Source organism: Alosa pseudoharengus, unplaced genomic scaffold, assembly GCF_046254945.1.
Source record: "Alosa pseudoharengus isolate Yale_2024_CS ecotype anadromous, Long Island Sound unplaced genomic scaffold, YU_APseudo_1.1 YU_APseudo_1.1_scf_5, whole genome shotgun sequence".
Classification (NCBI taxonomy): domain Eukaryota; kingdom Metazoa; phylum Chordata; class Actinopteri; order Clupeiformes; family Clupeidae; genus Alosa; species Alosa pseudoharengus.
The window spans coordinates 8,118,981-8,255,472 of NW_027468837.1; the positions used below are offsets into that span (position 1 = coordinate 8,118,981).

General features: G+C 44.1%; 4 protein-coding genes across 5 annotated transcripts in view; 3 read left to right on the forward strand and 1 right to left on the reverse strand.

Annotated features, from left to right (window-relative positions):
• Window positions 1-12,224: 12,224 nt before the first annotated feature.
• Window positions 12,225-25,702, forward strand: myg1 (myg1 exonuclease). The gene is made up of 7 exons (XM_076268560.1): window positions 12,225-12,557; window positions 13,003-13,115; window positions 16,302-16,461; window positions 17,047-17,196; window positions 19,283-19,405; window positions 20,277-20,458; window positions 25,411-25,702. Exons 1-7 carry the CDS (start codon window positions 12,276-12,278, stop codon window positions 25,601-25,603), a joined length of 1,203 nt encoding a protein of 400 aa, XP_076124675.1. The 5' UTR covers window positions 12,225-12,275; the 3' UTR covers window positions 25,604-25,702.
• A 3,497-nt stretch (window positions 25,703-29,199) lies between these two features.
• On the forward strand, window positions 29,200-32,862 carry LOC143104602 (leucine-rich repeat-containing protein 3-like). The gene is made up of 2 exons (XM_076268720.1): window positions 29,200-29,266; window positions 31,986-32,862. The coding sequence occupies exon 2, from the start codon at window positions 32,041-32,043 to the stop codon at window positions 32,860-32,862; it is 822 nt and encodes a 273-aa protein (XP_076124835.1). The 5' UTR covers window positions 29,200-29,266; window positions 31,986-32,040.
• Window positions 32,863-34,765: 1,903 nt separating this feature from the next.
• col2a1b (collagen, type II, alpha 1b) lies at window positions 34,766-83,315 on the reverse strand. 2 transcript variants are annotated; one of them, XM_076267374.1, is made up of 54 exons: window positions 82,997-83,315; window positions 79,206-79,415; window positions 77,787-77,803; window positions 77,351-77,383; window positions 76,143-76,175; window positions 75,956-76,009; window positions 73,353-73,454; window positions 72,536-72,613; window positions 69,764-69,808; window positions 68,658-68,711; window positions 67,307-67,360; window positions 66,056-66,109; window positions 65,775-65,828; window positions 65,541-65,594; window positions 65,204-65,248; window positions 64,702-64,755; window positions 63,726-63,770; window positions 63,039-63,092; window positions 59,115-59,213; window positions 58,819-58,863; window positions 58,231-58,329; window positions 57,635-57,688; window positions 56,917-57,024; window positions 56,513-56,566; window positions 55,415-55,513; window positions 54,983-55,036; window positions 54,376-54,474; window positions 53,910-53,963; window positions 52,472-52,525; window positions 51,875-51,928; window positions 51,694-51,747; window positions 51,143-51,187; window positions 50,934-51,032; window positions 50,031-50,138; window positions 49,546-49,599; window positions 48,847-48,900; window positions 48,444-48,497; window positions 47,837-47,890; window positions 46,802-46,909; window positions 46,591-46,644; window positions 46,193-46,246; window positions 44,304-44,465; window positions 42,872-42,979; window positions 42,391-42,498; window positions 41,914-41,967; window positions 41,456-41,563; window positions 40,623-40,676; window positions 39,993-40,100; window positions 39,652-39,705; window positions 39,410-39,517; window positions 38,932-39,220; window positions 38,310-38,497; window positions 37,641-37,883; window positions 34,766-37,296 (listed from the first exon to the last, which is right to left on the reverse strand). In XM_076267374.1, exons 1-54 carry the CDS (start codon window positions 83,088-83,090, stop codon window positions 37,150-37,152), a joined length of 4,476 nt encoding a protein of 1,491 aa, XP_076123489.1. In that variant the 5' UTR covers window positions 83,091-83,315; the 3' UTR covers window positions 34,766-37,149. The 2 variants fall into 2 exon arrangements, with proteins under 2 accessions (XP_076123489.1, XP_076123490.1); XM_076267375.1 differs by lacking the exon at window positions 79,206-79,415.
• A 47,348-nt stretch (window positions 83,316-130,663) lies between these two features.
• The window catches only part of nckap1l (NCK associated protein 1 like), a 31,108-nt gene continuing 25,279 nt past the window's right edge, over window positions 130,664-136,492 (forward strand). The window contains exons 1-6 of the mRNA XM_076268868.1: window positions 130,664-130,830; window positions 131,889-131,999; window positions 133,391-133,483; window positions 133,953-134,009; window positions 135,382-135,524; window positions 136,491-136,492. The exon at window positions 136,491-136,492 is cut by the window's right edge and continues 89 nt beyond it. Of these exons, the coding sequence (XP_076124983.1) occupies window positions 130,741-130,830; window positions 131,889-131,999; window positions 133,391-133,483; window positions 133,953-134,009; window positions 135,382-135,524; window positions 136,491-136,492 (496 nt within the window). The 5' untranslated portion in view covers window positions 130,664-130,740. The remainder of the gene's footprint in view (window positions 130,831-131,888; window positions 132,000-133,390; window positions 133,484-133,952; window positions 134,010-135,381; window positions 135,525-136,490) is intronic.

A 136,492-nucleotide genomic window follows, 5' to 3' on the forward strand; every position in this document is an offset into this window, starting at 1 on the left:
GCCATTAGAAAGTGACACAAAACAGAAATGTAGCTCTCGGTTTTCATTCCTGGCAGCCACTGCTGGTGCATTCACTCGTGTGAAGTCTTGTACTCTACCAGGTATAACAGAGAGAGAGAGGAGCTGTGCAAATCTGGTCTAACGGTTGACTCTGACAGCTCTCGCTGACAGCACTGCAGCTAAGCAACCAGTTGCTGGATGCGGTTGCCAAGGGATGCCATGCTGGCCTTTCATTTTGATGGCTGATTTATTGACGTAGTGGCATCACCTCTGTGGAACTGATACATGGCCTTTCATATGCTCTCTCTCCGATGGCGATGTGCTGAGGTCAACACTAAAGTTTCCACATTCTGATGCTGCTCGAGAGGCTCTACCCAGAAGTTCCACTGTCAGCAGTATTCGCTTTGGAGCAGAATTATCCCTCACCACCCCCACTCTCCCACTGACCAGCTCTCTTAGCACAAGAGACCCCCATGAATCAAGATATAAGTAATAAACCCTCAAATATCAAAATAGTTTATCATACAAACATGTGACAAAACATACAAGACATTCTGCCCTCACAAATACACACATATTACACACATGGGTGCACAGACACACACACACACACGGGTGCACACACACACACACACACACACACACACACACACACACACACACACAGATCGAAAGGAAAACTCACTGGAACCAATCACCTTGAGAGTAAAAGCAATTTACTGCAGTCTCTGAAACTGGTGCTTTTAGGACTCAATGTCCTGCATGGGTGCTCTAAGATACGCAGCTTATCAACAGAGAAGGACACCTGTCACACAGTACCACTTCCCAATCACTTAGAACATCACTCAGTGAGGCATGGGACAGTCTTTCCACTAAACGCATGAGAGGGCTTTGGGGTTTATATATATATATATATATATATATATATATATATATATATATATACTTGAATCACATACACAAATGAGGTTAAAAGGGTCTTCTGGAGGAGCTATTATCACTGATGGGATGCATCCCATTAAGTGGACTAATAATAAGCTTTTATAATTACATCTGAAAAGATCAGGATCCATTAATATCTGACTTACAAGGAAAACTGTAAACTGGTTGTAAACTGCATCTTTACCTGGCCTGGTTATAAAACCAATCCAGACAACAGCTATTCCAGCTACTGCTACTGCAAACAGGCAGTATGGGCCAGCGAGAGCGCCATGGAGGTATCTACACTGACATCCGTTTTCATACAGTACGCTAGGATGTCGACATGCAGTCAACACGCTCCGTGTGATGCTTCACCATCTCGCCTCCTCTTAACGCCGGTACCGATTCGATCCTACATTCCAAAGCATCTGGCATCCTGATAAGCATGCAGCTAAAATCTGCTAACCCACATCCCGCAAGCGGATGGTTGTAAATAGCCTACTATGTGGCTAATGTAAATATGCAGGTTGTATGCTATTACACGAAAAAAAACGATGCGATCAAGGACAACAATTTGTAACATAGATTCCAGGTTACCTGTTTACTGGTTTAGGCGTCGTTACAGCCCATTGTGATTGTTTATAGTTGTGATTTAATTGGTTCCCACTGCGAAACAGTACTAATTATTCTGCTTTCCCGTAGTGTTTATATAATCAGTGTCAGCGCTCGTCTCCGCTCACTGCATCCTCTTCCGTGCCTCCTCCGCCGGGTGCAGTCCTCGCGCTTTTACGTAGCCTTATTTATCCTCCGTTCCGTTTCCAAATATCCCCTCTTCTCGTCAGAAAGGTGATTTTCTTAAAACTAGCTTGACTAAATCCCTCATCCGTGTCTTTCCACAGAGATCTGGCGCATGATCCTCTGCTAGCCCCTCAAGGTTTTATACTGCGGAGTGTCTCGCCTACGGAGAGGGGAGGGAGACGGTGGTTGTGACGGAGACGTTGTGATGGTGAGGATGGATTCGAAGGGGAGGGGGAGCGCATATTATTAATCAACTTGCACCCCTAACCTTCCGGGCCTGTGTCCTCCTATCAGAAGACACGGACATGCTAAAGGGGGGGAGTCCAATACGATTCGGGGAGTAAAGGGTTTTAAGTGTGGCTGTAGTGGGGATTGAAGGATCAGCCGGGCTGTGAAAATGATGTCATTCAACAAATATGCGACATAATGCTGGACAGAAGAAAGGACTAAATCCTCTCCACAACATTAACACTTTGCCCCATATCAATAGTAACTGGTTTGTAATCCTTGCGTCTAGAAATCGCAGGGACTGAGAACGACCTTGTCTATGATCTCACTCTCCTACACTAACAACAGAAGCTTAGTGACAATTTACAACAACAATGTGGAGACAGAAGACGCCTTGGTTAAGAATCACAAAGCTGCACTGAAAGGGTGTCTCAAAATTAGTTAGACCACATTCATGTCACAGGATGACAGGCCTAGACTTTGCATTTGATACAGTAGGGCATAGGAAATTAAATCTCAACAGTAATCTCATACTAGTGTTTGCTTTTCAAGAATTTTGCAGTAAATCTATATCTCCATGACATAGATACCGTCTAAATGTTGAGGCAGCCCTAAGAAACAATCACAACTAGAAATGGCAAGGGGTCAACTAATTAGGAAGAGAGTGAATTATGCAAAGGCAACTGGGGTTATCATACTGTACAACTTGGAGGGGTACTACACAAAAACAAACAGTACACAATGTGGAGTCTAAATGCACACACACACCAACTGTTTCCACCTTCTTTGGGAGTTAAAAGTCTCAAATGAGTGTGTGTGTGGTAGGGGGGTTTGACACCCTTCTTGTAATCTGCACCATGCATGTCCAAAGTGGTTCAACAAAGATGACAGAAAAGTTACATTATTGCTTGAACCCTCTGTTACTCTCTCTCTATTACTCTGTCTGTCTGGCATGTTGTCTGTGACCCCAATTTGAGTGGCAAAGCCAAAGCCTGCCTTCATCTGGGGGATTAGACCCACACAGGATTACACCCGCAGGATGACATCATCCACAAAAGACAGGGAATCCCCCAACCTAGGAGTACATCACAGGCATACAGTGCGTGACTGCAGGAATCTGCAGCAGCAAATCTCAGTACATGTGCTTTGTTGTATGTGGAGTCACATGCAAGATTATGTATAACACCAATGACAAAATGCAACAACAAATCAAGGATGAATTCAAAGGAAACATTAAAAATGAAATGCACAATCTTACAAAATAATAACATTTTTAATATCTTGAAGGGTTGCCGATACTTATACACGAATACACACATAGCCAGTTTCTAATTGGAGACCTCAGGAGAAAAACTAAAAAAAACAACAACAACAGAAGCCCTTCTTCCCCTCAGTTCTGGACACTTTGTCTTTACATGCAAGTGTTCCTCTCTGTCGACACGGTGCTGCTATTTCCGTCTTGCTATAACACTTTCACTATGATTTATTTATTGCTGCTTAGTTCCAGGGTGGTTACCAGTCAGGGAGGATTAAGGCACACTCCTCCACAGAGCTCCCTATCCTCAGGTTCCCTCAAGCTGCCACTGAAGCATCGCTATCTGAGTCCCCTTCTCTCACAATTAACAGCACTCCACTCCTCTCAGCCTGAGAGCCACACGCCTCGGTCCCACCTAACCACACATGTTGATGGTGAAGGTCACACGCAGAATTCTCACAGAGAAACAAGTAATTGTGCATTCGAACGCATGGAGGGAAGTGTGTGGATGTGGTTGTACAGCAGCTTGCAAATGAAAAGGCCCAGATTTTCCTTTTGCAGTTTGACCACTGATTTGTGGGTGTCAGGTGACCCAAATGTCTGATTATGGCAAAATGGTGGCTTGATAAATTACAGCTGCACCACAATTTTTAATATAATTCAAATATCATGTCAATTATATTACTGTTCATAACAAGAATAAAAAGAAGCATCAACATCAGGGCAGCCGTGGCCTACTGGTTAGCACTTCGGACCTGTAACCAGAGGGTTGCCGGTTCGAACCCCGACCCGTAGGCACGGCTGAAGTGCCCTTGAGCAAGGCACCTAACCCCTTACTGTTCCCCGAGCGCCGCTGTTGATGCAGGTAGCTCACTGCGTCGGGATTAGTGTGTGCTTCACCTCACTGTGTGTACACTGTGTGCTGAGTGTGTTTCACTAATTCACAGATTGGGATAAATGCAGAGACCAAATTTCCCTCACGGGATCAAAAGAGTATATATACATACTTACTACATACATAATCTTATTGAAGACACTCACATGCTAACTTGTTTCAGTTGTATTGAAATACTGTCAGAACTATGGCATGTTTTTTTATTTATATCAATTCAATGTCATGTCAATGTTTATTTTTAGGAGGGAGAACATTACTAAGATTCCTGAATGCACTGGTAGGCGTAACATTACGTACTTCCAAAATTAGCCCCAAATGCAACCTTAAACTGGAACATGTCCACCTACGCTCCCATTCTCCTTCCACATACCTTTTGTGGAAAAAATTCCCGCAATCAGCAACAAACAATGGCCTCTCTATTTTTCCAAAGTCACCTGAGTTCAGAGAGATGAATAGGAGCCATTTACTACCAGGGATTTTCACAACCGTTCCCCTCTCACAGAAGAGCCACAAATACAGTATGCATGACGTATCCCTCCACATCCACTCTGACTGTCTTTCTTTCTACCATGTCTTCTTTTTCATCTGTCTTTAATGCTATTTTTTCACCCCCAATATACACAGGAAAGGGGGGTTCTCCTATTTCACCCATGACTTCATCTCCTGTCTGCAGGAAAGGACTTCATTCATAAAGACGCCCCCCGTACTCCCACCCACTCCATCTGAGCCCCATACCCCCCCCCCCGACTACTAACCTCCAACATCCCATTCAACACATGCACCAACCAGCCTATGGACTACACATCATGCACTCAGAGCTCATAATGTGCTCCCCCACGGGAGAGCGTGGACTGGGCTTTTATTTATTTATTATTTGTTAATGAGACAATCTCAGGTGAGATCATGGCTGGACCTCGGGGTCTCGCCTTCCCACTTCCCTACATGGCGTTGGCGCCAGTCATGGATGGCTTCCTCTCCATCATTACGTCAGGGGATACAGCACAGCTATGACTGCCGTGGGCCTCGCTAGCTCTCACTTGCTGAAGGGCAAACTCTGACAACTAGTGGAGAAGGGGCTCCATGAATAATGAAGGTCTATATATAGATGTGAGCCAATCAGTGGGACAGACAACCAATTTACTGCAATTTGGCTTGGATATTAACACTGTGCTTGTAGCCATACATGTTAAAACTGATGTATTAGTTATCATTGTCATGGCCGAGCAACAGACACATTAATCAATTAGTTATTTTGGCAATGTGTTATTCTGACTGGAGATATTAAAATAGGAAATCTCTCCCTGCTTGTTCTACTTTGCCAAGACTTCATTATGCCAAGAGGACGGTGGGGCCCCGAGTGGACAGGAGACCAGGACAGGGTTAATGACTATAAAGGGAGCAGAATGGCTTCCTGAAAGTCACGTGCCCCATGGTGGGAAAGAGGAGGCTGATCGGGAGGGGGGTGTGGTCTGCAGCACGTTGCCGTGGAAACGGAATCCTCAGTTGGCCAGTGTGAAGTCAGAAGCTTAATATTAGATGCTGACTGTAGCTGCCACTGTGAAGTGACTCACCCATGGACTGCGTACCTTGCATTCTAATGAGGGGGGAAAGAGAGAGGAAGGGAGAAAGAGAGAGACACAGAGAGAGAGGAGAGAGACGGGGGCTGGGGGGGGGGGGGTGAGAAAGGGATGGCCTGCCCTGAGCAGATGTGCTCCTCCGTGTAGAAAGATCAAAGTGAGCCAGATGGAGTCACCCTGTAGCAAGACGTACACTCTGCCAGTTAAATATGCATTCCTTGACGGGATAACGACTTCGATGCAACATGAAAAAGACAAGAAGGCTCCTAGCTGCCTGCTCCCAGTGACAGTTCAGAGGGATGTATCAGAACCCCAGCGGAGGACCGTGTCGGCAGCATAGCGCTTCAGATTCTCCCTGATGCTCCCTCTCATTAGTGGTGGTCAGATGGTAACAACTTCTCTGGTGTGAACAGAAGGGTGCACGCTGAAAGATGGATGAATAAAGAGAGCCAGGCTGTGTTAATGAGAGAAAAGGAGGAATACCCCCCTTCCTTAACTCACTCGCGAGCTGTCAGAGGGAGCTATCAATCTTTTGTCTGGATCTGGCTCTGGCAAGGTCAATCATGTCAATTGATTGGTTAGAATAAGTGGATCAAGTGGCCATCACTCCAGCCATTTTTATATATCACCGTTGGTACAGTATCTGTTGTGCAAACAGGGCATAAGTAAATAGCGAGGAAATCTCTGAGCAAATACCAGATTATGTTTGGGTTTAGCCAACCCCCCCAGCTGCCTCCGAGCCTGGACCCCATGCACCAGCTGTTCTGCGGGAAGTTAATGATCCCTGGCTCTTTGTGTGAGGGGCCCCCTCACCACAGCAAGCATAAACACAATGCTTCATCTACTGCCACTTTGTCACGTCAAGCTTCATAGTGAAAAGGAAGACAATGAACAAATGGTTTCAACCACAATAACAGCCTAAAGAAGGCCACTTCAAAGCACAAAAATACCCTTTAAACACCTATTGTGAATGGCTGGATAAGTCGTTTATAAGAACTAAATAAGTGCTGGCAAGGCTATTTAGAAGAATACACAATGTGTGCTTCTTTCTCCATACTCCCACCTCATACTCTAGAGGAATACTCTTGTTTACATTCTCAGGTAAACAATAGAAACCATTTCAAGTCAAATGTTTGTTGTATGATCAACTGTAAGCAACTCAAATCCTCAACTCTATTCTCACATTTACTGCGCATTTAATGATAAACTGTGTACACAGTCTCCAGGTAACCAAGACTTTAATTTGATCTTACTAAAATTAGATGGTCTACTCTGGACAGATAGCAAAATTAAACATAGACTGTGTGCCCCAATCATGGCATAAAACATGTTTACTGCTGTGTAACCAAATCTCGTTTTCTTGTTTAACATTTCCCTGCAAAGAGAAAATGACATGAGAAGAGACCTTTTCCTGGCATTCACGTAAGTTGAGAGAGAGAAAGAGAAGGAGGGAAAGAGAGAGAGGAGGGAGGGAGAGAGAGAGAGTGCACGCTCTAGAATTGCATTTCCCACATAACTGTGGTGCTTTTGACCAATCATGGATCAGTGTGGTCACCTCCGTCCAATAGAACGAGCTAACGGTGGGTGGTGTGTGATTGTGAAACAGTCCTGTACTTTCACTCATTTAGCAGGAGTCGGTGAGTCACTGCAGTTTGGAAGGAGACCAGACCTGAATGGAAGTCTGCTTCGTTGCTTCATGGCTAATGCATCACACAGGACTTAAATACTACTTCTTTCTGCTCTGCTCTATCCATGCTTCTTTGGACCTATAGGCCTACATTCAAAAGAAATATTTCAAACAGAAAATGTGACAAAACAAAAAAACAGCTAAGTTCGCAAAAGAATTTATATAAATATTTGGAGGGTGTACAAACAAACTACTATTTGTAGGCACATATTTATACACAATACACGTTTTTAAGCTAAAGGATGTTTGTTTTTTTCAGTAGGCCTACAGAACCCAAATATACATGTGAGCTATCCAAGGTGCTGAAGAAAAGACAAAAACACAACAACAGCAACAAATCCTTGCACTCATTACATTACATTACATTACATTACATTTGGCTGACGCATTTTTAGCCAAAGCGACTAACAACATGGTAAACAGTTTAAGTTTAGAGCAATTCTCAACAATATTAGGACAATTTAAAAAACATTAGAGTACAGTAAGAATAAGTGCATCAGTGAGTGCTGTTTTTAACAGTTACGTGTCAGTTTAAGACGGCTGGTGAGTGCTAGGATCAGCAAGACTTGTTGTAAGTGTTGCTATGAGAGGATCACTCTAGGTGATATTCTAACAGTTCACTTTTTAAAATGATATGCATGATATACATCCACAGAATTACATTTGAGAAGGAAACTGAGTCTGTGATCAATCCACTGTTGGATTAGGCTTGGCGTTACAAACACTGTAAACGATGACTGACATAAATCAATACGATATGGGGGAAACTAGATTTCCCTACCCACTTTTCGAGCATATATCTCCCTCTTTCTCTCTCCTTGCTTGCTCATTCCATCTCACAAGGGAATGTCTTAATGGCTCTTCATCACAGTGTCAGTTTACATGAGCCAGGCTGTTCTAGCTCCAGTGTACTTTTTGGCATGGCACAGCACCAGACGCTGGACACATTTGTGTAAACTAGACATAGGCTACTGATAAGCACTGATAAAATATTTGATTAAATGCAATCATTTGTCTAAACATTTGATAAGCAATATCGAAAAGTGAAAAAAAAAAAAAAAAAAAAGTTTTAAAACAATAGTTTTGTCACGTGAAACACCTATAAACCCACAATCTAGATATAACGGTTCAATTTAAGCATGTTCAGAGTCCTGTCAAACCGCATTTTAACAATAATATAAACGGCACTGGCAGGCGAAACCCCATAGCACTTAAGAAAATGGAACTTCAAATCGATTTGATTTTGCAGAAAGGGGGAGGGAATGTTGCCAATACGGGTGGATGTAGTCATTAATTGTGTCCCCCTCACGACAGTGTCACAACGCCCTCTAGCTGGTGATCCCAAACTGTTAAACGCAATATGGGGAAAATGTTTGTGATACAATCGGCGTTAAACGTTTTTCTTCCCCCTTCTTTCGGCCCCGCAAATGTGCACGATATTGTCCTTTACAATAAAATATGGATGTAAGCTTTTTGGTTATTGTAGGCTACAATTTAAAAGGCTAACAGACTTTGCCACAAATTAGCCAGAACATGGCTAATTTGCACAACCGATGCACATGGACTATCCACACAAGACCATGCACCATCATTCGCCTGCACAGCTGTTTAGTTGTGAAATGGCAGGACACCTCTGAAATGCAGTTCAAAACAAGCACCATAATGCAATACAGCAGTGTTGACAAAAGACAGAACCGCCTTCGACAACAACTATAGGTCCTCCTAGGCTACTCTCACGCTCGTCGTCGCCGGTCATAGCCTAATGCAAAACATGCTGCATTCTTACCTTATCAAATGTGGGGTCTGTAAATGGGACGATTGGCAGGTCTAGGGCAATTATTCGGACACGGACGAAGGGCAGATTGTAATTCTCTCCGTATAGGACGATATCACTCGGTGGTGGAGGTGACTGTAAGACCTTCTAGATTCACTCCATGGAAGCGTGCCCCATCTGGCTAATTGTGTTATCAATACAAGCCAGTGTGCTGCGGAGGAGCAGAGGGGGAGCGGGGGAGGGAGCTGTCCGCGTATGTAGTGCTGAATTCACAAACCTTGTCCTCGACCTTTAATAATCAGATTTTCTTTAAACTGCTCCAAATCGGCTTATATGACAACGATGAAAGTCATTACATGATTTGAAATAGTGACTATGTCTACATGTTTTTACATTTTTTGGCTTTCTTTTTGTCCTTATTTTCATATTCTGACACTGCAGAGATGCGTGGGGTCGCTGCGCCACTTCAGAGACTCAGGGTAATTTTCCTTGTCTATTTCCATGAAACACGGGTCAGTAGCCGCCAGCAATGAATAATCTTATCATATGTCTAACGTTTTGGGCTGTTGTTTTTAATTTAACGAACGGATATGTCTCAGTTCCGCATATAAACAACATGACACATGCATAGACATAGGGTGGCCACTAGGCGGAAACATTTAGCCTTTTCTAATCTAAATAGCAGCCTACACCCTTTGCTCAGGGCACTTGAATTGAGAAAAATGAATGGGTAGAACATCAAGAGACCTCCGCACTTACAATCACTACAGAGTGTTAATGTGATTTGGGCAATGACAGTTGATTAATAATATGTTCCTTGAATTCCCTTAGGTAGGCTAACGCATTTTCAAGTTTAAACAAAATGGAAAAGTGGACAAGTAAACATGTCCACACTCCACAACTGTCCATATCACAATACATTAGTTATATAGTCATTTTTAAATTAATACAACAATATAGCAAATATGACTATACAGCCTACAAGCTTTTTTTTTTAAAAAAAATCTCGATTTAAATTACTTTTCAAACAGTACACATCTATAAATATCCTGTCATTCAGTAAATAAGCCTGTATCATCAGATTTTACTGGTAAGTATGGTTAGGGGCGCGTCTAGATTTCTAGGCTAACAGAGTGGTGCTATTGAGCTGTCTTTTTCTGAGATGCCATTTTTGAATTTATGAACCATGACAGCTAACAGCTATACCTCGATGTTGTGCCCCTGAACAATATGAAATGTGCTTTTCTCTATAAGCAGACAACTAAATGCCCTATCTGGAGTACACATTGGAGATGAATCCATATTTGGGCACACTTGGTGAAAACACAGACTTGATCCAAGTACATACCACACAAGACCACACAGCAGAACATGGGCACCGTTTTACTCTAGGCGGCACTGTTGTGCTGTTCACAATTTTGTAAGTGGTATGCCTCAGGCAACTGCAGTATAAAAATACCTGTAGGACTGAAAGAAAAATAATTCCATTATTATAGCTCATCGTTTTCCTCTACTTTCAACGATTTAATGATAATGGTATCAGTTTCTTGATAGACCTATCATTGTCATTTTATCAACGAACATTTACAGAAAGAGAGAGGAGAAAGAAAGAATGAACCATAACCATTTGTAGTGGAGGGGAAAGTGTTTTAGCCTTTTCAATGACTGTACAAAGGCACCAGGTACCAGAGAGATAATAGTCAAAAAAGTAACCTCCTTTAGATGAGAATACCAACCATTGGAGCCCGAAAGCATTTGCAGACAGCATGTGACCACGGCACGGCAACCCATAAGTGGTGCATTTACTGGTAGTGAATATTGTCATCACATCAGCAGTCTCAGTGGGATTATTGGGACTGACATTTCCAATTGGTGACTTGCTGTGCAAGAGGTAGAAGCAACTGAACTGAATTTGATAGCTGTCATCTGTCATCACTGAGAAAGGCCTCCAAGGGCCAAAAATCTAACGAGATTTGTCTTATAGTGTTGTCTTATATTGCTAGCGAGCGAGTAGGACTATCACTTTAATGGTCCCTGAACATACACAAAATATAGGCCTACCACTTTTGTGCTATAGACCAAAATACATGATTCTATACTATCCTATTTGACAAATAATTTATAATCCACTTCTTTGACTATGACTGGTGCTAATAATAGCCTATGCCTATGTTAAAGAAATAAACTGATTTGAAATGCACCATGTTAAAAGAAGTAGGTTGCTTTGGAGTCACTGGAGCATAAGCTAAACTCCAAAATGTTTCAACCGGTTTCATGGTGTTACATTTTCCTCTTATGATGACTGAAAGAAAATTCCACTGTCCTGCTATCTTGATATAGAGGAAGCAGAGTCAGTTGGATTAAGCTGAGGTGATGACTGATTTGATTCTTGAATGAGCTGATTAGGCCATTGCATAGTCCTTGTAGGCTAAATGGTGGCTGATTTTGTTCATTTATTTTGTCAAGAGTCAGAATTGTTCTGCTTTCTAACCCTTCAGCTGTCAGTCAGAAAGTGTGAAGACTCACATGATGACAAAGAGAAAACTTGAGAAATGAGCAAGATCGACAGTGAATGGGGAGTGAGGGAGGGAGGGAAGGGCAGCAGGCGAGAGAGAGATAGAGGACAAAAATAATGGCTTTTCATAAGAGTGGGGATGTGAGCTGACAGACTACTCTCAGAGGTCTGAAAGAGGCAGCAGGGAGCCAATGCAACATGACAGGTTCTCTTCAGAGTCACAGGTGCCAGAGCTCATGCAGCAGGACTGCCAAGTGTTGAGATGGACTATACCTAGCCTACTGGCCAAGATGTTATGGTCTCAGTTTGTGCAAGGGAATGTGATTTAATCTGGAATGCACAGCAAACTCACACTCAGCACGCTCAGTCCCCTTCTGCTTCAGCCTACCTTTTTTTTGCCCCCTCTTTTTTGGATAATCTATTGTTGCAAATTAAATTGAACAAACAAGTTATTATCTTCTTACAGACAGAGTCATTAATAACAGAAAGGCTACGCCTCATCCAGCTGTTCAGTAACCGACCGGAGACGCAAGAGCACAGATTTTAATTACATCACATCCGTCGGTCCGTCAGAAATATATGTCCGCCGCACGCGTGTCTTCAAACATTGTATGCGGTCGGCTTTATGTTAACAAGATCATATTTACGTCGGTGTTTCTCTTACATCCATACAGCTATATATTTAAATAAGTTTGTCTCATGTTCCACCGTTACTGTAACATTAGTTTGTAAAATTTCAACGGGAACAACAACATTTGCCCGGAACATTGAGAGAAAATTTATGCAGTCTCCTAAAGCCAAGCGTCTTTGTAGTGACAAAATGGTAAAAATCGGCACGCACAATGGGACATTTCATTGCGACGAAGTGTTAGCATGCTTCTTCCTCTGCCAGCTACCGGAATACAAGGTATATCAAGACCCAGCTCCTCACAGTACCATCATAGCCTACTATTAAGATAGCGCCCTAGCTAGCTTAGCCAATGACAGGTCTCTGATATAACCAGCTTGCCTGACTCATGGGCATAACTTTACTTATTTTGGCGTCAAAATCAGAGTGATTCTCTATGTCATTGTGCATTTGAGTGAAGACAGAATTCTACATTACTTCGATATGTGCAGTTTAAATAAAGAAATTGCACAAGTCATAATGGGCTTCACTGGCATGACCTAATTTGACAGCACTGGAAAGGTAACGTTACTGCAAAAGTATGTTTGCAGCAGTGCCAGTGTGTAAAGTCAGTGCTTTTATGTATGACTGTTTCTGTTTCAGCATCTGTGAAGGAGGAATGAAGCCTTGTTTGTGATTTAAAGCTCACCAAATGTGTTTTGTTATGATATTTGTCATCCTCCAGGATGCTGAAATCATCCGCACCCGTGACCCTGCAGAGCTTGCCAAGTGTGACATCGTAGTGGACGTTGGAGGGGAGTACGACCCTAAGAAGCATCGCTATGATCATCATCAGAGGTAGGCCGCCCTTCACTGGAACATATAGTGTGACCTTTAAACAATAAAATTGAATTCATGTGTGCAAGCAAGCTCTGATAGGTCTTGGTAGCATCATCAACTTTTTTGACGATTTTATCAAATTTCTTTATAGGTGTTTAACTTTTGAAGTTTAGACTTTTCTCTTTTTATATTTTTAGACTTCAACGTTTTCTTTCCCCAGTCAAATGACTGATAATCCGGCAAAAGTATGAGGTCATAAAATAGCACAATAAATCAAGTTATGGTAGCTCACCACTAACTTGGATAAGGCAGGACAACCAAACTACTGTATGAAATGTAAACATTCTGTCTCCAGTGTTTGTCTTCTCAGTCTCAGGAAACTAAATGTGAGATGCTCTTTACCCAGCAGGGAGTACAGCTAATTGCTGTTCCCTAGGCGACCCCCCCCCCCCCCCCCCCCCCTCCATTGTAGCTCAGGTGGCAAGCAATCTGTGTTTGTTGGCCCTACATTGCCATGCTGCAAAGTGACCTTCCCTCTTGCGTTAACGGTTCTTAGCCACACCCAAAGGAGAGGAGCGCACCACAGGCACAATATGGCAGCACAGTCTGTCAGGCTCTGTACGACTCCACTCTTCTGGCACACTCAGGCTCTATATTTCACCGCATAAGCAGTTTAGTGTAGCAGACCTACGCCCAGTAAACCCATGATCCACGAAGGTGACTGAGGATATGCAGCCTTCATATTACAGGAAACATCTCACTGTGGTGGTGTGATTTAAATTGGCTACATACATAGACAGACACTCTCAGACCCATTCTGACACACACGCACGCATGCACGCACACACACACACACACAAAGGAAGGAATCCCTCCAGCTCGACTGGGTCCTGAGCAGACTGTAAATGTCAGTTGAAATGAGTACAGCCTCAACCCCTTGTCCTCACGTCACAGGAGAGAGGCAGGCAGACGGCAGCACGCTGCTCTCTTCCTGTGGTCTTTTCTTTGCCACACTTCCTTCCTTTTCTCCCTCCATCCCTCCATCCCTGCTAAACGACGCAGGGATGCCTGGGCTCTGTCAATTAGCCCGCTAATGACTGCACTGTCCTCTCACCCCCCCCCCCCCGCATGCTCAGCACTCCACTCTCTCCGTTAACACACAGGTTCCTGCCACAGAGATTTCTCATTAATGTCAATGTCTGTAATTACCATCAGCAGTGAGCTGCTCACACACCCGGGCAGTGCTCATGGTCTGCTGTTGTTCACACACAGACGCGCACACACACAGACACACACACCTACCTGAGTTTTTCACCTCCCTGGGTTCATCTGTTCTTCCATAACTTCCTGAAGGTGTAAACATTTTGAGATGCTGAAATGGTGGCTGGTATGTAATCTATACCAGTCTATCAGAATTGGTGGGGTTAAGAAATATTTACCTCTGGCCTCATTATTGATATAAAATAAGTTTTAGATCTAAATGCTGATCAAACACATTTGAAACGTTTTGGTGCTAAAATCTGACAGCTGCAATATAAATGTAATTTACAGCGACTGTGTACTGGTTAGAAAGAAAGGTCAAATCATCTAACAACTTATTGATACTGTAGGTTTTCTTGCTCTAAGCACAGGGAAAATGTAGTGGGTGAATAGCCACTAACTCTCCATGTTGTTTCCGAGGTAGTCTGAAGGAAAGAGAAGAAAAACAAGTCTGAATTTGAACCCCTAGAGGTTTGGAAAGGGGATTAGATTTGAGCATAGCCTGATGCGATTCGGTTGAAAATGGTGTGGCAGTTTTTTGTGAATAGAGTTCTTTTGAACATGTCACGCATGTCCAAACAATCCTTCAAGTAGGTCTCTTATCATACACACTCTGAAGTCTGTAACGTTCCGTTTTCTCATTCTGACTTTTCCAAATGATCGATATACCGGTATACCAAATACAACATTAAATAATATATACATCTGGAAAGGATCTTATATGGTACATGTACCCTCATTTGATTAAACGGATAATTAGGCTATATGTGGGAATAAAATAACTGACATAATCAATCCTAAATAGGGCAAATAATAAGTGCAGAGGTTAAAAATCATCAGAAATTATTAGCAAAATATAGGTCACAATAAATCAGAACACGTAAGGCTTTTGCTCTGATTCCCCCAGAAGCCATTATTTTATCTGAGGCAAAGCTCCCACAGGAAATTAATTGTCCTCCTAAATTAATGTCACTAAATCTCATCCAGCTCTGGTGATAGAGGATGCTGAGTGTGTTTACCCCTCTCTTGTCCCTGCAGACAGCCTAAATGTAATTGAGGTGAGCTTGTGATAAGCTCATAGTGGTCCAATATACAGTAGCTGCGTGAGAGGAAAACTCCACTCTGAAGTTTTCACAGTTTGCAATGACTGTCTCCAAAATTGATATTTAGTCATGCATCTACGATGACGAATGAAAACATCATTATTTGTCATGCTTTAGCATATCCACTTCCCAGGGATTTGCACCAGAAATTTGTGTTTATGAGTTTCAAAATCAAGAGCATAGGCCTACATTTTCCACACTTAGCAGACAGAAGCAGTTTAGTTGTCACACAGGGCTTTTTGAGAGAAACATGCGTGTGATTCTCCATTATTCTCCAGTAGTGCATGCTTTCCTTTTCTAAAAAAGGGGGTATTTCCTGTTGTCTTGTTTAAGCTCGAGTTCTAAGGTGCTAAGGTGACTTTTCTTGCTTCTGGGGGTAGAACACGTCCCATCATTATGCATGTGGAATTTCGGTTAATGGTAATGTTCTTTGGCAAGTGGTTGTCATGTTTTATATTCAAGTCAGGGAGAGTTTAGGGACAGTGTTGTATCACTATTTTACATCATCTTTAGAAAATGTAATGTGTTCTGAAATTTACGCCTGCTCGTGATGCGTTTCTATCTGCCAAAGAAGTTATCTTTTCACTCGTGTGCGTGTACCGGTTGCTAAAACGACCAGCCTAATTTTCATGAAGGTGTAGCATAAGACGCCAGAATTAGCAGTGTCAAAGTAAACAGCTTGTTTTCACCACTGACAGGCTCATGATGTTATTACTATTAAGCGTCTGACCCTACAGTGAAACGGAAGTCTGTTTACCTTAATAACTGCACAGAAACTGTGTATTAGATGACCGTCTCTGCAGCCTGTTGAACTTTATTCCTGCCGCGCTTCTCTCCTCAGGTCATTCGTGGAGACCTTTCACAGCCTGTGCCCAGAGAAGCCGTGGTTGACCAAGCTGAGCTCGGCCGGACTCGTGTACCTGCACTTTGGCCGGCAGCTCCTGGCGCATCTCACCCAGCTGGAGCCCAGTGACCGGCAGCTGGAGGTGCTCTACGACAAGGTAAGGAACAGACGGCCGCCGCAAAGGCCAACAGCAGAGGCTTTAAAGTGCTATTTCATCCAACACCAGTATCATAGACTAAGGCCAGCAGCAGAGCTATTTCATCTAACAACCGCTATCATGGAGCTCAAGGGGGGGGCTTTCTGTGGTTTCACATCTCAGGTTGCCTTTTTTTCAGTGTATTTTTGCACTTTTTGCCTTTTTTCAGAGGTCAGAGTTTTTTTTGTTCAGTGTTCTCACGGTATGGGCAGCTAGCGGTCGCAAGGAGAGAATTGCTGAATGCGACAACATTTTTTATTCTGACTGCACTTTTGATGCTAAAGGGATCCTGAGTATTAAGTGGTACATATGGGGAAGACAGGTAGGCTAGTGGTTGGCTAATACAGATAATGTAAACTTCCTATTAGACTGCTTCCTAGAGCCACATGTTTCAAGCTTCTCTATGAACGAGATGTAGCAGAAGGTCAGAGAATCAGGTCCTTGTTAGAGCAAGGGCCCCTGTTGCGATGAACTGAGATTGTGCAATTACAACTCCTCACCTCCTGAAGTTTGACTCAATATGCATGTTTTTTCCCCCTCTCTCAGCTTTACGAGAACTTCGTGGAGGAGGTGGACGCCGTGGACAACGGCATCTCACAGACGGACGGCGAGGTGCGCTACTCGGTCTCCACCACCCTGAGCGCTCGCGTCGGCCACCTCAACCCCCGCTGGAACAGCAAGAGCCAGGACACCGAGGTAGGAGAGCGTCTGCTTACTCACCGTGCCGCGTGACATCTCAATTACACGCAGCGGCCTGAAGGAACCCGATAGAGGCACAGAGAGAGTGTGAGGTGGCCCCTGGCATGCATGCTGTTTGTTTGTTTGTGTGTTTGTTTGTGTGTTTGTTTGTGTGTTTGTTTGTTTGTTTGTTTGTTTGTTTGTGTGTTTGTTTGTTTGTTTGTTTGTTTGTTCGTTTTGTTATTGTGTGCCATTCTCCGCTTTCCATGCCTAGTCACAGCATTGAGGCTCTTAGTAGCTCAGACGCCATTGTGTGACCCTCCCGAAAGCCGCCAGAAGTGTTTGACTTTCCAATGGATCCTGTCAGGTTCCATCAGCGTCAGCCTGAGCCAGTGTGACCTGACGGGTTTGAGGCTGAAGCCAGTCTGAGGGAAGAGGGGGCAGCCCTCACTAAACGCTGCAGAATGGCAGACGGATTAGGGAGAATTTAAAGTCTCGGCCTTTGTTATGCTGGCCATTCAAATTCTACTTAGCAAGCGGGCATCTAGGTCTGACCCTCAGTCTCTGAGGACTGAACCTCCACCTCATGCCGCCTGTCTCTCGGTGAACTTGGCCTGTGATGCACATATTTGGGAGCTTTTCCTCTGGAATAAGATAACCAGGGTTGCTGTCCCTTCAGCACTTGCTGCTGGGTGGCTGCTGAAGGGCAGGGGGCACTAGTGGGAGAGGAGGGGGTTAGGTGGGAGGGCAGGGGGCGCTAGTGAGAGAGGAGGGGGTTAGGTGGGAGGGCAGGGGGCGCTAGTGAGAGAGGAGGGGGTTAGGTGGGAGGGCAGGGGGCGCTAGTGAGAGAGGAGGGGGTTAGGTGGGAGGGCAGGGGGCGCTAGTGAGAGAGGAGGGGGTTAGGTGGTGCTGCTGTGAAACGTCCAGGAGGAGGAGTGGGGCTGGCGGAGACGAGAGCCACTGGTCAATCCGGGACCTCGTGATTTTACTAATGCTGAGATTTTGTCACACGGGCAGTGTGATAATTGAAAAAGTAATGGCTTCCCCCCCATGTCTGGCACAACAGCATCCGTGCCCAACAGCCGTTTCCAGGGAGATTGAATTGAGCTTGTGTCAGTTGGAATTTTGTGTGTTATTTTGTGTGTGTGTGTATGTGTATGCACACACACACGTTTATATGTGTCCCAGTCAGTTTGTGCAAATCATTGATTTCTTTTTCTATGGACATTAAAAGAATGTGTGTGTATATGTTGGCATTTGTGTCTTTACACTCTGGAGAGATAAGCCTTAATGCATGGTGTTTCAAGTGTAACTAATCTTAGTCTCCCTCACCATAACCATTTGTTGCCCTGATGGTTGCTCTGACTTCTTAGGCAGTGTCACTTTGACTCATAAGCTTCATTAGTGAACTGCTGATGAGAGGGGAGCCACAGCCTCTGGCTAAACACACACTCCTGACCGATGCACCGAGCCTCTGGCTAAACACACACTCCTGACCGATGCACTGAGTAGACCACTGGAACAGGCAGGCCCCAAAGCCAGTGTGCAAAATGGATTAGACCAACAGATAGGCATATTTCTTTTTGCCTGTTCTAAAATGGCAAGGGGACAAAGCTGTCTGTTATACCCGTGTGAAGATCTGGAGCGTGCATAATCTGCCACCACAGGCATTAGCTAGGCTACATTAGTGAACACCCCTACATCAAAAACAAACATGTATTATTGTTATTATTATCTTTACTATTGATATTATCATTGGGCCTAGTTGATTAGTATGATTTCTAATTGATTTTACTTTTATTTGATTGACTGTTACTATTAATGCTATTGTAATGTTTGTTTATTGTTATTTGATATTGTAAGTCGCTTTAGATCAAAGTGAAAATAAATGTAAACATAACGTTAGAGCTAGGCTGAATTTAAACTAGGTTAATCCAAGTATGGAAACCGTCCTTAAGTGTGTGTGTGTGTGTGTGTGTGTGTGTGTGTGTGTGTGTGTGTGTGTGTGTGTGTGTGTGTGTGTGTGTGTGTGTGTGTGTGTGTGTGTGTGTGTGTGTGTGTGTGTGTGTGTGTGTGTGTGTGTGTGTGTGTGTGTGTGTAACAGGAGGGTTTCCACAAAGCCCTGGCCATGGTGGGAGCAGAGTTCCAGGACCGCCTGGACTACTACCGGCAAGCCTGGCTGCCTGCCCGCGCCGTGGTGGAGGGAGCCGTCCAAATGAGAACCCAGGTGCCTGTCAATCAATCAATCAGTCTGTCTGTCCGTTTTGACACGAGCTGTCACTGGCAGCAGAGGTCCACAATGCCGCCGTCGTACCTGAGAGAGAGACAGAGAGACAGAGACAGAGACTTCACTAGACCTAACGGACCTTATGTGTTGAGGGTGCATCTGGGTGGGGTGGGGTGGGGGACTCTTCACTAGACCTAACTGACCTTATGTGTTGAGGGTGCATCTGGGGACGGTTGTTGTATGGAATGGGAGGATGCCTTCAGCTATCATGAGTGAAGGTGAACACTCTGTGTGTACATCACTGAGGAGAGAGATGCCGTGCAGACAGATCACTCATGCAAGCGAGGGTGGATGTGGGAGTTTTTTTTTTTTCCCTCCTGAAGGGTTGGGGTTTGCACCACAGAAATCGTGTACATCTCTGCTCTCCTCCAGGAGACAGCCATGCCGAGGTGATTCTAACATGAGTGGCGTCAAGCCACAAACGACCCCTCTGACTTTCGCTGTCAGCACACTCCAGCAACCTCCTGCATATATTAGTGGCACGACCTCACTCACTGACTCAAGTTGTCAGATTTATTTTGCATAAATATTTTTATTTTTAAGTCCAGCCTAAATATCACTAGATGCCAGATGGAAGTACTTCTTGCCCTTTTCTACAGCGGTAGCAGCACCAACCCTGGAGTGGGTTAAAAACGTCAGAGAGCTGTATATGAGGTTCACAGGTTGTTATTGAAAGTATTGGTATTCCCAGTGTTCATTGTTTGCCCTGTGTCTGTCTGTGTGTGTGCATGCGTATGGACGGATGTGTGTGTGCGTTCGTGCCTGTGTGTGTGCGCGCATGCGTGTGTGTGTGTGTGTGTGTTGTATCCAGGTGGACCCAAGTGGGGAAGTGGTGGAGTTCTCCCAGGGTGGTTGTCCTTGGAAAGAGCACCTGTTCTCCTTGGAGAAGGAGCTGGAGGTGCAGACTCCTATCAAGTTCGTCCTGTACCCTGACCAGAACGGCCAGTGGAGGGTCCAGTGTGTCCCTGCGGGGCTCAACACCTTCCAGAACAGGTGAGAGTCATTAGTCACACTCACTCGTCCGTCTCCACGTACTGATCCCCTCCCTTCATTCTCTTTCTGAAGGAATTCTCCAAAATGCAGCTCAAAAGGAGAGAATGAGACATTCATTCATCCATCCATTCATCGCTTCATCCATTCATTTTGCTTTTCCTTTTTGGCCTTTGCCATCCTGTCTTCCTCACTGGACTTATTAGGCATTGAGACTCGTGTTATCCCCTCGTGTTTTCCCACGGTCTCTCATCTCTCGTGCGTGTGGTCACTCTCTCATCTCTCGTGCGTGTGGTCACTCTCTCATCTCTCGTGCGTGTGGTCACTCTCTCAGCTCTCGTGCGTGAGGAGATTTCCCCTCGTGGTCAGTGGTCCTTTGTTATCTAAAACTAGTGCAGTGGCCGTTCAAACATGCCGCTCCTGTAGAAAACCCGTAGCCCAATTACATGCCCGCAGGTAGGCCTGCTTTAAAAATAGGATGATGGGGAAAACATCATTCCAGCTAAGCATTAAATAATGAATACTGAATATTATATTAATATATATTAACCTATTTATTATTAATGTGCAGTAAGCAGAATTTAGGCATGGCTGCATGTGACATTTCTACAGATCAGAATGACATAAGTCTAACAGCTGTTTTAAGTTAAGGCTATATTATTGTTAAGCTTATTGAATAACTTCCTGATATGAAGACAAACCATTTTGTGGAATGATGCATCATCGTTTAAAATTTGCAACGATGTGACTCTCTGGTAGGCCTATTGTAGGTCTAAGTGACATCATGCTCTGTCTGCCACTCGTTGTCTGTAGCTGATCGAAATGACATAACCCTAATGCTTTGATGTTTAGCCTATTGAATAGCTTAACGATATAGAAGACAAACCATTTTGTAGAAAGATGCATCATCATATGAGATTTGCAACAATGTGACTCAAAAACAGTCTTTGGTAGCATAAGTGACGTCGCTCTGTCTGCAACTCGTTGTCTATCCGTGTGGCACGTCTTCTAAAACGTTGTTAAATACGGGGCCGTGAGCATATTGCTTGTTTCAATTTGGGACCTTGCAGTCGGAATTGTCGTTTGTTTATTCAGAGTCTAAAAGTAGCCTGGGCTATTTGAAGCGTCAGTTTATTGCATACTTTTATGTAATTTTGAATAGCCACATACCCGTGTTTGTTGGCGTGTTGCAAAATCAACAGAATCATTGTATGCAAGCAAACTGCATACAGGGAGTCTTTATTGTTGAGGTCAGACATGATAATCCCCCAAACATCTTGCGTCTTAGTAAACCTGTGATTCAGTGCTGCCAAAACTCTGCTGACCCTCTCTGCCTCTGGTCCTGCGCTGTGCTGTGGGAGAGGGGGAGTGGCTATGGTAGAGTGGAGAAAGCCAACGTGTGCTTCTTTTACCAATATATTTAACAATATCTTTTGCTTTTCTTATCCAAACAACGTCAAACTTGGCACTGCACTTACTCGTGCCAGTAGCAAGACACCTGCCAAGTTTGAAATCGAACGGACTAACTGTTCGAGGGTTATGCCACACACACACACACACACACACACACACACACACACAGACAGACGTTCCTGGAATTTATAGATAGATAAGCTGGTGAGTCCAGTCATTTCGGCACATTAAAATGTCATGTTTTTATCTGGTCTTTCAATATGTCCATTTTCATTTTGAAGATACTCACTTAATGTGCGTCACTTAGGCAGCCTATTAACGTGTGGAAATTAAGTCTGTAAATCAGATGCTGGTCTGAAACGAATGACTAATCACAGGTGTGTGCACACACACACCCCAGTCTACACACATGCATACGCACACCTGACACAGTCTGAGGTATGCCATAGAGAATATTAGAAACAATGCCCCCCCCCCCCCCAATCCCATGAAACCTGTGTATGAAAGTCATGTCATCACCATGGCAACAGTAGCTAGGTGTTGGGTCCCACCCCCCCCCCAGGGGAGTGGGTGGATTGCTGTTTGGGTCAGGGAGGGGTGAGGAATGAACGCCAAGCTCACTGGCACATCAGGGTAAACAGTAAACAATTCCAACCACGTCACAGCCATGCTCAAAGGCCTGCACCAGCTGATATGGCTTGTATATCTGGCCTGTTTGTTGGCTGCCATGCTTTGCATACTTGGACACGTTGCCAAACCCCGGCTTGTCTCCTAGCATTTGCCTACTCACAGTTTGTGGGAGGGCTGCCTGGGAATGGCCATAACATGCCAGTCAAAGACTGTGTGTGTGTGTGGTGGGTTTGGAAGTATCAGCTTTGAAGTTTCACAATACAGCTGTAGGCAAACCAGTAGGTGGTAAGAGATAAGGTGTCAGAAAAGCACCAACACCCAGACCATTATTGACCACTCAAACGGAATATGATCCCTTTCATTTTTTTTAAACAGTTAGTGGCATATGCCATGCTTCGTCATGGCTGCCTGTTTAGTGCAAAGAGTTTTTTTACAATAGCTTTATTACTGAACGATAGATAGGATTTTCTTATGATCCCTTTGCACATACCAGAATCTGATTTGAAATTCTCTTTTGAAAGACTTTTTTTCTCCCGTTAATACTTTGTCCTTCCTTTCTGTCTGTCTGTTTTGACCATCTATCCGCTATCTGTGGATTGGGTTTGTGGCATAGTACAAAAGAAGATCTATCTAAAGTTGGATCTGTAAAAGAGGTTTGCAATGTCTTTTATGTCCATGAAGGCAAACCACGAGTGAACATCAGAGCAGAGGAATGAAGCCAGATTTAAACTGTATTGCCAAACAACACATGGCACATTGGCAAGAGATATGAATTTAGATGTGACAGAATTAGATTATTATTAGATTTTTTTTCTGGTACTTAATCTCATAGTGGGGCTGTAATAAAGTGAGAGCTGGGATTTTTTTTTGTGGTGTTGGGGTGGAAGGGTGGGAAGATGAATTGGCCGCACGCTGCCTTATCAGCGGTCGGATATTGGCGAACTCGCCTTGGCAGTGTCGATCTTCTCTCTTTGACCCCCCCCCCCCCTTCTCTCTTTGACCCCCCCCCCCCCCCCTTCTCTGCAGCTCTTTGTCTGTTTTCCACCTTTCTAAGGAAATTCATTAGAGATGCCTCGATGGTTGTTAGGGCACCTTTTCCGTCGACAAGAGAATGCCGTCTGTTAATAGCGGTGGAATCCGAATTAAAGCTTTGATTCCATACAAAATGACTGCAACACATTTAGGGAAAAAAAGACTAATCATGGAGCCAGCCTCCAGATGGCCTCCTTTAAGGGACACCGGCGTCGTCCAGCTCTAGCTCAGAGGCTCTCCTGGGGGGAGGGGCGGGGGGGGGTTGGTCTGTCACCTGTGCCTCTCACTGCGTAGCAACCCCATGGAGCACTATTTTTAGACATTGAGGGTACTAGAAGGGAACTCTAATTTGCAGCTGAGGAAACGCTGGGTAATTTTGACCCCCCACCCCCCAAGAGCTTCACTATCAACAATATAAATGATGAGTTGGAGTCTATGAATGGAAGATTCCTGAAGTAGCTTGTAAATGCTTATTGCTTCTTGTCCCAATTTAGTTTTTTCCCCCCCTTTAAATCGAAATCGGATGGAGCACCCGGTTCGTGGGCTAAAATGAATTCCAGGTCGTTTAATAACCGCACCTTTCCCAACCCGTTTCCACCACGTGAATAAATTGTGGCCATGGTGATGAACCTCCATCATTTTCTGTCTGATTCATTCTGATTAGGCTTTGATGAGCTTTAGATTGCCCAGAGGATTGAATGTATAATCACCAGAGGGGCTAAATGTATGCCACTTTTTTTCATGTGCAAGCTTTAATGTATGCAGTGTTTTGTTGGTCGGCTATTCAGCTGGTACAATGGCTGTGCATGCTGGAAGGGGGCAGTGGGTTAATTTGCGGATGAAATGCACGCTGGAGTATGCAGTGTGCAGTGGACAGGCGAGGGGACCGATAACACGAGCTTCTTTGTCCGCTCTTCGAGGAGACTGTGGAGTTGTCTTCAGCAGCAGTTGCGAAACGTGTGAATCCTCCAGCTTCTCCAGGCGGCAAGGAAGGTGTTGCTGACTCACCGAACCAATAAAAGACTCATCAGCACCTCCACCTTTGACTGTTAGAGCATATTTTAGCATCATCAAACAGTGAGGGATCATAAATCGTCCCAGGCATTGGCTAAGCCAATAATGCCCTAAGCCTTGATGTGACAAAAACTAGTGCTGTTTGGTGTTTGCATGCTTGATACGCGATTAATGTTACAGTACCCCCGGCATGGCCTTCTTCCCCTGAACGCTTTCGTGGTGGAGAAGGTGTACGCTCCAGGCAACTCAAATTCCCATTTCAGGTTCATTCATGATGTTGGCCCATTCACTTTAATCCTCTCTCTGTGCTTCCTATTTTGGTAATCTCATTCTCATTCCTGCCCACTTCCTCTCGCTTCGATTGTGTAGGCAGCTCTCCATCTTAACTGCTGCTGGGACTTAAACTTAATAGGGGGAGAGAGAGAGCGCTCAGGCGGCTTGTCACTTTGATTTGATGCTTCTCACACCAAGGGAGTTTTACTGCAAATGCAGTCATGGGAGGTTAATAATCTCCACAGATTCCCAGGTGTGGGTACTCCACACTTTTCTAGAAGTCATTTTTCTAGGATTTTTTCCTTCTTCCTCACAGAATCTGAGGCAGTGCATTGCATGTTTCAGAGAATCAGGTGTTGCCCATTTGTAAGATTGGTTATCAACTGGGATTGCATTAAGCCTGCAATTTACTAAGGCATTGTAGGTTCATTTTTCTGACCTGTCAAAACTGAGTGGGTGCTACACCAGCAATTGTCATTAGAGAGCAGTGTGTCCCTCCCCTCATTTGTAGTTCTAAGCAGAGGTGTAATACTTTGAAACGAGATTCAGACTTTGTTGCGTTGTTAAAACGTCTTCACTGTGTCCATGCCCAGGTTGTCCCTGCTGGAGGAGTGGCGAGGGGTTCGGGACGATGCCTTGTCCAAGCTCAGCGGGATCCCAGACTGCATCTTCGTCCACGCCGGTGGCTTCATCGGGGGCAACAAGACCAAGGAGGGTGCGCTGGAGATGGCCAGACGGACGCTACAGGCCGCGGCCACGGCCAACGCCTCAAACGGCAACAGCTGAAATAACAGTGGAAGACCGTTCAACTTGAGACATGTCTTTTCGTCTTGTACACAGAGTAATGTGCTGTGAGGTTTTTTTCTAATAAAATAACTATTTGTGCATCTGTTTTCTGTGTTGTAATTTCAGGGAGTAGTCATAGAATGAGACAGTGCCTCTCATATTCTCATAACGTCAGAGTTTAGATAAAGCATGACTAAACCTCTTTAATTTCAAATATACACAGGAGAGATGTTAAATTCATCGTGTTATAGGTAGGGGATTTCACACAGCGGCCAATCTACAACCAAGCCTATTTACCGTCAAAACCAAAATCACTAATCTCAAATGGCCAACAAAGCCTCTTGCTCCCATCTCCACTGGTCTTGTGTGTGCTTGCCAGCCACACTTTTTTACCTCTGCTACCAGTTCAGCATACTTTGATTTCTTCCTTTCAAAGACTTCCTCAGTCCCATCTTCAAATGGAATAGTTAGCCCGATAAAGTAAACGGTGTGCTCACTCTCCAAATACAACACCATATCTGGTCTCAAAGCAGTCACAACAATACAATGTGGAACTTGCAGTTGCCTTCCAACATCCACAACAACTTTGCAGTCCCTTGCTTTGCCCCATTTTCTTGTATTGCTTGTATTTGCCTTATGTACGTCTCGATGTAAAGAGAAGCCTCAACTTTACAACCCCTTAATGTGCCTCAATGTGTGGATGTGTGACATTTATTTAAGATGAATCTAAAATGAACCCGAAGTCATATTTAATTCATGAGTTCTCACCTCTGCCATATCAAGGATCCTCATGAGTGAAGATAGCTCACAGTGTCATCACTGCTCGTTTTGTGCTAACATAATGTCCGGTGGACCATAAAGTCCACAATTCCATTTTAATAGTTTCGGAATATTGCGCTTCATATTTCACTGCAAGTTTTTCTGCTCTCTCTCCTACTTGTACTTGTTTGCTCTGATCTGCAGCCCTGCTTGGCCAGACGTCCCTTGTCTTCTGTGTCCTTTCTTTGTGTCTTATCTGCTCTTGCCACTGGTGCCCATGATGGACTCTGCTGCCCTTAATAGCCCTGGAGTACATCTGCAGTTGGTTGACTGCTTCCCAGTGGACACTAGCCCTGAATCACGCATCAGCCTATGCGGTCAGTCACATTTTGCCATCTCCGAACATCTGTAGCTGTTCCATGTCTGATCCTGTCCCTTCTGTCTGAGCATCAGTCTAAATCGTTTGGCTCAATTCCCTTTGTAGATCCTCTTCTGAGATACAGACAAATTGGATCTTAGTTTGTGCTCACAGCACCGAGGACATTGAGCCCCAGTGATTCTTTCACTATTTGGTGAGACAAACTGATGTATTACAGAAATTCTCCAGTTAATACATTTTCAAAGAAATGGAATAAAATAATCTGAAGGGGGGGGGGGGGGGGGGGACGTGACTGGACCATTATCCATTCACCCATCTGATGGTCTGTTGTAAATATCATGCCAAACCTGTATCAAACTGCTGTTTCATTATAAGATGTACAGACCTGCCACACAAGAGAATTTATATAATTCACTATATTCACATAGGCTACTACATCCACTCCCATCATCACTCGACAGCAGAGGCTTCGTTTCCCCTGGGCCCAAACCAAGGTCTCAATCCAATCAATGCCATTCTGCGCTGCGACAAGCACGACACCCTCACGAGGCTTTCTATCTAATCTCCACAATGTCGCTATAGGCTGCTGTATAATCTGCTGTGGTAGAATGTGAAAACTGGCCAGGCAGACATACTGTGTTGCCATGAACATAGGCCACCTGAGGCATGCACACAGACTGAGCATCCTCCTGAAGCAGATGGCCGATGATCTCATACCCAATAAAATGATGATTTATTATTATTAATAATAATAATAACGATGATAATAATAATAATAATAATAATAAAATAGGAGCAGGAATACTAATTTAACAATATATTTTTTGTATTGTGTAATACGCCTAGTTACTCAACACAGATTGGCTTCCTTCTTGATCCTCTTCATGATGTAACCGAAAAAGGTTGCATCTCTAACATGCGGTAGATTCATTCCCAGCTCAGAGATGCCAACTGTACCCGTTCTCAGTGAGGGCATCTTCCACCTCCAAATGTGACTCAGTTCCAGCCTACAATCTAGTCAAGTGGCTATTGTGATTACTGACGCGATGGTCATCGCTTTTAGTAGAAGAGGATTGTTACTCAGGATTCAGCCTCCAAACTCATTCTCTTTTTTTTTTTTTGCTTAGAGTTCTATAAGTGCTGGCTGGTCTGCGCAGGGCCTGCTGGGGTTGAGGTTATGTTGTCCAGCTCAACATGGCACGGACACGCTAACCATCAGGGCTCTCTGCAGGCAGAACAACGTGTTGCCGTGCCGTTTCCGCTGCCCCCGCTGGCGCCTTATCCCCGCCCGTGATACTGAGCGAATGATGATTGTTGTTGATGCCTGTTGCGAGACAATTCGGAGTGGCAGTCAAAATCTGGGTCACCGAAGCTATCTCCATAAGAGTATTGTCTCTGGGGAGCGTTCGGCTGTCCAAAGTTTGTTGACTGGGTGATTTGTCTGAGAGGAAACAACCAGACAAGTCATACGCGTTTTTTTCCATATAAAATCTCTAGATATTCTAATATTCATGCCTAGGCAAGCATGCCGTACAACCCCCCCCCCTCCACTGAGGTATTGTTATGAAGTTCATGACTGCTCCCACAGCCCAGTATTCTTTTAGGCTACCCATCGATCTATATTTACGCAATCTGACTCATTCGTTCGTCCCGTTTGTCTTGCTGACAGCGAAGGATGTATACATTGATTTGACGGCTCATCAGTGTTTTCTTTTTCCAAACCTTAACACAAATGGCTGATCTAGGCCCATGTGTAGTGACTGTAATTATAAGTCTATACACACAATGTCATGGGTAATGGGTTTGAATCAAATTGATTACGCACTGTGTTTATAGGTTATAGACGTAGCCAATGATGAATTAGATCCCTTGTAATTGACACAAAGGCGATAGACCACAATTTCTCTTGTGGCACAGATCCATTTTACTTACGCTTATGACTACCTTTTTCAGTTGTGTCAGAATTGTATTAATGTTTTTTTTTTGCATTTCTTTCATTTGGACTGTATAATAGTAATATGAACATGTTAATGAGTCATACATATTTATCTTGAGTATGAGGCTAATCAACATAGAATAGGAATTGGAGGGGCTCCCTATGGCTGTAGACCAGCATGAATCTCAGTACCTGGGATTTCACGACTGTCTCTTTAAGAAAGGAGGAGAGAGAGAGGGATAGATAGAGAGAGTGAGTGAGTTTGATTCCCACATCAAAATACGTCCTGTATTCTTCGCTGTGCACCGACACATTACGATTGCTGCACACAAAGTGGAGTAGGAGGGCGAAATATAAGATACTAGTAGTCTACTACATCGTGATTTCATTTCCTAAATTGATATTCTCTAATCAAAAGAGGAGGCACTTTCTGTTGAACCATATTTTCGCTTGTTTTTTAATCAAAAGAAGTGATCGAATAGTCCTTCAACACCCTGCGGCTCTTGAGGACTTCATACACAATCACAAGACTTCAAGCACTCCAAAGTAAGCGCGTTTTCGAACAGAAAGAGGTGGATTTATGTTACAGGTGGGTGCACTAAATTCACTGGATATTGTACTGTACTGTTTTATTAGCACCTCGAGAAATACGTTAATAATAAGTTTTATGAATGACACGTTGGTCATTTTAAAAATATATATTTATGTTGTGCTCATTCTGTGTTGGGCTATCTCAACATATTTTTCTAGTCTATCTAAATGTATTTTGCTTGCATGCAGAAAATATTTAAAATAATTCATATACATATTTATACATCCAGAAAGTAGGAATGGGCCATTTTGTAAAATTCTTCATGATAAAAATGTTTGCTATTTCTACAAGAGATGTCTATACACATTGAATGACAAAACCTGGCTTTAGTGTTGGGTTGATATTTGTGGTAAATATTGTCACTAATCCACAGCTGCCAGTCAGTCTCGCTTTCCATAGATGCCCTCAGGATGTCAGTGTGAACTCACAAAGTCACACAGAGACAGCCACACATATACACTGTCACCAACACTTTCTTTAGCCCTTTCTCTCAAACATACTGTCACTCTCCCATTCTCTCTCTCTCTCTCTCTCTCTCTCTCTCTCTCTCTCTCTCTCTCTCTCTCTCTCTCTCACACACACACACACACACACACTATCTTTGCTTTGGATCTATTCTTAACATTTCCCATGACCCAGTTTAATTAAGAATCAAAATAGTCTCTGCACTGTCACTAGCAGTAGTAGCAGGACTACAGATAACTGCTGTTGAGACTGGCTTCTTTAAATGGCAGTCCTGGCTCCAGATGTCACCCTTACAGACTGTTTTGTCAGCATGTGAATGACATGGGAAAGCTCAAGGTGAAGAAAGAATACCACCATAGAATGTCATCTATAGGGCTGTTAAGTAGGTCACCGTGGTGTACAGTATAGGTGGGTGGGGGACCCCTATTTCAATGTGAATGCATTGATACATAGAAACAAGTAGTCCTCTTTCTCCTGAAATACAGTTCAGCAGTTAGCATTAAGGTCATTCCTCTGACCATCAGCAGTTAGCATTAAGGTCATTCCTCTGACCAAATGGCTGTGGTGATTTTGATCTGTTTTGTTCAGATTTGTGTCCTAAAATAGGCTACGGAGGAGAAACCTGCACCATTCGTATGTGGGAGTTTGACTCCATTTTGTTTCCTGGTTCATGGTCAAGTCTAACCTAATAGTTACTCTAACCTAATAGAAACTTGTTTGATGGTTATCCACACACACACACACACACACACACACACACACACACACACACACACACACACACACACACACACACACACACACACACACACACACACACACACACACACACACACACACACACACACACACACACACACACACACACACACACACACACACACACACACACACACACACACACACACACACACACACACACACTATGCCTCAGGGATAGACTCATTTTCACTAGTGTTAATAGGAGGGAGTGGCAGCCCAGGCGTAAGGTGTTCTGTGATGGTGCTCTCCCCGTTGTTGTTTGTCGTGATGAGTCGCTGTCGTGTAGTTTGCTTTGCCCCAGCCCAGACGAACAGATATGACATGGTCGTCTCCACCCCTGACTGTGTGCTTATCGACAGAGCCCAGATTGATGTTGGGAGCCGTAATAGTGTGGCAGTGGTGGTTATTGATCCCTACGGCACGGCTCCTGTGAGATATGGCCCAGTGCTGAGACAGATGAATTAGTACACAAATGAAGGAGATAGACAGCGCATGACAGAGAGGAGAAGTGAGAGATGACAGGCACACTTGGGCGTGTTTGTCACCTCATCACCGTTTCTGTTTGTTGTTAATGTGTTTACTCTGATCGAGAGGGGTGGAAAGTGTCACATGTTAAATATTACGGCCTTTCCAAGTTGCATTATTCATTTGGATCTCACATTTGACTTCAGTTAATTGTGATCATATTTCATGCTACGCAAGAGAACTCTTGGTCTCCCCAGACTCCAAAATATATCTCTATTAGACTGAATTCCTTCATGTTGTTGGTTTTATTAGCATGCTTTGCCTTATAGAACATTGTTTATCTCTGCTGTTATCATGGTATGTTCTATCCAGCGCTGGCATGAATATTTTCTGTGTCAAGATTGAGTGCAGCAGGTGTTTGCAATGTTCCCCTGACTGCTGAGAGCTTTATATAAAATCCATAGACATCATGCAGCTCTTATGCTTGTTTCATATTTGCATTTAATGCATCAATCCGCGTCGGATGATCGATTCTGGCCGTACGCTCATCTGTGCAGATAAAGGTGGTCGTATTCCCCTCACTCACTCACCTCGTAGAGCGTCTGCGCTCTCACCACCTCCATTACCCACTGACCTTATTCTCAGCTGGATCCCAGCACTGCAATAACTCCTGAACATTTTCTTATCTCTCTCTCTCTCTCTCTCTCTCTCGCTCCTTCTCCTGTCTATTTTCTTCCTGTCTCCCTCTCTGTCTATTTTCCGTCTCCCTCTTTCTCTCGTCATCTTTCTCTCTCTTGCTATTTGTTTCTCTCTATCTTTCCTTTCTCCACCCATCGGTCTCCCTCCTTTCACCATCACCCTTTCTATTCCCATTCATCCTGTCCTTATCTCTCTCTGTTTTCCCTTCTCTCCTTCTCTCTCTCTCACTTCTCTCTCTCTCTCTCGTTCTATTTTACCTTCTCTCTCTCTCTCTCTCTCTCTCTCTCTTTCTCTCTTTTTCTCTCTTTCTGTCTCTCTCTCTCAGGCTATTGGAGCCTCTCCCTCTGGATGTAGTGAGTGTCGGTGGCTATGTTGAGGCGATGGACGCAGCAGTCTGGAGGATGGCTAACGGTGGGGGAGCGGGACGCTGGTTGTGTGCCCTGCTCTGTGCCTGGCTGTGGGGTCAGTCATGCGCCCTGTGCCCCGAGGGCTGCCAGTGTGCCTGGGAGAGCCGCACCGTGCTGTGCGTGGACGCAGGGCTCCGCGAGGTGCCCGAGGACCTGCCCGCAGACACGGTCTCGCTGCACCTGGAGCGCAACCTCATCCGCCGGCTGCCCGAGCACGCCTTCAGCGAGCTGCTGCACCTGCAGGACCTGCACCTGTCGCACAACCGCATCGACAGCCTGGCGTCGGGCGCGCTGCGTCACCTGAGCCCCGAGCTGCGGCTGCTCGACCTCTCGCACAACCAGCTGCGGCAGGCCACGCGCGAGGAGTTCGGCGCCACGCGCGCCAAGACACGCCTCTACCACAACCCGTGGCACTGTGACTGTGTCTTACAGGAGCTCGTGCAGACGCTCAACCTGGAGCCCGAGACGGTCAACGGCATCGTGTGCGAGAGCTCGGCGCGCAGCGCCGCCGGCGAGGGCAGCCGCTGGGAGGAGCCGGCCGCCGGCAGCCACGCCGGGCACCCGCTGGTCAAGCTGCTGGACGCGGGCATCAACTTCTGCAGCATGCAGCGCAAGACCACCGACGTGGCCATGCTGGTCACCATGTTCGTGTGGTTCTTCATGGTCATCGTGTACGTGGTGTACTACGTGCGGCAGAACCAGGCTGAGGCCCGCCGACACCTGGAGTACCTGAAGAGCCTGCCCAGTCCGAAGAAGGCCCCCACGGAAACAGACACGCTCAGTACAGGCTTCTGAGAGACACACGGTGTGTGTGTGTGTGTGTGTGTGTGTGTGTGTGTGTGTGTGTGTGTGTGTGTGTGTGTGTTTATGTGTGTGTGGGACTCATTGTTTATCCCTGGAGGTCTGCCTTGGTGTGAAGGTCTGGAGAGGCATTATGTAGCATATACACTACCACAGGGGATAACTTGAAAACAGGATTAAACTTTTATGGTTTTGTGCTGTGGTATTGGAAAATATAAAAACCAAGAGTCGGTCAGAAGGGTTCCCTCTACTATGCTATTAAAAGTTGGACTTGACAGAGATTTGTAGCTACTGATTCTTACTGTCTGTTGATAAGAAACTGGTTTGTTTACAATTGTTTTTGTAGATATTCTGTCTTATTGCATTGCATGCTGGTTATTTTTAAGCTTTATTAAGGGTAATCTTCCAAATAACCAGCAAGACGATCAATATGTATGAAATGCTGATCAAGCGGAAATGAAAAAGGGAACACTTCCATATTAATGACCTGATGGCTATAAATGCTGATTTGAGGTGCTCATTTTCCCCACATGATAATGGAATAACCCACTCACGGCTACAGGATCGGAAATCACATCCAGGTTAGGCTGATTATGCTCTGGAGCTATTTTTGTCCTTGAATGTGTGGTGCAGATGAAATGGCCCCCTCGTTGGTCATCGTCTGTTGGGATCATCTGTGTGTGCCATTGGGAGTGAATACTCTTAAGCAGGCACCTTACAAAATTGTACTGTCTTGGGGGTAAGAGAAATTAGTACCCAATTTAGAACACATTTTAATAATTAAGCTCCATAGTTATAAATTAAATTGATTTCTTTGTTCATTTCTGTGTGGATCTCGGTACAACCCCACGGGAGCTGTTATATAGATCATCCTAAACCATCTTTCAACAACCTTGAATGTCTGTCGTAATGTAGGTGCTGAATAAAATAATCATGTTTGAGATTTGCAGGTTCTAGAATCCAGGCCACTCACCTCCTACCGTCAACCTTGAGAGTCTTGTTATTTGTGATTTTGTCCATTTTCACTGTAATTATATTTGAAATGTGTTGCATACAACGTCAAGTCAAGTGCTCTTTTGCCATCATTGTGGATCTGTGGCTCAAGGCTCTGGTGTCTGGGTTTATGAAAAAACAGACCTTGACTAACCATAGTCAGTGCAGTCAAAGTGTGTCGCCTTCCTCACTGAAACGTCAACAACGCGCCCAGTATTTTATACTGACTCCTGTTACTTTAAAGATGCAGGTAAATTAAAAGGGGACAATAAAAGCTAGCCTGGATTTCTCACAGGCACTCAGAGGTCAAGTTCAAGGTCAGAGCCATTTGGTGTTATGTGTCATCATGCTTTGTCTACACAGTTCTGCACTGGCATTTTCTTAAATGTTGTTGGTCCTGTCAACTGTATAAAGTGTATTCTGACTAAATGTGTATTGTGTAATTGTTTGTCTAAAGTTGTCTTTACATGTTTTTTATTCATAGTAAAGAGTTCCAGTTGTGTATTTTTTATTTTTCGTACAAGATGCATAGTAACATTTTCTTGAAAGAAGCTGTTTTGTTTTTTTTTGTTAAATGAGGAAGGGAAATTCTGAATGGTTTTTGAGTATCTTATTTCTCTGTTATTCTTAGAAAACTATTATTAAGTATTTAAACCATGTTAGGAGACTTCTCTTTGATTGTAATAACGTTGTGAAGACAACAAGGAATTTAAAAAAATATCCAAATGACCACAACTGCAAAACTACATCTTAGTAAAAAAATGATTTTAAGAAGTGGCAAACATAGGTTCTAAAATGTAAAAGTAAACATATTGTTTATTGCTTCTCATGGAATAAATTAAATGGAATAATAAAAAAGAAAACAAAGTCAAAACAATAAAAATCAAACATAGCTCTGTTTCATTCATCAAAATAATTCTACCTTTTATTGCTAAGGTGAAAGGCCATGTAGGAGATTGAGAACAAAATCAGGTACAAAATCACAATCATTGAACAAGAGTACTGTTGATCTTGGCTGGCAACGATTCCCATTTCTACTCTACCATGCTTAGAAACTAGTATTTGAAAAAAAAAAATAATGCAAAAGAAAAAAAATATATCTTACATGTACAAAATATTTTTTTAAAGTCTGACCACTCTTTCCTGTTCTTGCTTGTTTTTTTTTGTTGTTGTTGCCTTTTGTAGTTCCCCATTAACACAAAACAAGAAGCAAACAAACAAAAATAACATCCAATAAAAAATGTGCACCCCTGTGTTAACCTCCATGCTGTGGCCCTTCAGGACTCGTGAGGGTCTTCAAAGGCTGATGATGCAGCCCTCATGCCATCACTCTATTGTACAGAAGCAGAGCAGCGTGAGCCAGAGCAGGCCGCCATCACCTCTCCCCTTGTTTCTCTGTCTGAGAGTAGTGGCACCAGAGATACATGTGGATATATTAGGGGTTCAAGTCGAGGGGAAAATGGGGGGAAGGGAATTAAAAAAAGGACAATTCTCCTCCACCTTTCTCCAACACCACACCACATTATCATCCAGAACGCCCGGGTTAATAGAGAAAGTACAGAAGCGACTTCAGTCTGTTACTTGTTTTTTTCTTTTATTTCGAATTTACATTTATTAAAACCGTAACAAAACAAAAAACCAAAAAAAAACAAAAACCAAAAAAAAAGGCAAAACAAAAAACTCATGATCATGACCATAATAATATTATTGTTGTTATTATTAATAATAATACTATTATCAATAATAAAAATACACACACCCTCACAAATGAAGACAGCGCCTGCTCTGGCCGCTTGCTGGGTACCCTTGGCACACTAACAAGGCTGACTGATGGTCAGCACACGGCTCGCTGGCACGTACGGTGACACGTACGGTGACATGTTCCAGTTCAAGGCTGTGCCATGGATTTGCCAGGGCAGGGGATGTGGCTCGTGTGAGGGGGCCACAGGAGGATTCTGGGAAAGAAGTGAGGGAGTGCAGGGGAGGGTGGTGGTGGGAGGGGGGGCTGGGGAAGGGGGCTAATGGTTGCTGACAATGACTGAATTTTCAAAAGTGATAGCACAGTCCAGGGGTGTGTTGCCACTCCTGTCGTGGCCTTCTTGCCCGATCACCATCTGAGCTAATATGGACTTTTTTAAGGCTTTAATTTTTGTATGTTTTAAATCTCAGTGTGAGGTAGCTTTAAAAGAGTACTATCCAAACAAAACAAAAATATATATATATTGACTGGGGAGAGTTTCAAATGAAATGGTTTCTGATAATTGACATTAAAAAATGGTTCCTAATCTGGGCAAAATAGGAAGTGGAAAGAACAGGCCTCAAGTGGGGAATAAATCCCCCTTGAAACATGCCGTCTTGAAAAAAGAAACAAAACAAAATGTAAAAAGCTGTATATATATGTATAAACATATACATATATATACATATATACAGGTATAATATATAATCAGTATCTGGCTGTTAAAAAATACAGACTGTTTTACAACAATAGCACCATTGGTTTTATTATAATACACAGTAATTTTCCATACACACTGTGGTGGTAGATGTCAGAACACCTGCACTTAGTACACTGTTTGAGAGTTGGTTGGTTTTGGGGGGTGGATATCTGTGTGAGTGACTGGACATAGAGAGCAAGGGGAAAGAGTGGAAGAGGGGACTGCAGACCAGGGGGTGACTGCTGGCTGTGTCCTGCTGTGAAGGCGGCCTTCGTCTGTCGTAAGCAACGCAATGGTTCCAGGCAGAACTGGGGACCCACTGGGGACCAGGCAGCACTGGGGACCCACACCTCAACAATAAATAAATAAAAAAAAAACAAGACATGCGATAGTTTTCTTGCTTCTTAACACTCTGGTGCTTCCCTCTCTTCTCCGCGCATCATTGGTCATCATTCCAACTGCTGGAAAGGGGAGGTCAGCCCATGGTGGGAAAGAGAGCTGGGGTGAGGGGGGGGGGGGGGGTGCGGACATGGGGCACGGGAAACGGGGGCTTGGTTTGGGACATGAAGTGATTTTGAATGAGAAAGGTGGTCTTTGTTGGGAGGAAATCACAGATGAATATTGCCGGTGCCTTTCAGTGCATATATCCTAGGAGTACGACTTGGAAAGCACTTTTTTACTTAGAAAAAAAAGAGTCCCGTTTTTCAAAAAAACGTGTCTTGATCTTTCAATTTTTTTTCCTGTTCCTTTCTTTTCTCTCTTTCGTTCTGTCTTCCTTGATTTTTTTTATTTTGGAGTGTTTTTCCTCTCTCATGTTTTATATTCTTGTCTTATCTGGTCAGCCTTCTCTTTACAAGAAGCAGACTGCGCCAACATCAACGCCAAACTCCTGGTTGGGGCCTCCAATATCCATGGGGGCGATGTCCACAATGGGCAGACGAGAGGTCTTCTGTGATCTGTACTCAATGACTGTCTTTCCCCATTGCCCTGTGTGTCTCTGTGGGGTAAACAAACAGAACCAGCATTAGCTCATTCAGACACATTTCTGTCAGAGTTCTGAATTTTAGTTTTCGGTTTGGGTGGCACTGGTAAAAATAGACTGAGCATGTGCATATACCGTAAATGTGCATGTTTGTGTGTGTGTGTGTGTATATCAGGGTTGTGCAAAATTCGAATTGCAATTCTGCTTCCTGTTTGCTACCTCAATTGAAATGCAAGTGAAATTCAAGAATTTAATTGGAATTTTAGAGCCAGTTTCAATTCAATTCTGGAATTTTGCACAACCCTGGTGTGTGTGTGTGTGTGTGTGTGTGTGTGTGTGTGTATGTCTCTGTGCCTCACCGTGCAGCCATCCTCTAGCGCGCTGTAGGTGAAGCGGCTGTTGCCCTCGGCACGGATCTCCACGTCGTTGGAGCCCTGCAGCAGCACGGCCTTCTTCAGGTTGCCTGTGGCCGCGTCCATGTAGGCCACGCTGTTTTTGCAGTGGTAGGTGATGTTCTGGGACGCCTCTGTGGACAGCAGTCTCAGGAAGGTCATCTGGATGCTGGCGGTGTTGGCGGCCAGGCTATCATCCCCATAACTGAACTGCAGGGGGGCAGAGTGGAGAGTGTGAGGGTGGAATGGCAACTTGACTACCAGTAAACTAGCAAATGGCCTCTGGGTGTGAAGAGCATGGGCTCTGTGGCATAGATATTAGAAAGCTAGATACCGCATTGTCTGTTGAGTTCTATTAGGTGGCGTCGTAAGCGCGGCCGCCATATTGCTGGGGGCAGCACCTTTATTGTCTATGGGCAACACTTGCAAGCAATCACAGATACCTGTCTGATTTCCAGTCCAGCACATGCTCCTTCATTGGCCTCTAGTGATTGTTGCCCCCACCAAGATGGCGTCGCTATTTACGTATGTTCTGGAGCCCAATGCATAGCTGGCTTTTTAATATCTATGCTCTGTAGCACCAGGCCTGCATGGGAAGTGGTCATTATAAATAGTATTATGGAGGGATGGACTCACATGGAAACCGCCATTCATGGTCTCGCCGAACCAGACGTGCTTGCGGTCTCCACCCTTGCTGGACCACCAGTTCTTGCGTGGGATGCCGGAAGGCTTGGGGTGCACGCAAGTCTCGCCAGTCTCCATGTTGCAGAAGACCTTGATGGCATCCACTGTGCAGCCCTGGTTGGGGTCGATCCAGTACTCGCCTGCCAAGAAACACCACAGGACAGATGAGGACCTTTTACACGCAAGATCTTTTTTACGCAAGAGGCTAGAGACACGGTGAGGGCACAAAACGAGACATTCGCTGAATAACAGGCGAATTGAGTGTCCTCCCAGCTGATGTTCAGATGGCCAATTACTGCTGAGAGCTGTCCCCTAAAATGAAGGGAACTCTTACACTATGTCAAACATTCACATCATGTTTTACATTGCAAATGGAAATAGCCTCATTTTCAAGCCAACAGACATTTTGAATGTTTATTGAAAAGGCTTTCAGTACCTCTTTATGGATGCATATAGTTCATGGATATTTCTCTGGGGTTTAAATAGAGTAACCCAATGTGTAAGTGGTGTGTGTGTCAGTCTCTACGCAGTTTATCGGGTTTCCATGGAGATGTCCCTTCGCATGGCCACTCACCGCTCTTCCAGTCGGGGTGGCACAGCTTGAGGTCGCGGCAGGTGCGAGCAGGGTTCTTCTTGGAGCCCTCGGGGCTGCGGATGTTCTCGATCTGGCTGTTGAGGTTCTTAAGGGTGGCGTCCACCTCGGCGTCGTGCTGCCTCAGGCCTCCGGCCGCCTGGTCGGCACGCATGTACCTCATGGGATCGGGGGCCTTCTCGGGCTGACCCAGGCCGGCGAATGCGGACATGTCGATGCCAGGGCCTGGAGGACCAGGAGGACCAGGAGGTCCGGGGTTACCTTGGGGACCCTGAGGAGAGGGAGGGGATGCTTTAACCACAGTTGGGATGCTTCTTGATGTTAAAGTAGCTATATAAACTGTGCCTCAACAGCATAGGCAGTGAAGGCTTTTCATTGAATATATTTGGTGTTGAAAATATGTCTCAGGCTACTGACAACAATTATCTTTCTGATTTTATGACGTAGAAGCTGAACTCACAGAGGGACCAGTCTCGCCAGAACGTCCACGAGGTCCAGGAGGTCCGATAGGGCCAGGCATTCCATTGGAACCGTCCTTTCCAGAAGGTCCAACTGGGCCAGGGGGTCCCTGTGAAGATAACGCAAACAGTTCAAAGGTTAACACTAATCCAGGCTTCTAAACGTATTTTGAGATTTTTGAGATTCCAGGATGATTAGAGACATGTTGACATAATTTTTTTGTATGAAAGGGAAACAACTTACTCTTGAACCAGCAGGGCCAGCAGGTCCAGTAGCACCCTGGTCACCAGCCTGACCCTATTGGAGAAAATATCAAAGTAGATTTGATGAGAATAAAAAAATCAGTCAAATAACACCAGTGAGATGACACAAGGTCGACTAGAGGACACAGAGAAGGTGAAAACCCTTATAAATCATGTAGCATAGCATTCTATTTCTGACTTCTAAGGTAGAACATTAGGATTCTTCAAAAATATCCAAGAGGCCTGGCAAGTGACAGTTGGTGACCTGGTGGAAAAACCGGACAACCCCAAGAGGGCTGACCACAGATAGCACTCGGCTTAGGCTGGCGTATGGCCACTTACAGGAGGTCCAGGCAGACCCTGCAGACCGGTGAAGCCTCTGTGTCCCTTCTGTCCTCTCTCTCCACCCTCGCCAGCCTCTCCCTTGTCTCCGCGTGGTCCTTGGGGTCCCTGGAGCAGGAGGAAAAGAGAGGTGGATGAATCATCATTACAAGTGGGGGGACAGGAAGCAGCCTTACATAACCAGGTGATAACTGCTTCCACAGGGAGGGGAGGAAAAACATCCTCTCCTGCCATAGACAAGGTCAGACAGGATGTGGAAAAACAGGTAAAGGTGGATGAACGTGTCTCAGAAAACTGGAAATAAAAATGTGTGTGCCATGGCCTTCTAATCACAGAAACCTTGTGTGTGTGTGTGTGTGGGGGGGGGGGGGGGGGTATAATGTGCAGAATATAGTGCAGAATATAATGCTTGTTTCTAAAAAAGACATTTCATATAGATGATGAATCAACTGATGATGTGGGCAATTCAGTTAGGGTTTAGTGCACATTATAGGTCTCCTCCCCACACACTATCCCCCCCACGACCAATAACACATAAAGGCCCTCTAATACGTGGAACTGCAGTGGAAACTGGACGGGTCTGGTGTGTGTGTGTGTGTTAGATGATAGTAATAACGAAGGGTCACTCACAGCCATGCCTCTAGCGCCAGCAGGTCCAGGGGCTCCAGAAGGTCCTTGGGGACCCTAAACATCAAGGTCAGAAAGAGAGTGGCTCAGACAGCGGTCACACACACAGCACATAAAGTCATGAAGAGGTACCCCAGTCCTAGGAGAATTGGATGGGTCATCTCATGTGTTTTTTCATGAAATAATTGATTTCTTGTGTTTTGCACTACTTGAGTGCAGTGCTCTGAAAATGTCATTATTTCTAATGGACGTGACGTGCCGTCATCAGAAACTCTGCTTCAGCTTCATCAGCCCTGCTGCTATTTCCTGCACCTCTTCCAAACCGCTACCTTGTTTAGTGTTATTTTCTCAAGTGCTTCTCCGTTGGGATCATTCTTTTCCCCTTCCTCACCCTCTCCGTCCCCTCATCCTTTCTCCTTTTCTTTCTCTCTATCCTCCCCTCTCTGTTTTCGTGCCTTTTTCACAGGCCTGTCCAAGAGAGCCAGAGAAATGCAATAGCCACCGCACCATACGCCTGATTTGTCCTGCCTCCCAGAGTCCCTGATCACATCAGAGTGGGGCTCTGCTTTTGTCTGTGTTACAGTTGATGTGTGTGCACACTGTGCAGTGTGTTTGTGTGTGTGTGTGTGTGTGTGTGTGTGCTTTAGAGTTTGGATTGCCAGCGGCATGTTTGTGTGTATGTGTGTGTACACAAGTTTATGAGTGTGTGTGAGTGTGTGTTTTTTGTGTGTGTTTTTTGTGTGTGTTTTTTGTGTATGTCTGCGTATGCGCATGTATGCATATGTGTGTGAGTGTGTGTGTGTGTATGTGTGTGTATGTGCGTGTGTGCTACTCACCGCCTCTCCTCTATCTCCCTGTTTGCCGGTGGGTCCGACTGGGCCGGGGGCACCAGTAGCTCCAGGGGCACCAGGAGCGCCGTTAGGACCGGTGTTGCCACGGTCACCCTGAACACAACCACAAGTGTCAGTCACAGCGCAGGGAAAACAAAAACATCAAAACAAACAGTGCATGGGGCTAACACAATTAACTATGGGAGGTCAAAGCAACAGCTTTGCATCACAGTGTGGTATTAATGGAAATAATGTAGACATGAATACAGTATGATAGCATTAATAAACAATAATTCAAATAGTGAAGATGTTTGTGGACCTCTGTGGCACTGGACTTTGTACTGTAACTTGGAGTGATTAAATCATTTCCTGCTGATTAACTCATTAGCATAGCTCTTAGCTAATTAGCCGAGTACCACACAGCTTCTCTGAATGTTAATAACAAGGCAATTAGCATGTCTCACCTTGATTCCAGCGGCACCATCTCTACCAGGAGGACCATCAGATCCAGGGTTGCCCTTAAAAAACAGAACACAGGTTGCTTTAATACGAGCTGATTAATCTAATAGTGTACGGCCACCCTGTCTCCCATCCCATGCGCACAGGGTTCCAGGGCAAACTCTATCTAATAGAGATAATGACAGCACACAAACAACGTTACAATGTTATCCTAAATTTAGTTTCATTTCATGATTATATAATGTTGTCATTATAATTATTATCCAATCTAAAATGTAGAAAACAATATGGTTATTTACCTAACTGAAAAAAACATTATAGTGCAGCATTATACTGGAGGTTTTGCTGCATTCAGATTCAGTTTTGCTTATAGATCCACTACCAGACAGAGCATTTGAGTTCCAGACAGGCAGCGACCTGAGGGGACGCCTGCAGGCCTGTGGGCTGCTGCTGCTGCTGCTCATGTTTACAGTGATACCCACCTCTCTACCAGGCTCTCCAGAGGGTCCGGTCAGACCAGGAGGACCGACGGGGCCGGGGGGTCCGCGGTCTCCAGCTCCACCGGGAGCTCCCTGCTTTCCAGGCTCACCCTGTGTGGAGAGAAGGCAAGTAGCGCTGAGTGTGATAGCAAAAGGTGGTCTGCATGGTCTGAGTGTAGTTTGTGAACTGTTAAGAACGGTAGGGCTGCAACAATTACTCAACTATAAAATGAAATGTTGATTATTTAAGTAATCAATTACATGTTTAGCTTGTATAACAAAACTCTATGGTAGTGAACTGAATATACTTTTGATGTATAGACAAAACAAGGCATTTGAGGGTATCATCTGATACTTTATAGACCAAACAACCAACTGATTGATCAAGGAAATAAAGGGCAAATCAATCAATGAGGAAAATAATTGTTAGCTGCAGCCCTAAAGAAACGTAGTGAGTGTTTTTTTTTTATTGAGTGATACTCACAGATGGTCCGGGAAGACCGGGGAAGCCTCTCTCACCACGCTGTCCAGGAAGACCCACGATACCACGCTGACCAGCCAGACCCTGAGGCCCAGATGGACCGTCGGGACCCTGTGAGAGGACAGAGAGAAATCATCAGACATCATCAGACTCCAATCACAAAGCACACAAGGGCTGCCATCAAGACCTGCATCAGAGGGAGTCTCCAACCATCCAGTGAGTGTCAGGCTCCATTGTGCTCTCATTAGTTTTTTTTAATTTTCAATTTATTGCTCCTCTGAATATCTATTATGGAGTGTAGTCCACGGCCTTGTGTTCGGGGTTCATCACATGACCTTGTGGGGCTATAATTGACAAAATTATTATGCTGGAGACTAGGTAAAAAAATTATCTCTTGCTCAACATTTTGAAGAGGCACTACTTTGAATATGTTACCCATAGGTCAAGCAAAAGAGGCAGCAATCATCTGGCTAATGATTACACAGCTGTGACAGACACTCTACACATGCCCTTCCAGACTGTGTTTTTGTTGCTGCCATCTTGTCTGTCTGACTTCGTCTGGCAATGAGTACTCTGTGTCAGGGTCTTAAGGCTGAGGGGGAAGCTTTGATTTTACAGAGCGCCTCATCAGGGCACAGGAAATGAAAGGTATTGAATGGTCTCGTAATCCTCTGTGACCCTATTGGAGTGCACCTTTGGAAAGTGGAGGAAATACAATGGACTCAATGGACCAGATAAGAACAGGTACACAAAACTGCCTAAACATGGATGGTTTCATGGAGGGATGGACTGACAGATAAATGAATTGAAGTGCAGAAGGATGGATTGGATGGATAGGTGGAGATAGTAACAGGTGGACAAAATGAATGGATGGGGTCAATGGGATGGAGGATTAAATAGAAGAGCAAAATGGCGGCTAGACTAACAAAAATGGGGCTTGTGAGTGCACTGCAAACTAACATGAAGACAGTGTTGGAAACAAACTACAGGGGGCCAGGATGAAGAATGATTAGAAATTACCTCCACACTGCACCGAAACTTTTTTTTAAAAAAACCACATGGAACACTTCTTAAAGAAACAAAATATATGAGTTCTCAGTGCAACTGGGGTGTAGTCAGGAATGTGAAACTAGTGAAATGTTCCTTGAGAGAGTGAATGCTCTGCAGAATAAATAAAGTTCTGCAGAATAATACTTCTTTCACTTCTTTTATTCATGGGTCTGTACAAGAAAAGGTATTTCAGCATACTGGATTACTTAAGTTATGGGTGGCATGGGTGGAGTTTTTATTTTGGTATTTCAAAAAGGGACAACACAGTTGTTATGTTCTACTTGTGATTTGTCAAAAGCACTACCTACTGTCTGCTCTGGGTTCCACCAAAGTGAGAAGAGAGAGATCACAAAGGTCACAGAAAGGTCAAGGAGAGGTCACTTACAGGGGGACCATCCTCTCCAGACTCTCCTTTCTCTCCAGGGGTTCCAGCAGGTCCGCGCAGCCCAGCGTCTCCCTGTCTTCCTGGGGGACCGCCGTCACCACGCACACCCTTAGGGCCATCTTTACCAGGAGGACCAGCGGGGCCTGCAGGACCAGGGTTACCCTGAGGGGCGCACAAAAACAAACAAATAAACAAACAAACAAACAAACAAACACTGCCCTTTTATGCTTTTATTTACTACTACTCTTTGCTTTTGTTTATGGAAAGCACATTGATTGACCTCTGTGTATGAAATACGCTATATAAATAAACTTGACTTGACTTGACAAACAAAGACGGGAAATCAAATCTATATCATGTACGCAGGGGAGAGAGTGTAGAAATGCACTCCTGTGATTAAAATATTCATCACAAAAGTTGATGAGCTACAACAATGTTATGATATTCAGTATATCAGAGTATCTCATCAATCTCTTCACTTCACAATAAAACTTTTATTTGTTGGTCATCTGCAGAGACCAGAGTGTTTACATGACCCTATCAGTGGTAACATGATCTGAAGATATTGAGACATATCAGCTGTCACTCAACTTTAAACAAAACCACGATTACTATTAATTTTCATCCCAGGTTGGTTCTTGACTCTAAGCTCCTTTGATTGATCCTTGAGACTACACTTCAAGTGGAACAAATGATCTAATCAAACGTTCAGATGCCTGCCTCAGCAACCAAATCTAAATCACAATGCCATGCCATTCTTGTCTGGAGAAGGGAAAGATTTGTTGTGAGTGAATTCACAGAGCACCTGCTGCCAATACTCTATTTCACAGGCGGGTGAACATCTAGACCGTGAATTGTATTCTATTTATGGGATAACAGATCATTAAAAATAGAAGTGAATAGAACGTTTTTGATCATATCTGTCAGAGGCATGGCATGACTAATTAAAGTCTGCATAATCTCAGATATTTAACATGTTCACTGAGCGAGACACTGCGTGGCATTTTCTGCCTGGTTTCATACAGTAGGCTAGTTGTAGACGAAGGAGCAGAATGAGTGTATTATCGCCTGGGTGAAATCGGAGGGGGAGACAAGCGCAGCATTGAATTAATAGCTTCTAAAGTGAAAGTGACAGCCGTTCATGGATCATTACGCCAAAATTTATGGCTGTTAGAGACTGTGGCCATGGCCTGCCGAGCAGACAGAGATCGTAAAGAGCGCCTAATGAATAATGCACTCATACAATATCATCACAAGACAGGTCTGAGAGATGGATGCGCCTCAGCTACTAGTCTGACTGACACTTTTTTTGACCTAAATACTGTAACGAGTCACAAAGTCACCGACATACTGCGTGTGTCTGAACTGCACACGGCTCTCTACACATAATTAATCAAGCAGCTCCTACAGTAGCTATTTACATAGTCAGCCAGGTGAGATAGTGACTTGCATCAGTACAGTTACACGTGAACATATAGACCAAAACAAGCACACTGGCCTGCAGTCACAGCTGCAGGCCAGTGTCTATAAGTCTAAGTCTAAGACTTATTACAGTAGACACAGGGAGGTACTATTTACTAATGATAGGAATGTGGCCTGAGACAGCTACAGTAATAGATGTATTGCTGTGACCACACCCCCCTTTTGAAAGCCTCTCTGGATTAATGAAAACGGCCTTTGGTGGATCAATTATGCATTACAGTCAGTCACCTAAAAATAGATGTTTTATTGTACTGGAAAGCTCCTTTGAGCTATTATGCTAATTACTAAGAGATATAACTGCAACCATTGATACTTTACATAAGTACACATGCTTTATTGAATTACAGTTTTTGTTTCACATAAGTACACATGCTTCATTGAATTGTAGGCAGGTTTGTGTCACTTACATTGGGACCTGGGGGTCCAACTCGTCCAGCAGAACCAGGGAAACCAGTGGCACCCTATAGGAGACAGTGCCATGAGGATGCTAGTTTCATACAGGGATCAACATAATTAAGCATACTCAAATAGCTGTATATAAAATACCATGGTGCATACACTTTGCACATACTGTGAGATACTGTACAGGACTCATATTAACATATTTCTCACTTTAAATTTAAATGATGCCATTTATTTTGCATGTCAGATAAGGCGCTAACTGTATTTCGCTGACTTTCTACATAACACGTTAAAACTGGTCTAGTCTAATCGAGTGTAAACAGTATATCAGATACAGAAACAGCACTGCTGTGATGAATGATATATTATACACTGTATTGGAGAGTAAAGGTCTCAGACTTACAGGGGGTCCCTGGGCACCGCGAGCACCTTTAGGTCCAGACACACCAGTGGGTCCCTACACAAACACACATACACATAGCGTTAGCATAGCATAGCATACCTCTGCAAGGACATGCAGCACATACAGATGAGAATGTAATGTTGTAAGAGCTGCTGTGATGCTCCTGTGATCCTAAAGACTCTAGATGTCCCAGAGAGCGTAATGTACGTACAGAGGGTCCAGGGGCTCCGGAGGGTCCTTGTGGCCCGGGGGCACCAGCATCACCCTTCTGTCCAGGCTCACCCTGATCTCCCTTGGTACCAGGCTGACCATCAGAACCCTGCACGGGGAAAAGAAAATCCATTCAGTCCTGTTTCACAGTCACAGAAATAGAGTAGGCCTACAATGTTTGGCAATTCCAGGATTGAGATGTGGTGGTGTATACATTTTTTTTTTTAAATATATTTTTTTTATATATTTCTGTCATATGATCAATTAAGCAACCAAATGAATTAACCAATTCATTACACAATCACCTGAAATCAATAAATCAATCATTCAATCAAAGATCACATGTCCTCTCTCATTGTCACAGAATTCCACATTGTATCACTGTTACATTTTGAGGCAATTCATGGCAATCAAGTCCCTTTCCACAGGTGTATAAAATCAAGCTCCGAGATTATGAATGCTGACTGCATAATGGTTGATTAATACACATGGGGAAGGGGACCTGATAAAACCCATGAATAAACAAGTTACTTCTTCCATTTGAAAGAAAGAAAAACATCTAACGGGCAAAAGAAGAAAAATGCTAAAACTCTTATAGAAGAATAGATGACACAGCATCTCATCGGTTTGTTTTGTGTGCACTGACATTCCAGGGTAAAGGAGTGGCGTGACCAGCCTTTATAACATAAGATATATGTCACCTTATTAAAGGTCACATCCTGCTTCTATGACTGACATATCAATCTTGACCAAATGTACCAGTCCATGTTATTACTGTCCCGTATTCATAGTGGATCACACGGGCGGATGGAAGCCCGTATGCACATGTGCCGCACGCAATGTCAAATCAGAGTATGCCCATTTAGCATGGACATCACATGCTTCGCTTGAAATCACTTTACAGATTCTGACCCCTGTCACACGGTGCATGTCACGTTAGCTGCAGGTCCATAATTGTCAGGTGTGGAGCCCTGTAACAGTTTCATCACCTCCACTAATAACGACCACATAATGGGTTCGTGGCGGTCATACTTACAGGAGGACCAGCGAATCCAGCAGGACCTGGGGGACCAGTCTCACCCCTGTCACCCTGCAGAGGAGCACAAATGGGCTGGTTAGTACTGCCTGAGGCCATTACTGTCAGCAAGGAGATAATGCATCATAGCGCTCGATCTGGCAGATATGAAATATCAACTCCTGGCTTTTAGGGTTTTGATTTCTGTCAGATTCTACTTTTAATGGAATGCTATCAAATAGATTAGACTTCTGTTCACAGTTTATAAAATCCTGCTTCTGTAGGAGCTGGTTAGCATTAAAAACCAGTGTGGCATAATGCAGGGATTGGCAAAAATGGTAGTTATGATTATCATTTAAAAATACAATGTTCCTACACTCCTAGAGCTGTGATATAAAGGCCACACACTACAGATGTCTATTTTACATTAGCCTCGAGTGTGATGCCTACTGTTAGCCTACATCATTATGCGCAGCCTAGTCTGTACAGTATTATAATTGCTACTCGAGAGCAAGTTGGAGTGTGTGTGTGTGTGTGTGTGTGTGTGTGTGTGTGTGTGTGTGTCTCTGTGTGTGTGTGTGTGTGTGTGTTTGTGTGTGTGTGTGGGTCAGTTTTGTGAAATACTTACAGGAGCACCACGGGCACCAGCAGCTCCAGAAGGTCCAGCAGGGCCAGATTCTCCCTGGAGGAGGAAACAAGCGCACACAGACACATGAGAGAGGGAGAGAGAGAGGGAGTGGGAGAGAGAGAGAAAGAGAGAAGGAGAGAGGGAGAGGGAAAGAAGGGGAGAGAGAGAGTGAGAGGGAAAGAAGGCAAGAGAGAAGGAGAGGAAGAGATAAGGGAAATGAAAATGAGAAGGCCGAGGGGAGATAGTGAGGATGAAAGGGAGCAGTGAGAGTGATAAGGATGGAACTGTCAGGTTAACCCCGCAGGCTTAGAGAAATAACATTTAAAAAGAATCCCATGTGTAAACTGAGCCTGACTTTCCACCCCCCCATCCCCACACCCCCCCTTCAGACGTAAACATTCACCTTCTCGCCATTAGGGCCGCCTGGACCAGGAGGACCAATGGGGCCGGTCAAACCCTGTGGAAGAGAGAAGGGCAAAAGCAGTCCAGTTAAACGCTGAACAAATGGAGACCGGGATTGTTAACAGTCGCTCAACACAAATCTTCAGATCTGATACACAAAATGGCCACAGGTGAGCACGCACACACACACACACACACACACACACACACACACACACACACACACACACACTGCTTGGCACAGTTAGTCCTTTACAGGGACAAGTATGTGGGATGCTGCTGGAATAATGAAAACACACTCAGTGTTGCAAGTGGGCACACGTTTGGTTCTGCACAGCCTATCTTGGCATAATACTGCTGAATTGAGAGTGTGTGGGCTGATTAGCATTGCCAGTGGGAACATAGTGCGTGCGTGTATGAGAGAGAGAGTGTGTTTGTAAGTGTTTGTGTGCGCATGAGTGTGTTTGTATGTATGTGTGTGTGTATGTGTATGTGTGTATGTGTGTGTGTGTGTGTGTGTGTGTGTGTGTGTGTGTGTGTGTGTGTGTGTGTGTGTGTGTGTGTGTGTGTGTGTGTATGTGTGCATGCAAACATGTTTGTGTGCTGTGTGTGTATTTGTTTTGCATGTGTGTGTAGGAGAATGTCACACTGATGGTAATGAGCACATCCGTCATGACGGTGAGGTAGGGGAGACACTCACTCTTGCACCATCTTTGCCAGGAGCACCCTCAGGTCCTTTCTCGCCATTGTCACCCTGTGGGAGAGCAGCGAAGACAGGTGTTAGCACATGCGCTAGCACTTCCTCCTCTGTAGCCAGCCTGCACATATCAGCACATGCACTAGCACCTCCTCCTCTGTAGCCAGCCTGCACATAATGACCATGTTCATGCGTGACCACCCCTATAGCTCCATATGCTGCCTATGGATCAGGTGTCCGGCTGCTTAAAAGAGCATTTTAACGTCTTTCTCAAAGAACAAAGAAGGGTCAGAACAGGCATTAGTGTCAGAAAGTTATAGTAATCAGCAAGCTATGTCATGTTTTCTTTTCCTTCTTTGGAAAGCCTGAAATATAGGCCATCTACCTTTCTAGCATCAATACTTCTTTGTCCTGGTTCTTGTTGAGGCTGATATTCTTAGTTTCAATGCATTTCAGAAGCTTGGCCAGAGTCTTGGATAGGAACTTACTCTGTCTCCCTTGGGTCCAGAGATGCCACCGGGGCCTCTCTCTCCGGGCATTCCCTGCAGACCAGGGGGTCCCTGGGCACCTGGAGCACCGCCTGGTCCAGTGGCACCCTGGGAAAAAAGGCACACACACACACACACACACACGATGAACCATCACTTAAAGGCTGATGATAAGAGCTCTAAACTGTAAGATGTGAAAGCCTAATTGGTGTCTGTGTAAAGGAGGCACCACTGGGTTGTGCGCTTCTATGTTGGGGTATGTGGATGGTGATGTGTAGGTCATTGATGGTGATGTGAAGATCACACTTAAATTACATTCACAGTACATTTATTCATTTAGCTGATGATTTTTCTCACCAGAAGGTCAATTCTAGATGTGACAAGACAAGCATCAGTAAAACGGCCATGTGGAATAGACTTGGTATGCTGACTTCCAGAGTCCAGACTTTCATTTCAATAAGACATTCATCTTCATGTTTAGCCTCTATAAGCCACAGGCATTGTCTAGACTTGGTCATTCTAGAGACCATATCCTGTGTTGGTCATTCTAGAGAGGACCATATCCTGTGTTGGTCATTCTAGAGACCATATCCTGTGTTGGTCATTCTAGAGAGGACCATATCCTGTGTTGGTCAGGTACATCTCTGATGTGCTACACTTTCTGACCTGACAGGGATCCAGCATCCTACATGTGTTCTATACTGTATGTGCATGTGTGTGTCTGTCTCTTGTAAAGGGCATGTGTGTGTTTTGTATGTGCATGTGTGTGTCTGTCTCCTGTAAAGGGCATGCGCTTGTTTTGTATGTGCATGTGTGTGTCTGTCTCCTGTAAAGGGCATGTGTGTGTTTTGTATGTGCATGTGTGTGTCTGTCTCCTGTAAAGGGCGCTTCTAGACACGTTACCTTGGGTCCGTCAGTTCCTGGAGTTCCGGGGAGACCGCGGGGTCCCTGCAGACCCTGAGGCCCAGCGCTGCCTCTCTCTCCTGGGAATCCACGCTCTCCCTGTGGGGGTAAGAGCACCAGCCACGAGTTACAACATGAATGGGAAATGGACGAGAGCCACTAAAAGATGAATGGGGGAGAAGACTCCGGTCAGGGGAGAGGAAACTCACTCTGGGTCCGGTAGCACCACCAGGACCAGCCTCTCCAGGAACACCCTGCAGAGAGAGAGAAAGAGAGAGAGAGAGGAGAGAAAAGAGAGAGAGAGAGAGAGAGAGAGAGAGAGGAGAGAAAAAAGAGAGCTGTTTCAACTTGGCTCAGGGCTGGAGCTCACTCCATCTGTATGCATTTCAGATCAGACTCTCCAAGGTTATACCAACGGTGGTTGTGCTCTGAATGAGGCATCACACTGTACATGTGGGTGAAGGTGTATTTTATGGATGAAGAGATAAGCCAGCTTCTACACTGTTGTATAGCCAGGAGGCTTAAAGACACCAGTATAGCTATTGTAGATTTGTAGATAAATAAAATTATTTATTTGTTTCTGAAAAGAACTGAGTAAGTACAACAATCAGTGATCAATTCAGTACTCTACGACTATGGACCTGATATGGTAGATATAGGGTCAATGCATTGTGCTCCATCGCGTAGGACGTGTTGTAAATTATAAATAGTCTTTTCAGGCATCACAGTGAAGAGGTCGCGATTAGAAAGGAACACTTACAGCATCACCAGGTTTGCCACCCTCACCAGGGGGGCCGGGGGGTCCAGGCAGGCCCTGACAAAGAGAAATGATGAACGATGAATACCCAGCTAGCCAGCTAGCATCGCCTTTGCATACAAATCAGGCTCATGCATTCAAACATGAGGCTGTGGGGTGAGATGAGGCCTTGAAGTGCACTTACCTGGAAGCCGGAGGGTCCGGGCTGTCCCTGCTCTCCTCTCTCTCCAGCGGGTCCCTGCGGCGGGGAGAAAACACCAATCTTGAGTTTTGGGTTGGGTTAAAAATATAAAAAAAGACAACACACACCTTCCACAATAACATGCTCTCCCCTGAGGGACCTGAGGAGTGATGACACTTCAATCAGGCAGCAGAGGTGGGGAAACAAAGGCTGTGATTGTGGTTAACCACGCAGCCGGGAATGAGCAATCACAGCGGGGCCGCGGCGCTTACAGTTGCACGCGCCGCCATAATTAAATGTCAAACAAAACAATGCGGCGGTCGGTGGCGGGAGGCTAAATGGAAAATAACGGCTCTTGTGTCGAAGTGGTCGAAAAAAAGAGCCTTGTCTAAAGTGAGTTGACTTCAATCCAATCACATCTGCTTGGCAACTGGATAGAGTTTGTATGGCTCTGTTTGAGGGCTCTGAGACAGAGAGAGCTGGATGCAGGAGGGTGGGCACGCTATCAGCATCCTCCAGACGGGGCCGCGGGCAGATGGAGGATGACAACAATAAAACAGGGGGAACTCAACAGACTTAGAACCCAGAGAGGACACTTACAGCAGGGCCGGGGGGTCCAGCAGCACCTGTCTCACCATCTTTACCAGGAAGACCCTACAGATAACCAGAGAGAGAGAGAAAGGGAGAAAGAGAGAGAGAGCGAGAGGGAGAGAGAGAGAAAGAATGACACAGATGAGTGACTAGTAGTTTATCATCATGAAAAGAAAGATAGAAGCTATAGTTCTATTTTTTGCACATCAACTGAATATTTAATTACAATATGAATATTTTACAAGTACAATATACTGCATGGGTGGTTTCTTGGAACAGGAACTAGTTAAGGATATCAGGGAGTGTAGTAGAGAACTACTGTTTTTTTTTCTTCAGTGGGGTTTAGACTAGGAGATTCTAAGAATATCTATGAAAGATTCTTAGTACCTACTCTGGCATAGGTACAGTAGGTGCTTTTGTAGAGCAGGAGTAAAGTATGTGAATGGCAATGAAAATTGCAGCCTACTGGGCTTCACAGAATAACTAAACACAAAGATGAGAATACTGAAACCTTAAACAATGGAGAAACATCACACATGGGAAAGGAACTAACCAAAATAAGCTGTAGACTAGGTTGCAATATCAATACCAGTGTAAGAAAAATTGCTGTTGATGATGCCACATACAACATATTGGATGACATTTAAAACGTACAGGGTATATGCAAGGCTATATCTCAACTGAGTTTTTGCTCAGATTTCTGTACAGAGAAGCTTGTTAGGCATGACTGTGCATGTCAATCAATTTGCTCACGAGAAGAAGAATTTAATAACACAACCACAGCACTGCTGTTAAGGCGGGGTTATGTGGCTAAAGGTGTGGAAAAATGAGCACAGCTGTTCTTTGGGGAAAACATGTCATCTCCCTACTGAGATGGTCTGAATATGAAGTCTGATTGGCTAACTGTCTCTCGCTGACACACATGAGGTCACGATGAGCTAAGCATTCACAATGTGCTACCAGCTGATCCGACCTCAAAGAATTTAGACAAACACTTTAGACTGACTGCTCCAAGAACAACTGGATTTGAGGGAAAAGTCCACAGAGCACAGTGAAAGCAATAACCAGGAGTGGCCAGGCCAGTACAGAGCTGACCATACACCTGTGAAGATCGAAAATGAGATACAATACTAAAGTGCAGTAGAAGCAGTCTATGAATATTCATTCAGCTGAATGTGTCACAGATTCTGACTAATTGATATGGTGTTCACGGTTCATGCCGTCTGGTGGTAAAAACAACCTGTCCCGTATCAGTGGCAACATAATTATGGTTCCAAAATGTTCTCAGGTCCTGAAATGATTCCAAATCTCCATAGAAAAACATCTAATACTCCTGGCATCCTAATTTGTCAAGCCCTTTAAAGATTCATGAAATGAGTTGTGGTGAGACATTATAGCGAGGCACCTACGTGGAGGGATGTATGACTGAACAAAATGAAAGACTCACTCTCAGACCAGGAGCGCCACCGGATCCTTTCTCTCCAGCCTTTCCACCCTCTCCCTGTACAGAGACAACATAAGTGAGGCTTATACATAAACACACACGCGTACACTCACACAAACACACACACACCACACACACACATACACACACACACACACATATACGCAACTATGCAAACAAGAAAATAGCAAACAAACACTAAGAGAGACAAACAAATAAAAAGCAAACAGCAGACACTGACACAACACACATAAACACACACACACCACACACACACACACACACACACACACACATACACACACACACACACACACACATACACACACACACACACACACACAAACACACACACACACACACACACACAAACAGACAAACAAACATAACCAATCTGCTAGACAGGCCAACAGACAGACAGACAGACAGACAGACAGACGTGACATGACATGTAGTGACCGCTGCTTACAGTGGCTCCCTTGGGGCCGGGGAATCCCATCACACCAGGCTGACCACGCGCCCCCTGAGGGCCAGGGGGTCCAGGCCGACCGTCCTCACCAGCAGCACCCTGAAGACACAGAGACAGACAGGCAAAGTGAGGAGTGTGTGTGTGTGTGTGTGTGTATGTGTGAGTGTGTGTGTGTGTGTGTGTGTGTGTGTGTGTGTGTGTGTGTGTGTGTTGGGGGTGGGGCTGGGTGTGGGGGGGGGGGTCACAAAATGTCTGGCTTTGGTACGGGATGCTGCTAACAAGAGCCTATTAGTCGGTAGACAGAGGGAACATCAAAAGATATCTCATCATCCCCTAGCCTGACTGAGTTGTTTGTGAGTACATCCACTTTGTCACTTTGAAATAGTCTAACAATAAAACATTGACGTAAAACAGACAGTTCATAGCATTCTACTTTTATGTAAAATATCGTTCAGACATTGCTATAGAGCACAATGACACAAGTCTTATTGGGAGCATGTAGTGAATAATCTCAGCCTCTCCACTGTAAGAGGCAGCAGCACCATTGTCCCCAGCTCAACAACCTCTTAGTCATCCTATGAAGAGGCGCAAACATCCTCGTACTTACAGCAGGTCCAACTTTTCCCTGAGGACCGGCATCGCCAGGGCGACCAGTGAGACCCTACAGGGAGGAGAGAGAGAGCTTCATTACACCCTGAACATAAACGGCAATCTCCTCAAGCCAAATCATGTCAGACCGTGGGTTACTCCAAATAGCTGTGCAGCAGTGAAATGCTAAATGAAGATGATAACACACAGCAACACAGTGTAGCCAGGTCAAACACACTTTTATGGTTACGGTTATAGACGCTTTTATTCAAGCGGCTCACATTATAATAACAATAAACAATAGTGATTAACAATACATTAAAATGGTAAGGGCATCAATAACAGTAAAACAACCAATTAAAAAATATGAAATAGCCTAATAATAGTGGCAAAAGCCCACCACTGCTAATAGATAAGTAAATTGTGTCTGTGCACGGGGCTGAATACTTACTCTGGCTCCAGGAAGGCCAGGCTCTCCAGGGCGACCAGGGTCACCACCAGCACCCTTAGGTCCAGACACTCCAGCAGGTCCTCTCTCACCAGGGGCACCCTAGGACATGATGGGGGGGTTAGTCAGTTACTATATCCATTAGTCATGGTAGCTGCATTATTGGATTGTAATTCTAAATTACAGGTCACTTGGATAGGACAAGTCCTGCTGATAAATGGTTATTAGACCCAATTCTTCCCCATAAAAGACCAAAAGGTAATGGAGAAAATGAAGGGTTGTGTGGGCGCTCATATTTTTTCCCCTGAAGTTCAACTGATTAATATCGTATATCTTCTTAAAAAATCTTAATGTCCAACTAAGAATTAATTAAATGATTGGTAGAAATTGAGCAGGACAGATGGGGAAAGTCTAAATTCTGCCATAACCATTATTCTATTAGAATGACTACTATGGAGTCACTTGTAATTCAAAGACTTGGCCATCATCGGTTCAACTGATTCATCACACTGCCATCTGGTGTCAGTTTAGTGTCATTGCAAGAGGAAGTTGGGTCCATCGTTTTGTATTCACAACAAATAAGGAAACCCATCAAAGTCGGCATGGTCTCTCTGAAATATCTTTGTTCAAATTCCCCTGACCAGCAAAAAAATCAGAATGGGAGTGTTTTGAATAATAAACAAATCTACTTTGAGCTGGCAAATAGGACATTTTGGCGTGCTATCTGGAAATAGATTGGAACAGATCAGCGATTTAGAAAGTCATTTGCCAAAGAGTCAGCAATTAACCACCAGAAAATATGCCTTTCCCCCTGACTGCATTCAAATGAAAACTCTTTCAAACACAAACAGCTACTTTGTGCTTCAGGACACCACGGTAAGTATGAATAAATGTGAAATGGAACAGACGACTTTGTATTACTCAGCGGATCTCCTGAATGCTGATTGCATGTGGCCATGTAGTCTGTCTGGTGGCTCATGCCCACCACCAGATATCTGCTTCCTGCTTTACGCCAGGCATGCTGTCACTGCAGTTTGCCCTTAGTCACTGTAATGAGTTCCCATGGGAACATATACTGCATGCTGTCATGGAGATTGTTACCTTGGGACCAGCCAGACCATCCTGACCAGGGAAACCACGGTTACCGGGAGCGCCCTAAAAAAACAACACAGAGACAACGATCAGACAAGTTCGAAACACTTTCAGTTACACTACTTCTGCTTGAGTCAGGAACCAAGTTTCTTGTGTGTGCGCTAACTCACTTGGCCAAATAAAACTAATTCTGATTCTGTAATTCTAATTCTGATGATTATTACAAAGTAACAATGCTTTTAGCTGAGTTAGCTTTTTGGCTTTTATAAAAACTGTTAACTGTGAATACAACAGTTTGTACTTCCAATGAAAGTCAGCATAATGTTAACCTGCTTACTGCGTAATAGACAAAGTAGGTGTGATGTAGCCATGCCGACGAGCACTTTAGAGGATAATAATCTAGCGGAACTCACTCTCTCTCCGGGAGGTCCGAGGGGTCCGGCAGCGCCAGGCTCTCCGCGGGGACCTCTCTTGCCTTCCTCTCCAGCAGGGCCAAGGGGACCTTGGGGCCCAGCACGACCCTAGGGATGGGGGGGAGAGGGGGGCATTAGAGACACACTTATTGTGATTGTTGTGTTCATTACAAAATACTCTGCTTTTCAGGTGAGTTCAACTAGGCAGAGAGACTAGGCTAAGAGTCACAATCAATTAGGTCTTGGATATGGTCATGCATTTACATATGCTGAAATAGGGTTGAATTGCTACCACTACCACAAACTAAAGACATGCAAAATAAGAATCTGTTTATCTTAAATGGTACCAGATATGGCCATGCAGAGGTCTGTAAATTTAATTATGTGAACTTCATTAAATCTTTATCTAGGCTCTGATCTTTGTTGTACAGTGACCCCTGCTGGCTTAAGCATGACCTTCTAAATTGACCATACAAAGATGAGAAACTTGAAGATGATGAGACCTTAGTCCAAAAATCTTCAGTAACACATAGCTAAAATTACGATGGAGGGTAATATCTGTCTCTGCTGAAGCATGGGCTCTGATTCAATTGATAAAGGTGCCTGTTACATCTGATATTCAACCTGATATTCAAGGAAGCATCTTTAGAATCAATACATTGAACATGGAGAAGAGGATCTGTATCAGTATGTTGAAACTATTGAACGCTGAACTTACAAGCTCTCCTTTGGGTCCAGCTTCACCCTTGAACCCTGGGATACCGGGGTCACCCTAGGGGATGGCGGAGCAGAAAAACAACAGTCAGTACAGGCCACCTAACTAATAACTAATCAACATGATGGCTAACGGTATGAAACAGACACAGTGAAAATCCTAACAGAATTATTGCAGTCAATTTCATGACAACAACAAAAAATTAAAAAATACAAATGAATATTATAACATGCATTAAGTCTGCGTTCCTACAAGTCACAGTTACTCTCTTGACTGTAACTGCTTGTGCTAAGCTATCAAAATGTTATACAACACTTCTGGGAATATTAAATGCTAATGTGCTAACTGCATAAACAAACATGTGCATTCCTAAGGCATTTCCAGTGGCACAGAAAACAACATTGAGCTAATAGTAACTTGGCGACAAACAAAAGATTAAAAAAATCAAGTTGACATTTTGTAGAGCATTACACTAAAGTCCGATTTATTTTCATATCAAAGTATCTGCGCTGGTATTGAACGTTTCAACTGGAAATCTTCTAGGAACAGATTTTAAGGGTCAATTTGAGGTGTGTTGCTGATACTGTGTGCCGACTTACAGACATGCCCTTTGGTCCAAGAGGTCCAGTGGCTCCCTGGGGTCCAGGAGGTCCACGGGGTCCGGGGAAGCCAGGGGCACCAGCAATACCAGGAGCGCCCTATAGAGGGAGGCAGAGAGGGACACAGGGTCAGTCACCTTCCCACTGTCACAGCACAGGTGATGCAGTCCTTTAGGGAACTGAAGAATCTTAGAACCTGAAGTCAGAGTCTATCAGGTCATAACTATCAGGACTACAGTTTGTAATGACTGACAGGACAGTGCTGAAACTGGGGTCTTGTTCTTGAACAACGATTGTAGGGCGCTACGCTCTAAGATCCTTGTTCTTGATAGACCACAGTGTTCTGAATGTAAGGTATTGGTATGGGACATACTTCTAAGCATAAATGGAATGTTGATGATTCAGAAAAGTGTATGGTGATGAGTAGCCAACATTGAGAATATTTTAACATATGCAAAGTTTCAAACTGATTAATTAAGCACTTTTCAAACCTATGTGGTGTAAATCAAGTTAGGCAAAACTGGAGAAGACCTAGAATGTGGAATGGATGTCATGGAAATGGGGTTTTAACTACTAGGCTTTACTTACAGCAGATCCTTTAGCTCCAGGGATGCCGTCAGTACCAGGGTTGCCCTATAGATTTGAGAGACAAGATACAGATCAACTTCAATTGAAATCCTACTCAATCCTACACTCTATTTTACAATATAAGTGAATTTACATTGAACTTTGTCTGATCTAAATTCATCTTCACGTAGCCAATGGAGGTGGCCCAGTGGACTACTGTAAGGTCAGCGGACTCACACATATCACATGTAGCGTAAGCACTAAATCTAAAGCAGGAGTCTGCAGGACAGGGCTCTGTGGTGTGCAGAGGTACTCACGCCAGCTCCAGAGGGGCCAGGAGATCCAGGGGTTCCAGACTCTCCACGGGGACCCTGGGCTCCCTCAGGTCCACGAGCGCCAGTGGGCCCAGCCTCACCCTGCAGGACACATGGGGGGACAGTGAGACAACGTGAGAATGAGAAATAAAAGGAGCGAGGGAGAAAGAGAGAGAGAAAGAGACAGAGAGAGAGAGAGAGAGAGAGAGAGAGATTTAAGGTGAGGAACAAAAGTTGGTTGTGGGAACAAAAGAAAATGTAGCTGAGGGACGCAAGCCAAGGACCTCTGCCTTACTAACTGACTGACTGGACAAGAGCTACAACCTGAGCTACAACCTGATCACTTGAAGACTCCCAAACATCTGCATTGGAATATAGATGAGGAGAAAGAGCCCAACTGCTCAGAGTTGAATCTTCAGTTTGCACAGCTGAATGAGGAGCCATATATGGTTGAGGAGGTAGTCATGTTGCTCTGCAGCTGCAGAGGCGCCACCCTTCATCAGCCCATCAATAACCAAACATCATTTCAGTCCCTTTGGGCAAGAAGGCCTGCTGCTGCAAGCAAATTACCAGCAAGCTGATATTGATTGATAATGATGCTCATGATGACTAGTGCTCCAATGGGCCCCTTCAGAGAGAGAGAGAGAGAGAGAGAGAGAGAGAGAGAGAGAGTGATAGAGAGAGAGAGAGAGAGAGAGAGAGAGAGAGAGAGCCTTCAGTATTTAAAGGCTGCTCTTAATGCAGATCTAATTTTAGATGTCCTCAGACTGGGCCTAAAATGGGTCTTTCAGCGTTAAATGCCGTCCAATTATCCGTAGCTAAAGGTTATCACTGGTTGACCTTGGCTACAATAGCTGAGGCCTGGACACAGCAGGATGTCGGCCATGAGTCGATAGGCACTATTCATGGAGATTGGGAATACAAAATGCCTCTGAAAATGGAAAGCTGCCTGAATAAAGTTTTAGAAAAGCAGGAAAATGCACTAAGTCATGTAACTGAGACAGAAAAAGTCTCCTTTATATTGACCACATGAGTGTGGTGAGGACTTAAAATCAAATACACTTCAGCACTGAATAAAACCACTACCAGAGGACTCATTTGAAACAAACTATTTACAAGAGATTGGCATGCTCTCAAAAAACAAACAAAAAAAAAACAAAACCTGACATCGAGTGACAAAATTATGCGCTCTGGTCATAAAAACGTTTTATTGCAGTTTATCTCAAAGTACCATAACCAGAGCCAAATACTAAATACGTTCCAGGCGCTTACACCCGCGAGGGGCATGAGGCCAGCACACACTCTGAGTCACTCAAGTAAACACTGGCTCCTCCCTCAGCAGTTCTCAGCCAAGGCAAGCTCTAAGCGCGCAGTGAGGTCATCGCCATCAAAAGAGGTATGAATGAAATTCCGTTCTGTCAGTGTCTGTGCCTGATATGCTTTTAAGTGTGTGGTTTACGACATAGTGGGGTGATGACATGTATGCATTTCAATCATTGCATGGGCACTACAAAAGGATTTACAATGCCATGTGTACTGTACTATAAACATCTACATAATGTGTCCACCAGGGGGAGCTCAGTGCTTCTGGCAATGGCCATGGAATGCATACTTCAAATTACAGACCGTCCTCTTTGTTGAGGCAAAGGCTTCTTGAAACTCTGCAGAATTTTTTTTCATACCAACTATGCTAAAAAAGCACCTATTATAAACAAATGTGATACATGTAAGTGCACTGTCTCTATGGACAAAGTGTAAATGCTTTCATCAACTTGTCAACTAAATGGACGGTGTGATTTGTATTTGTCATTTTGCAAGATAAAAATTAGAAAAAGCAATTACTATAATTATGGCATGGCACTCACAAACCACCATAATTACACCGACTAGCTTCACAAGTTGAAACTACTATGCAGTGATTGAATCACAAAGGTAATTTGATATGCCAAATGTAACCACTGAAACTGTAAAATCAGATTTGCTCCAACACTGTATTGGCTCTTTTAACCGTAAGACACTAACACAATGTTTATGTGTTCTGTTGTTACTGTATATATATTTCAATTCAATTCAATTCAATTTCAATTCAAGCAAAAAATGTAAAAAATGTTGATGTATCCTAATTAATACTTAATAAAATAATTTACATTTTATATTTCATAGAATTTGGCATAGACTCTGGGGATGGGAGGCTACTGAATGCTTTTGAGATGGTTTTAATAATAAACAAAAATAGGATTTAGGTTTTAATAATAATAAAAAAAACAGATCCCGATATAGCACAAGGGAAAGGAGAGGGCATCCATGACAGCTGAGCCGTGCTGAAATGTGTGTGTGTGTGTGGGGGGGGGGGGGGCAATCTGAACAGGAATGTGGACACAGTCCCCACCTTATCAAAGAGGCCTCTGGACATACAGTAGGTGTGAGAGGTTGTTATGACAACATAATAATGGAGTGGGTAAAAAGATGAAGACAAAATGTTAGAGAAGAAAGGAGACATGTGTGTGTCTGTGTGTGTTGTGTTTGTGCATTGATGTCAGTGTGCATGTGAATGAGTGTTTAGATGTGTGTGTGTGTGTATGTGTGTGTATTCCAGAGAGGGGGCATGAGTGTCAAATGTAGCGTTTAGCAGACCCTATGATCCACTTTCTCAGGTGTTTATGGCCTAGTGGAAGTACACATCATTTCACACACAGTTATCTCTGCCTCCCTTACAGGCCACCCTCTCCCTCCACAGCAGCACAGCAGCACAGCAGCACGGATGACTTTTCCAGACGCAGCCATGAACGTGTCACCACGTATGCACACATGTGCACAGAGCCAACACACACACACACACACACACACACACACACACACACACACACACACACACACACACACACACACACACACACACACACACACACACACAAACAAATCTAGAGACTAACATGCTGACAGAAAACTGTATAAAACACATTCACACATTTACTATACACACTATACATGCACATTCTGTATTCAGAACACACACAAGCATGCACATGAGCTCATGTAGCCATTAGTGTGCGGTAGACTGTATGTGGGTGGTGGTGCTCAGCTTGTGTCGGCCGCACTTTAATTCCTAAATGATCTGCCCTTCTCTCAGAGCAACCACCAGCACCGGACGCCTCCAGGCTCAGGGCTTTCACTGCCCATGAACCATTCAGACAGGATAAATCACTCCCAAACACACTCACTTGCACACTCAGGAGACGAAAGCAGGAGAGAGAGAGGCGGGGGGGGGGGCAGAGTGAGAGGGGGATAGGGTAATAGAGAGAGAGAGAGAATGATGAGAGAAAGGATAATAGAGGGAGATAGACAGAGACAGAGAGAAAGAGAGAGAGGGAGAAAGACAAGAGAGACAGAGGGAAGGGAGAATAGAGAAAGATAGGAGAGAGAGAGATAGACAGAGAGAGAGAGAGAGAGAGAGAGAGAGAGAGAGAGATAGAATAAAGCAGAAAAGGAAAAGTAAAGAGATCCTCCCCTCCTAATTTTCCACACAGATGGCAGCTGGGAGCAACTCTCTGAGCTTTCCTCTCCAATTTCACTCTTTCTCTCTTTCTTTCATCCAGTCTTTTCTCTCACTCACTTTCTTTCCTCTACAATCTTTTCTCTCCGAAAAATTCCAAGGATTCGGGTCATCTGCCATTTTAAGTGCTCTGTGCCACCTTCTTAGCATAGAAATGCTATGTCAGCATTTTTGAAGATAAACACAAACAAACCCAGTACCATTCTCCCTGACTCCACCTTGATAATCAACACAGCCATGGCAGCTGGCTCTCTCACTAACACACACTCAGGACTTTGAATCAGGAAAGTGGACAGGGTCAAAGATAGAGACAGAGCGGGAAAAAAAGAAAAAAGAAAATCAAGAAAGGAGAGATAAGAGAAAGCAGGACATACCTTAGAACCAGGGGAACCGGGGAAGCCAGGGGCTCCAGACGGACCAACAGGGCCCTGCACAGAGATGAGGGGGAGGGACAGAGACATCAGTTAAGCAGCCTCATCCACTATCTACCTAGATAAGACATCAGTTAAGCAGCCTCATTCACTATCTACCTAGATAAGACATCAGTTAAGCAGCCTCATTCACTATCTACCTAGATAAGAGATCAGTTAAGCAGCCTCATTCACTATCTACCTAGATAAGACATCAGTTAAGCAGCCTCATTCACTATCTACCTAGATAAGAGATCAGTTAAGCAGCCTCATTCACTATCTACCTAGATAAGAGATCAGTTAAGCAGCCTCATTCACTATCTACCTAGATAAGATATCAGTTAACCAGCCTCATCCACTATCTACCTAGATAAGACATCAGTTAAGCAGCCTCATTCACTATCTACCTAGATAAGACATCAGTTAAGCAGCCTCATTCACTATCTACCTAGATAAGAGATCAGTTAAGCAGCCTCATTCACTATCTACCTAGATAAGACATCAGTTAAGCAGCCTCATTCACTATCTACCTAGATAAGACATCAGTTAAGCAGCCTCATTCACTATCTACCTAGATAAGAGAACAGTTAGGTAAAACTCTCAAAATCCTCATGAAATAATGTTCAATAAAACAAATCTGTTGCTACTTACAGGAGGACCAGCAGGGCCGGGCAAACCGTCATTTCCGCGAGCGCCCTGTTGGGGAAAAACAAAGCATGGACGGTCAGCCAACCACCCAAACAGCCTCTAATACAATCAGTTCTAAGGTACCCCGCTCACACATCTATTTGAAATGGTCAACATTAACAATCATGTAATAACTTTTACAGTTGTTCCTGATTGCTGACACTACTATCAGTTCCATATAGCTCTGTCTCAGTTCTAAAAATATGTGCACTTTTCTCTATATAATTGTATTATAATTGTATTATAATTGTAAATGCTGTTCACTCATTTTTCAATGTGTAAACTGTATGCTCTAGTTTAGTCTAGTAATAATAAGTTACATTTACATACAGCCTTTCACAAAGCCAAGGTCGCTTTCCAAAAAAAGGGGATGTGACTGTTGTTATGAAACTGTGCGTGTTTTGAAAAAAAAAGTGTGTTTTGAGAAAATGTAACTTTGTCTAAAAAATGTGTCTAGGCATTAGCAATTATGAAAACAAACTACTAATGACAACTACGACACACTATGATAAAAAAATGAAAAAAGACTAATGACAACTACGACACACTATGATACAAAAATGAGCCAGCTCTGGTTGGAGAGGAATGAGCAGTCCAACAGATGCTGTGATCAGTTGGGGTCAGTTTTTAAAGTGGTTACATAACCTCACTCATGGCCAGGAAAGCAACATCGGCCAAGAGAGAGAGACCATGTGTGTGAATGTGTGTGTGTGAGTAAGTGAATTTGTGAGTGTGTGTGTGTGTGTGTGTGTGTGTTTGAATAAGGGAAGGAGGAAGTGATGGAGGCCAAGAGAGCCTCCATCATAGTGAGGGTGACAGAGTGAGGTTGTGAGTGTATGTGTGTGAGAGAGAGAGAGAGAGAGAGAGAGAGAGAGAGAGAGAGTAAGTGAGTGAATGGATGCTCCTGGGGTGATTGCGGAGCCAGAGGAGTGGTACTTACAGCATTGCCAGAGGGTCCGGGGCGGCCTCTCTCACCGGGAAGACCACGAGGACCCTGGAGGAAGAGGAGGAGAGAGAGGAAGAGGAAGAGAGGGAGAGGAAGATGCAGAGGAAGAGGAGGAGAGGGTTAGGGATGCTGATGAAGACATGTAGCCTTACACTGTCTACCTGTCTACATAGAGAATCATGTGAAACATGTCATTTATCAGCAGTGAAGAATTAATGTTCAATTAATACATTTTCTGTCTTTTTTATTTTTCTATGTCTGGTTTAGCCTTTGCATGATTTATCTGTATTGGGAATTATGAAGATGATTGAAAAGATAAGAACTCATAGATTTGACCTGAGTCTGTACCACATAGTGGTGAGGGTTCAGTTTATTGATGTTTTCATGATGGTCAGTGGCGTTCCTGTATGTGTGTTTGTGTTTCCTGCTGGCCCTGAGGCTAGTGTTGAGTAGCGCAGGGTTTGGAGTGTTCGGTGATGGGGGTTTGGTCACTCACCATGGGTCCAGGGGCGCCGTTCTCACCGGGAGCACCAGACTCTCCCTATCAGAAGAGGAAAGAGGCATGTAAGACATCATATGTGAGGAACATCGTATGTGAGCAATGAGCAATGAGCAATGAGCTGAAACATTTTGTGCTACAGAGTCTGGCGACCAAAGAGGTCTGACAGGAAGAGACAGTAACAAGTAGTGTCTGTGCCACATTATCAGAGGGAGATAACAACAGCAGTCCCCTATGAGAGTAGACCAGGTAGAAGATCTACTCAAAGACCAGGAAAGTGTGTGTATCTGTGTGTGTGTGTATGTGAGTGTGTGTGTGTGTGGGGGGGTCATACCTTGGATCCAGCGGCTCCAGTTTCTCCCTTAGTTCCATCAAGACCTGGGTAACCCTGGAGATAGTAAACACAACACCTCTGGTAAATATCTACTCAAATTTATTTGTCATGCATGAATATGTGTATATAAGCCAAATATGTCAACAAAATTTAGGGTAAGTGATAATTCAATAAAAATCAAAGCAAAGCAAAAAAGAAACCGAAACAAATAAATAGCTTTATGTGTCCACTTACTCTGTGTCCTTTGATTCCAGGCAATCCAGGAGTTCCTGGGAATCCACGAGCTCCCTGAGATGGAGAGGCAGAGGAACAGAGAGAACGTGAGCGAGATACAAAACAGGAATGACATCAGTAGGATTGAGTCCTTCAGAATATGCACTGACTAAGCAATAACAGAAGCACTGTTTGTCCAGAGGTTGTCCAGATAATGATTATCCGAACTCTGGACTCTAATCTAAATTCGAGTTAGATTAGAGAGTGTCTGTAGCAAATCATGTGTCAACACTGGATCTTACCTGAGGGCCAGTAGGTCCACGCTCACCAGATTTACCAGGTTTACCAGCCTCACCCTATCAGAGGATAAAAAGAGAGAAAAATAAACATTCTAAAATGTTCAAATATAAAATATGATGAAGTGAACTGAAGTAGTTTGTCTGAAGTATTTGTCTAAATAATTCTATGTGAATCTCCATTTCTAATAATGCATGAATCATCATCCATCTGTCTCAAGTTGAAATAGGTAGAATAAAGCGGCACGGGTCCATAGCACCCCCTAGTGGGCATAAATGCTAGCAACTGCAGATGCACGTCTCTGCCATCTGGTGGCCAGACACTTCAACTACAGTTCTGAGAAAATTCCCTGGTAGTAACTAAATAACATTTCTAAGGTGAAGAGCAGCAATGCATTGTCACAACAAGAGTCACAATGATCCCACTCACTATGATTTTTATCAGATATTGAACTGCCAATAATAACGCCAATCAAACCGCAACCTCAGAGATGCCCCTGCATGAGTAAGCCATCATTAGTGGTCATATGCTCAGTGCCCTCATGATGATGGACACAAGGCATGGTGGATTCCAGAGACAATAAGGGGGGGGGGGATCTTTATGAGGGTAGTCCCAGGCCTCTGATGAGGATTACAGCAGAGGAAGATGACTGTGGCTGGGGTAATGTGGGGTTATTCATAGCATCGTGAGCAAGTATGAATGGCTCTTGGACAAGAAATAAAGAAAATTCCAATAATGCACTAACCAGTCTTGACCGCTAGGCTGACCATTATGTGAAATGTCGACTAGTAATTACTACTTTGGTAGACAGGAAGCGTTTGGCTTGTGCTGCTGTGCTGCTTTAAGTGTTTTTATACACAACCAAAAGGCAAAACAGAGTTTACCTGTGAATACTGTTTTAGGATTTTATTTTTTTAAGCAAAGGTGGTGGCAGCAGTTAATGTCCATCAATTGATTACTGATTGATTATTGAATATAAATGCACACACACTTAGCCTGTGATACTCAACACATTCCCACAGCAGGTGAGTGGGGCATTCTAAGGAAACACACACATGCTTTGGAACCACTTCTGTGATTTGAACCAAAACAGACAGCCATACAGCACCACACACTACGGCATCTGAGATCTTTGTAGTTACAGAATCAAGGCACTTAAACACACTTGACCAGACTATCAGGAGATGTTTCTCAGGGTCATTTTCTCTGCACGGGGCGTTTTTTTCTACAGGGAGGACCTGTGCTGAGCTACTTACATCATCTCCGGGTTTGCCAGAGGGTCCAGGTGGACCACGGGGTCCCATCGGGCCCTGCAGAGAGAGAGAGAGGGAGAGAGAGAGAGAGAGAGGGAGAGAGGGAGGAAGAGAGGGAGAGAGAGAGAGAGAGACAGACATAGAGGGAGGGGAGAAGGAGTGAAAAGAGAGAGAGGGGGAGAGAGAGAGAGAGACAGACAGACAGACAGATATAGAGGGTGGGGAGAAGGAGAGAAAAGAGAGAGGGGGAGAGAGAGAGGGGGATAGAGATATAGAGAGAGAGGGGGAGAGAGAGAAGCAGAGGCGGTGAGTTCAGATGCTGCCTCCCATACCAGGAGAGGACAGTGTTGTGGGGGGGGGGGGCTACAGGCACAGCCTGTTCTCTTTACGAGCCCCTCAGGGCATCTCACTTTTACACACACGGCCGAGGAGACGGCGCGGAGCCAAGGCCACGGCCTCTTATGGAGGGTTTCACACATACATACTCTTCCTCTGCTTGCAACCAAAACACTCACAGAAACCACTATTCTATCAGTTACTGATATACTATAAATAAAGACAGTATAATATTTGATTAAGGAATGACATTTCTAAATCAGTTATCAAGTCAATAGATCAGTTATCAAGTCTGCTCACTCATGTCTAGTGGCTGGTATCCCTACATTAATATTAGTCTTACACAGAAAACAACCCAACTGATGCAATACAACAAATCCAGCTCATTAGGTGGAAGAATCCAAAGTCACTGTGATCTGCTGGTAGATTAAGCTTTTTGGGAAGAACAAAGCCTTTCATATCCTGAGAAAGTGCTGCCCAGCTGTTTCCTGGCTGCCTCTGTGCACAGCTTGTTTATTTGGGGCAGAGGAGAGGGGAGAGGAGAGGGGAGGGAGGGGAGGAGAAGGGGAATCGGCAGGGAAGGGTGGAGGTGGAGAGAGAGTGTGTGTGTGTGTGTGTGTGTTCGTGTGTATGTGTGTGTATGGGGGGGTGTTAGTTGTGTGGTGAGAGAGGACTAGAGCGCTGACAGTGTGGCAGGTTTGATGCTAATAGAAGGTAATGAGGTATCAAACGAGGATTTGGAGGCACTGAGGTAACCTGGGGTTACCCGCTGGGCGCTCGGGGCCACCTGATCCATCCCCTGGCGTCAGCCTGCCAGTCGCGCCTCCACAGGAGAAGATTAGCACACTGGTGGGGTCTGCAAAGGGCCTGTGGCACAGGGGCGTGGGAGCAGGGTGTTGGTGTTGGGGTGGGGTGGGAGCAGGGTGTTGGGGTGGGGTGGGGGAGGGTGGGAGCAGGGTGTTGGGGTGGGGTGGGTCGGGGTGGGGTGGCAAGGTAGAGGAAACTGTGGGATACTTACAGATGAACCAGGTTCTCCAGCCTCTCCAGGGTTGCCTTGGAAACCTTGTGGTCCCTGAGAAGAGAGAGAGAGAGAGAGAGGGAGGGGGGGGGTAAATTAGCAGGCAGGTGTCTAGAGAGAGGACAGGTCTGACAATAACACATAACACATGGGGGGGTCATGCCCTAGATGCTATGACCGAGTGCTGTGGTCAGGTCAGCCCAATGGTGCCTGTCAGGATGTATGAGGATCGGGATTGACCATGAGGGGCACACGAATACATATTTCTCTCCTACCGTGACACACCTTGACACAATAATACAAATCGACAAACTGTTTTGTCTATGTACAGAGTGCAGTAAAGTTTCTGTGATATTCAAGGGATTTTTGAATTCCGTGTGCTAAAAAAAATAACCTTTGAGAGACTGCATAGTGTCTGCTGATGTGTGATGATTAAATTTGTTGCACCGTTCAGTGTCATAATTAGAAGGTTCACTGGCTCCTACATCCTGCCCTCTTTGGCTTAACGTCATGTTCAGACACGCCATTTGGCAATACCTGCTACTTAGAGACAGCCCCGAGAGCTTACAGAGATGAGGGTTCTGTGTGTGTGTGTGTGTGTGTGTGTCTGTGTGTGTGTGTGTGAGAGAGAGTGTGTGTGTGTGTGTGTGTGTGTGTGTGTGTGTGTGTTTGAGCCCTATGAAAGGTAAATTGTCAGGTGTTGCATGTCTGCAGTGGGGGGAAAAAGCCCTGTAGCCAGCAGCTGGAAGATAAAAGTATTCGGTGGCCCTTCTACCTCCGGAAATCAGCCCCAATATAAGGAGACATAAAGCTCTGCATGCATGTGCATGTGTGTGTGTCTGTGTGTGTGTGGGTGTGTTCTTGTCTAAACAATGCTCTTTTTGTTGCTTACGCATACATCTTTATCCAAGGGGAACAAATATATGGCTTTTGGCTGTCAACAGAGACTAGAGACTAGAGACTGTTCATCACACTTTGATGAACAACTATTCTTTCATGTAGACTCAACGCACAAACGACTGGGTATTCCTCCGCCATTTGCATGGACAGTAACACAAGAAGGTTTATTTTTCCAGTTCTTTTTACGCTTTTATGGCCATACTTACAGGAGATCCACTGGGTCCGGGTGGTCCTCTGGGTCCCATTGGGCCCTGAGAAAAAGAGAGAAAGATAAAAGTTGAGAAATCTGACAGTGATGCATGTACTGTACCAAACTGCAAAACCGCAGACTGTTGACTTCACCTGCATAGCGCAGTGCAGTCATTGCAAATGCATCCAGCTCACTGGCTGTTTAGTGACTATTTCTTCATGTCCAAAAGGAGGAGAGGAGGAGAGAGAGGGGGGAGCTGAGAGAGGAGGAGAGAGAAGGAGAGGAGAGGAGAGGAGAGAGCTGAAAGGAGGAGAGGAGAGGTGAGGAGGGGGGAGAGAGAGCTGAGGAGAGAGAAGGAGAGGAGAGAAGAGGAGAGGAGAGAGAAGGAGAGGAGAGGAGAGGTGAGGAGGGGGGAGAGAGAGCTGAGGAGAGAGAAGGAGAGGAGAGAAGAGGAGAGGAGAGAGAAGGAGAGGAGAGGAGAGGTGAGGAGGGGGGAGAGAGAGCTGAGGAGAGAGAAGGAGAGGAGAGAGGAGGAGAGAGGAGGGGAGAGAAGGAGAGGAGGTTAGAAGAGGAGAGGAGAGGAGGAGAGAAAAGGAGAGAGGAGAGGAGAGAAGAGGGGGAGAGGAGAGGAGAGAGAATGAGAGGAGAGAAGAGGAGAGGAGGAGAGAGAAGGAGAGGAGAGGAGAGGTAAGTGAGCTTTCTCCCTGCTCACTCTCTCTCTCCAGCGAGTGGGCTGCCCAACGCTGCCCTGCGGCCGCTGCAACCAGCAGCCTGCCCGTCCGTCAGAGCCATAAATCGTTAGGAATTCCACAGCAGCACTCAGGCACTCGCTCCAGCTAGCTTTTTCACTAATACACACACACACACACACACACACACACACACACACACACACACACACAGACTTTGGCTGCTTGCCATTCCTTCTCTCTCTCTCTCTCTCTCTCTCTTTCACTTAACCTCATAGTCTCCTTTTCCTCTTCACCTCACCCTTTGTATCTCTTCATCTCTCTCTCTCTCTCTCTCTGTCTTTCCCCCCATCCTTTTCTCCTTCTCTGGGATAGAGGTCAATTTCCTGGGCCGTGGAGATTGAAGTGGAGGAAGCGTGACCCTTCTGTGACTCCAGTCCCTTCATAAGTGCGCACCCTGCCACGCGTCGGGTGAACGAGATGCCATGGACCATCGTCATAACAGACATTTACTGGAGTTCTTGAGGGAGCAGCAGCGCGCCATGGGAACTCACTCCGCCAGTGTCCACTCAGTCCACCTGAGCGGAATACATGGCCTGCTGTAGTGCACGCTGTCTGCAATGAGTGTTCTGTGGCAGCCTTCGTTTAATCACCTCCAAGCATGAGTCTTTGACAGGGATAACATACAGTGTAATCCAGTGAAGGTAATCCTTTGTCTGGCTCCGTGTATCTCATCACTCAGCCAAGGGATATCTCCATCTCATCACTCAGCCAAGGGATATCTCGCATTCAGGAGAGGCAATGGGGCAGATTTCACTACGCCCACACCACCTCACCCCCCCCAAAAAAAAATCATTAAGTTGCCCTTGGCTCGCTCAACTGAGACCAAGCCAAGAAAGAAGAAAATGAAGAAAAAGATGAAGGGAAAAAAAAAATTGCATTCATTCATCCAGCAGTTCCCCCTGGAGGTAAAAACAGTCCTTCTCTTGCCATGGAATCTTTTAGGACTTCCCACTTGTTGGTTGCTGGAGGGTGGGGTGTAGGCGGCTCTCAATATGGCGGTGGAGTCTGTGTCAATATTTCTCTCGTCTCGCTGCGTACACTGAGGCTCCTTCAGAACATCACACTCGCCGCTCTGTGCATTCGATTGCCGCGGCAGGAATTCCATGTGGCGTCCAAAGAAAACGTCCGGGTGGCGACCATGGCACGGCGTTCCAGGGGGAAGTCAGGATGGGGGGGTTAGGGTGGTGGTAATGAAAGTCAGCTTTTTATGCCAGCATTAGGCTGGCCTCTCAATAGGTCTCTGTGTGCACCAGTTGTGTGTGGGGGTGGGGGTGGGGGGTGGGTGGTGTGATGGCTGTAGTGGTTTTTGGGGGAGGGCGGTAGTGCTTAGGATACTGTGGGCATAGGGCCTGATGATGGGGATATATACCTGGGCTCCAGGAACCTGGGCTTGTGTGAAAGGACACATTATGAGGGAGACGTGAGGGGGGGCATATCACTACTGCTGCTGTCGTTTCATTTATTTATTTCGTCCACATGGCCGGTCCGTCTGTGGAAAGGCTAAATGTGTGGTTCCTTGGCATGGGAATGAAATCAGGGAGGCATCTCTCCGGGTCTCGACACCGCAGCCTCCAGAGAAAAAAAGAAATCACATGGAACCACACGGCTCCTCTGCAGTAGGCCCGGATCTTTCCCCGTCTCCAAACGCACTTAATAGAGTTGAGGCTGTGGTGAAAAGAACTAAAATAACCCCCTATGCTCACATTACTCTTGAGTGAGGCGGCATGGTATGCCAGCTTGAGGGCAGTTTAAGACCCTGATGAAAGCTGACACCTATCATAAGTTCATTTCGCCACACTGTCCATGGCATAAGTATGAATTGTGTGACACGTGATAATGTTAATCTCATCCAGACACTAGGGGGTGCTAGATGTCCTAGGCGGATTATTTATACTTTTTAATGGGAAAAAGAAAGGAAGAAGGAAGCTTCTTCCTGTATGAAAACTGTATGACCCCTTCCATCGTTTTGATACAAACTTGTCATCCTCCTTTCTCCTGCATCATGAATTGATGATGAAGCAGGTCTTTTTTCTTACCATAGGTCCTTGCATCACTCCCATCTGGGCACCACCAGACTTCTCATCAAAACCACCAGCCATCTGAGCAGCAAAGTTCTGCAAAAAAGGAACAACATTATGATTAGCTTTCCTTCAAAGAGCCTTTAGAATACCTGCCAGCTACTGCTCCCTCCAGTGGACAAAGGCACTCCATACTGTGGCGCTCTGGTATGATAGATTAAATGCAAATCAAGCACTGTGCGGTCCTTACTTCAACAGGTAAATGTCAACAGATGTATTTTTATTGTCAACTTTCTCATAATTAACATTCTGTCTGTCAGCAAAGCCTTATAAGATCAGATTGCACTCTTCTGGCTAAAAATACTACTTTCCAGCTGAGTTTGTGAGCTCAGGGATCACGGAAGGAGTTTTCATTTTCCTGCTCAACAAAGGATCCTCTTGTGTTTCCACGAGCCCCCTCCCCAGTGCCCCGTCTATCTTTCTCCCCCCTGCCGTCCCAAGCGCTCTACTCTTTTCTCTGTTCTCATCAGGACAAAATACCACCAACTGTAACCCCAATCACTCCAGTCCTACTCTCCCCTCATCTTTCCACCTCAGTTCAACAAACACAACCCTTGCAAATGGCTCTTTCACAGTGGCTTGATCTCTTACGCTAGTTTTACCAGAAGGAGTCTGACTTTTGTAAGATCTCCACAATGTGCTAATGTACTGGGCTTTTGGTACTTGTTTGGACCTGAAGAGCAAAGGGATTGGCATCCCCCACTTAGAGGACCCAAGGAAGCATGCAGGAATTTCTCTCTCTTTTTTTCTCCTTAGCGGATTTCTGGGTACTTACTCCGCCAAGTCCAGGGGGTCCATTTGGTCCTGGGGGTCCAGGGGGTCCGGGGTTGCCAGGAATGCCAGGTTCGCCATCTCTGCCACGGGGGCCAGGAGATCCCTGAAACACAGAAGGGGAGAGAAGATGAAATAAAGGGAAGGAATGATTATCAGTGGCAGCAGCAGCAGCAGCACAAGAGCTAGGAAATCATTTTTGCTTGCAGCTGAGCACATTTCAGTTTGACTGAAGACATCCTCATAATTGGCATAATTTTAAAATTTCTGTTCAAAAGGTGTGCTAAAAAGGTGTGCTAAGATCTAATACCTTTCTGGGTACTCCTTAAAGTCAATGTACTAACTGACAATAAAATATATGAATCTAAACAAAAATGTCCTTAAATTGTAGGGTGATTAACAACATATTTTAAAAATTACTTCTTGAGTGGTTTGTTCTTTTCAAATTTCTAAACTTGCTAATTCCTCTGCTGGTGAAATTATAAAACTGGGTAGTGAAAATTGGAACAGAAAAAAACAACACAAAATAAAAAGAGAGTATTATTGCTAATATTCTAATCATTATTATAGTGTGGGATGTCAAAATGTTGCAAATGAAGGAAAAAAGGTAAAATATCTAATCAGAATCCTTTACTCTATACTCAGTGGAAGCTCTTTGGCCATCGTGACATCTTGGGTATGATGCAACAGGTTTGTACACCTGGATTTGAGGATTGTCTGCCATTCCTCTCTCTGCTCTGCTTTTTTAAATCAGCTCTGTCAGTTTGGACGTGAACTGTCAGGGACTGCTACAAATATTCAAAGCAACTCTTTCATTGTCTTTGCTCTGAGCTTACGGTCACTCTCCTGTAATATTAGAAGGCAAACCTTCAACCCAACTGAGGTCCTGCGTACTCTGGACCAGGTTTTCCTACAGGATATCTCTGTACTTAGGTCTGTTCAGCTTTCATAGTTTCCCACAATCTGGAAGTCTTTTAGGTGTTTTGTTTGTAAACTCCAAGTGGCTTTCCTCTGTTGAGATGTATCTGCCCGTGGAGTGGAGTGAAGTGGCTCAGCCAGATTTGCAATCAGGTTCTTGGTCTCATCTCTTACCAAGACCCCTTTCTTGGATTGCTCAGTTTGGCTGGACAATCAGCTCACATTCAGCTCACATCTTAGTTGTTCCAAACTTCTTCCATTTAAAGTTTGTGAAGGTTACTGTGCTGCTGGGAGCCTTTAAAGCAGTGGAGGTTTTTATAACCTTCCCCCGATCTGTGCCTCAACACAATCTCTCAGCTCTGCAGGCCATTCCTTTGACCTAGTGCTTTTTGCTATGAAAAGCATTCTCAACCTTGAGAACTTATATAGACAGGTTTGTGCCTTTCCATGTCTAGTGAATTGGATTTACCACAGGTCTCAAACATCTCACAGATGTCAACTGAAAAAGGTAGCACCTGAGCTTAATGTCAAGTATCAGCATGCCAAAGCCTCTGAATACTTACAGTATGCCAGTGTGATATTTCCTTTTTTTCACTGTGGGTTTTCCATTTTAATACATTTCAGAAAAGTCTAAAATCTAATTTTTGCTCTGTCACTATGTGGTATTGAGTATAGATTGACAAGAAATCAAAAAATTAAATGCCTTTTGCATTAGGCCACAACATAACAAAATATGAATAAAGTGAAGGCATTTGTGATCTGATAGCTTCTGGAGGTCTGTTTATAAACAATATCAAGTAGCTTTCTCATCAAATCCGTAGACTATGTTGGCACTCTGCAGTACTACACATCGCCAAGGGAGACAAAGATTCCAGAATTCCCCTAAAGCATTTAACACAGCATGTAATTCCTTACAGGGTGAAAAAGCATGACATTTATGATGACTAGGCTGATCAAATATTTATTTGTTGTTCACACTTTACAAATGCTACTGTAGAAGACCCTGTCAACTTTCTCAAGAACTCCCTCCACAAAGAAAACCTCAAGATGATTACAATTAAAGAACACTATCAACAAACCAATATCTACTGGCAAGAAAGTGTCGTGTCGCTTTCCATTTTTTTTTGTCTTCTCAACTGTGGCCTCCTTCGTTTCATCAGGAGTGTAGACATTATGCAACATTTCAGCCAACAGCCATTTTGACATGCATTCAAATGCTATAAAATGAACGCAGTGATCAAAGCATCCTAGTGCAGCTACACTGATTTCACACACTGATTGAATGTGGTCTTCATTGGCAGCCAAAAGACTTTGTGTGTGTGTGTGTGTGTGTGTGTGTGTGTGTGTGTGTGTGTGTGAGCCTGTGTGTGAGTGTGTGGGTGTGTGCGTATGTGTGCGTTATTGCCGCTCACACATCTGCTGCACAAACCTGTGCTTATGGCAGACCACACAGCCTAATGGAAACAGCACGTGGGGAGAACACTCTTTCCCCAACCCCCTCCCTCTCCCTACACACACACACACACACACACAAAGAGTGAGAATCCCTTGAAGCCACGTAGAGCAGCCTGACTGGGTGGACACAGAGCCCAACGCAGTGGCACTCTGTCCCAGCCAGACAGAGACGGAGAGAGCATAGGTGTTACATGGAGAAACCAAACGAATCAAAACATTTCAGACAGAGCTCACCTTCTCGCCCTTCTCCCCCCTGTCTCCGCGTTGGCCCTGCTCTCCTGAGGGTCCCTGTGAAGTGAGACAGAGGCTGCTTAGCACGCACACCAAACCACACAGGTCATTTCAAAACAAACTTGGCATTTCGGAGTCACATAAATTCTCCAGAGGCTTCCAGAATTAGAAATAAATGTCTTCAACCTACCATGGGTCCTGCAGGTCCTCTTGGTCCTACCACCTGAAAGCAGAAAAGAAGAAGCAGAAGAAGAAGAAAAAAAGACTTTATTATTCAACTTAAATATCAGGGTTGAGGTTTTCAGTGGTGTCAACACAGCTGATGACCTAAGCATCAATCTTCACAGGCCGAGTGTTTAGAATGAGACCTTTATTCTGCCCTGTGCTCTTAGATGTTCATTTAATAACTTCCGAGGTTAATTGCTGTGTTGACGAACACCCAGCCATAAACAATGCAGTGCTATTTACTGGGTGAGCAAATGATTGCTATCCACTAAGGGATCTAAACTCTTTCCATGTGCTTGGCAGAACAGCACAGTCAGGCCAGTTCTTCTTTCTTTCTTTTTTTCTTTCTTTCTTGCTTTCTTTCTTTCTCTCTCACTTTAATTCTATCTCTCTTTTATTCAGTCTCTCTCTGTCTCTAACTTATTATCTCTCTCTATTTTACCTCTCTGTCTCTAACTCTCTCTCTTTTACATCTCTTTCTCTCTCTTTCATTTATTCAGTCTCTTTCTCTCTCTCTCTCACTTTTACTCAATCACTCTCTCTCTCTCTCTCTCTCTTTAACTCAGTCTCTCTGTCTCTCTCACTCTCTCTTTAACTCAGTCTCTCTCTGTCTCTCTCTCTCACTCAATCTCTCTCTCTCTCTAACTCAGTCTCTCTCTGTCTCTCTCTCTCACTCTCTCTCTCTCTCTCTCTTTAACTCAGTCTCTCTCTGTCTCTCTCTCTCACTCCATCTTTCTCTCTCTCTTTAACTCAGTCTCTCTCTGTCTCTCTGGTGCTGAGAGTATGGGCTTTGTTTGGCTTGGCCTGCCGCCTGCCCTGTGTGGCCTACCCAGCCTAATGGAGCAGCTAAGGCTCTGCTGCTCTCAATTCCCATCTAATCACATAAGGACACACACACACACACACACACACACACACACACACACACACACACACGACACACAATTACTCTGTCACACTCACAGAAACACTTGTCCAGACACACATGGGCACACACACACACACACACACACACACACCAAATTGCAACACTGCATTACATAAAATCTGCTACCATAAGCACAAAAGAATAGCTGAGTCATTTATCCAGATATCCCCTAATAGATCTGATCTAATCACCACGGACCCATTAAAGCAGCAGAGCGATTTCTGGGTTAGATTATGTGAACTTACATCTGTGATATCTCCGGGTTCACCTTTCTGTCCCTGTTGAGAAATATGGAGATGCATTAGCAACTCAAGCAATGCCACCACATGTACAAATTACAAGCCTACTTACTGCTCCATTTTTAAGAATTATAGTTTTAAGATGACACAAACTACAAAGAGATCATCCATATATAATGATAACACAATAAAACAGATGAATCAAACTATATGGATGCAGTAAATCCATAGCACATGTAGTCTAATGTCAGTAGACTGTCAGTTTGTCCTTTAATTATGTCAGCTCTATACTGCCAGCCATTCAAAACTATCACTTAGCGTAATTCATGAAAATAAGATACTGGCTCATTTATTTGTGTTACTAGGCCAAGCTGACATCTAATTCTATCTTGGAGCACAATAACATCCACAAAAAGGTGTCCTCTTTCTCAGTGATGCTCACCTTTGCACCTGGTACACCTGTTATGTCCGGCAGGGTCATCAAGAAGAGGAAGAAGAACAAAACATGTATTAGTACAGTGCACAATTAGATGGAAGCATCAACATCACTGTCTCAACACCTTGTCTGAGACTGACAGTGGCCTAACTCAGAAGCCTCTCTCTGAGGCCTATAGACACTGGAGGGACAATGCAAAAGAACGCGGCCTGCAACTATGAGGAACCCGTCACCGATAGCCCATTGAACCTGAAAGTGTTTGAGCACCATCTCCGTGGGAAACTGCAGAAAGCCAAAGGCAAAAGCAAAGCAGAAGTAAAAAGTGGCTGCTATTCAATTTAATTTTAAGGGGTCAGTTGATCTGTATGTATAGGGTCATGAGTTACAAATCATGTATATGGCTTGTGTATAAAGATGGCATGTATATGGCTTGTGTATAAAGATGGCATGTATATGTATCCTGTTAGCAAGATCAACATATGATAACATGACATAAGCATACATTTTATAGATGAAAAGCAATATTAGAACACAGTTTTATAGCTATGGATAATATTTAAGTATTTAGTTGCCTGACTTGTATTTAATGAAATTAAATATGAACTCTGAACTCTAATGAAATTAAATATGAACTCTGAAATATGCTGAGTTGTGGGCAAAGCAAATTCACCTGAAACTCAATTATAAGAAATATGAACAGCATAAAGCAGTTATAAAAGCAGTCATACAGAATTTGCACTTCTACTTTCAAAAATGCTGCTTTGACGGGGTGACAGTGGCCTGTTACCAGGAATGTAAAAATCTCACCAAACTACGAAATTAACAAATTTCAAGGCCTCCATATGATTTGTACATTTTCACGGCCATTCCATCTAAATTTTCTAGTACAAAAAGATATGCCTATGAGTAGATCAAAATGGGAGAGGTCATCAAAAATTTGTCAAATTATCACACAAATACTTCTCCCCTTTGAGTCCTGCTGCCTTTTTAAGGGGTGTAGGGCTGGGCTCCTACTGCTGCTGAAATGCACACAGTGTCTGGTAAAGTAAGGTATTTCCATAATGATTCCCACATGTGTTCCTGATACTGGGAATAGAATAATATCCAAACAAGATGGGGCCCAAGGTGGACCAGCCTTGGAAAAATCATGTCAAAGCAGCATTTCTGCGAACCTCGTAAGCATGAAGTGCCATTCTTTGCATTTTCTCTTTAAGATTGCCAATCATCTGTTCTTTTTTAGAGTGAGGAACAAAAAAAAACAAAACAACCTCCAATTTCAAAGGTGACACAAAGAAGTGTACATCCATTAACCATTGCAAGGTTGTTTTAACATTTTTTTTCGCCCATACTCCCCAAGAAGGAACAAGATGAATTTATTCAGGTAGGTAATTTATTTATGTGTTAATGAAATAAATAAATTACGACCACTGGGGGGAGCGGGCTGCTCGGGGCAGATGGGGCAACACTCTCCGAATGGGATCTCGGCATTGGGGCAGTCTTTGGGCTCCTCGCAGATAATGTCGTCGCACAGGACTGTCCCCGTGTCGCATACGCAGATGCGGCAAGGCTCCGGCTTCCACACGTCCTTGTCGTTATAGCGACTGCCGTCCTGAAGGCAGCTGCCAGGGTCTTCCTCTGTGAGTGTGTGTGTGTGTGTGTGTGTGTGTGTGCGTGCGTGGGTGTACATGCCACATTGGGACACAGAGGGTTCAGGACAAGGGATGTATGTGTGTGGGGGGAGAGACACAATGTACAACAGTCATTCACTGTACATATAGATTCAATCATTGTATTCTATGCATAGTAAATATGTATAGATGCAATGATCACAAATCATTGATATCATGACTCAAATAACCTTAACAAATGTACTTGAATGTAAATTTGAAATATTGTTGTAATTAATGGTCCAAAAAGAACAACCAAATTAGTACTGTTCATACAGAACTTGAACTGAACTGGTAACCTGTATTGTTCTTAACGTTATGTTGCAATTTGTCAACTAAGTCTCCGAAACTTAAATATGGTATAAACTATGAAGAAAACAAGGAAGTTTATTTGTGTTTATCATTTCTTCCAAATCTTGATTGTAATATGCCCTTTCTTCTCTCACTGAAGTATGGCAGAGGAATGATAATTGCTAAATTGCAGGCCAGCCAGTTCCTGTCCTTGCAATTTGAACCTTCCACCACATGGTGGCAGCACCACAACAGTTCAGACAACTCCTGCTGCAAAGTGAATACCAGAATGACAATACTGTATCCACTTCTATGTCTCCTTAATACCAGGCTTGCTCAGGAAGTCCTCTTGTATCTATTGTCGTCATCATGTCTGAAGCACTTAGCTACATGAGCTGAACCCATTGTACAATGAATGTGCAAAGCATTACATTCCCTTGGATGAATGTGCACCTGGTAGCACCACCAAAAGGTAAGCAAGTTCAGAGTGACCTCAGGCATTTTAATGTGAATGAACACCAAGCCAACTAAATTTAGAATACCCAACATTGGAGGGCAATGGAATTATGGTATATACCTATAAGTGTCCCTTCTTAAAGCTATGAGCACATGAGGCCTACCAAATAATTGACACCTATATGGTCTACGGGGAAACAGCAAACATTCTATTTTTTAAGTGTACAAGAGCACATTAAGATACTGAAAAACACAGGCGGCTTAAAGGGCATCTGACAGAACTTATGTTCTGTCTATTGGTGCGGCTAGTTGACTTTAAGGGGACCTCAATCCACCCTGAATGAGTAGGGGCTGGGGGGTGGGCGGGGTGCTGATTTTCATGAAAGCCCATATCCTCTGTGTGGCACCCTCACCTGCCACATTCCGGCCTTTGGCTGCGGGAGTTCCAGAAGCATGAGAGGTGGCGTGGGCCACGGGGCATTAAGGAGAGGAGGGGAGCATCAACAGAGTACGTACAGTAGTTTTGTTTACCTTAGAGGCCGGCCCAGGTCCAGGTAACCTAACGGACCCCCGTGACCATGAATGGGGCCTTTCTTAAAAAGGGACAGAGCGGGCAATTCACGAGCGTTCACCTGATCCAAACAGGAGTACTTCTAACTCTCATCTGGAACTCATAGCCTACGTCCGACGGTATTCCAAACATGCACTAGAATGGAGAATGGACGGCCTTCATCAACATGCCTCCAAGGGCCTATATACTCAACATTAGTCTCATAGACTAAATTATAATGTCAAACCTAAAATAATGTTTTGATTATCTTGCCTATGACTTTGGCTTTGAAATTGGACAGTTCACAGGTATAGCTGACTGTATTCTATCCTTGCCTGCTTAGTAATTATTCTCTGCATGCTCTCTCTTAGTTCACTGGCATACTTTTTATTCAGAGCGCAGGGAAATGGAGGAGGAAAGCTCCAAATTGAACACAGGTGTTGGAGTGCTCTGCTTGAAGAGAGGCTTCTCCAAGATCCCTGTCCTGCTAGTCGACAGCAGTCAAGCTATAGAAGATATTTTTCTGTGCCAGGGGAAAAGAGGGGTTCACATGGCACGTTTGACCACTTCCGCCCCCTCCGAGACGTCAAGCTGCCCTTTGAGCCTGCTAGGCTGGGGTCACAAGGAGAGTTGGTGCCCTCCTGCCTCTTTGGGGCTTCTTAGCACGTCCCTGAAATATTTTCCCCAGTAGCTCTCAGGAAAAGGCAACGTGCCTTCCGTCCAGGGGCCTCTGTGCTGCGAGAGAGAGGGTAACCTGAGCCTGCAATTGCGCGTCTCTCTTTATTTTCTCTCTCAAAAAGTCTGCAAATTTTTCACTCTATGTTGAGAAAACCACCACCCAAACCCTTTCTCTGTGCGCTTAATTTGGAGCCTAGCTGCGTCTCAACCCTTATGTAAAAAAGAATGTGCCTTAGCTGAATCAGAATAATACCCCCTCCCCTTCTGTTTTCATAATACTTTTTCCAGTAGTCTCCAAGCCAGACAATCTTTCTCTCTCTCTTTGCCTTGACTGTCACAGCCTGTGAGTGATCTAGAAAACAGATGGAAACACTAAAATCATATGGAACGCTCAGTCCAGCCAAATACACCATTGTCTATTCCCTTCTCCCTATACCACTGATCACGTCAAATATATGAATCAATAAACTTAATCGATTAATTAACCAATAAAAATTGCAATAACAAATTGCTATTAATTAACATGCTCTCATGTCCAATAAACGGGCTTCATCAGGATCCATTGATATGCAAGATCTTGAAGAAGCACCACAAGACTGGGTTAAAAAGCATATGTGCGTTTTTCAGGGTTATTCCTTTGCCTGGGCATCTTAGTTATAATAGTCCACCTTTGCGCTTTAGCAAGCCTGGATTCGCCCCGATGCCCTCTGACAGCTGTGGAATGTGAACTCTTTTCACAGAAGGCCCTAGAGCCTGACCAACCCTTGCTTTAAAAGTCTACTTTTACCAAATCTATCTGACTTTCAAAGAAAACTAAAAAAGGAGTGAGCGAGTCTCTTTTGGAATTTCTCCGACGCGCCCGCAGGTGTCCTGCGCAACTTTGGTATTGGCAGCTGGAGAGACAGTTAAATCCAAGATTGCATGGTCTTTCACGACCTCAACTATTTCAGCTCACACTTCACACTTGCCTCTACATTTCAGTGGGCATTTGGAAAACAAAACAGCATCTCTTTTGTGCACAAAAAAGTTATTACCTGATCGCTAAACACTATCACCATCTATGTGATTTCGGTAGGCATTCAAAAGCTATCAAAGGACATAACATAAAACGTATGTGAAATACTTCACTCTAACACAAACCGTTTAATACCGAAATAATCAAGACAGAATCCTGAAATCTACTCCGCGAGTCTTAGCAACAAACCAATCAGATCGATCCTTGCTGTCTCAGAATAGTTCCAAAAAGCAATAGCCTAAAGAAATTAATTTTGAACTGAAAAAGAATAGCTCAAATAATGAAGCTACATGTCAGCACAAGGAATAAAATGTCAAATCAGGTAGTCAGGGCTCTTCACAGATAATTACTACTAGGAAATAATTGGCCCTAATAAACTGAGAGATAGAAAAAAACACTCTCACATCTCAATGTATCATATGTCAAAACACCTTAGAAAGAATTGAACACTTCGAGTTTGAGAAATCTCCACAAGGACCTGTCTCTGCGTTGACTTTTTCCCCATTGAGAAATTTTTAACCCAATTGAAACCTGTGAGAAAAGTTAGGTTGGAACTTACGGTCATCCTCCTCCTGACATCTGACAACGGCTAATAGCGCGACTTGTGTTGCTACAAGTAGCAATAAAGTCCTGGAATCCATAAAGCTGAACATGTCTAAATATTAGACATGCAGGGCTTTTGGGGGAGAAAAAAGACGGGCGAATGGAACAGACGCGGCTCGCTGTTTTAGTGTGTGTGTTCCCAGTGACTGAAGCGAACCATACAGTCAACCTTCCAGAAACGACGGGGAATCCAACGCCGGGCCCCTGCAGAAACTCCGTACCGACCGCTTCAGGCCAGGTACTGCAGTTTTATGTCTCCACTGCTTTCAATGGAACTTCGTATATTCCCAAATATCAGTCCGGCCCCTGCCCCCTGTCAAGCTGAAATCCGAATCCTGCTTCCCTCCCATTCTGTCTTAGAAGTCCCACTCTCCCGAAACCCCTCCTTCTACGCGCTACTGAAAAGGGGTATCCAAAAAGTTTCACTTTTTTCCTTTTCACGAACGCATTCAACCCTCCCCCTCTCACGACCGCTTGTGCGCCCGCTAAGCATAGGCCTACCGGTGTTTTTGCGACCATAACATTGCCGCATTAAATCACTTTTTATCGTCACTGTCTTACACATGCCAGATTGACGCTTGTGATGTCTTTATTTGCCATTGTGGCATGCCGGTCATTTTTACCTTGGATACGCACTGTATCATTGTAAATTACACGGGTGCCTTGCACGTAGTTCAGTGACAAACAGGGTTATGTGCAGTAAGTTGGGAGTTGGATAACTGCAGTTAGAAGCTACCTGTTAATGCAGAATGCTTGAGAGTCATTTTGTGTGAATGGGTTCCCATGGTATCCGTTTTGGATAGGGTATGATTGACAGATTTTAAGGCAGGTACATGTAGAAAAGTTGATAAGAATAATTTTAAACTTTAGAAACAAATGAACTGTTATTCTCTTTTGCTATGTAACTACAAGTGTTGGTTTGAGAGCAAATAGGCATTGTGATTGGGTATTTACTCACTTTAGTGTGGACAATACATAACAGATCACATGTAAGACCATTTGCTAAACCTGTATGTTAACATAATGTAGGCCTATGTGTTATAAATTTTATCTTTAATTTAAGGCCATGTCCGACATTATTATCCAATAATATAATTATTTCCATAATCAAATTAGTTTAATTTGACAAATGGTGTACAAGTAGACATTGATTTGCCATTACTCAATCAATCATTTCAGTTTCAGGATTGTCAATATTCAAGATGAATATTTTCTGTTTTTAAATTCCACTTCCACAACTAAACCCTTCCTGACATGACATGATGGGCTCCTGAAGTTTTCTGATTGGCCGATCATATGAGGAAAATATGGGAGGGCCATGCACACAGGGTGGAGCCAGGTAGCCTCACCTGGTTTGCCAGTAAGGCTGTCATTCTTTTGGAAGAGATAAGCTGACCAAGAGTGCCTCTATAAAACCTGGATTGTGGTGGGGTTAGGTCGGAATGGGAATGTGAAGTTCTGGAAGTGGGACCTCTAGAATCTATAGAGGGTTTTGAGCAGCCCTCAATCAAATTCACATAACCAATGGACTATTGTGAATGAAGACACTGATGAAAATCGGCATCACTGTTTGATGGAGTAAAGACACATTGCCACCATTTGGATGCTATATCTCATCTGTTCCACTATGGGATAACTACTGGGATGCCATTGCCAAGAAACATCCTCATCAGATTTTTGATCAGTTGAAATGGCTGTCAGTGACAGAGATGCTTGGATGTCCTGTTTTAAACCCCCAACCCTTAAACCCTGTTTTAAAGCCCTAGTTTTATCTCAATAGACTGGCTTGTACAACATCATCACCCAGCTCATTAGGTTAAATTAAAGTTATACATTTTTTTACTTTTCCACAAAAAACAAAACAAGAATTCTTATGAAATTTAGGGACCACCCCAAACAATTCTCTGTATCAAACAACGGTGCTGTGCAGCTCAGATAAATGTTCCTCTAAAGCTCTCTCTCACACACCTGTCCTGGGGAAAAAGTCAACCTGTTCCTTTCCAGATGGAGGCTGCAAGCCTAGAACTGATGTCATATGTTTCCCGATGCACCTCAGGATTTTGCGCAAGTGCTTCCAACATCTCATCTCAGGAGCATCAGGTTTCTATCTGCTGGACCTGCAGCAGTCCCAGCTACAGTCAAACATTCTGCCGCCCGGGCTGCGTCTCTGGAAGGGGGCTGGGCGAGAGGTGTGCTGCTGGGATTTCAGTTGATAGCGAAATCTTCATCCAAATTTGATTTATTTTTTTGGCTGCACCACAGTGTCGTCATCACACATCAAAATATGTGGATGGAGGATGGTCAGATGGCTTGCATGACATGATATAGTGACCCGGAAGTTGGTCGAGGGCACACCGTGTGTTCGTCTTGTTTTGCTTGATGGGTCAAAAATTCCTGCTTGACATTCCTCAAGTTAATACGAACAGTTTTCTCTCCTATGAAGAAAAAAGAAAACACCTCTGGCAATTCCCCACCCCCGGTTCTCCCTCTCTCCCTCTTCTTTGGCTGTCGGTGTGATCGACTAGGCTTAGGCCCCACCCAGTCCGCACTCATCTGTTTTAGTCAGAATTATGGAAAGGCCTGTGCAGGCAGCAAGGAAGTCCGCAAGCAACAGTGCACCCAATGGGGAAGTCACCATCGAGATGAATGCCAGTGTCACTGTCAAACACACACTAATATTTTTTTGTGAACAATTGTTTTTCATTTTGAAATAACAAAGAAGAAATCAAGTACAGAGGTACAAAGATAAACACACACTAATATTAATGAAATAGGCGAGATGAACAAACATACCTCATTTGCATTATGGAAAGCAGAATACTCTGATGTCTGATATCCTGAAATCTGATATTTAGCCATCACTTCATTTTGGCTACATATAAACCATCATACAATAATGATGGATTATTGATTAATCATAAACACATATGACTGAATAAGCAGAGAACAAGTCATTAATCTGGTGAACAGTAATGTTCTTTGTGTCATTGTATATCTTCCGATTGGGTGCTTTAGTGTCCTGGGGTGGGGTGGGGTGACACACACACACACACAGCCTGACCTGTGGCTGTTATCCCAGAGCTCTGGTGGGCTGCCCTGTGTGTGAGAGGCCGTGGGGTCAGTCCCTCTTCACCCCGAGCTCTGAGTGATTAGCTCAGCAGAGGTAATTGAAAAGAAACATTTCACAGAAGAAGTTGTCTTTCACAGAAGTCCTTCAGGTCATAAAAGGACTCAAAGTCAAATCTATGCCAAAGGTTCAACATGGTAAATTATACAGTAGGTCCAACTACAGTACTCTCTTTCTCTTCACTCTGTTTTAAATCTCATAGATGGTGAAACAACTGTGAATGCTTGTCTTCCAAGTTGTTCGTAGAAATTGTTATAAATTGTTTATGCATTTCACTCTGTAATTTAGTTGTCTCTCTGGAGTGTAAGGAAAGAAACATATTTAGCAGTTTACAGGGAGAAAAAAACACATATGGTAACAAGCAATAAAACAATCAAACAAAAACAAAACAATCCCATAGTGGCTGAGTTGACAGAACAAAAAAGTATTTATCTTTTGCCTACATGGCCATCTTATGAGAAGGGAATAACCAACCAGAGAAAGAAACAATTTACTGCTCTGCTGTAGGTACAAGACTCAACAACCAGCGCATGTTAGACACGAGGCCTCCTCCACATAATAACATATCTTCACAGACCAGACCGGCCTCTTGGATGGAGAAAGCTCCTTGGCGCGGCTCTGGGGAGGAATCGTCCTAAATGGTCTCTGACGCAGCAGACAATTGCCCCCTTCCCTCCCCCCGTGACCACACCTCTCCCTCTCCCAACTGGGCACAAGCACGCCGCTGCGCGTAATCACCCGGGCCGGCCTCTGGAAATAGAAAATACAGCCCATAGTTAACTGAGCAAGGCTAATTCTGCAGGGCCGTGGTCACTGTGGTAACCCACCCCCCCCCCCCCCCGCGTGTCAGATCCGGCTCCAGCTCTATTCTACTGCCCCCACCTCCTCACCTACCTCCAGCATAAATCATTGGCCCCAATTGCCCCTCCGTGTACAGACTGACACACACTCGGATCTGGGGACTCTCTCACTTTACACAGTGTTCTCTAAATATAGACACAGAGGAGTTCTCCCGTCCGGTGCGTTCTCCTCATGAGGCTCCTCACCCCCTTGACCTCTGAACTCCGGCCTTTCACCTAACCCCACACGTATACACGCTTTATTGGCAACAGAAACAGCTGTTGCCTCTTGTTTAGCTGTGTAAAGGCATATCTTTGGTGGCTCCTCTGTACAGGCATGTGTGTGCCCAACTTGCATTTGATTACATTCAATGATTGGAGTCGATCTAAATTTAAAAACTTCTGTGATTCAGGAGATACACAGTCCGAATGGAATTCAGCAGAGTGCTTTGAAATGGATGGAGACTAAAGCTATGTAAATTGAGGCTGCTTGCCCTTTGAACAAGTTTGGAATGTTTTTGCGCTCGTGTTTTTAAGTGTCTGAAGAAGTCAAATGCACAGCTATCTTTAGCAAAGTGCAACAACATAGGATCAAGTCTTTCTTTTGTGACATTGAGGCTTATTATTAAAAAGTCTCTAGCCCAGGGTCCAGAAATACAAACCTTCAATTTGCAGTCACTCTGGTCCTGGACATCTTTGAATCTAGAGGCTTGTCATTTAGCTTTGGGGCTGCTGTGCTATCCAATTTCAAACATTTTCCCAAAACTAACTAACTGAACTCTGATGAGACGTAAAAAAGCAACGCGCGCCGGTGAGTATGCACATTTGTGTCTGTGTTGGCGTGTGTTAAAGAGAGAGAACAGGTGAGAGTGAGAGAGGAAGAGAGAGGAAGTGGGAGATGGTCGGCTGGACAGACAGACAGACAGACAGACAGACAGTGTCCATGTTTGTGTATGCACTTTTTGACTGTGCGCGGGGATCACATCCCTTTGAAGACTCCTCTTTGAAGCCCACTTTCTTGGGACTGACACCCTTCTGAGACCCGCGGAGACTCCAGCGTGTTCGTTCATATTTCCCATCCTCCCCGCTCCCCCCTTTCACATCAATGAAACGCAGAGATAATGTGTAAATATCTGCAGGGCCCACCGCAGAGCGCTGGACAAGTCCTCCCTTTGTGCGAGGGCCGCGCGTGAGACCGGGCCGCGCGGTAGGACATGAGGGCCTCAGCTTCCTCTCGCCGGATCTTGCCGAGCGCACTCCGACTCGAGCAGACCAGACAGCCCCGCCCCTCTCCAGCAGGGCCGCAGGTGAAAGGTGACCGAGGCCCTGCTGGTACGGAACATCAAGCAAAGCCAAACAGACTCTTAGGAAAGTGAGAAATGAGTGCCGTGCGAGTACACGCCACCTCGTGACAACTTTGTTGGTCTTACTGAATGCAGGGGCTGGCTTCAGTGCTACTGTGCGAATGGCTAGATTTAAGATTGACATTTAATGTCAAATTGTTGAACGATACAGATATTTTCCACTAACTATTGGAGATTCTTTTGGAGGAAGGAGCCATATTGGACAGGACAACGCTCTCTGTAGAGGTGGAACACTGAAAGCACAAAATGCCTTCCAAGCGCAGCTTAGTGGAAAAGCTATGGATCAGGAGATGTGGGGGCACAGAGTTAAAATTTGCGTCTGTCTGGAAAGGCAATCACAGGGTGGGGGGAACGTTTACGTACGAGACCGAGGGACTCGAAGAAAAGTGTGGGAGAGTATGGGAGCGAGGAGAGGGGTGGGGTGAGGGTGAGGGGGGGGGGGGCTGTCACAATGGTGGGAAAAAGCATGCAGTGAGACCTATATGAGATGTGTGTGTTTGTGTGACTGTTTGTGAGACAAAAAAGTCTAACGGCAGGCTAAGAGAGAAGTAATAGAAATCTGCAGCATAGATGTATAGAACATTTAGAAATGAAAAGAATTGAGCAATAGAACTAGGAGAAAATGTAGAAATGGAAGGAGAGGTGCAGGACAATAGAGGAGGAGGTTGTGGTGAGTGCAGAGACGTAGGGAACGGGGAAAGGCAGAGAAGGGGTGTGTGTGTGTGTGTGTGGAAAGTGAAGGTAAGTAGGTGGGTGGGTGGATCACAGGAGTGAGGAATGCACAGGAGAGAGGGGTGGGAGGGAGGGAACAAATGATGACAGAGGGAGAGAGAAAGAGAGTGTGTGAGAGGGAGAGAGAGAGAAAGAGAGAAAGAAAGACAGAGGAGGGGGGGGGTTAAGACCCCTTGACTTTAGCCATCTGACACTGACACTGAAATGAGGACAGGCATGACATCAGCTGCTGGCCTGATGCTGTGGCTTGAGGGATCGTCCCTGAGTCCCTCGTCCTCTGGTCAGAATGCCTTTGGTCCCTCACTGCTCCTTGTGTGCCAGGCCATGGCAGACAGTTGGGCTGTGCCGGACAATCCCAAAGGCATTAACCCAGAGTCATTAACCCACATAAACAATTCACACGTCTACTCTAATCATCCACGGGGCTTTATGGACTGCAAACGGACTAGCGGAATTTACTTCTGTCTGACAAAAGCACACAAAGTCTTAGAGAACAGTGAAAGATCAGGAATAGACACGCAAGTTCTAGAAGTATCAGTCAGAGAACCAAGTGCAAAGTAGTTTGTCCTCTTTACAATATTGAAATGGTTAAATTATCTATAAGTACACTTGATGCAGTAATGTATAGGTAATACACCTGACATACAAAAGCATCCACTATTATGTCTGCCAGTGTAGTAATCAGATTTACAGATAAAAGCATTGGGTCATGATCCATCAACACAGTTGTCAACCTCAGCAGCTCGGTGCTTCTTTCTCTCTCAAGCTGTGAGCACATCAGTCAACAACACCATTGTATCATATTTGCCCAGGTCAATAGACGTCTCTCAGGGAGACTCGGCTGTTTGAATGGCGGACAGTTCACACACAACTGTTGGAAGGCCTTAAAAAAGTAGGCTTGAAGGAGTTATGCATGCAATGCATGGGAATCTCAGAAAGTGCTACATGCTGAGTTGGATAATTTACCTTTTGAAAATCAAGTACTACTCAAACATACCCAAACAAAATAGACTAAAAGCGGAGACATCTTCAACTGCACTTGATCCTTTTACTTTGCATATTTCCTAAAAGTGAGAGCTCAGAGAGTAACCAGGGATGTTTTGGCAGCATTCTTATTAAAAATAGGTGAGATTTGAAATAAGAATCTGTGAGCTACGATGATCATGACGCAACAATCCTGAAAATATACCAAGAGAAGAGGGAGAGTGAAAGGAGAAAGAGCTATTTTCTTGCAGCATTTTTTTGCCCATGGAAATATTTGAGAGTGAAGGGGGTGGGGGACTAGCAGAGCAGTCAAAATCTCTGGCAGGCTAGGGTTTCAACAGTCCAGCCACATGTTATTGTTACTCTTCCAGACACATCAGTGTGGCCTGTGAGAGTGGTAGGGAGAGAGAGAGAAAATGAGAGAGAGGGAAGGAAGGAGAGGGATAAAGAGTGAGAGATTGGAAGAGAAAAGAGGACAGAGGACTAGGGGAGCGATGGTGGATGGAAATGTTGTCTGTGCTAAAGTTGAAATAAATAGCATACTATGAGAAAACCCAAGCGGGACGTCCATCAAAATATTCTGGAAGCCATGCATAAATGGCATTCAGGAACCCAGTTGCCTAAACTACTGTATTATAAATAATTGATTAAATTCACCCAAGCTAAGAATAGAGTACAAAATAACTGACCATTTGACATGAGCACAATTCAATTATATTGTCAGAATACAGTAAATATTTTTGTCACCAGACAAAACAAAACAGATTTGCGTGTTTACACATTGCATGAACATCATCATCAGTGATGCATAATAGTAATTTTCCTGACTCAATTTCATAATCGGTATTATTTGGCAAGCTATTACAATTTCTGAGACAGGTCCAAGCAGCAAAGACACAGAAAGGAAGCTAAGCAGAAAAAAATAACATGAAAATGAAACGAGACAGCTGAAGCACTGACAAAGAAAAATCAGCCTCATTTTGATCCTCTCTCCTCTCTCAGACTGATCACATTCTTTATTGTTTTTTTTTGTTTTTTTTTAGGTTTTTCGGCTGTGTGTTCAGTGGGTGTCTGCTAAGCCCATCAGCCCCGACTCCTCTGAAACTCTGCCTTGCTGAGGAGGCTGGAGACAGGCGCTCTTTACAGGAATGAATGTCTGGTTTCCCGGTAGCTGTTTGGGACATCAATACCCTGACATCCAGCCATCTTGAACCAGGTTTTTCACCAGCAAGCAAGTGAGCTTTCTTCTTGCTGTACATTGATCACCCACACGCCTGTTTCAGTGGCTTCTTTAAAGGCCAGTCCTGCTGCTGAGCTCCAGGCTATGAATATGAGCAGTGTCGGGCCGCTAGGTTAGAAAAAACGCGCCCGGCTTAAAGTAACCATAAGGCGACTGGCAGCCATCTTGCTCCAGCACCTGCACACCACATCTGCTCGCTACGGCCTTTTAACCTTTGCACTAGCATCATTCAGCAGGACTGGCACTCCTCAGAGAGGCAAAGAGAGCGGACTGCATCCACACACACCAGCTCTGTTCTCGACGGAAAAACCGAGCCGTCATCTTGGCTCCTGTCTCTTTAAGTCCTTGGCGTAAAATGAATTTTGTAAAATGAAGTTCTGTCCTGTTAATTACAAGTGAAATATTCGTCATCCACTCCCCTTTAGTCCACTGTTCACCAGATCCTTTTCGCCAAGGATTTCAAATGGCACAATATTCAGCCATCACACATTTCAGGGTCTTCACTTGATATTTGTTAAGATATTTAACACATGTACTGTATAAACTGGAGAACCAATTCTCTATGAAAATATCACTTCCTGCCAACATCAGCAGTCACATCTTTCCATCCTCCCATCTCCCATGTGGATATGTTCAATGATACATGCTAGGGCTGCAAGAATTGGGGAAAATATCTAATTGCGATTTTTCCGACAGAGATTGCAATTGCGATATGATTTTTGAATGTCAATTAATTGATTCAGTTCAATATTCCAAATGTCTCTTTTATGTGTGCCACCCCTGATTGGTGAGCATGCCCAGTGCATAAGCACAGCACCCCCCTGTCGACTGTGAAGCTCACCAATCAGAATCTCTGTGCCCCTCACGCAGTACCGACACACCCAACAACCAGAAGTGACACAGGTAAGGAGGATGAAATGGATATAAAAAACAGAAATGTGACAAAACTGTGCGCGATCAATCGAAGCTTTTGCATATTGCGATATTTGCGATATGTGAGCATACACACACAAGAGACACAGAGTGAGTGAGAGAGAGAGAGATAGATAGAGAACATCTGTAAACAGTGGGAGCTGTATAGATTTCCACCACAAAGCCCTCAGTGCAGTGGCCGAGGAAATCAGCGAGCGCCTGCATCATCAAACCGCTCAAGTGCTTCATGAAGTGAATACTGCTCCTCTCCTCGGGCCGAGCGCTCCAATGGCTGGTGAAAGGAGACAGATGTTGACTCCATGGAATCCTCATATTCTTTTCAGGCCTCCAACCTGGCAACCAGCCTTCTCCACTGACCTCTGCTGTGGTCCTCTCTCAGAGTCTTCCACACAATAGCACTGACAGCAGAATAAAGTTTTAATCAAGAACAGCAGGATTGGGAGAGGGGGTTACAGACTCAAGCATACAACATGTTCAACAAACAATTGGACTTTTGTTGTGTTACACTCAGCTGGTACTAATTGGCTTGGTTTGATATACTGTGACACTCTTGGAATAGTATGGTTCCAGTGTCATTTTTGGGAAAAAGAATTATGATTTATGTGTATGAGTCTTAGATGTGGTTGGATAGAGCTAGCATTAGTATGAAAATGAATCTACTCAGATTAGCTTTGAATAGCTCAGTGGATTTATAAGCATTCTGACTATTACAGTGTGTTATTATTAAAATAGTGTGCCACTTTTACACAGGGTAATGATGAGAGCTGTTTCCTTTGAAGCCGAAGTACCTGTTATAGGTGAAAACTTGACTTTCTCAGCGATAGTTGAGCACAATTTATATACTTCTCAATACAGCAACCCTACACAGAAAGAGCCATTTCTTTCTGCTTTTAGAGTGCTATCTCTCTCTCTCTCTCCCCCTTTCTCACAGTAGGTATGGACTTAATTAGCTTCTCTACCAGCACACTGGCCCAGTGGCCTACTAGCTCAATGAATGGCTCTCTTTCTTTGGGGTTCCGAGCCGTGCACCTCTGGAATGAGATTAGATGAGGTATCAGTGACATTTCTCCCCACGACAGCTCCATTTTCACAGCAGTCAGGCATTCCTCACTTTTCAGCAAAAGCATAACCACCCCTAACCCCCCCCCCCCCCCCATTATGCCACTGATAATAAACTCATTCATCTACAGTACATGGCTGATTTTATGATTATCATGACATGTTACTTGTATGCCAGTCATGCAATTGTTTATGAAATATGCTCTCCATGAAGAATGGAAGATTAAGGCTTAAGATCTATTGGCCCTCTGAGAATATAATAACAGCTCACATACTGGTACTCCATATAACTACTGTGATGCTATCCCACAACTGAGGAGCAGAGATTACAGACCTGCAGTGACTGTGCAAATTCAAGGTGTGTGTTCCTCTCTCTGTGTGTGTGTGTGTGTGTGTGTGTGTACTGTATGTACATGTGTGTACACATGAGTGCTAGAGCTCAGGTTGTAACAGCAGGTGTGGGGGGCTGTGCTAAGGACAGCACTGCTTCACTCTCCTTGTTGTGTGTGTGTGTGTTTCTTTCTCTCTCTCTCTCTCATGTACATGTGTGTATACAGTATATGAGTCTTGGAGCTGAGGTTGTAACAGCAGGTGTGGGGCCTGGGCTAAGCACAACACTGCTTCACTCTCCTTGCCATTCCTGTCCCCAGGAACCCCCAGGAGCAACAGCTGTGTCTGCAGACTGAGCGCCCAGTGAGGATGTGTGTGTCTATATGAGTGTGTCTACTGTATATGTGTGTGTCTATATGAGTGTCTATATGAGTGTGTCTACTGTATATGTGTGTGTCTATATGAGTGTGTCTACTGTATATGTGTGTGTCTATATGAGTGTCTATATGAGTGTCTACTGTATATGTGTGTGTCTATATTAGTGTGTCTACTGTATATGTGTGTGTCTATATGAGTATCTACAGTATATGAGTGTGTCTACTGTATATGTGTGTGTCTATATGAGTGTGTCTACTGTATATGTGTGTGTCTATATGAGTGTGTCTACTGTATATGTGTCTATATGAGTATCGACAGTATATGAGTGTGTCTACTGTATGAGTGTCTATATGAGTGTGTCTACTGTATGTGTGTGTGTCTATATGAGTATCTACAGTATATGAGTGTGTCTATACGAGTGTGCTCCCTACATCTGACTCCACGGGATGTTCTGGGTGTGATAGAATATGATATGATATGATATGAAGTATGTAACATCAGGTTATTAGTAACAGCTCTTCCAAAAGGCAAACATACTCTCTCTCTCTCTCTCTCTCTCTCTCTCTCTCTTTCTCTCTCACACACACACACACATACACACAAATAAGATTTCAGCCAGACAAAATTACTTTTCTAGGTAAAAAATAAAACCAATGAGGCTGGATATAATTTTGGATGCATGTGGCCGTATTCTGTTTGGCAGGGCTGTGAGGACAGGTCTGGGCTTCCTACTGGAGGACGATCAGCAACAGGCCAGCAGAGCCTTCAGCAGCAGCACCACCGAGCCAAACGCCAACTAAACTTGGGAAAAAATACAAAATAAATGACATGGAAAATAAAACTGTGACTCGTGGAGATTAAATATGTCCGAATAGCTACTTACTCAAAGTGACCCTGGTGAAATGACTGATATAATGATGCAAAGATACAAAATAGGTGTCTGTATACCCAAACTGTCTACACAATTGAATTAACATTTAGTAGTTTCGACACGTTAGACACATTAGGATACATGAAGGATAATTCTTCCCATGAAGGGGGGCACAATGCCAGAGATTCACATTTGTTTTTAATTACAAGGCTCAAGTCTATCTTTTAACTAGTAACAAGTAAAAACTTCAGAGTCAGCAAGTTTACAACCAGTAGATTAAATATATCCTTGCAAAAACCCCTTCTGCTTCTCAGAAAAAAAGCACTAGACATTCATTTAGCAATACATAGTGTTTAAACACTCCGAGAGTATCAAAATGTGTACTGTATATAGTGCAGCTGTACATCTGACTGGCATGCAGTCTTGGCACCCACACCAGGCTTTGAGTAAATGGCACACTAGAAGCAGCCAAGCGACGTAGATGACAGACGTTTGAACGAAAACCTGCCATTAGCATTGGAAAGGCCTCTGACTTTCCTTGAAGTTTCCTGTTTAGGGCGTTCCTTTTTTATACAGCGGCTGCTATTTGACAATCAACAAAATGAGATGCTGGAAGGTCTTTGGTTTCGACCTCTCTGTCCAATTATCCCTTAAGTATGGTGAGGACTCACAGAGCCATGTTTGGAACAAAAGGAAGGGTGTTTTAATGCCACCGAGAGAACCAAGATGTAAACACAGGAAATTAAGTTTTATTTGGGCCTTAATAAAAATACATTTGCAATATTTGATTATTTCGACTCTCCAAACTCAACTGTAGAAATGAATACAGCACATGATAGTTTTCCTAACTAAATGGAGTCATATGTGGGTCTAAAAACCTCACTGCACAAACCGAGGCAGCTGAAGAGATGGGATTTTAGTCAGGTCATTTTGACGCCAAATAACACAATGGAAGAAAGGCATGGAGACATTCTATTTCATGAAAGGGGTTGACTAATGACTCCATGTGAAATATCAAGGAATGACTGGACATTTTAAATAGAAAGACATTTTCCTTTATATTTTTACCACATTGTAAATTAGAACCTACCTAAGTATGGATAGATTGGATATAGTTATGGTTATTATACCACCTCTAATTGTAATGCATTTCAGCCACAACTCGCCAAAAGACTGAAAAATCTATTTGCTTCATTTTAACCACAAATGTACATGAAACGGCAAGTTTCCTCTGCGTCTTTGTCCCAAGTCCCTGAAAACAATGCTGTTGCGTAATCAGTGGCACACTACAAATGCTTCCTTGGTGGAATGTTCCACTTGTAAGATCTCTCTCTCTCTCTTTCCCTGCCATTCTCAGCCAGATCCATGAATCACAACCGTAACACACATATCCACCCGTCCTCTGATCCTCGCGAACACAAGGTGTTGTGGAAGAGAGGAATAGGTAGAGAAAGCAGGGAACGGCTTCCTGGCTTTGAACTTACCAACTTACATTACTCTTATTGACTGACATAACTTACCTTACTCTTATTGACTGACATGACTGACATAACTTACCTTACTCTTATTGAGTGACATAACTTACCTTACTCTTATTGACTGTGCAGTTGTGAGTACAAAGAAATATTCACACTAAAAGGGAAGAACAGACTATTTTGGAAAAACAATTAACGCACACAGGGGAGATGGGGGTATGTGTGTGTGCGTGTGTGTGTGATCAGGGGCTCTGAGATTTTGATTTGAGGCTCTTCAAAACAGACTGGACTTATTAGAGCTGAGAGAAGAGAAGAAGGGAGAAGAAGGGAACCTTGTGCCTAATGAGAAACAGAGAGCGCCAAGCCAAGCCGCTTCCTGCGTACAGTATCACTGAAAGGCATCACTGTGCTGCACAAAGTGCTCAAGGGGGCCTGTGTGTGCACGATGGGAGACTCAACCACAGACAAACACACATACAGTACACACACACACACACAAACAAACACACACACGTGCAGACACACATGTTCACACACACACACACACACACACACACACATACACACACACACACACACAAACACACACACACACACACACACACACACACACACACCCATAAGCTCACACTCACCCATGGCCACACATGTTAACACTCCTGGCCACAAATACTACAGTGAACGGAAATCAAGCTGCCTCACAGAAACCCAAAGACATACACTCACACATCCAGACACATGATATTGATCTCATAATGGCACATTAGGCACATTGATGGCACAATACTCAGCTTCACCCATCTGGAAGTATTCTCTACAAATTGGAATGGAATAGTTGACAGTCAACAAATTCATCACGCCTTCAGACCCATATCTTCACACCAAGGCTTTTATCATAATATACTTTGAGGGGGACATGTATAATATGCAAAAATGTACTTAAAATGCTCCCCCCTCCAATACCATGACATACAATTTTATGCTACAATAGTAAGACTGTTGTCCAGAGGTGAGATGATGTCAGTTAAGTAAAGAAACGTAATAATCCTCTCTTGAGCCATTGATTGCTGTATCTGAACACCATGTTGTAGAATACCATGGAGTCAAGAAATACCAATTTAAAAAAGCAGATGTACAGATTGGTCATTATTTCTGAGATTAAAAACGGCCTTTTCTCTCCGCCCTTTGTCCCCTGTAGCATTTGATCAGTGCTCTTTTTAAGTTGAACTAGGGTACTGTAGGCCTAGTGCTTAACAGCTACTACAAACTATTGTCTTATGTCATGGTGTGGTACAGTAGGCTATACATGATCTTATGTGGTCATCTAAACAATAATCAAACTGAAACTGCACTCAAGACTAAGCTATGACACCTTTAAACTAGATAACTCAGTTTTTGCTCCTGTACAGTACTGACCCCATGCCACCTTCTACCCCTGCCCCATAGATATACTGACTAGATGTGCCTTCGGCTTCTCAGCATGCGTCAACACCGCCGCCATCTTGTAGCGGGGATCTGAAGCTCTAAACTAGTTCTCCCGTATTGTCAGTGTTACCTATTTAGCGACGTTTGGCCATCCCCAGCGACAGAAAACTTTTGTAGCGATTAGCGACAAATTTGTGAACTTCTCACAATGATGGCAAACTCGGTTTCGTTGTTGTTGAAACGTAAGAAAATCACTTTTCTCATGGCTTTGTCATTTGTGAATTAAGCTACATCTCGTTTGCCCATAACTTTGGCCCATGATTAAAAAAGTAACGACTGGCGTATGAAGTAGCAGACCACGTTAAAGCACGGAAGTAAATGTTCTACAGATCTACAGCAACTTCTGGTAAGATTACAACTTACACGAGTAAACGAGACGAGAGGTATGTGGCCTTAACCAGAGCCTGTCTACGGAGAGCCTGTTTACTTTCATTGTATCGAACCAGGTTGCAGTTCACTCATTGTTCCTCTAGGGGCCGCCGCTAGCTATTGCAGAATGAATGGGAGTCTATGGGGCTAGACGGGTAAAATGTATCTTTATTATCGTCAAAAGCTTAGTTTTCTCTAGACTCGACCATAAATACATACCTGTCAGTTGGAACAACCCAAAAAACTAGATAATTGCTTGAGATTTTGACGATTTATGGTGATTTTATTTTCGCTAGATCTTTGCTCAGATTGACGTTAATGCATTATAGAGGAGTGGGCCACCGCAGCAAGATGGCGTCTCGATTGACGCATTCGTTCCAATGAACAGCAGTAGTCAAGGCGACATCTAGTCAGTATATATATCTATGCCCCTGTCCAATTGGCACCATCATGCCCTCCCCTCTTTAGGCTACTCTGAATGCATTAGTTTACAAGATCACATGGAACCATGGCAATCACATGGAACCATGGTAACCAAGTTTTTGAATAGTATATTCAGACATAAGATAGAGTAGTACACGAAAATGAGAAAAACAGTATTATTAGACCAGGGGCGTAGATTTGCGTGGGGACCGAAGGACGTGTCCACAATGTCAAATTACGACTGAAATGTCCCCACCAATATTCAGGTTGAAATGGGGGGGAAAGCGCTCACATGCGCTACTCATTTCTCACTTCAGTGCTGCGGATCATCTTGTACAGATCTTGTAATGTGCAGTAGCCTATAAGAGTAAATCGGGCTGATTTGAAGTTACCTATAATAACTACCAGTGATCCGCAGTCTCCTGCACAGCATGCAGCACTTCAGCTTTACTTCACTAAGCATGAAGTGCGTCCAAATTCACCCATTCTTCTCTGTTGAACTCCTCGAAGTAGGCTATCATCACACATGTGTCACACGAAAGAGCCTTTTCTCAGCTTTTAAACGGTGCTAGCCACTGTTTGCTGTGATAAACAGTTCGCGAGAAAAATAACTTCAAGAGATTTAATAATTATTCTCTGCGCCAATCTCCACATCCATTCAGTCTCGGTGGAATATCGTAGGTAGGCCTACACACTCTTCACACAACACATGACAAACCATATATCAGAATAAACAGCAGACCTTACCGAACACAAAGGTGTAATGCATTCCCGTGTATAGTTAGCTGTTCCAGAGTAATCCGGTTTTTGAAATAAATTATAGCAAAATTCAACATGGTCTTTCGGCTGCATTTCTTAAAACTGAGTTGTGCTTACATCGCCTAGATATCTGTAAATATTAGAATCAAAGAATATACAGGCAGCTCACGGTTAAGAGTTTGTCAATGTAGCCTTAATGATTTCTTTTCACAAAATGCTAAGCATGCATGTATTTAAGTTTCTTAAAACTGAGCTGTGCTTAAATGGGCATGATTCCATAACAGACCAAATAGAAAATAAATGTTAAATATAGCCTACATATCTGTAGCCTACATATTAAAATCAGATTATGTAGGCTACACAGTGTAGTTAGATCAAGTTGGACAGTAGCACATTTTAATCATGGCTAGTAGTTGGACAGTAGCACATTTTAATAATTTTAGTGGCTGGTGAAAGAGTTGAGTGTTTGTTTGTTTTTTTTCGGGGGGGGGGGGGGGGGTAGTGTCCCCACCAAAGCTCAGACCAAACCTACGCCCTTGTATTAGACATTATTGTGTTCATGAATTTGTACATCTAATAGAATGGCAGGCAGAAGCCGATTTCACCCACCATGCACATTTGGTTCCATCCCAAAGTCTACAGCCTTGCTTTATACCACAATACAGGGGGAAATGGCACATAGGAGACAGACACTCAGACACAGTGAGGTGCAGGGCTGAAAGTTAATTTAACAACAAGCTCAACTCAACTGACACCAGAAGTCCAGGTGACTGCAAGCGCTCAAGTTGTATTTGAGTTTCAGGCCAGTTGGCATTTACTGTTTCCTGTCCTTTGCAATTAAATTCAACAGATCATTAAACCAACCCATAAACCTTTATGCGGATGATCTGCTCATGTTTGGTCTCTCATACTGAATTAAAGTCAAATGTCACTTAGCAAATGCTACTTAGCTATTGACTCAACATAAAAAATAAATGCTTGCTCTTGATTCAGAAAGTCCACATAGTCACACAGGGTTGTCACACAGTAAGAGAAAGTCTTGCTATTGACTGGTGGTTGTTCAACCCCCATAACTTTTGGCCGTTTTAAACACACTCTAGCCGTGACAGCCCTGAACAATGACTAGGAGAATCTCACAGCTCTGCTCACTGTGCTTATTTGTTCGAGTGGCTGTAAATTTTTCTGCCCCGAAGTCCCTTCCCAGAGTAAAGCCCCCGTGAAGTCCTTCTCCACGGACACACTGACCATCCACCTCCAGCTGAATCAATAGAGGGTCGCCCTGTCACAATGCTTTAGGCCCCACCTCTTTTCCTTCAAGCCGGAGGAGATCTCCCAGAAGCCTACATTCCTCACGCGTCTATATGGGACCCGACTCTCTGTTCCTCTTTGTTGTCCAGTGCTTGGGTGACCTGAACCTGAGGCCAGGCGTGTCTTGTAAGGCATTCCTCCTCCTCCTGCTTGATGTGCACGTTGTTGACTAGCGATGGTCTCTAAGGCTACTGGGTTAGGCAAAGGAGCCATGATTCTACTCAACCTTCAGGTCACCACTCTACCTCCTAATCATTCTCAAATAAACAGTCTCTCTCTCTCTCTCTTTCTCTCTCTCTCTCTCTCTCTCTCTCTCTCTCACAAACACAGAAATGTGATATAAGAAATGACACCACAGTGAAAGCCTAATAATGATAAACATTCCTAGCTTTTCCCCTTTTTAGGAAAGTACTCTATATACAACTGCACTGCACACGCAACATACTGCCCCAAATCCCTTGGGTAACACATGTGTGTGTGTGTCAGTGTGTGGGCTCATCCTACAGTGGACTAGTATTTAGACCATTCCCTCACAGGATCCCATCAATTACTTCATGGGGTTTTCCATTTCGAAAGGTCACTTACAATGGAAATGCGCTTAGTGATTAGTTAAGGAATAATAAAGCCACTCTTCTTCACACATGTAGAGACATATCCAGAGCCAAGTGGAAAATGTCCATAAAGTGTCCACAGGAAAGTGGGTGGATGACAAATTTGTAACCAAAACAGAAAAAGTGCAATCAAATCAAAATAGGGCACGCCGATCAAAAGGATTCTCTCGCCTCTCTGTACAGATTTACACTAATTTACGAGACAAAAGAGTGACCCTGGACCCACAGGACAAAGCCGCTGGTCCCTTCACCAACTTAGACACAGGTGATTTACTCACAATAGTGCCTGTGATCCTGCTGCCACATTTCCCCGTGAGAGGCCTTTGTGTGAACCCTGAGGTTTTTGCACGGTGCTGTGAGAATGTCTGCGATGAGGTGTCTCAGCCGAGCGGCACCAGCACATTCACGTCTGGGCATCCGGTTGCCCGGCGTAACCCCAAGGAGTGTTTCCAAAGGTCACTGTCTGGACCGGCACAATCTGAACCTCCCACCGGCTCTACCCGCCAGAACTCCGGTAGCGTCCAGTAAACTCTGATGACTCAGCACAACGGTCCGTCTGTGTGATCACAAATGCACTCATGCACTGCACATAAGCTAGCACAGAACATTTAGATGCCATAAAATACTGAATTTTCATTTACAACATTCACCATTATGCTCAAGTTAACTATACAACTTACAAGTTATACAAATATACAACTATACAAGTTAACTATAAACATGGCAGGCTTTTGAGGGATTGCAAATCAACTGAACTTTTAAATAAACATATCTGAAGAGCTCCGCTACCATTGAGGACAGGGTGCAGGTGGGAATGTATGGCAGGTCAAAACTGCTACCTCAAAACAAAAGCTGCATTTGCAGCTGGTATGCAATGGCCAGGAAACACATGAAACTGTTTTCATATCCATACTTGCACATCTTACCTCCAGAGGCAGAGGAAGATTCAGCTAGCCTGGAAAAATCCAAACTCATTCACAAAGTGAATAGAGACTGGTGACTCTCGATTGGGAAACGTTTGCAACACTTGCATCGCAACGGGCACTAACTTCAAAATCATTGGTCCAGTCTTACCAATCACATTGATCAGAGACTCCTAACGTTACTTTCTACTTCGCCTAAACTTTACAAACTGTCAATAAACAGCATCAACAGTCAAAACAATGTATGTGGGTCTATCTTTGCTGTAAATAAATTTCTGCATTTTTCCAAATGCATTTTTGATGTTTGCAGGTGTTGCTGCTTCTGTTTATCACAGTAAGTTTTGGTTTTGTCTTCCCCTCTCTTCGCTGATTGGCCTGACATTTTTCTTGTCTGAGGGAAACGGTTATGAACTATGGTGTTCCAGACTAGATCTCCCTAAAAGAAGATCTAGGTGGGCAGGGCCAGGCTAAGATTCAGCCACAAAATAGGTGAATTCCTGGACATGGTTTCTCTTAAAATCGGTTCCGGATGTGAATCACTCGAATCACAGCCACTGACCCACGTACAGCAGGTCATCTGAGGCTAATGACTGACATGTCGGAGGTTGTCTGGGAACTGCTGCACTAATTAATTACACGGCAAATCTGTTAAACACATATCAGCTTAACACCGCCTCCATTTGGGAGACACTTAATTCTCAGAAATGCCAAACAGCTGAGCATCAAACATGGATCATTTACGCATGTAAAATTAGCTGATGTTAACTTTGCCTACATTAAAAATAATCTATCTTCAAATGCTGTTTAGGGTTAAGTGAGTGAGATGCCGTTGCAACAAATGAAAGGGATGAGAATAGGCTCAGCCAATAAAATGACACGCTGCAGGCCAGACCCCGTGGCTACATTATGAGTTCATGAGTTCCATGGGAATACAGAGATACAATTGATAACAATAATGTACAAAATGCTGAAGCACAAGCCTGAAGTATGCTTTATAGCACATGCATTCTCACAGAGCAATGGGAAAGATCACTGCTGAGTTACAGACAGCCTGAATCCCATATAATCCAAAGCCTGCTATAGTTCAGTGATGAACACTTGTGCCCCAACATAAACAACCCTCTGCCATCTCTAGCTCCCGCGGGCTTTAGAAGGCAGAGGGAAGAAAACAGAGGATGATGAATGAGGGAGAGCCAGAGAGAAAGAGTTGAAATGCAGCCTGACCACCAAGGGGGGGTAGAGAGGGCACCAAAGCAAAACAACCATGGCCCTGCACACCTACAAACACCTTTCAGGAAACCCCAACAGGTCAGGATTTAGAGGGTGTTACACATCTGCCTCGTCACTAGCCCCTAGTAGCCCTCCCTCACTTGCCATGGAAAAACACAGACAGTGAATGGGCAGCCATGGGGATGGGGAAATGATTTGTCAGCTACAGGTACATTTCTTAGGCACTACGTCTGAAATGACTGATGACTGCTTGGCCTTACGACGCGTGTTAACATATTTATACATATTACACTTATGATAATCTTTTGATAACTTTAGTAGAACCAGTAGGTCCTTCTATCTTCTACTACCTGTTATTGCAATACATTTTCAATATCGAAAAGTTACTGTATGGCAGATCGTTTGTCAGCATGGCATACACACATCTGATCCATTGTCTTTATTTAGAAAGGTCATTTAGTCCTCTCTGTAAGTAAACCCTTGTAGTTTTAGTGGAGCATTCTGAGGGTCACTCTGGCAACATTCTTCTTTATTAGTCAGTGTCCATAGTAACAGCAGTTCCACACTGGAGATGTTTCACTAAAAACAATGGGATGCTGTGACAATGCCCCGCCACTGAACTCTCTGTGCATACACCTACGCAAACACAACAGCAATGACGCATCTGCAATTTAATCACAGATTTCCTTTAGTAGGGTTTCGTGCTTTCAGGAGTCATTAAAATGCTAGGTTTAGGGTTAGGGTTCAGTTACATTTCTATCATGTTACAATAGTCTACCTAGTCATATGTAGAGTAGCATTCTATTAATATAGAAATACACACACATACACGCCACACAAACACGCGGGATATTCAGAGAAAATTACTTCATTAAAATGTTCAAGCATGTAATGGAGGCAAACAAATCAGAGTGGGTCAGTGGATAACCTTTGTCTGGGAAAATAGCCCATGCCCCTCATGGTCCCATCTCGTGAGGAGATCCGCCATGTGCTCCTGTTAAGTCCCCCGACTCTCAGTCTAAGCCCCTCTGGAATGTCAAAGAACGCACACACACACACACACACACACACACACACACACACGCACACACACACACACACACACACGCACACACACACACACACACACACTTCTGGATATGTTTGTGTGTGTATGAGGAAGAAAGCAGAGGTGTGTTTATACTTCTGTCTATGCCTGTGTGAGATCTTGGGAAAGAAGGAGCGAAAAAGTATATGTTCAAGTACAATGTGTGTGTGTGTGTGTGTGTGTGTGTGTGTGTGTGTGTGTGTGTGTGTGTGTATGCATGTGCGTGTGAGTGCGTACTGCTGCCACTGTATGCAACAACGATTTGGAACTGGGATCAGTGCTCCCTCCCAACAGGGCTCAGCACTCCGCTGATCAGCACTGCTCCCCATCCAGAGTGTCAGTGAGCTGGGAGGACCTACGCTAGGGGCCCCTGACAGTGTCAGTGAGCTGGGAGGACCTACGCTAGGGGCCCCTGGCAGTGTCAGTGAGCTGGGAGGACCTACGCTAGGGGCCCCTGACAGTGTCAGTGAGCCGGGAGGACCTACGCTAGGGGCCCCTGGCAGTGTCAGTGAGCTGGGAGGACCTACGCTAGGGGCCCCTGGCAGAGTCAAAATGTGCAGCGGGGGAAGAGGAGGAGGATCTCGCAATACAGTGTGAAAACTGGACCCTAAAAATATCCAAGGCTCACCCTGCCCGAAACGCTGGCACCTCTGGGGTAGTGGAATGCAGGGAAGCAGTTAGCAGAGATGTTCGTGTTGATCATACAGCATGTTTGGAATCCCCTTTGCCCAAACCAGCTCCTGTGAAGTAAAGAAGAAAAAAAAAAGGGCCAGGTTCAGCTTGCATGGGGTCAGGAAGTCCAATCCTTATTACTGTGAGTTCGACTAGCTGTGGAGGAACAAAAGGGTAAAGGAGAATTAAACCAATATCCCAAATCCAGAGCTTCCCTGCAGGGGAGGATGGGCTCAAAGTTCAGTGCTTTAGAGGAAATGAGAGCTGCCAGTTACAGCAAAGTGGAGCTCAGCGCCTGTTTGGCTGGATGAGCCACGTTTGCATGTGAAGCGTTTTAAAAAGCCCACTTGGGCGTGCAAAGGTGAAGGAGGGGCGTAATGATGTGAACCGTTTTGGAGTTAAAACATTCACCCACCCTCCTTAGATACTTGAATATTATTCATTTGTTTACTTAAAAATAAATGAAGAATCATGACAAAGTGTTCTCCAGGGCATGTGTACAGTAGTCTTTGAAAGCTGTTATTGAACCGTACCTAATGTTACAAGTTTGCCTGTGTGTATTGTCCGCATCTTCCCAGCACACACATGCTAGCAATCATCATACATGATGCAACTCATCTTACCGCCACTAAAACATGCAAACACACACACACACACACACACGACCAGTGGGTTATTTCTGTGTTGCTGTCTGAGTAGGCCCTCAGTGGAGGTGAGTGACGGGGGGGAGTCAGTGCTCACCACATCACCTAAGGTATTTCATCTGGCCCCTAATTACCCCCGTTGCCCACCCCCTGCCGCCCTCAACCCCCCACACCTCCCTTGGCTGCACCCGTCCACAGGCGCATCAATACTCCCATTCTCACGCCAACAGGTTGGCTACGTCCAGAGATCTCAGGAAGAGAGAGAGAGAGAGAGAGAGGGGGAGAGAGAGAGAGAGAGAGAGAGACGGGGAGAAAGAGAGAGAGAGAGAGAGAGAGAGAGAGAGAGAGAGAGAGAGAGAGAGAGAGAGAGAGAGAAAATGGAGGGGGACAAAAGCTGAACCTGAGGAGGCCTGCTGATGGTGGTCAAAAACGTGCAGGGGAGGAAGGAGCAAGAATGTTGGGGAGGGGTGGGGGCAGTCGAGGGGAGGAGGTGGTAGTGGTGGTGAGGGGGGTGTTGAGGAGGTAATCCCACCCCACCCTCCCTGTGCCCCCCACCACCACCACCACCACCACCTTGCTTCCCCTCCCTGCATGTGAAGGTGATGGTGATGTAGGGGCAGGGCAGGGTGAGGGTGAGCGTTGCGCTGCGCTCTGCTCTGAATGTGTGTTCTCTATCCTGCTCGTACAATGGCCCTCTGTGCACGGGCCCCTGGAATGCTGCAAGATGGCAGGGAGGGCAGAGGCAATGGATGAGAGAGAGAGAGAGAGAGAGAGAGAGAGAATGAGGGAATGAGGGAGGTGTAGAGGGAAGGGTAGAATGAGGGTGAGAGGGAGGGAGGGAGGGGTGGCCAGGTTTAAGAGGACTGAAGCAGTGGGCCTTTGCGGTCGAGGCTACCTTCAGGAGCGTGGAGGCTCCACTGGTTTAGAGGGTGGCTGGGTCCTGGCAGTGGCGGGGCTGGGCTGAGAGACGCTACGCTGGGGGTTAGCGGTGGGATCACACGGGCATATGGAACACACACGCACACACACACACACAAATAGACCTGTAGGTGAGGTGTTGAGTAATTACCCCTTTAGTGTGACTAGAAGGTAAACAAGAGACCTTTATATGTTACATTGAGCATCAAGAGATAGCACCTAACTGAGTTAAGGCATGTAAAAGTGATTAATTGGGACTAAAAGACAAATGGTTTCACAATTTATTTTATATTCTCATGGTCAGCATTAAATGATTGTTATTGTACATGACAGGAAATTCTTATGTTATAGGCATACATGTCCACAAAACAACACAACATTACACAACCCTAGGCATTTCAGAGAATCCAAATTATATTATGACCACTTATAAAATACGCACATAAAGGTGTGTTGTTGAAAAACATGATTACCCAAGAATCACCTAAAAGAAAAGCCATATACAGTATATATTTCAAGTGAAGAGGTTGCCATTATTACTTGCATTCAATATTAATAATTCTCTAGATCATTTGATGGCTGTCTCTATCTTAACTTTACAGAAGGAATTTATCATAATAGGTTTACAGTTAACCTCCTGTAACAGTAATAGTAATATGCTACTGGATAACCAGATATAAATATGTGTTCACCAGAGTTTTGTCTCAACTTCATAGGCTTGTAAACCCTACATAACATCCAAGCAGTCACAAAAGAGGGATCATATATCACAGATGTTATGCATTAGTGGTCACTGATAATGGGACTAGGAATGCTCTAATTATGCTTGTTATGAACGACCTAGTTATGACAGATTACCTGTAAAGCATGAGATGTTATGAATCTCTTTTTTTGGATACACACACACATACAAACTTTGAATATGAACTCATGTAAGGCACTCTAAGAGCCCTGTGTCTCCGTCTATGTGTGTGTTACGCTGAAAGCTGTGGCCCATGCTCTGATGACAGATGACGTCCGCCCCCCCCGTTTGCATGGTGTGTTAATGAGGGCCAGATCTGCAGCGGCAGTGTGTGCTCACTCGTGTGTGTCTGCTCCAGAGGTTTACAGCGGGGGCTAAATTTATGGAGCCACTGACAGCTAACAGCGATTGAGATCTCCCACTCCCACAGCACACACCATGCATGTGTGTGTGTGTGTGTGTGTATGTTGTTTGTGTGCCTTTGGACAGCATAGCAGGCGCAGCAAGAGTTAGCGTGGATCACAGAGAATGGACCGGGGTGGACAGTGTGAGGACCGTGAGGACAACACCGGACTGTGAAGCTGCCAAGTTCCCCGATCAAAATGGAGCATTGTTCCGGAGGTGATGAAAATCTTCAGAGGACAAGGGGGATTCACAGTCTGCTTGCTAAGTAATCACCAATACTCACAGGTCTTTAAATATGTGTGAAGCACTTTGAATGGCTGCAGGATTTGAATTGTCCTATACACATACATTTGCCAGTTGCTATTCACTAAGTTAATGTTGATGATAAAATGTAAACAAAATATGAAAACTTACTGGTGCACAGTCAGTCAGTGCAAATACAAAAATGATCACAGTAATTCACATTCACTATACATGGGTTCATACTTACGTCACTAAACAGTACAATTCAACTCTCTACAGTACTTCAGCATTAAATCTCCTCCCTGTTACTTCCTGTTCACCCACACCCACTCACAAGCAATGTCCATACCTACTGTAGGACACTTACCGACAGCCCTCTAAATCCAAAGAAGAATGGCAGGGGCCAGTCTGGCAGGACTGAAGCCCAGAACTGCACACAGGGGCACACAAAGCAGGTCAGTGGGGCAACAAGAGAGAAAGAGAACGAGACTGAAAGAGAGAGAGAGAGAGAGAGAGAGAGAGAGAGAGAGAGAGAGAGAGAAAGAGAGAGAGAGAAAGAGAGATAGAGAGAGAGAGAGAGAGAGAAAGAGAGAGAGAGAGAGAGAAAGCAGAACAGACGAAGTGTGAGATCAGATGAAACAAGAGGACACTGTTTTTAGATATATTTGATTATATTGGGAAAACCTATCACAAATCACTTTGCCATTAGAAACTGGATTAATAAAACGGAATTATAAAAAGTCTGTCCATTGCATTTATTTGACTGAGAGGCACTGACGCCAATAGTAGACACCACGTGTTTTTGGCAAGTTTGTGGTGAGTTTGTGTGTGTGTGTGTGTCTGTCCTCATATACCCAGGGGTGAGTGTGCATTACTGGTAGAAGTGTTCTTGGCAATTTGTTTGGAACGCCCCCTTGTGGAAGGAATGTGCCACTTTCTTCACCCATGCAAAGTCAGGAGAAGGAAAAAAAATATCCCCCTCACTGGAGGGGAGACCTAAATCTGGTTAGGGTGATTACAGTGCACAATTAAACAAAATCAAAAGGGCTTTAGTCCTTTCAGCCTAACATTACTGGCCTTGTGAGAGTTGCTTTGCTGGTATTAGCATTGTCTTAGCTGTTATTGTATTCACCTACCACCCATGTGAGGGGAAACTAATGTGAGGTTCTCTCAGCTCAAAGAAAAAACTTAGCTAAAAGGGCACATTAATTCACATTCAAAAAGGAACAGTAATTTTAGAAACATTTTAGCCTAATTTGGAAGAACTATTAACAAAGGGGTCAAATAGCTGATGCTTGGCTCAGCGCTTTAGATCAGAGATAGTGGCTTAGCAACCATTTCCTAGAAGGCTAGAACTGATTCTATTGGTAGAACCCACCTATCAGTAGCACAGGAGCTGTGTTCAAGCATATTCTGTAGTGTACTCCTGCATAATGTCACCTACCTACGCCATCGATCACATAAGGACTAATAAACTATGTGTGTCTCTCCGAAGGTTCCACTGAGCCCTGCCGAATGGCGTGCGTCTCCTCCAAGGGGAGCTGGTGGAGGTATTTCAGGAGGAGAGCTGGCCCCCGGGCCTCATGCCTCTGACTGGGGAGGCTTTCAGGGAGGATACAGCAGGACGTTGATCACCAAATGGCCCGCGGCCAACACCGAACATTAGAGCTGTGTTCTGAGACTACAAAGTCTAACCTGCTGGGTCATTGGGGCAGTGCCCTGCTTATACAAGTCACTGAACACTATAGCAGAAATAAATGCTGCAATAAGTGTGTAGGATTACGGGATTCACTAGCATTCAGGGTTCCCATTTGAAGTCAAATATAAACAAATATAAAATTCCCTGACTTTCCCTGACAAAAAAACTGAAATTCCATGACCTACTATATAATAAATGGTACAATATTGACCAAAGATTTCAGACCAGCCACAGAGCCTTCAAGAATCTTTTACTTATTTTCTTTTACTTATTTAGAGTGGAAGATGAATAGATGGTATTGAATGAACAAAGTTGGGCTAACTACTCAAACAAGCAGTAAAGCTAATAACCAGATATACACCAATTCTGTGTGGAAATATATCTGTATTAATGTATTTTGGAATGATTCTGGAATAGACTTTCAAAAATAAGAATAGACTTTCAAAAATTCCATGATATTCCAGAAATTCCATGACCCGTGGGAACCCTGAGCATTTGATGGGGTGAAAAGAAGTTTAATGCACGGCAAGTCAATGAGTGCTTGCAGAAATAAGTGTTTAGCACTCACTAGTATTTTAGTGAGGATGAAAATTTAACAGAAAAAGAAACAGTGAAACTGTTTTTAAAACTGTAGGAATGCCACTTAAGGAAGGAAGTGAAACTAAGACCTAAATATAACTCAGAGCATGTGTATGACACAGCATTATTTCACTTTGCTCTGTGTCCTATAAGAGGTAGCAATGCCTGTGTAATGGATAGCAAAAAAGGCAATAAAATGGCAATACAATTCTTGATTTCCTATAAACCAACATCAAAGGAAAAGTTGCCAGATTGCTAATCATCGTCCTCCTCATCCTCCTCATTCTGTCCGCCCTGTCTGTCTGATGTCAGATCTGTGAGGGTGGCCCAGTTCTTCTGGCTCTGTGCTGTCGGTGTGATAGATTGCCTTGAGAGTAAACCCGGGCCTTTCTCACTACTGCATGTAATCTCACAGGCAGACCATAGACAGACACAGGAAATGTAGCACCACCACCACCAACACCCCCCCACCCCTCCCAACAGCAGCACATCCAGGCTAACTGCTGCTTATTCACCGTCTGTCTTATTCATACTGACTTTAATACACAATACTCAATAAGAAATTGGGGAATTTTATTATCATATCACATTTTGTAATGCAGTATTGAGAAAATATTTACTTCTAAGTCAATGCGCCAGTCAAAGCACAGTTTGAAAGTAATACACGAGGATTTCAAATGATTTGAAAAGTCAAGTGAATGCTAGATGAGGACAAACTGCACACCGCCATAGCCCTGGGTGAATTGTTGAAGTTTGGCTGAGAAGCACTTATTCCCAAAAATACATTTCCAAGCAGTTTGACAGAATATTCCACTGGCACGTGTGTCTCTCAGTGCTCAGTGCTGTTTCTCAGTCTTAAGAGAGACGAGCTCTCCATTCAGCTCCATGAGGGTGATGTACTGGAGCAGGCTGGCAGGGCCCTGGTAGAGACCTGACACTTGCTCTGGCTTCTGCGTGGGATGAGCTTTTTCCTGACCCACATACAGTGTTTGCTCCCCTAACAGTTGAGTCCGGTACAGCAAATGTTTGTCCAGCGTTCCGGGCCCAGCCACAGAAATGCCCCCTTATTTGCTGGTGGTGTAGCTCTCCTGTGCCCCTACCTACAAGCCCAGACACTAACAAACACATGAGTCAGTGCATTATGAAGCAAGTAGGCTTTCATTATGGAACCTGAAAATGGGGGCATTTTTTTCAATAAGCAACAGCACTCATATCTTCAGCTGCTTTAAGTGAAGATTTTATCTCACCTGGAGGTTGCCAATGTTTAAAACTACAGCGATTAACACCAAAAAGCTTTGTATGTATACAGACACAGCCAGCCATTTAACTGCACGCACAATCAAGATCAAGTCTGTGTCTATTTCTCTTGTCCTCCCGCCTCTTGTCCTATCATGATGCAAACACAGCTATCTCGATTAGGCCCAAGTGTGCTGTTGCCACCGTGTGCAGACGACCACCGCCGCCTTCACACAGATGTGCCACTGTGGCAGAGGAGCCATTACACACAGGAAGTCAATTCAGTCGGCTCTGCTCAGAACTCCACAAGGAATGCCACCCAAATGATGCATAATTGCAGGAGGCGTGGACCATGGCAGGAATGGCATTTTATACAGATTACAGATATGAGTCTGAGTGCTGTGCCATTAACCACTGTGCGCACAAACCTTTCACCACATAACAGCCTTCTTTACATCTCTCCCTCTCTTTCTCTATTACTTTCTCTCTCTCTCTCTCTCTTCCTCTCTCACTTTGTCTCATGAAAAGCCAGCCAGACTGACAAACAAATTAACAGTAGGTAAATGAGTTCCTCAGCTTGTTCCTAATTTGGCAGAAGAGAAAGCATACCATTGACTCCCAGTCTGACAGGCTATTGTTAAAGCCAATTACCTCTTGGTTCGGAGAATTTTCTCAACCTTTCTGTTTGGACTTTTACTGCCAGCCAGTGCCCAGACTCAAGCTCTGGCGCGTGGGACTATTACAGCATACAAACGTGCACAGAGTTCCTCCTCTTATATCATTCAATTGACCAAGAAGGAGGCAGAGAAGTTCCTGTGATACACTACTGGTCCACTATATCCAGAGGAATAGACTTAACACTATATGTATAGTTCTACATTATAATGTGCACACTATATGTACAGTCCTACACTATTTGTCTTACACTATATGTGCAGTCTTATGCTATAAGTGCACTCGTTAGGTGACAATCAGAGAAGTAAGCAAGTGACAACCAGAAGAAGTAATCTTGTTATGTGATATAATTTAGTATGTGCTTTTGAGGGGACTGGTTTCGGTGCTGTGAACTGTGACAGAGCATAAGGAATAAAGAGTCAAGGAGCTGGCAGACAAGGACTTGCCTGTTAAAAGCAGGGAGCTTTACCAGTGAGCAGGATCAACCCACACTGACTGAAAATATGATCAAGGAAAGCATTTAAGCAGGCTCACCAACACTCAGAAAATATTTTCTGAGTAAATATGCACATATTTTCGGAAAAGCTGGCACAAGTTTTCCCCTCTAGATGTAAATGTGAATAACTTTCTGTAGTGTCAGCCTTCTTAAGTTCCATAGACTACCGGTATTCATTTTTCAGTCATACCATTCATTCTTGACTGACTAGGGGCAGGAGGCATATTTAGTCTGTCATATTTAGTCAGTAATATTGTTTATACAAATATCTGTTCCACGGACTGACAAAACACAATGCAAATTCACATGCAGAGATTCTGTCATATAATTTGTGGTTTTAAGTTTCCATTTCTGCAACAGGTTGTCCTTTTACACAATGCAATGGGAGTTGCTGATTCACTCCAGGATCTCAGTCACAGTATATTTGCCATCAACTGAATTAGCAGTGTCTCTGCTAAGGCCTGGTCTCAATTGTATGTTGAATAAGTGATTAAGCAGTGAGCTTGTGGTTCCTTTAGAAAAAAGAAAACTTTATTTTAGGAACTCATGAAAATCAAAAGGAGGCAGACCAGGCACACAACCAAAGGCTTAAGTAAACAAGACTGTAAATTCTCATTTGCAGTAGAAGAATCGACACTAAGTGCAGAAAATGCAAACTAGCAAATCAGAGAAACTGCATTTTTTATGGAGCCAGCTTTTATAAATCTAGGATAATCTAATCTCCATTTATTATTTTTCACTATGTTTACAAATTTCATGAAAAGCAGAATAACAAGTTACTATTGAGCAGACTAAAAAGGTTATTCAGGCAAAAACTGCATACGTAATAGTGGTATAAAATGCCTTCACTGGCAGGCCACATGAAAAGATAACAGAGGTAAAAGCCAAGCAGTGGTCAATGGAGAATGGGCTTTTTGTGCTCATATTTTGCCCCCATCAGGAAGTGAGTGAGCCTCCCACTGGAGACCAGAAGACAGGTCCTCCAAAATGCTCCTGAGGAGAACAGAACCTCAGTACAGTAGAGGGCCTGTCTATGCTAAAGTATGCTAACCAACACAAGGCCACTGTTTGTGCAACATTTGATAGATGTGTGTGAAGTGAAGAGGACTTTTCTTCTCCTTTTCTTTTTTTTCCACTAGGTTTACTGGAATCGATGCATCTTCTTTTTTTTCAAAAGTATCATATTTTCCCATAGAGAATAGGTTCTAAAAAAAGGAGGGAAAGGTTCATGGACACTGCTGTGAACCAAAAAACTGTATGTCTAGATGATCACCCTGAATCATATCAAATAGTAATCAAAACACAATCTATTCACAACTAGAGGGTAACGTCCACTGAGTGATGTCAGTATTAAGCCACATACTCCGCCCGCCAAAAAAAGAGGAAAAAAAAGGGAAGAAACAAAGTCTTTCTCCAACTGCATGGGCCTCTGATTCATTCCGTGGGAATGGCGGGTGGACTGTGAGCTCTGGCCTTTTCTTAGCAGCAGGCTGCACAGCGCTAGCTGTGTTTTGTGGGCAACCTAGGGATTATTTTCTGGGCCCCGTACTCCAGGCACAGTTAGTCAGCGCCTCTTGGCAGAGTTTAGGGGGAGAAATGGGCCCCCTCCTTCCAGCACAGTAGCCTGCCTGGGTCCAGCACACACGTGCTGCAGTAAATACACCAAGAGTAGAGAGAGAGAGAGAGAGAGAGAGAGAGAGAGAGAGAGAGAGAGAGAGAGAGAGAGAGAAAGAGAGAAAAAAAGAGGGAGGAAAGGAGGGAGAAAGAGAGAAAGAAAGAAAGGGAGAGAGTAAGGGAAAGAAAGAGAATGAGGGAGAAAGAGAGAGAGAGAAAGAAAGGGACAGAGAGAGAAGAGAGAGAGACTATCCTGCTGCCAAGTGCTGGGCCCTGGCTCTGGCTCATCCTCCACAGCTGCAGGGCCTAATGGCTTCCAACTGCAGGAGAGCTCCTCAGGTCCACTCCATTACAGACCTACCCCTCATCCATGCATCTTCATTGGTCTGTCCATGTACATAACTCAGGCTACGCGAGTCCCAAACAGTCCACAATATTACACACGATACAATAAACAAATGTCACACCTCTGCAGAATCAAAGCTGTTGGCTAATTATGGTCTCATCTTACTAATGCTTCAAGAAGAGCCCTGTATGTATTAAAAATAATAATACAAATCCATCCTTACATTCTCATTTAACAACAAAAATTACATCACTTCAGCTCTTCTGAAGCTCTACATTCCAAACCTCCAGTTTGAAAAAAATGGCCTGCAATGCCTCGGGGTTAAATATAATCAAATTAACTTCAATACTCTGATTAGTTAAACTAACGAATTCAGTTGAATTAAATGTACTTTATTACTCTGGTTGGTTAAAATAAGTTTGCTTCGGGCGTCTACTGTGCAAAAACATGGACCTGATAGGTAGAATCAGTCTGGCAGATCAGTCATACCATGCTGCTAACACATGCTTAAAATTCCACAGACTCCCTTCCTCCTCTTACCCATTTTAACTGCAGGGGTTGAAAAGCAGCACAGTGCCTAAGAATGTTTTTCAGTCTTTTAAAAGTTATGGTTGGTGTCCATTAGCAAACTGGTTGTACTTCATGTGATTCAGATATAAGGAGTTATGTGTGCTGCTGCCAAATATATTACTATCTAGTATATATACAGTAGCTTGCAAATATACATAGGAAATAAGCAGTGAATATTTGAATGTAGACCAAACTAAAACTGTTGAATGTCTAAACAGGAGGATAAGACGAGTCAAACATGCACGTATATTTATGCAAACTGTGCGGGAATATCAATCCCAATCAAAGCCAGTGAGGGCAAATGTTTTGATTTCCTCGCAGTCAGACAGCATAAATCTTTTTATTAAATGTCAGTGGCGCTTGCCATGAGTCGCGTGACTGGCTACTTTCACGCCACCTCCCAGACCTGATTAATGCTTCAACACTCGCACAGTTTCCGTCCCCATCAACACAAAGCTGGCCTAATCAGCCTTTAATCACTTTAATAACTGAGTTGGGGCATAATCAGCTAAAGGAAACCTACAGCTCAAAAACAAATAGACACAGTTTGGGAGAAGGAAATGAGTATTATTCTTCTACTCACGTGAATATGTTTGTGATGGCACTCTGACATTTACTTTTAACAGAGTCAATGTGAGTGAGGCTGCAACTGTTAGCATGGTTGGAATTCACGCTATCATGAGAGAGAGATAACATTTGCATCTAGAGTACCATTTAGCTTCACTTCAGATCTTTTGCATGTTACTGAAGTGAATGGAGAAGGATGTGGTAAATGCCAGATAGAACTACAGTATGTGGGCCAGGATCAGGAAATTGAACTTAGAGGAAGAAGCAACAAGTTAGAGGAACATAATGACAGTAAGACACATAGTGACTACATACCCACTGCTACACAAAATCATATTTATAGTATCTTGCTGAAATGTTACCATTTAGTTTAACCATGAATCATATGTCAAATGTGGTCAGGTAATTATGCTATTTTACACATATAAAAATAATCCTCAGGGTTTCCAAAGCCTTCCCTGCTTGCATAATATATCTTGAGGCAGTTAGCTTAGCATCACACATCTAAAAGGGATGTGTGATGCTAGAGAGTACAGGGAAAACAACCAACACACTAGTGCCAGTACTGCACAGACCTGTAGACTGTGCCCATGGAGGCCCATTACCCAGAGGGATTGTCAACCTGGCTCATTCAGACATGCTGATTTCATTTTATTAAAGTCAAGGGAATGTTGCCTTCAGGTCAATGGCATAGATAAGCCTATAATCATGTGCCATAAAAGGATGAGTTTTCAGCTGACTGAAGAAATGCCAGTTACATTTCCACTCTGGGCTAAATGTTGTATACAAACCATCTGACAATATTATGTCAAGATTACAGCGCTCTTGTCAAGGTTGATTTCATGGTAACATTATTATATTGAATTTTAACAGAAAAACATACATGCAAAAAAAACAATGCACACAATAACTCAAGACAAAAGGAGAGCATTGTTATGAAACTGAATGTAGCAGAATAATCATTATATTTCGATTATGTTGTTTCCATAATAGTTGGAAGTCATTATCATGATTAATCAATTCATTCGATTAATTGCACAGCTCTACTATAGTACACTGAACAAACTTTGGTTGGCAACATTTATTGAGACATTTATTGAACAGGGAGATTGCTAGGGGGTCACATAAGAATTACATGATGTACATGGGTGAACATGGGTGATTCAGAGGGTACACATGCTAACCAAGCTACACTACCTAGTTGGCATTACGCAAACCTTACAGATTTGTAATCATTATTAAAAGATGCACAATAACAATATAATTGGGGCAGCATGAATAGACCTAAACCAGAACTTTACACGGATGTGCATTTTCACTCTTTCTCTCACAGGACATTCAACCAGAGCATCGCAGGCCTTTCTGACACAACAGTACATAATGGAGTCTTGTGCAAATACAGTATGTCTATACATTTAAGCCCACAGTAGAAAGGTTCTTAAGTAATTTCCCCAGCAGGTATTGATACGTGGAAAAGTCTCAGGCATTTGTGAATGCCAAGGTAAACTGGGACCTACTCCTCTGTGACAGAGCCGCTTCCTGTCTTTCCCCTCTCACACGGCAGTGCTTGTCGACCTTTGACCTCGGAATTCGGGAGTCAAATGGTCAACGGGTATGGAAGGTGATGACGTAACACTGCTATGACCCAAAGACAAAATGCCATTGACTGGTACTGAGAGCCCTGATTCGTAAAAGTGACTAATTTCTAACTTCTTCTAAACTAAGATTCTTGTTGATGTAACATTTTGCTTTGTAAGTTTAAACAATGTCTTTGCTTGTGGCAAAACACTGAGGTACTTTTTGGATGTGTCGCTCATTTGAAATGACTCCTTGGGCTGACCAAGATGGTCTATTGTGTCCTCAAATAACGAGCTCAGTTGGCCCTTGCTCTACCACACACAGCAAGAAAACAAACTCATAGGGTAAGTCGTACCAGATGCAAATAAACCTCCATTCAAAACCCAGCACACAGTTTAAAACATCCTTCCAGATATACTCCAGAAGAAACATGTATGGCAGGAATCTTTTCTCTCTCTTTTTTTTAAAGTTTACATATTGTTTGTTTCATAAATCATGGGGCATGTGAACACACACAACAGCAGGACTACTTGTTATTTCAGATAATGCTCGACTGATTTATTGAAGAAACAAACAGTGTTGGGGTCCAAGATGCTGTTGGTTTTTTATTAATAAATCACCCTTAAGCATTGTAAACAATCAGAAGGCGCAATTCCTCAAGTGGTCTAACCAAACTCTTTGTCTGCCAACAGGCCATCCATGCGAACGACTACATGTGTGCATGAGCTGTTCACTTTTGGGTGGCTCTTCTTACAGACTAAACAGATGGTCCTTACACATGCAGAGACATGTCTATTTAGGAACATGACTGAGACACACTGGGAAGATTAAGTAAGAAGTAGCTTCCCCTTCTTTGCATTTCATAATGCTGTGTATGTTACTACCTGGATGGGAACAGTGAGATGTAGAACCTTTTGGGTCTGAATGCCTCCAAAGGCCTGTGGACACTGGTCACAGAACTGTTCTCATTGAGATTGAACTAAAAACTGAATTCAGTGAAAATATACATTGGTAAAAAGATGTTTTTTTAAGCAGTCATAGACTCTATTCATTTATAATGTTAGGTATATATGCACATCACAGAAAAAAATATGCAGGGCATTAGGGGTGTGCATCTCTCCCTTATAAGACGATTCACTACATATCTAGATGCATAAGCTACAATACGATTCAGAAACAATACTATACAATACTCGGTGTGATTCAATATGATGTGATAGGGCCCCAAAAAGCAATACAGTTCTTAACATTTGTTTAATTTCAATCTTTATTTACCATTGTATAGTATCCAATTCTACATCAATACTGTAGGTAGGCTATAAAAGACTGGGGAGTTATCTTATGGCATGAGAAAAAATACAATTGCATATCATTGGGCCCCTACAAGGCATGTTTAACCAGTAACCTATTCCAATCACCATTTGGACACTTTGCCTGGTACAACAGTACAGGCCCGCATCAATGGCAGTAGAACATTATTTATGGCGCATGAGTAATGACCAGAATCTCATTCAGAGGAATAATACACCTCAATAAATGCATTCTTGGCAGTGGAGAGGGAAGCAGGAGTTATTGAAACTTCCCCCACCCAAACACTGCCCCTGAAGCCTTTGGTCCACTGCTTGGACTCAGATCTTTGTGATCATTGAGCCTCTTTGGATCACAGACTGTCCCATTTCAGCAGAACAGATTGACCCATAGCCCGATGGGGAGCAGAAAATCCAAGTAAAATGGACAAACGTTCTGGAACTGCTTCACAGAGAGAAGTCGTGGCATCAGAGGTCAGTGAAGCTTGAGGATTTTCTGACGCTCTCCTGTGTGGCATGTCAGCAAATCTCTTTCTCTGGGAAAACCAAACTAGCCAGTCCCAAACAGCCGTGGACACCAAGTAAACACAATATAATTTTCTCTTTTTCTCCAGTCTACAGCTTGAGGGACTAAAAGGACAATAAACAGCCCCCACCTCTCCCCCCGAAAAAAAAAATCTCTCCACCCTGCTTCTCCCCCTTCCTCGTCCTCAGAGCTCCATCCCACCCAGCCCCTCTCGCTGAAGGGTAGAAAACAAAAGCAAACACTCCTGTGCCGACCACTGGCGCATTAGCAGACAGCTGGGTCCCATTAGCAGATCTCTGTGAAGCACTATCTCATCGGGAGGAATCCCAAACAAACTGGTCCCTCTGCCTGTACTGTATGTCTGCTCCCAGTGCCAGCCACACCCCTCTGCACTGGTGGCATTTGTCCATATGACACTACAGACTCCCTGCAAACACTGAGGGCCCATCCATAATGCCCTTTGACCCCTACACCTCCTTGGATTCCAGATGGATGTGAACAAGGAGGCATGCTATTGTATTGATGACCTCTTCATGTTTGAAAGACATGGAATGCATCTCTGTGTATTAGAGTATTTTAAACTAAGAAGGTTGGCGATTTGCAGTGGGAGCCATTTGGAGCCTGGCGCAATAAAATAAACATATTGTGGAAAGGTGAAAAATAGCTCCCGCTCTCTAAATTACTCTCCCAGGAGTAGTAGGCACATAGAATAACTAAGGCTTGCTGTAGTTATTTCTGTTTAAACCTTTGTTATGATTAAACTTAATAGCCTTATGAGCAGATGCCAACAAGGGCTTCACCAAAGGAGCCATACTTTATGAAGAATTCGCTGAAGTAGAGAGACAGGAAAGGTAAAAAAATGGAGAAACAGAGGGAGACCTATTCCCCCCACTGCTGCCTCCACCACCTCCTCCTCCTGTAAGCATTAAGATGGTCATGCCTCTCAGACTAAGCGCCCATTGTTGGAGCTGGGCTCACGGGCCTAACTCATGCGGCAACCACCCCATCTGGATCAAAGAGCCTCATCCAGCGCTGCCCCACTCTTCCTGTCTCTGAGGGGACGTTGGGGGGGGGGAGTATGGAATGAGCAATCGAGAGGTGAGCTTTTAGTGGTGTGGGGGGCTTGGTGGGTGGAGGTGGAACTGGGGGTTATGTGGTGGTGGTGGTAGTGGTGGTGTTTGGGTATGTAGGTATGGGGTGGGGTTTGAGGGGTGGCGGGTGGCGGGTTCTCAGAAGGCCATCGACTCAGTGTGAAGGCCATGGGACAAAGGTGCCATTCATGGGCTCAGACATGGAAAACGTCCTCCTCCCGAAAGCGGAGCTGAGGGGAACCTGCTAAAGCAACACAGGGGTCTGGTGTTGTGCGGTGGGAGTGGGGATGAGGCCGTGGATAGGGAGCCGCTCAAATATCAGTGTGGAGTGGAGTGGAGGCTTTGGAGTGCGGGGATCCGAAATTCTCGACTGAGGAAATGAGGGTCCGAGCTCATTTCTCCAAAGATTGGAAGGAGGGGCGGGGGGCCCAGAAGTCCTGTGATCGGGGCCCTCCGAACACATGGGGCCCAAAACAATTCAAACATCAGGCTCTGACCCACATACACTCTTAGTGACTCTTTGCCTGGCTCCATTATTGACCTGTACAATCAAATGCCTTTGTTATGATAATGTCATGAGTCTCTCTCTCTCTCTCTCTCTCTCTCTCTCTCTCTCTCTCTCTCGGCCACGGAGTTACGGAGGCCAGTGGGGAGCTCTTGCAGGGCTTCAAATAGACTGCCTTTATGTCCAACCAGTCAAGTCCATTCCCCTCCCAGTCTCTCTGATGAGAAAAAGAAGCATTTTCTAAAAATGGGGGAGGATAAAGTCAGAAAGTCAGACTAGAGGCTACAACCAAAGTCTCCTTTTACTGTTCTATGCAGAAAACTGCTGAGTGTTGTTTTGCTTGGAGCCAGTAGCTGACTTTGAAATATGATCAATGCAAAAGCGACTAAGATGATCAAAGCACAAACAGATCTTTGGGTGGCCCTGTGCTTCCGATTGGCATATTTTATGTATTTGGAACTCAACATTTATTTTGATTAGAGAGCCCTCTGAACCCAGTCGCTCAGGATGCAACATCCTATTTCCTGTTGAGGGGCAAAAGATTTTCTGTCCTGGTGTGCTGTCTATCAGTCTGGAAATCTCAGAACTTCTAGATCTGTTTATGCTTCTGCTATTGTGTCATGTTATAACTGGCAATGGGATGAAAGCAAAACAAAACACAAAAACCCTAATTAGGTCCTTCATTGCTAGGGAAAGCCATGATTTGTGACCATCCCAATATTCAACATCAGTCATCAAAGGGGTCATTTAGAGAGAAACATCTACAAAATATCCAGGCATTCTCTCACACAGCAATCTGGGTCACTAAGATTGGATACAGCACTTAAAGTAGATCTACTTCCATGTAAAAGGATGACCATTGTGCTACAAATGCAATTGTTAATAGGATTACTCCACAACATGTTTGATTACTCTGTGATCCGACACAAAATAATGATGGTCATACATCAAGAATGGGGTTGCTAGTAATGTGTTTTAAAGGAGCCACTGCACAAGTGTGAAACTGAACAGCAACATGAAGATGTCTCAATCCAGCCACACTTTCACTCACCATGTGGACTGTAATAGTCACTCAACACTTAACGGCAGGAGTTAGTTAGTCATAAGCAATGACTTGGGGAGGTGTGTGTGGACCGTTCTGAACTGGCGTGGGCAATAACAGAGTGCGCTCTAAGTGATGTGTACAGGGGATGAGACCCTGTCAGAAGTCTGTCAATGGGACGTAACGGATGCCTCTGTTCTTGCCCCCTCCTTTTACGCTGGGGCAAACTACTGGCCCTCAATCATCACCTTCACCACCAACCCCAAATAAGCAGCAAGTTTCATGTGCACAGATGTGACGAGGTGATGAGTTGCTCGCCAGTGATGGGGAAGAAGAAAAAAGGCCTGGGCTCCTCAATAAGACACCACAATAAGAAGTATTCATTAGGACAGGTCAACATTTGTTGCCATAATCACGCACCTGAAAACTACCTAAAGTCTGCCTTCAGTGTTCTTTAACTGCACCACAGATTCGTCAATGTCAAACTCATCTGAACGTGAAAGATGTCAGTGACCGACTGACCAAGACTCACTGAATTGTGGCAGTTGTGCCAAGGTAGACAGGAGAGAGAGAGAGAGAGAGAGAGAGAAAGAGAGAGAGAAAGAGAGAGTGAGCAAGGGAGAGAGAAAGAGAGAGACCAGGAAAGGTGAGACTGGTGCTGGGGTTGTTGTGTTGTGACGCACCAGGCAGAGCTGAACTGGTCTGGGATGGGCTGAGGTTGGGTGAGAGCAGCCCAGGCTGTGGGTCTCTGGGCTTGGTGGCTGAGAACACTGGCTCTCTGTGTGTGCGGAGGTGACTACCGCTGGGAGACGCTATCTTTACCCCTTCTGGCACAATGGTTTCATACACACGGCCCCCTCAGGCCCAGGCACACAGCAAAGCTGACTCAGGAAGAGCGCGCCACCTACTGTTAAGAGGCAGTCGTAACACCTGTTCAAAAGGACTTCAGGGCATTTATTTCACCAGAGGCGTGGTTGAGGGAATGATATATAGAGTGACTTTGTAGCATACATACTTACATACACAACACAGGCACTGCACAATGATTAATGTGTTGTAAATAGTAATCACCTGAAATACCTCATGTTTACATACCGCCAATAAATCACAAAAGCAGATACATAAAGACGCACATATGCAAACAAAGAGGCCTTGGCATTGGAAGGCACCGATAATCCTTTGCAGTCATTTTCCATCATGTGTTGTACACCCCTCAGGCGACTTTGTGGTCTGGACGCTAAGCTGCAAGCTTGATTTCCTTTGGTGTGCATTTCTTGCTAGACAGCTAGGCAGAGTGGAAGTGAGGAAAAGTAGAGAGAAGAGGAACAGAGGGAAGGAGACAGAGGGACTAAACAAAACTAAAGACAGAGAAAGCGACAGACAGAATGAAAGAGAGAGACAGAGAGACCAGACTAAAAGAGCAACCGATCAGTCAATGGTTATTGGAGGCAGGAGTTCGCCCCGTCTAAACTCTGTGAGGGCCATTATTGTAACAGTTCCCATGGCAATACAATGCATTCCAAGGACGGAGCAGGTCCCATTGTGCTCTGTCAAGAAAAGAGTGTGGAAGCACAGCGTAGTGAAAGAATCTCTCTCTACCCCTCTCTCCCTGCCTCCCTCTGGGGTGCTGTCTTTCCCACCCCTCCTGCTCAAGGCTTCTCTCAGGGAGCACAAAAACATCACATAGTTGTTGATCATAGACATCACTGATGTTTTCAAAGTACTGCTCTTCAAAGGCAATTGATTGAAACAGAAACAGCCATAAACTACTGAGACAAAATGGGTATGCTGAACAGACGTGTCAGTATTTTTTTTGACTAACTAAAATAACTGCCTAAAACATGACATCCCACCCAGCAAGTGGATACATGTGGACACAAATATTTATCAAACAGTGTCTGTAGAATTATCATGTACACATCATATAAAGGAAGATTCTAGAACTCACTGATATCCAATAAAAAACTGACAGCAGATATACTGCTGAGTCTGCTTACTCCCTGTTAGGCACCGAGCCAGGCAAGCATCTTCTGTCTTGAATGAGTTTTCATGTTGCTTAATACCCCAGATAAATCTTGCTCTTTTTATATGGTAATAAAAGCAATGATTCAACACTGCCACAAGAGCCACATAAACACACACATGTGCGCACACCCACACTCACACCCACAAATTAGGCCAAGTGTGGTCAGTGACGGTGGGTTCTTGCAGATATATTTTTATATATATATATAAATATGTATATATATATTTGGGCAGTCATCTAGTTGGCTACGAGTGGGATTGACCATAAGTAAGCGTGTCACATAAAGTCAGTAATCCAGCACATGCCCACCCCCCGCACATAACACACATACCACAACACGTCAGTAGACTGGGAAACAGAGCCACTTCCACTCTTACGAAGGGTTAGCACAGGGAGCGAGCGCAGAGATCTGACTGAGGGCTTCCAGCGGCACCTCTTTGCATTCAGCAGCAGCAGCTGACTCTAAGTGGAAGTGAAGCGACTCTGACCCAGACTCTACACTGTTGCCGTCCACACCACACCAGCCCAGTGGCGTGAGATGGATCCAGCAGGGTGGAGCCCTCGTTATGGTGACAGAGCCAAAGGGTCTAGAGAGAGAGAGAGGGATGTGTTTGGGGGTGTGAGAAAGTGTGTGTGTGGAGGGTGGAGGGGTGGGGGTGGGGTAGGAGGGGTTAGGGTAACGAGAGAGGTGGGGGGGGGGGTACCTGTAAATTGGACCACCTGTCCGCTAATCTTAACTACCAGCTGAGAGTTTGGCGTAAAACTGTGCCTGGCTGCAGACTGTCTGCTACCAATTTTCATTCCTCTGCTCCTTGGGTTTGGCTCAGGCACAGTGACCTCGTTAATAAAATCATACAAAAAAGCATCAGCTTCAAAGACACTCTGGCACCGACGACGCTCGCTGTCTGCGTTCCTCCCCTCCCCTCCTCTGTGAAAGTTTCTGCTTGGTCACTCTTGTGATGCAGCTTGTAATTAGGGAATTTTTTAATTATGAAACTGCTCTGATCATGATCTTTCGGGGATTTGAAGGTAAGTAAACAAAAGACTGAGCCAAAACAATATGAGAGATGGAGAGATAAATGCCTGAGAAGAGCATCACCTCCATGTGTTTAGGCAAGCATGTGTTTACACTGGCTAGACCAGTGGATGGTGGTGCTGTAGGGGGGACATACTTATCTACTTAAGAGTGCTTATGAGGGACAAACAGTGCAAAGAGAGGGCCTGTGAGGACAAGTGAAACATGTTTGCATAGTGACACGGTCTGAACCCCATCTACTCAAATAATACCCAAACTAATGAGAGTATGTGTGATCATTAAAATATCAAGATGAAAATGCAGTTGCATGTGGCTGATTATTAGACCGCTGTGAGAGAGAGTCAGTTCTGATCAGTCATTTGAGGCGTCTAGACAATCATTTTTGGGAACGATTGCTGGGTTGAATAATTTGACTTTTTCAGCAGCACTTTTAGTATGGTTCAGTAAACAGTCTGGATATGTTCTCCAAAAGATGTATACGATATGTGGGTACTACTAGCCAATGGTTTTAATATAATAGAATATCTTTGTTTCTCATTGTCACAGTGTACAACGAAATTGAAGTGCCATCCCCATGCTAAAAGCAATCACACAAAAACAAAACAGAAGAAACACAATCACACATACACAGTGTTGCACATAGCGCCAATTACAGAGCTTGATACGTTTTAAGAAAATTATAAGATGTACTGTATGTAGATGATTATGATGTAGTAGAATGTTCTGGAAGATGGCTTTCATCGGAAATTAGGTTGGAGCTTATCTGAATGCTCATCTGCATTTCAAGGCTTATATTTTTGCCAGTCCAGTGCCATACAGTACAATTGCCTATGTGACAATACTGTACATTTTGCGAAGATACATTTTGGGGGATGTTAGTCAGATTGAGAGAGTGAAAGTGAGAAGTGAGGAGTGAGAGTGAAACTGGGGGACACCATTTATTAATCATGCCAGCAGAGTTATATTGCCATCATCAAGTCAAGAAGCATTTTCACAAGTGGTAACTGTGCAGTCATTGTGGAGGCTTTTGCATTGGCAACTACCTTGCATTGTAAGGTTTTTGCCTTAATACTGACCTTGTGTCTTACATTTTTTGCCTTGGTACCTACCTTGTGTCTTCAGGTTTTTGTGTTGGTAACTGCCTTGCATCTTAAGGTTTTTTCTTGGCATTGGAAGGCACCGATATTGCCCTATTTTGATGATCAGAAACACAGCACATAGTGTATTCTTGTCATGACACAAAGTTTATACCCATCTTACACTCAATTTTTTTTGCCATACACTTCTCTTTTATTAAACAATGTGCCCAGGGGTGTGACATTTAACGACCTAAGGTGTGGTCTGGTGCATTATCTAAAAATTCCTATCTTATACCATCTAAAAAGCATTACGCCACTGACCAAGAAAAACCTGGTCTATGGCGAAGCACATATGAAACACAGCTGAAGACGCACTGTCACGAGACGTAAGCAGCAACTCATCTGCAGAATAAATTTCCTTAGGTGAGGTGTTGCTTTTTTCAGGCTATATTTTCGATCGTAACCCGTTGTTAGTCAATAGTGAAAGTAATTACTGTGTATAACTGTTTTGTTGTTGACTATGACACCACAGTGAAGTTAGTTTTACTTTGCCTATGAGTTCAAATAATAGACGAGTGCAAATGTGTGTAGGTTATACTCTGCTAGGTTTTAGTAGCCTAAAGCATGGTTTAGTGGAATACCTGTTCCATACGGTCTTGCGTACAAGCAGATTCCTTCAAATGCGCCACTGAGTATCAAAATACCAATGCACTGTTTGAAGTTGCGCTGCTTGCTGGTAAAGGGAATGACAGATGTAATTTTCATTGGTTTAAGGGATGTTACGCCCAAAACACACTCATGACTGATGAAGAAACATAAGAACCGCCTTTTTGTGCCAAGCGCCCGATGTTTGATAACAAAACCACCTCGAATGTGGACTGGACAAACCCCTAAATGTATTTAAGCTATTTGCCAGTGACCATGTGTTTTAGATCGCCAAAATAGGGCCCTTAAGGTTTTTGCATTGGTACCTGCCTTGCGTCTTAAGGTTTCTGCCTTGGTAACCTTTTAGGCACTTAGCTCTCCAGTTGCACAAAGCTCCTCACAGCTGATTTAAGCTAAAGCTCAGTGACTCTCCTTTCCTGTGTTGTCTGCCTCGGGGCCCTGAGTCCCAGACAGAGGGCAGTGCCCCCTGGCCCAGTAGGTAAGGATTAATGTCTCTCTGTGACTGCCCACTGCCTCTCTGATCCTCTGCCATGTGGATGGATTTATAAGTTCTGTGCCACTTCGGCTGCCCGCTGGCACAAAATGTTCTGGCACTCCAAACAAATTTACTGCTGTCAGAAACTGGTGCATTTCTGTCTCATAATTAGCACACACAGAGACAGAGAGAGAAAGAGAAAAAGAGAGACAGAGAAAGTGCAGAAGGTCTGGATTCCTGCAGCTGACTGTGCTAAGTTATGGGGAAGTGGGGGGTGCGAGTTAATTGGCTGAGGGGGTTTTCAGGCCCTTCCTTAGCAAATGCTACAACATTCCAGTGTCAGGCCAACTCTCTTCCCCGAGGATAGACCCAGTGCCGAGTCGGACCACAGCCTACCCCCTGCCTCTGATTGTGGAGCATGACTAGCTGGGCAATACTGACAGATTCTAACCTGCTTTTGGCAATAAGTGAAATGAGCTGTAGAGACAGTCAGTCTCTGTGGTGCTATCAGCAGGTATAAAAGTGCTAATGGTATTTCTGAGTGAGACTGAGCTTCATGCTTAAACACTGGGGCTTTGCCATCTTCTTGTTGTTCCTGGTCGAGTCTGAACACGCAGGGGGGAATGTCTGAGCTCCCTTTCTCCTTCTCTCTCTCTCTCCATCACTCTCTCTCTCCCTCCCACGTTCTCTGTCTACTTCTCTGTACACTCAAATGAATAAAAATCCAGCTCAAATTACAAACACAACACTATGTCAGTGCCTGAGGCCAAGCTTATTTCAGACTTCTGTGGAAGGTCATTTACCTTAACACACACACACACACTCAGTCATGTAATGTGTTGACACTCACATGACAAATACTGCATGCACAATTGCACACACACACACATGCTCCACTGTCCACATGCATACAGCCCATTGCCATGTGTAGACACGACCATTATCAGAGCTCTTAACGCAAGCAGACCACCCTCCTTTTATCGCCTCGCTGGTTTCATCACCTCGCTCTGCTCGCAGACATCTGACTCTCACCATTCACCCACAACACTACTTTGATAACCATCAACATCCATTAAACACTGCTGCTACAGTATACGTCTGACGAGAGCTGAACGCTACGCCGCCAGAGCTGGGGTTTGCAGAGGTGCTCCTAGCCTGTGGAGACCCTGTTGACAGACACGCCAGGCATCTCGAGGATTACAGCTTAATGTCTCACATGAAACGTCTTCGTCAGAGCTGTGTGTGCTTTGATGACAGTGAGGCCAGACGACTTCCTGAAGCCTGTGGAATTTTAGTAAATACTAGCTCCGTATTGCATTTGACAGAGCTAATATTGTTAGCTGACCTCCTCGTGGCAAGTCTTTCTAATATCCTCTCACTTGGATGGATAAAGAGACCACTGATACAAGTTAGCTTGTCCCAAGCAAATTGAAGACTTATTTAGAAGAATCTGCATAAAACTATACAGGAGATTTCTTTTTCTTTTTCTCATTAACTACCACACAAATACCACTGCTGCCTGCCCTGACAGGGTGATCGCAGTCCTGTGAGGATCTGTTTTAGACATCAGGCCGACTGAAGCTGACTGGCAGGACTCTGATGCATTCAGCATGGGCCTCAGAACTCAGCGCTGTGAAAACAAATGGGGTTGGAGGACGATGTGGATGAGGAGGAGGAGGAGGATGAGGAGGAGGAGGAGGAGGAGGAGGAGGAGGAGAGAGTAGTGGGCTACTGACTGTGTGCAGTGATAGGACCGCAGGAGAAAAAGAGAGCGGAGGATATTATTGCACATATGTGAACGAAGCTGAAGCCACATGTCTTTCTCTCTCCCTCTATCTCGCTCTCTCTCCATCTTCTCCACCCCTCCCTTACTCTGCCAACCCCACTGTACCCCCCCCCCCCCCCCGCCCCATCACCCCCCAGCTCAGCTCCTCAGCTCTGCCATCTGGGCCACAGGCAGGAGCACGAGCACCACCCATACTGCTCTACCCTCCTCTTCCCCTGGCGCAGCCAGCCTGTCTACTAACACACACACACACACACACACAGAGACACACACACATCCCCCCCCACACACACACACACACAGAGACACTGGTGACCTCAAAATACACAGTAGCTTGAGAAATAGGTAGAGAAAGCACACACGCACACACGCACACACGCACACACACACACACACACACACACACGCACACACACACACACACACACACACACACACACAGAGACACTGGTGACCTCAAAATACACAGTAGGTCAAAATAGTAGCTTGAGAAATAGGTAGAGAAAGCACACACGCACACACGCACACACACACACGCACACACACACAACAAAGGTGACACAAATGTTGATAATTAGCATAAACAAACAAATGAGGGGACCTTTATTTAATTTGTCATATTTTCATATTTTCTTCTGCTTAGAACTTCCAATTTTTATGCAGCTTTTGTATAATAACTGATCCTACTTATTTACATCAATATTTCTTTAGAGAGGCACAGGCATGGAAACGTGTCTTGAGTCATCAGAAAAGTCTCAGGTCTGGATATTATATAGAGATGCAGCGAGAAGTGTTTGGGTGATCTGCACTCACGTGCCTGACTGAGAGAGTGGAACATTTCGGAGTGACAACACACTGGGCCTTCAGCAACTGATTCAGAGCCAGCGAGAGAGAGAGAGAGAGCGAGAGAGAGAGAGAAAGAGAGAGAGAGAGAGACAGACATGCCTTTCTCATACCCGTTGAAGTTACAGAGATTGAAGGGTGGGAAGAAAGCCCTGAAATCGAAGGGATTAAGGGCAAGGCTTTTTTCTGAAGCAAAGGGGACACAGATGCAATTTTTCATTTAGAGGGTGAGGCTGCCATCTAGTGGTCTAGCTCGGCACAGACACTCTGACACTTGTGCCCTTTTCAAAAGTGTTTTCAGACTGTATTTCAGGAAATTCAAAGTCTTCAACTATGGGGAATAACATGAAATATTTACTTATTTTATGATAATTCTGCAGATACCATTTTTTCTTGGCAATTCAGTAGATGGCAAAAACAGACATGCTGACACTGAGTGAGAGCTGTGAAGCGAGAGTTTGTCGCTGACAGGAAGTCTTTGCAGCAGTTGCGGCCACACATGACTGACAGAGCCAGCAGGAACAGGGCTTACTAAAACACATAAAATAGAAACAAATAAAAAGTTGCCAAGAGTTAAATCACAAGATGAAAAGTTAAAAACTTGGGGGATTTTTAATCAACTCTTGAGTTCACTAGACTAGGTCTGACCAGCATGACGACGCGATGCAATGCGACACAACACGCCACAGGGGATCACCTCTCTGACACCACCCTAAACAGAGGGTGGAGCCTGTCACAAGTCGCAACACTCTCTGACCAACGCTTCAGAGGTGATCCCGGGGGGCCTTTGCGTACTCAAACGGCATCATGGCGTACCAGCACAAGCTGGCCGAGAAGCTGACCGTCCTCAACGACCGGGGCCGCGGGGTGCTGCTGCGATTGAACCACATCAAGAAGGTGAGTGAGCGCTGGAGGTTGGGGAGATCGTCTTCCTACTTGGGGAGGAGAGCGCTACTTTCTTTTCTCTGAACACTCGGAAAATCAGGAACCTGCCAAGCCCTGTGTATGCTGGGCCCCAGTGCTGAGATTAACATTTCTGATGAGGGACCAAAATAATGGACCAATATATTCAGGACATTAAACCATTAATTAAGAAAAGGTTATTAGACATGTTTGAGAGGAGAGCTTCTAATTGACTTCATGAAACTAGAAAGTAATGGCTGCCTCCACTGACAGCAAGTGGTTTTGTACAACAGCACAGTAACCTTTCAAAAAATTGATTGCTTGTTGTCATTAAAGCAAAGACAAAACATACATGTATCATGGATTAATTGGATCAACAAGTAATAAAGGATGTACAAGAATTGTACAAGCACTGAATGTGTGTATCTCAGTGTGAGACTCTTTGTGTTTTCAAATGAAATGTGTTCCATGAGATATGACCCATATTGTGGGTAGTGTTGTGGAACACTGTCAATTGTGTTGTATCTCATTTCTGTGTTCTCAAATGCTGTTGCGAAAAAAAAAATCCATCATGCCAAAGTTTGTTTTAGCTGTCTGAAGCCACAGAGCAAATGAAAGAGGAAGTGCACACAAGCTCACACAGGAAGTAAGGCTGTTCCGTCAGCCTGACACATGAAAAGCTTCTGATACATGGGGCGAATGTGAGAGCTGTCTGGGGTTGGGTCCAGACAGTTGCTCTGTACACAATGAGTATTACAATGACCTGAGTGTACCTGAGTGTGTGTGTGTGTGTGTGTGTGTGTGTGTGTGTGTGTGTGTGTGTGTGTGTGTGTGACCAAGTACTGAAATAAGCTTTTGAGAGGTAGACTAAAATGGAACTTGAATTTGAAATTCCACAATTACCATACTGAATACAAATGTCACAGACTGCATGCATAACATATCAAAAAATGCCAGAACCAACTGTCACCACAATATGACATGCTGTAAGTTACGGGCACATTTGGCAGGTTTGTCACTCTCACTCTGATGGTGCTTGTTCTCCTCCACAGACATGTACAGATCCCAAACTCAGGCCTTCCTTTCTGGCAGACAAGGTCATGGAGCCTGCGATAAAATACATCAACAAAAAATTCCCCAACATCGACTTCAGGGGAACCAGTGTGAGTACTGCTCGGAATGCTCTGAAGTGTGGCTGTTTTGAAGGGGCTTGTTCCAGATGCAATGCTCGGTTCACAGGGTACTGTTTGCAAATGTCATTCAAGTTGCACACTGACACAGGTTCTTGTTGCACATTGTGTACATGTGTATGGGGTAGGGTGTGTGGTGGTGATGTGTGTGATTGAGCGTGTGTGTGTGTGTGTGTGTATGTGTGTGTGTGTGTGTGTGTGTGTGATTGAGCGTGTGTGTGTGTGTGTGTGTGTGTGTGTGTGAACACTGAGTTTCCTGAGTGACATGTAAAATAAGGAAATACAAAAACAACGGTTCCAATGGGAGCTTTGCGAGTGCACACATGCATGCCTTTGGAAAATAAATAATTCAAATACACTATAAATAACCTCTAATTATTCTAAACTGTAGAAGAGTTGAAGCGTCACAACATACTGTATACTGCAGAGGCAAGCACATCACCTTTCTCTTAATTTATTTATTAAAGAATTTAGCTGATGCTCTTACACAGAATGACTTATAGAGAACTAATTACAGGGAAAGTCCAATGAGGGTGACCCTATGTATTGAACCCATGACTTTCTGGCATTACACTGGAAGTCCAGATACTGCTACTCCACTAACGTTACCACAATATATTTTAATGAATATCTAGACAACTCTGGTCTAAGATCAAGTTAGGGTGTATTTTTGATATTGAGTGTAAACTTTTGGATGATATCGAGTGTAAACTTTTGTTGGGGACCAAAAATCATTCATTGGAGTATTTTTGAGTAAGAGTATATAGCGATAGCAAGGGGGAAAGCTCACTACTTCAAAGTAAATCGCCACTGACAAGGCTCAAAATATCATTAAACTTCTGTGATACGGTGGAGAGGGTCCTTACAGACAAACAAAAGTAATTTTAATTTTGTATGTGTACAGAAAGGATATACAAAACAACTAAACATTAACTAAATTCTTCTTCTGGTTGCCACCATATAGCTAGGAGAAGTTTGTACAAGTCATTTACCCAATGCAGCACAAGCTCCTGGCATTGGACACAAAAGCAGAAATGAGTTCGGAAATCGACTTCAACTGACTTTCTCTTCACAAGATGGCAGCAACCATAATAAGCCCCACTGCGCTGACTGCAGAAACAGTCCTTTTTTATACTTTCTTTACACTCACAAAAGCAAAAATATTTAAGTTTGACAGAACATTAGTGAGTTTATTCTGCTCTCGTGGGGTTCAGTACAACTATAGATATACTATTTCCACTAAAAAATTATTAACAGCCTAACCATGGGTAATAGCAATTAACAGTAATTGACAATAATTAATAAGTGCTTAACTACTGCTTAACTAATGCTCATAAAATGCTATCTGATCATGGTCTCTGCAGCAACAGCTGAGCAGCATTCAGAAGCAGAAGACGGCAGTGCTAGACGGGCTGAGCAGCTACTACGAGTCCTTCATCGACATCATGGAGTTCAGGGTGAGGCTCTTTTATCATCATCTAAATCGATCTGTTCACACGACCATTCATCAAATCCGTACTCCGGTCATCCTTGTCAATGTCTACCGAAGATCCATTTAGCGCTAAAGGGCACTGTCAGTTCCAATGAAACAAAAGAGTCGTTTCGTATCAGCGAGGGCCACTCACACACTCCCTCTGAGTAAGATGTTATGGAGAACTGCGGAAATGAAGAATTATAAGCTGTCAAGCTGTAATGTCGCTGCTAATGAGGAAGAGCAAAAGGACACAGTCGTCACTGTTGTTTGTTAGTTCTTTTTTTTTAAAGTAGTTGCTGGTCATTTGAAAGCCTCAATATGACTCATGCTGGGAAGCAATAATTACAGTAATTGGCTTCTATTCATGCAATGACTCATAAGCACTGCTGATATCTACCATGCATGTACCATTCTTTGTGATATTGTATTCATACCTTTCTTAACTGTTTTAGGACCATGTGTATGAATTGCTGAATACAATAGATGCATGCCAGTGCTTCTTCAATATTGTAAGTAATATTCCTAAGCAAGTAAGAGCTGTAATGTTCTGACCTGTTGATGTTAATGCCTTGAGCTTTAATGTATGGATCTAACAGTTTATGATTTCAATACGGGTCTTTCAGGATGTTTATTTTCTTTTATTCTATCCATGGAAGACTTGGTTGTATTTTGGCCAAGGGAACTATATTCAGAGCTGAAAGTGGACTACAACTTTAAACTTTCTGGGATTTAGAAAAGAACCAGGGGTAAATAGATTGGGTCTGCCAAACCCACATTCACAGCAGTCACCACGGTGGTCTGGTCTGGATCTTTTTGAACTGGATTCATACTGTGCTATGGGCATAGATGCAGACAGTGAGCATACTGTAGACTCAAACCACATTGAAGTTCATTTGATCAGGAAGTAAAGGGGTAAACGCACACCTAGGTTGCTAAGGTGATGACTGAATAAATGAAAACTCTTTCTCCCACTCTCGTACACTCAAACTATGATGCAATGATTTTATTGGACTAAAATTTCAGTGATTTATACAACTTCCTCAGGATCAGAACAATCACATGATCATTCAACTTTAATTAATTAATTGGCCGCGTCATTGCAGAAGTGTCTCAATCTTTTACTTCCCTTACCCTGATGAAGGTGTATAAATGGACAAAACGTCGGTCCAATGAAATAATTTCATTGTAGTTTGACTGTGCATTGACACTTTCTACTCTACTTTGAAGGAAGTAGATATTGTTATCAGTGCACACACAATCTATCTGAACAGAGATTTGGCAGGCTAAATCAAAATTACCAAACCTAGTAGGCAGTACATTCATCAGTCATAACATTTTCTTCTCAGTTACTTTTTTCTGGGCATATTCGATGACCCTGGCAAAAACAGGACAAAGACAGTCTGGCTAATGTTAGCGAAATAATGTGACTGTACTATATATCTACCAACCAAATGGGAAGTTTTAAGATATTCAAGATTTAAGATATTAGACATGAATGTGAGAGGGGTGAGGTACTCTGCACTTGTCTGCACCCTTACTGTACATCAACACAGCAACCACGATCTGATTTCTAGCCTCTGACTGACAGTTTTTACAATGCATTCCATTTGTGTCAGTAAACAATGTGTACATTCTTCAGTTTTGTAGGACAAGTTGGTTTGAGTTTGTTTGTTTGTTTGTTTGTTTGTTTAATTTAAGGCCATTTCCGCAACTAAGGCTATTTAATGGCCAGAGCACTGTGTGTTACAGAAACTTAAATATGTTTTTTAAAATCTATGCTAATAAGATATTCTAAAACCTTCAAAGGTGGGACCTTACTAAAAACATCAGCTATAGAAAAGTTGGTTTGTGATATAGTACATTTGTTTTTACATGCTTCAGGCAGTCAACTTTGACTTCACAAAGAACTACATGGACCTGGTGGTGACCTACGCCTCAGTCATTCTCATGCTTTCTCGCATTGATGAAAAGAAGGCCCTAGTGGGCATGTATAACTGTGCCCATGAGATGTCAAATGGAACCAGGTAATCACATGTGGCATACCGTATAATACCCTGCCTAGCCTTATCAAGTATCAGAGGGACTGAGCGGTGACACGTCCACTCAGAATAGCTTTAACCCTTTCAGGACTGGCATGACTGTCAGAAGGCCCTAGTACACAGGAAGTACAAATGCAGCGAGCAATCATATTCTTTCTTCCTTTTTCCCCCTTTCCCTATTCTCTTGCTCTCTCTCTTTCCTTCTCTCTCTCTCTCTCTCTCACACACACACACACACACACACACATGTACGTTTTCCCATCCACATTTCTTTGTATGACCAAAGTACAGCAAACTCATGTCTAACAACAATTCACCTCACTAAATAATGCAACTGACACAAACTCACACACAGTCAGTCATACCTCTTACACTGCTTGAATGAATGATACAATCTGTCTGCAATCAGAGTTGGCAGTGCTAGTGACTGATCCACCATGTCAGGCCATTGATACTGATGGTGGTGGCTGCCTAGCAACTGATGTGGTGTGATAACAGCCAATCCATTCAGAGAACATGAGTCAAAATGGCAGCTGCTCTCCTTAGTCATTACCCATGATTACCCATGATTGCACATAGCACCCCCCATCGCCAAAAACACCCTGCAAAACTAATTGAGGTGTAATTGGTTGGGACGTCAGCAGTTTCCAGTTAACTCCCGGGGTGTCCCTTTAGCATATCCAGCCCATTGCGCTGCTGCCATAAAGTAGCAAAACATATCTGATTTAATAATGTGAAAAACTTGCATATCAAAAACACAAGGTTAATGCCGAGCCACTTTCGCTGAGGCACTATCACTGAATAATAAAACACAAAATACTCTGGCCCTCTATTATGACATGTGTTCTTATCATGACACTGCTAGTGTGATGCTTTGCTTGTTGCAATCATGGGATGTTTTACTTTTCTCTAAGTTGCACAATTAATGCCATTAACTGACCTGTCTTGCAGCG

Coding starts and splice junctions, on each gene's coding strand:
- myg1 (XM_076268560.1), top strand. CDS start 12,276: ATGTTAACAAGATCATATTTACGTCGGTGTTTCTCTTACATCCATACA. Junction 12,558..13,002: donor GCCAGCTACCGGAATACAAG/GTATATCAAGAC, acceptor GTCATCCTCCAG/GATGCTGAAATCATCCGCAC. Junction 19,406..20,276: donor CCGTCCAAATGAGAACCCAG/GTGCCTGTCAAT, acceptor TGTTGTATCCAG/GTGGACCCAAGTGGGGAAGT.
- LOC143104602 (XM_076268720.1), top strand. CDS start 32,041: ATGGACGCAGCAGTCTGGAGGATGGCTAACGGTGGGGGAGCGGGACGC.
- col2a1b (XM_076267374.1), bottom strand. CDS start 83,090: ATGTTCAGCTTTATGGATTCCAGGACTTTATTGCTACTTGTAGCAACA. Junction 63,771..64,701: donor CCGGACCCTCTGGCAATGCT/GTAAGTACCACT, acceptor TTTCCCCAACAG/GGCGCTCGCGGAAATGACGG. Junction 42,980..44,303: donor CTGGAGAGGATGGTCCCCCT/GTAAGTGACCTC, acceptor GTCCTCTCACAG/GGTCCCGACGGTCCATCTGG.